This window comes from Cygnus atratus, chromosome 1, assembly GCF_013377495.2.
Source record: "Cygnus atratus isolate AKBS03 ecotype Queensland, Australia chromosome 1, CAtr_DNAZoo_HiC_assembly, whole genome shotgun sequence".
Taxonomy (NCBI): Eukaryota; Metazoa; Chordata; class Aves; order Anseriformes; family Anatidae; genus Cygnus; species Cygnus atratus.
This window is the reverse complement of record NC_066362.1, coordinates 7,528,247-7,672,005: the sequence shown is the minus strand read 5'-3', so window position 1 is coordinate 7,672,005 and position 143,759 is coordinate 7,528,247. Positions and strand designations below refer to the sequence as shown.

The 143,759-nt window shown below is 45.0% G+C and overlaps 1 protein-coding gene across 3 annotated transcripts; it reads left to right on the top strand.

Moving 5' to 3' along the window:
- The first annotated feature begins 33,681 nt into the window (after positions 1-33,681).
- Positions 33,682-92,218, top strand: FAM107B (family with sequence similarity 107 member B). Of its 3 annotated transcripts, none has more exons than XM_035549391.1 (4): positions 33,682-33,840; positions 84,184-84,367; positions 88,735-88,888; positions 90,894-92,218. In XM_035549391.1, exons 2-4 carry the CDS (start codon positions 84,240-84,242, stop codon positions 91,008-91,010), a joined length of 399 nt encoding a protein of 132 aa, XP_035405284.1. In that variant the 5' UTR covers positions 33,682-33,840; positions 84,184-84,239; the 3' UTR covers positions 91,011-92,218. The 3 variants fall into 3 exon arrangements, with proteins under 3 accessions (XP_035405284.1, XP_050567865.1, XP_035405285.1); XM_050711908.1 differs by lacking the exon at positions 33,682-33,840 and adding an exon at positions 48,469-48,766; XM_035549392.1 differs by lacking the exon at positions 33,682-33,840 and adding an exon at positions 78,602-78,660.
- Positions 92,219-143,759: the final 51,541 nt, after the last annotated feature.

Below are 143,759 nucleotides of genomic sequence, written 5' to 3'. Positions count from 1 at the left end.
GGGCCATGAAGCTGCCCAAGGGAGCAGGGAATGACTCTGGGAAGGGAGATAAACCCTTCTCATCCTCCCCAGCCACTAAACCCTGTTCCCATACATTTTCCTCTCTGCCCTGTCTCCTCTCCTCCTTTTTGTTGGGTTTTGTGGGGGTAATCTTATCCCAGTTTTGCACAGGCTCCAGCAGGTCTGAAATAGGAAAACTGAGGGAAGAATTATTTACCCTACAGCCTCGTACAGCTCTGTGTACACGCTGATACAATATACCCATCCTAATACACAGGGAAGAGGTCACCTAGCTCATGGCTGAGGCTCAAGTCTCAGATGAACTGCTGACAGCGAGGAAAAGGAAGCCCTGTGCCCATGTGTGATCCTGGGCATGGCACTGGAAAGTCTCCCTTGACTGTAGGTTTGGATTTAAGCCACGGTTATGAGAGGCAGCTGAAGACGCTTCCCCAGGCAGAGCACTTTTAGGCTCTGGCTCTCCGTGGGACCAGCTGGTGGGTGGCAGAGGGCTCTGCTCCCAGGGGCTCTTGCCTTGCTTCAAATCTCTGCCCAAATTCCCAATGAGTCGCAGCTGCGGGATGGAGACTACTGCCTTTTGGATAGATCCCCAAATAACTCTCCTATGAGAAAGGTGCCACTGATGCGAGCTGGATTTAAACCAGGTCTGGTGGTGGGAAACCAGAGGTGATTTACCAGGGGAGGTGGGTCAGGAGAGGGCCTGGATGGACAAGTCCTGCTGTGACAGACATGTGTCCTACTGCCGGAGCTGGGGTCCAGCCCCATCCACGCAATGCACAAGGAGGACGATCTCTCAGGGGGGTGGTACAGCTCGGCGAGCAGCAGGACCAGAGGATCAGCTGTAATTGTTACAGCCCACATTACACAATGGAATAAGCTGATGGTGGAGCTTGTCTCTATGTCATAGTTGGCATGCGAACTGAATGCATGCATTTCTAAGGCTTATAGGCCAGAAATGTAGCTATTATAAATCCTCTTATCTATCCCAGAAGGCCTATAAGAAAACCTTTTCTTTTTATCTTCGAAGTGCTGAAATATGTATGAAACATTCCCTGCCCCGTGCACCCATAAATATGGCTCTTGCCTATCACCACGCTTTCACTCAAGACATTATTTCATCCCCTTGGCATGTCATTAACTGTGTTGTCCCCTCCTTATCAGCCCTCTCCTGGCCGGGAGGAGCAGCCACGTTGTCTTTGTCCGACTTCATTTTCTGGTCCGTTTGGGTAGGGGACACGTCCCCAGCTTCTTGCATCGGGGCAGAGGCAGGCGTGCATCCCATGGTCCTGCCATGCAGAGGGGCAGAGCCCAGTAGCTCCTGACTGGCGAGGCTCGGAAATCCTGGCTCTGATTCCCAGGGAGGCTTCACAATATCTGTCTGGTTTCAGATACCAAGATGTGCACCAGGAAGGATTCATTCTTCTAGATGTTAAAGCTACACCTCCAATGACCTTTATGTATGTATAAAGGAAAGCACAGAGAGGCATTTCTTGCCTCACTTGCAAGTAACTTTTCTGGAGGATGGGATGAGCTGGAGGAGGTTTCTGACTATTCAGAAACCCTTGGTTGACTTCTCTCCTGGGTACTTGTCTAGCTGCCCCATTTGAGGCCACCCATCCTTTACGTCCTTCCAACTGCCCCTCTCTGAACATTTTCCAGTCCTGTTATAAATATATAACACAGAAATGTTCTTCAGTTCCCTCACAAAAAGGAAACGTTCCTTCAGATGAAGTCTGATTAAACTTTGCCAGGAGAAGGTGGTAAGTCTATTTAGTGGTGAGCCACGTTTTTCCAGATGCTTTGACATTGCACCTACCTCTGATACAAAATGTCACATCTTAGAACAACGAGAAATGCCTCCCTTACCAAAATGCTTGTATTTTGGTGTGCTACAGAGAAGATTCATGGAATATAGTTCCCTTATTTCTGATCCCACTGTGTCTTCCAGGATATCTGGAGTCTTTCTCCCAGGGTGCTTCTCAGCCTGAAATTTTCACAGGCACTTCCAGCAGAAGATAAATGGTTTTGGAGATGGCGTGTAGCTTAGAGAGGAGAACAGAGCATTTATAGCATAACCCCTTCATTTATAAGCTCAAACCCAAACTAAACACCCATGAGGCATACTGGCAACATTTCCAGATGAATACTGTTTATTTTTTTTTTAATTTTCACCAAACATTAAGGGTTTTCCATTGAAGATCTTTCCATGGGGAAAGTTCAAATTGCAGCGGGTTAATGGCATTGTTATTGGGGTGGCCAGGCAGCTATCAGGCAGGGGATGAAAGATGGGGTGGGTGACCCAGGGGGATGTGCACTGGGTGCAAGACCTTTCTTTGCCTGCAGATTGCATGACTCCCTGCTTGTCATTGCACTGGACACCATCAGCTTTAGGCTATTAGTGTCACCGTGGCCAAGAAATGTTGCACCAGGTGAAATATCAGTATGCTCTACAGCAGATACAACAGTGGAAAGCCAGGGAGATACTGGAGAAAAGGTTTTCCCGGAGCTAAGCCTTCACCCAGCGTGTCCCAGCTGCGTCACCGACTCTTCCTCTCTGTCATCGCTTTGGCCTTCTCCTCCCATTCACCCCCACAATTTCCTCTCTCACGTCTCTCCCCTTCTTACTCTGCCTCACTAAACTGGGTTTCCCGAGAAAATGCGGGGCTTCATTCTCATTCACAGTCATATTTCCCCATCGTGAGATGATAACCAAACCTCCAAGCAGACATGAATGCTCCTTCCTGGCCCCGTAAACAGCTCTTTTGTGCAATTTCTGTCAAAACAGTGCTGAATAACAGCAAACTGTTCCCTGACTTGTCACTCGAGCGGTTGTCGTTGTCAACAGGTTCTCTGTAAGCACCTCATCCATCCTCCTGCTCCACTCGGTGGCTCGAGTGTGTGACAGGTTGACAATCCACGCTGCATTTTTCATAAGCCTCTCATGGATGTCAGAGGAGCCATTCTGAAAGCGAAGCTCAGCCCCTCTGACCCCTCTTCTCTCTTATATTTAATCTGGAAATACTGCTCTGGAAGCTGAATATGATCTCCTGCTTGCTTTATGCTCTGGCAGCTCCTGCTTGGTGTCATTGCCGGGGCAGAGCCCTCATGGCTGGATCACTCACATTTGTGGCCAGCTCACCACCAAATATCCCACTGGAGGTGTAGACAGGGCTTACAGGCCGGTGTTATTTGCTTGTGGGTGGAAAACCGAGGCAGGGAGAGATGAAGTGGTTTGGCCTGGTGTCACGCAGGAAGCATGTGAGGAAGAGGGGGGGAAACCCGGCCTGCAGGCTGACCGCTGGGCCATGCTGCGGTTTTGATGCTTGAGGTCAAGTTGTCTGCGCCACGGGCTGTAATGAGGCAAAATAAAGCAAAAAATGTACTTATTTTAAATACAAGAATGTGATTTACACCAGGGAAGGGCTGCAGGCTGCGTTGCCAAAGCTGCTCTGAGTTCCCCAGAGCAACACTCATCGGCAGAGGGGCACTAGGGAACCTGAAGCCTCCATCCAGATCTCTCGAATGTACACCTTCTTTCCCCCTTTTAAATCACACAGACACTTCTGGCAGGGCAAAGAGACTTGAAAGACCCAAAGAGACTTGAAAATGAGGAGAGAGAAATCTCGATTTCTGCTAGTCTTCACTTGCACTTCACTAAGGGAATTGCAGGCCGCATCGGCCTGCAGCCTTCAGGAGCTGCAAAGCTCCATCCACGCAGCACCTGCTGGGGGTTTGACATGGATTTATCTCATGGTGGAGAGCAGGGATCGCTGGCTGTGTCACCAAAGCCATCTGACAGCTTTGTCTGGCTGATGACAGTCTCTGCTGTTCATCTCAAACCACCTCCAGACTCACCCCACCCAGAGGAGGCCATCAGGTTACCCCATGGCTGGCATTTACCTATTTATGGGAATTATGGGGTTCCTTCTCTCACCTAAGCTTTGGGACATGTCAGAAATTTAGCTGTGACCAGATTTTTCTTCTGAATGTGGCAGACAGTCACTCCCCAAGGGGCAAAGTCTCAGAAATAAAATGCAATTGTTGCTTTTGCTTTGTTCTGCATTTGGCATCAATGGGTTTTTCAGATGACTGGAGTTAGTATTTAATAAGGAAAAGTTGAATAACTCTAGTAAAATTTTATTTCTTTTTCCGAAACGGACAGAGAAGCTTCAGCTGGAGCATGAGACAGGCAATGTGGGGTTTTAATGTCAAGATTAAGTCTTGGATTTTCATCTCCAGCCAACATCCATTCAAATTCTGGGTGGGTTTTACAAAGTTTCACATGATTTCTGGGATTCAGACCCTCCATCTGCATTAGGGGCGTCACGGAGAAGTGAAGTCTGACATGGCTTGCTTTCATGTTAGTCACGAATTACAAAACTGTTTTGATGAAAGATGTTTTTGATGTAATTCATGTTTCTATTTGTTATTAGTACCATTCAAAGTTGTCTGCCTCTTTTTGACAAATGGTTTAATAACTTTTTTTTTTCTTCTCTCCTTTTTTTCTGCTTTCTCTTGGGAAATGCAACCTAAAAGGAAGAAGAAGAGGAAGAGGAGGAGACACAGAAGGAGCTGGATATGCCAGTCTTGGAGAATGAGCCCTTACCAGGTACATGTGATTTGTGGAGCTCTCCTGTCTGTGGTGCAAATTTAAACCTGTCTTTTTGTAAATTGAACCGAGCCAAGTTGATAATGTGATGACATTCAGATCATGGCAAACAAAGTAGAGATATATCTGTGATAACAGCCCAGGGACTCGTTACATATCTATTATAGCCCGTCTAGGATGTTAGGATTTTTTTCAGCTTGTTAACACAGTGGATCTGTGCCTGGATAACAACAGGACAGGCACTTGCAGCTCTCCTTGACCTCATCCCTTGCAAAAAGACAGTGACTACAGGCAGGTGCAGTATTTATTCTCTCCTGCAATCCTTGTACTGCAGAGGCATGTCCTTGCAGGGGGAATGGGGAGGAATTTGTCCATCTCTGCCTGTAAAAACTTCATTCTCTGTTTTCTAATGAGAAACGATGGGCCACGAAATTTCTCTATAAAGTTTTGCATGTGAGTCACAGCCAGGCTGAAGGTTGTTCGCTCTGGCTTGGCAGAGCTGGCTGCGAAAATCATTGGCAGCTCCCAAAATGCCTGTTAAAAAGGTATCCAGCAGTGTCAATTCCCTGCCACACCTTGCTTGTTTTGGTGGGGAGCTCCTCCTTTTCCTACCCTGGCCTGACCAGGCTTGTTTCTGGGAGTTGTGTGCACCTCCTGCTCCAGACATGCACTGCGGGCAGTGGACAAGAGATATTCCCTAAAAAAGAGACCTCAGGCCTTATAAGAGAGCATCCATCATAAACGTCAGCATCACTCATCAGGTCTGGCTGCTGCTTTGTAGATTTGAAATGCAGAGAGGTGATTGCTCCTGTCCTGTGAGTGATATGTGAGGCCGCATGTAAGTTTGGGGTGGTTTGGTAAAACTGTATGAATTCTGTTAGTCAAGCTTGATGTAACAGCTCACCGAGTGGACGGAAGTCCTAATCAAATGTCCTCATCTTTGGAGACACAGACTCCATTTTTCAACAGCAAGAGGGATGAGATCCTACATAAAGGTGATCCCAGGTAAATATGGGTCTGAACGGATATTATTCTTGCGTGGACACATATAATTACAGCCTTCCATAATCTATACAAGTGCTGGGCACACGTTGCTGGCAGGGGAGCTCTGTCTGTGAGGTTGGACCCCAGAGAAACCCTTACAGCTTTCTAGAGAAGGCAGAACAAGAGGCCAGCACGTTTCAGCTGTGCATGGTTCCCTTCTCCTTTCCCTCCATGGTTTGCTATAAGTTTAGCACCAAAATAAAAAGTCCTCAGCAGCACCGGCTGAGCTGCTGCAAGGCGTCTCAGGGCTGCCCATGGCTTGTCATTGCTGCGCAGCAGGGCAAAGCTGCAAAGGGAAGGCATTCGTGCTGATGCAGCAGTGGAAAAAGAGCAGGGGAAAAAGGCTATTTCTGTCTTCCCCACTCATGTCAGAGCTGATTCTGCTCTGTTTGGACAGAAAGGGCTTCATGTGCGGTGTCTGTACCATGTCCTGGAGGCAGCGTTGCAAGGCAGCGGTGATGAAATGAAATGTTTCTCCAATGTAATTTTTGCCTTTCATCGGTTAGAATCAGTCTCAAGGTCGCTTTAATTTTTTGTGGCAGACAAATGAAAGCAAACCTCCAGGGTCTTGCGTTTGCAATCTAACAGGCAAATTAATGAGCAGGGATGCTCTGAGAAGCACACGGCTCTGGGACTGGTGTGTGGAGGGTCAGCTGGAGATCAATACCGAGCTGAAGAGTTGCCCCCCGGACTGGGATTTGTTGAGATTTCACTGGAAAGAGAACCTAGGCAAGACTTAGTTAATTTTCTGGGCAGAAAAGTAGCAAATCTTTTCCATCTGAAGTCTGAAAAGATCAGAAAATACATATATATATATATTTTGATGTTGCTGACAGGGATGTGTTGTTTTTGTGAAATGAAAATCCGCATATTTTCCTGCCTTAAAATCAGGATGGTGCCAAAAGAAATGAAATGAAAGTGGCCATCCTCATCTGCCTGCAGGTGGGTGCAGGGCGGAACAGCCTTTCCCCACCCAGATGTTGATGTGAATCTGGGGGGAGATGTGCTGGGCGGCTGCGTACCTGTATATTGCTGTGGACCCTGCTGGTAATTCTTCTTCTTCTGTCCTCCCACCTTGCTGGAGGGCTGCTCCACCATCACCTGTGGGGTTAAAGCAGGCTGCCCAAAGCTCCCCATCCTGCCGTCATTCACTCTGAGCCTCTGCTTAAAGGTCTGTGGCGTGGGGATCAGTGCCAACGGCTTAGGGATAAGCCAGTGTGATGCAAAGAGCAAGTTCCAGCAGCCTTCTCTGCCCTACTTTGCGATTGCATCTCCTTCACCGACCCCATTGCAGCCCCTCCTGGCACCGAGAGCAGGAGCAACGCCAAGCCATGCTGTCGGTGCCATGGGAAAGATAAACTCCATGGACCAGCCTCAAACCACCCATCCCGCCTCTGCGAAGCCTGGGAGCAGAGCCGGAGTAGGAAACCGAGGGAGAGGGAGAAAAAACAACGTTCTGGCTTCTTGCTAAAGAAAACCCACAGGGTGGCTCCTCTCTTCTTGCCGCCGTGGTGTGGCTGTGCGCTGCACCACAAGTGAGCTGGCTGCCATCCAGGCAAAACAGAAAGCACGTTTCGGAGCCGAAATCAGAGTTCACAGGTAACTCACAGTGGACGTAGCTGCAGTGGTTTAAAATATTGCGTTGTCCAGCTGCCCTGTCTGCACTGGGGTTGGAGAATGAGGATGGAGTTAATTTTATCACTGTAGGTAGAGATAAAGAGGACAGGAATGCCAGCACTGTATGGCGAACTGGCCAGTAGGACGTGGGCATGTGGTTGTTTCTGCTGCCTTTTGGGCCAGTCTGCTGCTGGCAGCACAGAAACAAACACACCACCATGCCTTATAAAATAAAACTGAATGCCTGCACCATGCACGTTCCTGAGCGTTTCACAATGATTTTCCTTTAAATGCCTTCCTGATGTGCAGGATCAGGCCACAGGTATTTTTAACAAGTAATTTATATGCACATTGCTGTTTTCCTGGTGGCCACGGTTCAGCGTGTCTGTCTGTCTGTCTGTCCGTCCTCAGCTCACGGCTTGCAGGACTTCTCCATTAAGCCACAACTTCCTTCTTCAGCTACTGGGGAATGAAACATTTTGCCATCTGGGACTCCTTCCTTTTCTCAGGTAGCAGCTTACTGAAGGAGAGCCTGAACTGGCCAAGATGTTTATATGCTTGGCAAAGAAAGAGCTGCTGTAGCAGAAATGGAGCAGCAGGCTAACAAACGACACATGGAGCAGGGCCTAAGAGAGTATTTTGCCGAAGGAACCCACTGGTGCCAAACAGAGTTCAACCAGAGATGGATTTGGGTTGTGCAAACCAGAAAGTACTGCATGGTTCAGATTTACCTCCCTTCTGCTTCCACCAAGCATGTGTGAGGTTTTCTTTGTGTGTGCGAGGGGACAGTGAGAGCAGTGCAGCACCCACACCTTGTGTGTTTCTGTCTGCAACGCCGTGTACAGATTGAAAGCTGAAAATCACAAGAAGTGCTGGAAATCAAGGCAGACACAGGGCGCAGGGTGCAGGGATGTTTTATTAAAAGGAACTCCCTCAACATGGCTTACCACCCAGTAACAAAATTTGAGTATTTTTTGCTCAAAGCACCACCATTGTCACAGATATACTTCCAAACTATGACCCATGTGTTTATGTTGAGATAAAAATAAGAACCTCAGAGACCCTTCTTCTGCAGTGTATGCAAGTACACATTGCCCACCTTGAATGCTATTTAAAACAAACCACCATGATCCAAAATAAAAATGCCATATAACATGCCAGGGCTCATAAAGCAGATCCTTCCATACGATTTGCAGGTGAGCTAACTCCTATCCTGGCCATCCCGAGAGCACGAGCCTTTCCAATTGCTCATCTATTAGAAGGTGAATGGGCAGAGGAAGGGGTTTCCATGGTCCTTTGGGACCACTCCACCAACACAAGTGCTGCTGAGGAGCTGGGGACACCTCCTTTGTGGGGTTCCTTCTTCATCCGTAGGTGTCATGGGGAGGGTGCAGGGCACGAAGTCACTGTCCAGCGCAAGAGGGAACTGCATTGGGTATTGTTTTTCAAGCAGTTTCCCTTCGGTGTGGCTGACAAGCAAGCAGATGTTGGGGGATTTATCAGTATCTCTTGAAAGGAACAAGTGGAGCTGGGAATCTTGAGGGATTTCTGGTATTTCCTACTTCCAGTCAGGCTAAATATACTCCAGGATGACCTTTATCTCAATATCTTAACCCTACCTCTTCTAATCGTGGTGTGAAAAACAAAGCAAAGAGATTACTGGAAATGGAAGTTAAAAAAAGAAAAGAAAAAGGTGCTGGTCCATCTTTTTTCCATCTCTGGAAAGGGAACATGGTCATTAAGAGGTCTGGCAGTTCAGCCTGGTTATTATTTTATTCCATATAAATCCAGAGCTCTTTCATTGTGCTCAGCTAGGCTTTCTTCACCTCCTGCTTTTTTATGGAAAGTGGAGTAAATCACTTCTTTTAAAACTCCTCTTGGACCACCACAGATCCCTAGACATCAAAAACATCTTGCTGGAGGATCTGACACTCTCAGTTAAAACACCAGTATCCATGAAACCAAGTCAGCAAAACTTCTGACCATTTAAAAACTTTTGTTTTAATCTTAAAAGCCATTTTCCAAGGCAAATTCCAGGGGAACAATCTGTTGTCAACATGGCCTTTAGGTAGCCTTGAACCTTTGGCAGACCTACTAGGAATCCTCTTCTGGAAGCTCCTCCAAGGAGTCTTCCTCCAGCCTTTTGTTCCGCACAGATCTGTCCTCTCCAGAACTAGGTCTTCCTCTGTGCCCAGTGGGGAAATTGAACATTTTGCCCCTAAGGACTTGGTTGATCCAGTCTTTTATTTCTTCCTCTAGCAATCTGCTTTCTTTTAACACAAGACCATGAAGTACTATATAGAGAGGAGCTGAGGTTCATACAACATTCAGAGATCTCGAATTCTTGAGCCTTTAGTCCCTATTTTTATTGGGAGATCAGGGCTTTTATGAAGCCATTTAGGGCAGAAGAGCCGTAAAAAGACCCAACTGAAGTATTTAAAGTTATCAGCACTTCTGGAAGAGAAATATAATCCTCATGGCTGAAGGCACATGCTTATCTGCTCGTGAAGTCACTTGTTTTGGCCTTATTGGAGACTGGATACTGAGCTAATTGGACTTCAGATCAGAACAGATCAGATCAGATCAAGTTCAGTGATTCTCATGTTCCTTTTCTTTCCATTTGCACACCACTGTCTCTATGGGTAAACTTCCTGATGAGTTATGTTTGTACTTTCATCAGATCTTGCAGTGTCTCTAGTTTTAAAATTTTAGTCTTTAAGCCATGTGTGTATGCAGCAGAATATATATCCAAATACTCTACGGAGGATGGGCTTTGCCACGTCCCTTTGGTGACCGAGGGTTCAAAGTCAAAGTCATTGCTCCTACAGCAAAGCCTCAGGCCCAGCTGGGGCTTCAGGGTGCTGCTGGAAAGCAAATTGCAATTACAAGGAACTATGTGCAAGACATCCAAGGCTTTGGCAGCTGTTCTCACCCAAATCAGGAGAAAAGAACATCGTCGCCTTCCAAACTTCGAGTATTGCTTTTCCAGCTTAGTGGCGCTGTGTTTACCAGGCAGTGCTGGTGTTATTTGTGAAAGGGGAGCTGCAAACAAAGCTCCAGCCATCACCTTTGGGAGGGAGGAAGGCTGGATTTCCTGCAGGGAGGAAACGGGGCAGGTGGTGAAAACCTTGTGGAAAGATTTGTTTTGCCAGCTGTGGTGCAGTGGGATACATCCCAAACACCCCACACCTCCTGCGCCTGCTGCTTGTCATGCAGCAAGAACAAACGCCAAAGCCTCTGTGGGTCTGCTCGGACTGGAAAACAGTTTCTTAGTGCCAAAAAGATTAGCAGAGTATTTCCTGCATCCACCCTGCAGAAAGTGTGGTGCTGCAGAGCGGCAGCACCCCTCTTCCCAGGGCCAAGAGGAGATGGAGAAAAACTCTGAGAAGTTGCAAAGGGGTCGGAGCAGGCAGGACCTCTGCGTGCAGGACTGCTGCCCTCAGGGGTTAGCTTGGCCAGGTTAAACAGAGATGTAAAAATGTTCATTTTTTTCCCCAACCTTCTGTCCAACTTCAGTGAGAGGATGGGAGTGATGCTGAGAGGTACCTGCACATCACCAAACGGCACTGATGGAAGAGTAAGTAAAGAAGTAGGTGAACTTAGGTGCTCAGGCAGTGAATTACTATTTTTTTTTTCCCCTTGACCGTCTACTGGAGAAAGGGCATTTCTTGCTGACATCTGGACCTGCATGAAGCCTCCCAGCCCCAGGTCCTGCCTGGAGTGGGGTAAATGAGATGCTCTGCAACATGCGGTCAGGTTTCAGGATCATATCAGCTAAATGTGCTTCTGAGGCAGCTGGGTCTTCTCCACGCTAGACTTTGCTGATGTGTTTAAAACAGCTCCTACATTTCAGCAAAAGCTGCTTCCTGCTGTCGCTGAGGCCTCTCCAAGCTGCCTGAGGAGGGAGAAGCCTTCTCCCTGGTGTGGCACGTGAAATAAATTCTGGCTCCGCACTGATTTCCTTGGGAATGCTGCTACATCTGGCAATAATGCCCTAGATCAGTGGAAGCGAAGAGCCACAGCTAGGAGCGTGGTCAAGGGGTTAGAAGATCCCCAAATTGGGTTTTGGTGTGCCACGGACTCTCCGTATGAACCCAGAGGATCAAAAGGGCATGTGCAGAGGGACACCTGCTTTTGTGCCCAAAAGATGTCCAAGCTTGGTGTTTGCAAAGCACCAGGCCATACAGAGAAGGCAGATGGAGGTGAAGCCCAGCTTACCTGAGCCTCACCACCCCGTTCATGTCTCAGTGGCCCAGTGTTAAGATGAAAACACGCTGCTTCCAGTGCTTGTGAAGCAACGTCGCCTCTCGCTGACTTCTGCTCAGGAAGCTCATGCTGAAGAAAGGTGTGATGTGATCTCCGAGTACCTCACTGTGGCCTCGCTCTGCTACAGCTCTTAACTTGTACCTGGAGTACTGTGTCCAGTTCTGGGCTCCCCGGCACAAAAAAGACAGGGATCTCCTGGAAAGAGTCCAGCGGAGGGCCACAAAGATGATACTGGGCCTGGAGCATCTCCCCTGTGAGGAGAGGCTGAGAGACCTGGGTCTGTTCAGCCTGGAGAAGAGAAGACTGAGAGGGGATCTCATCAATGTTTACAAATACCTGAGGTGTGGGAGACAGAGGGATTTGGCCAACCTCTTTTCAGTGGTTTGTGGGGACAGGACAAGGGGCAATGGCCGCAAAATGGAGCCCAGGAAGTTCCGCCCCAACATGCGAAAGAACTTCTTCACGGTGAGGGTGACGGAGCCCTGGGACAGGCTGCCCAGGGAGGTTGTGGAGTCTCCTTCTCTGGAGATATTCAAGGCCTGTCTGGACACCTACCTGGGCAGCCTGCTCTAGGGAACCTGCTTTGGCAGGGGGGTTGGACCCGATGATCTCTCGAGGTCCCTTCCAACCCCTACAATTCTGTGATTCGGTGATCTCTTGCTCCTGCTTGCCTCATACCACAGCCACTTTTGGACATATCTGCCAGCACCACTGCCCAGAAGCAGGCATCTGCCCACGCTCTGTGTCTGCAGAAGGACACAGCAGTGCCAAGAAGGCCTCAAAGGTCTCTCTGTATTCCTGAGCATCTTCAGGGCTGCCTTTGGCTCCTTTCTGGGTGCCGTCCAACATCACTTTCTTATTTTCTGCTTCAGGAAGCAGAAGTCTTTCAAAATTACCACCTCTTTCCCCTTTTGTCTCCTACCTCTTGCTGATGAGGACAGTTGGCCTTCAGGAGGGACCCCAAAAATTGTGCTGGGAGGCTGAAGCTGAAGAGCGGACCTCCGAAGAGACACCCTGACCTCCCTGAGATCAACACTCTACAAGGTGCTACATAACAGGCAAGTTTTGTTTCGGGGCAGAGGAAACCTTGCTGGTCTTTTTGGCTCAACACAGGCTATTTTTAACCGAGTCTCAAGGGCTCAGCAGCGTGCAAGTTTCAAGTTTTGGAAAGTGAAAATGAGCTGAAAGAAATCAGGAAGACAACTTATCTGGGTTTAGAGTAAGAGGAGGGGACGGATGCCTAGAGGTCGGTGGGGAAGGAGGTTTTAAATGACAAGTGTTTGTCTTTCGTTGCTCATAAGTGTTCCTTGTGAGGAGGGGATGGGTGGGGAAGAACAACATGTTTTTATACCCTGTGAAGCCTCTAAAAGAGAGAGACACCTTGTTACAGCAAATAAACCTGCAAGACTTGACAGCCACGTGCAGTGAGGAAGGATGGAGCTTTTTTCTTCTTTTTTCTTTTTCCTTTTCCTTTTTTTCTTCTTTTTTTTTCCTTTTCCTTTTTTTCTTTTTTTCCTTTTTTCTTTCTTTTTTTTTTCATTTTTCCTTTTTTTCCTTCTTCTTTTTTTTCTTTTTTTCTTTCTTCCTTTCCTTTTTTCTTTCTTTTTCCCCGTTTTCCATACTACACCCCAAGCAAACACCCTCTCCGCTCAGGCTCCTGCCCTGACGCAGCACGTTGGGCTGTTTCAATAGCAATCCGTGTTTTCAAAGCTGCAGAAGATGAAGTGCGAAGGACTTCCAGGCGTGCTCGCAGGCTGGTGCCCCGAAGGTTCGCGGCTGCTGTGCAGAGTGATGCTCTTCCTGCTCCACGGCTGCGAACACAGGACGAAAGGAGGAAACAGATGTGGAAATCCCCCCCAGACCAATACTCAAAAGCAGCCAAAAGCAGGTTCAGGCTCTTTTTCGATGTGGTGGCGGTGGCTGCTTCGTTTTGAGAACGGAAAAGGGCTGCAGATCCCGATAGTGGGGTTATCGTGTAGCCATGCAAGCAAACAACGGAGGAGGAAAACAAATTTTGCTTTGTTCTCCTGCTGCTTGTGGCTTTCCATCAGTCAGGTGAAACCTTCACAGGGCACCTGGGTGGGTTTGTGAGGTGCAGTCAGTGAAGCACTGCTCTCTGGTGCCACTGACAGCGGCTGGGATTTGTCTCCTGGCACCTTGTAATGCCAGAGCATGCAGTGGGGCTCAGCCAGCTGACGTGAGCAGGAGCTGGGTTTATCTCCGAGGGCAGTCAGCTTGCACTGTCAGCACCTCCGCTCACCAGAAGGGAACAAAGGCACCACTCCCGGGCACAGCCTGGGCACACCAATCCCAAAACACTCATTGAGGTTTCCTCTGAAAATGACGTTTGACAAGCTTCTTGCAAACGTTTTCTCTAAAGGAAGGGGTTGCATTCTGCACAGCTCTGAGCAGAGGTTTGCACATGCTGTTCCTCTCATCCTAACGTGTAACATTAGAGAAAAGCCAAGATGGAAATACCTGGAATTATTAGCTATACTCTCAGAGTTAGTCTTGGTTTGTATTGGAATGGGAAAAGAGGTCTGATAAGGTTTTGGGAAAGGGATTTACTTTCATCAAAGTATTTTATAAAGAGTATAAAGACATGAGGGGGTACATACAGATTTTTTGTTTGATATATTAGAAGGATGGTGGTGAAAACTACAGACACTCCTAAAGGGCTAGCCAGGATCCAAGCTCTGCTGTAGAGAAACCAACTGGGAGACGAGCCTGAAGATGCCACCATCTAGTGAAAGGGAAGATCGACTAGCCCATTTCCCAATGGCAAATCTGGCTACAGAGAGACACTCAGGAACTGTAGCATTTCTTCCTGCAATGCCTGTAAGATACAAGAGCACTCTATATCTAAGGGAACAGCTAAGGGAATAGGACCTGCAGCCTGGGCCAGCTGCTTTGCACAGCCACAAAGGTCCTTTTGAGGTAGCCAGGATCAATTTGGCCAAAAATTTCATTGGACAAAAGCCTTGACATGTAGAAAAGTCTTCTGTGAGTCTCTAGGTTAAATATCTCTGCGTGATCCCGAAGCACTTGTGTAGCTCCTGCTTTTGGTGAATTTCCCCCAAAATTCCCGTTAGCTGGTGTAAACCTGCCCAAACACCTGGAACCCCAGAGTGCTCCCAGCTCAGCCACCTTCAATCCGAAAAATAATTGCAAAACTAAGTAAGCTCTGCTGTAGCCATCAAAACCACTGGAAATTTTATCTCTAGTGTCGCAGGAAGCTGGATGGGCCCCTTAATCTTCCTTATGCGGGGAGGAGTCAGGCTGGGAAAATACAGCTTTCGTTAAGGAAGAAAAAAAATGCTGCAGATAATATGTAGGGCTTTTGTCAGGTCCTTAATTGTAGTTGCCAAGGAAATGTATCCTCCTGGGTCAGGGGAGTGTAATGACAAAATGCAAACAGCTTGATTCATGTTTATAGAGGGACAGCGCCAAATTCATCCCTGGTGCAGCTTGGCCAAAACGTAGAGCTGGATTTGGCTCGTTATTTAGCTAGCAGTTCTGTACTAGTGTGCTCTCCCAGGCTATTTTACAAACAACACCTAATTTATTAAAAAGGAAAGTTTAGGAAATGTTATTTTCATGATTTATTGCTACTTGCCTGCCAGTTGTTCGAACAAGGACTCCGCCAGTCTGTTCTTTGCATTTTTATATGCTAAAACAAATGCTCTAGCTTTGGGATTTTGAATCTGCCTCAGAAAGCTTTTAAATCAACAGCAGTAATCCTTTCAGCCTTGATTATCACTTATTTCTACATATTTTTTACAAGACAACATTTCTAAAGTAATCAACAAGTTATTAAGCTCCCATTTGCCATATTGCACTGGCTGTCTCAAGATAAGTAAATACTTTTACTACAAATTTACTAAGTATAAATTATCACTGTAGACCATGGCTATGTTTTTAAAGCAAGGGAGTGTAATTAAAATACTTATAAAACTTTGTTGTGTATTAAGTATTTTCTCAGCCCCCACTCTTTCAGGCCCTCATCCTACATAATGAAGATCCACGTGAGCTGTGCTATGCATGTAGGATCACATGCACCCATCATGAAATAAGCTCCAGGTCTCTGGGTCTGCACAGGATCCTCTTAGACCTCAGTGCAGCCCCAGGCATGATTCAATCCTTGTTTTGTAATTTCTCTCTGCACTTGATTCCTCTTCCTTTGCTACACCAAGAGGGAGAACAGGAGCACCCAGCTTGTAGGCACAAAGAATTTGGGGATGCTCGGCTATTTGGCTTTCAGCAGAATTGAAGAGAAAAGGTGGGCTTGTCCAAAACCAAAATGTGTTTTTAGGGGAAATAGATTTTCCAAGAAACCTCTGATGTAAATGTCATTAAAAAATGAAAATGCTTCTAGGTTTGCAACACAAAGCTGAAACAGGTCAGATTGTCAACAGAAATGTTTTGATTCTTTGGGTTTACAGGGAACCCCCAAAGATGCCTGTAGAGGAAACATTTAATGAACAGACTGGATTCTTGCAACCCATACTGAGTATTGATATGGAAAGTTCTGGGGAGACAAAACCTTTCTCTAAAATGCCAAAGATGAAGCAAGCTGAGAAAGAAGTCAGGGAGAGGTAGAAACAGATCATTCTTAATGAAGAGCTTTTAGCTGTGAAATGAGTTTGCAGTCCAGTTAGTGGGGAGCCTCCTGCTATCTTTAGAAACCAGGAAGCAGAGAAGATTAATCTTAATGTTCCAAAATGCCTTGCTACCTCAGCAGAAAATGATAGAAACTACTGCAAACTTGATATTCTTCACTCTAATTGCCACCAAAAGTGCCCACAATGTTCTTCTGAAAGGTACAACTGGAAACAAAACTAAAAAAAATATGGAAAATTAGTCAACGTATTATACAAAAAGAAACTAAAAACTGTGAGAAGTTTGGTGAGGACTTCTACATCTGCTTTATATTTCACATGGAAGATGCCCACGTAGCACAGAATCTGATGGCAGGTGGAAATCACGAAAGACGGTGCAGGCACCACCAGCTCACCGAGGGCATCTGGGATGGCAGCACAGGTGCTGTTTTACACAGTTTAAGGACGTGGAACATCACCATAACCTTTCTTACAGACGAAGGGTATTTATAAGCAAGGTGGAGATTTGCTGCTGACCTGTCCTTTGTAGATCTGCCCTTCATTTATTCTGCAAATTGCCTGTATAACTCTGGCGGTGTGTTTGTGTAAGCTGTTGCTCAGTTATCTGCTACACAAGAACACCGGGCAAACGTAATTCCAAGCACTTTGCAGTTTTCAATAATTTGGATGCTCTGGAGAGATCTTATTTTAGTGGTTTTGTTTTCAGTTTCAAGATGACGTTACATTTTATAGACACATAATACCACATTTAAAAAAAAAGACTGAGGGTCATATTAGGCTGGCCATGGGCAAACCTAGCCAAGTTTTTCTATTTTCTGTCAGACACACGGACTGTTCAATGCAGGAATTTGTGCTTTTCAGTCCATGTTTAATTTCATTTGCTGTCTGATTTCTATTTATAATGCACAGAGCAATATTATTTGCCAGTAATACTTTAAACAATGCCAGCAATACACTGCAACGTGAGTGGCACAGGAAAGAGGAGAAGGCATTCCTAAATAAGTTAACTAACTACATTTCTGTCTCGTGTGGATGCTCAGGGAACCACTGGAATGAATTAGAAGTATTCAAGGTTCACAGAGGAGCCTGATAGTTCTTCATTGACAAGGGGCTGGGGAATAAAGATTCTGTGCATCGCATGGTGGTGGGGGATGCCCCTTAAAAAGGGACCGTGTCTTCCTCAGTTTTTAATATTCCCATTGTCTGGGACTTTTATTAATTCTGTGCACAAATTTGAATTACAAACTGGGCTCAAACCAACCTCAGTCACAGTGTTTTTTATTTTTTTCTTCTTCTTCTTTTTCCAGCCTACTGGCATCGCTATCTATTACTACACCTCTGCACACGTGCCTTCTCCAGACCTTTTCAAGACCACTCATTTTCCCTCTCTCAGCGTTGGTTTCCTCTCCTCTTGCAGTACATCCCTCTACCTTCTTTCATGTTTCTCCTCATTGTTTGAGCATCCAAACCTTTGTTGAGTGCTTCAGGTAAAAGCAAAGTTCCTGGACCATTGAGCTTATGACTGAACATCCATGTCTTCAGCTGATTTCTTCTCAGGCAGACCCTTCGAACACATTGGTGCTTTTCCCAAGGGGAGTTCAGCTTTGGGTTTGATGGCCAGCAGTCAGAGCTAATCAAGAAATGGGACAGTTGGATCTCTGAGTCTGGTCTCAGGAATATAATTCTGTCAATTCGATTATGCTACAATCTGTGCTTAAAAGAAGAAAATCACCTAAATAATGTTTTAAGGTGTAGTAAGTGACAAACAGCACATACAAAACAAATGAAAGAAGAGAGCTCTTGGCGCAAAGTTTGGTCAAGTAGTGGGATGTTTGCTGCCAGTGGTTTATATGAGTTCATTAATGGACAGATTCATAAAAATCACTGAAATCGCTAAAAGTTACTAAAATACAAAGACATTATCTGTGGCTCAGCATGTGCCATAACTTACTGAGGACTGGGGAAGCATTGCAGATTTGCTCTGCTCCTACAGTCTTCTGCATACCTTCACTGTTGGCTCTTGTTGGAGACATGCACTAGAAAACAACCATAATGAGACCAGTCTCATCTTTATGTGACACTTAAATGACAACTAAACACAAACTGCATAAAACAAAAAATGCTGCATGTTCCATACCCTCAGAAACGTGAGGTTAAACCAGCGGCGTCTTACGCAGGATGACCATCCCTCTTTGGCTTTGCCATGCCTTTAGGTCTGCTGTTCAGTAACGTTATGTTAATTCGGAGCAGAGACGCTCACAGGCCAAAGCAATTAGCTCTGAGTCAGGAAGTTCCCCCCGTGTCGCGAGCATAAATCTCCCAGCCCACGCAGAGCTTTGCATTCCTGGAGCACATGGGGCCCATTAACGCTCCCTGCAGCCCTTAGGAATGGCAGTGCTGGAGCAGCTCTGCTCTGGTGTCTTTCAGCTGCTGCTCCTGCCCTGTGTGCCCCTGCTCCCTTTGGGGCTACCTCTGATTTGGTTAGTGCACCAGATGCTGCCACGATGGCAGACTCCTCAGTAAAGCTCAGTAGATTTTCTGCGCTGACCCTGAGCCGCTGCCACATGCTGCAGGAGGGGCTGGCAGCTCTCCTGCTTTGCTGGCTTTGAGGATGGTCCTGGTGGTGAATTGCTGAGCGGTGCCAGCAAACCTCATTGATTTTGCCTCATTATGTTCTAATGAAGCAGGGCGTGATGGAGCTCCAATTCAGTGCTGTTCTTTTTCAGCAAGGCTGGTGGAGAAATGTCGTATTTTGCTAAGAGGTGGAGCTCAGAGGACGCAGCAGTGTCTGAGCTTAGATTCATCCTGATCAGATTAGTTCTTTAGATGAAAACAGCTCTCACCATAAAGAAAGTCCCAGGATGGCTGAGGTGGGAAGGGACCTCTGGGTCCATCTGGTCCCACCCCTGCTCCAGCAGGGCCACCCAGAGCAGGGTGACCAGCACCACGTCCAGGCGGCTTTTGGAGTTCTCCAAGGAGGAGACCCCACAGCATCTCTGGGCAGCCTGTGCCACTGTGCCGTCACCCCCACAGCACAGAAGTGCTGCCTGGTGGTCAGATGGATCCTCTTGTGTTCCAGTTTGTGCCCATTGCCTCTTGTCCTGGCACTGGGCACCACTGAAGAGAGCCCGGCTCCATCCCCTTTGCATCATTCCTTCAGGTATTTAGGGACATCGAGGCTCAATCCTCTGAGCCTCCGCTTCTCCTGGCTGAACAGTCCCAGCTCCCTCAGCCTCTCCTCATAGCAAGGTGCTCCAGTCCCTTGATCATTTCGTGGCTCTTCATTGGACTCTCTCCAGTATGTCCAGGTTCCTCTTGTACTGGGGAGCCCACTGGAACTGGATGCATTGCTCCAGGTGTGGCCTCACCAGTGCTGAGCAGAGACGAAGGATCACCTCTCTCAATCTCGAACCTAAGATAGAACCCTCACGGTCAAGAACCTGCATCAGCAAAACTGTATGGGAGCCATTGACCTACCTCACCCTCATCTTCACCCCTCAGCTGTGTTGCAGCACGGAAAGGGAACCCAGAACACCTGGGCAGGTGAAGGAGGGGCAGACACCTCTTCATATGGCTTTGCAGCCAGGCTTCCTTCAGCTCCAGCTGGCCAGGGCTGTCTGCTGGAGCCTCAAGCAGCTGGTTTCTTCTCATGTGGTTACGGTCTTCTAGGAAGAGGGAACTGGGCTGTAGAATATATTCACTGTTTTCTGACATGAAGAAAAATACGTGCATATGTATCTTGCTACTGGAAAAAAGCAGGCAGGTATGGCCCACAGCACACCCATGGAGTACCTAGACCCACCTGGACTAAGATTGCCTGAATTTCAAAGTTATATGTGTTTACTGACAGGCGTCGAAGGAGCCAACACTAGCAAAACTTTCTTTTGCTCTGCATCAAGAAGGTGGGATGCATGGGGCGATGCATAATGTGTTCAGTGCTTTCAAAGTTTTATACCATTTTTGTTTGAAGAATTTGCTCTGAAGTTGTGTGTCTGGGCTTTGCCTGAAGATAATATGTTTTTAGGCAAGTTCCCAAGCTGTAAAGCATATCGGGAGCTTCTTTGCTCAGTGTGAACCCCCCCTAAAGCCCTAAGCCAACTGTTGGAGGGAGGCAAGCACCTGGAAGCTCAACTCCGTCATTTATGGCTTGTCAGAAAGGTTTGCACATGCACCATACAGGGTTTCACCCTGTCTAAATGAAGATCCAGAAGACCCTCAGTCTTATAGACTATATATTATAAGATTTTATTATAAGATTTATATTATAAGACCATATTATAAGACTTAACAAGTCTCGTGAGTACTACAGTGGAGTCAGTCGGACTTGCTAGATTTGACCCATTATTTTAGATGAGACAATTCCAAAGGCATTGGGAAAGAACCACGTAGAGCTTTGAAGGCAGAGCATGCACTGGAGATGTGAGACCTCAGAGTCAACTACTTGTTCTGAATTAGGCAAAGCCAGATTTTGTGTTGGCACCCACATCTTCCACAAAGACTGCTTGCCCAGAGGGGTTGTGGATGTTCAAGGCCAGGCTGGATGGGGCTTTGGACAACCTGCTCTAGTGGGAGGTGTCCCTGCCCATGGCAGGGGAGTTGGAACTGGGTGATCTTCAAGGTCCTTTCCAACCCAAACCATTCTATTATTCTATGATCTTAAGCGAATGCTCTAAATTCTAAGTTCTTGATATTCTGAGCTTTGAAAAGCTGATCACTGTGCTGTGTTTTCCCCAGAAATGCTGAAATGGGTGTGGACATTCCCTCAAAAAAACTCAGCTCAGGTACATCAGTTTTGTTGCCTTCTTTTCCCAGCAAAATGTAATCTCACTGGAAAATTCCCAATCTTGTCTAAGCATTATCCTTATAGTTTTCACCCACATATACATAGTCGCAGGTGTGTTTTGTTCTCCAGAACTGGGCACAAAAGAAGCAATGCCTGCAGTTTTGTTAAACCCTCCGAGAGGCACAAATTATACTCCTGTATAACTGATGACAGCAAATCACGCCCACAACCACTTGCAGGTGCAAAAAATAAAGATTAAAAAAAAAAAAAAAAGGAAGAAAGTCAATTTGAAACACCTTTGAAATTTAGGATCTCAGTGGTCTGACAAACTGATTCATCTCTGATTTGCACCCAGTCTGTTTTCCGTGAGGTGTCAATGTGCACAACGACTGGCCGCTTGGACCTGAGCTGTGGAGCATCAGCTCTGCTCAAACTGAAGCATGAAGTCCTCTTCCCCAGGCCTTTATCAGCGTCTCCTACAAGGCCAATGTTTGTTTTGGCACATCGTGCCACTGCTGCATGGCAGGGCCAGCCCCTTGCGTCTTCCCACCGTGCGTGCTCCCAGCTGAAGTTGCTGGGGCATGGACCCGTGTCTGCCCGGTGTTCGGAGTGTGAAAGGGCACGGGGGAGTGAAAGACGAAGATGTGGGTGGGAAAGACAAGTAGCTTCGTCAGTACCATGAGGAATTTAATGGCATGACAGGAAAACAGAAAAACAGGAAAGCAAGCTGAGAAGATAAAACAGTGTGGGAGGCCGCATGCTGATTAATGAACTTCTTGTCCTTGACGTCTGCCACTGACCAAAAGACAGTCACAAGAACGTCCCGTAGCTGAGCATCTGTGCAAACAGCTGTTCAGTGTCTTTGTGAGTTTCTTTCACTCCACTAAAATCTCCATCCCTTTTAATTCATAACATTTGTGACTTTGGGAAGCCCAGCTCCTGCTCGACTAGCAATGAATACATGCCATAGTCCAGGTAGGTGAGCAAGGGTGTGGGGTCTGACCTGACCTCTTCAGACCAAAATCAAGGTGGGGAAACCCATGATGGTGTGATTCACACATTCTTCCACACCTGTGCAAGTTTAAACAACTAGGACTCATTTTCTTTTCAGGTTAGTTACCCTGCGTGCAGGGCACCTCACTCCAAATGGACTGAGGATGTTAGAAATGCCTGAATGCTCAGATTAATGGTTCACGTGCAGGTCTTCCTCCACCACCTTCTCCTGGTGGACACGTGAATAACTTTGTCTTTGGACCTTACCCATGAACCTTGAGAGGTTGTAAACCCTAGTCATGTCCCTTCTCAGCTGCCTTTTATCCAACCTGAAGAGTCCTGCCCATTCCTGACTCCCCTGTAAGGCTGCTGCTCCATCCATCTGTACCTTCTCCAGCTCCTCTAGGTCCTTGGCTGGTTTTCATAGATCAGAGCTTTCAGTCCACCACTGAGATGAGCTGTGCTGCTTTAAGTCCCACAGAGCCATCTGACTCACTTCACACAGTTACACGATGAGAATTGTGACTGCCACACAATCCTGCTTAGTACAATTTGGATGCCGCAAGTTATTTCTAATTCATAACGTAAACCAATTATTCCAATAATGAATAAATGTTTTCTTGTTTGTTTGTTTGCTTTAATTTTGCAATCTGTTCATGAACAGTTTGTGGACTTAATTTGTAAAAAATCCATGGAAGAAAATATATCCTTGAAGTTGTTTTCTCAGCTTTATGTTGGTTGTGAGTTTCCTGCCCTTCTTTTAGCTAAGTTCTCATTGTAATTTCTTGAGTGTTTCTTGTTTTTAATTGCAGCCTTGTGAGAATCCCCTGGAAAGACCTTGCTTGCCCATTTCTAGCAAATAGATCAGCTTGCAGCTGGGTTTCAGTAGAGTTGATGAGAAAAGCATTTCATTGTTTCAGTCTAACTACCCCCTTCTCTTTGTTTCCTTCCACTGTGAAGCCTCTAGTTAGCAAAAGAGAGAGCCACGAGGCCTTTGGTAAGGCTCCAGCTGTGCTAGGGAAGCTGTTGTGCTGATGGACCCAAAGCTTCCAGCTCCACCTTTTTCCTCTGCCCTTTCTTCTAATCCCTTCAGCACATTCCCGTGATCCCCAGGACCCAAGTGGATTTGGAGACCTAAGTCCTGTATCCTGTAGCGGGACAGAGCCACGCCAAGGGACTTCTGTTTCCATCAATCTCTTTAGGTGCTGGTTTATTAAGGAAGTTGGAACTATTGCATCACATCTGAAATATGCCAGCCTCTGAACCCGTAGGAGCAATTTATTCAGGATGGCTGAGATGAAAGAAAATAAAGTGACAATACGGATATTCATGCTCTGGAGGTCTGAATGATCTAAAATGTCAGAAGCATTGAAATTTAGTCTGCTTCTGTAGATCTAATAGCTCAGGATTGTTTTAATTGGGTTATGTATTTAGTTTAAATGAGCATGAGATGGCTCTAAGCAGTCATTGAATAACAAGATTAACAAAGGAGATGGATGGAAACCAGAACCATTTATCTAACTCTTCCCAGTCAGGGAGCTTTAATTACGTCCCAGTCATTCCCACTTTGGATTTTGCAAAATAAAACTCATCTGGCATAGATAGTCATATGCAAACAGTGCTTCAGATGCAGTGCTTGGGCTGGTAAAACCACGTTTGGAGGCAAGACTTGGCCTGGGAGAGCTGGTGAGGCATGGTAAGCTCCAGTGTGCCCTCCCTGATCCCTTAAGCTTGCAGTCTGTGAAATGAAATGTGCCATGAGAGAAACTTTTGCTAGCCATTTTCCATTCCTTTTATTACTAAAAAAAATGTGTCTCGACTCTGTATGCTGTAAGACCAGGACAATGAAATCAGTGGACAAAACCAAAGTGCCATGACTAAACACTTCCCTCCCCAAAATCTGCCCCACAAGACACACACGCACACAAAAACCCAAACATGGCTTTGCCATTCTGTCTCTTCTGGGAAGGTCATATGGAAAAACACTGCTCCTCACAGGGGATGAATGAAAGATCCCTCCACTGCCCATTAAATCCCATTAAAACAATGAGATGCACACAGGGGAGGGCATGGTGTTAAAGGCAGGGGATATGCCACTTGTCTGGGGCTTAGTGCTCAGGGGGGCCCCATAAGCTGCCCGCAAGGAAAAAAGCAACGACAGTCTCCCACGTTATAGGGTCTGCCCAGGATCACTGCAATTCTAACGTTAGCTTTTGGAGAAGAATTTGTATATCCAAAATATATCCATTGTTTTTTGTTTGGTTGGTTGTTTTGTTTGTTGTTGTTTTCCCATATATATATTTTTAAAGATTAAAGTGAAATATTTGTCAACAGTTTTAGGAAGGCATGTGTTTTTTTGTAATTGCATGAACAAACCTTGAAAAATGTTTGTTTTTAAACTGGATCAAAATTGTTTTCAAATATTCATTGAAACATTTTGCAAGAAAACACAAAATGTATGTCTAAACAGCTCCTTTCATCAGATCAGAGTCAGCTGGAGTATTGCATGTGCATCAATAAAGACATAAATTTGCAATTCAGTCCAACAGGGCAGAGGAGTTTATATAAACTACAGGCAAAAAGCGCCCTGTAACTATGAGTAAGGGCTAAGGACCAAGTGCTTTCTGCAGGGTTGTGATGAGAACCGAATATACTGGGAGAACTCCATCTGTTTCTAAAGGCAAGATGTTTGCTGTTTCTCTTCTGTGCCTGCATTTTTGTAAAGGTTCATTTCTGATGTTTTCTAACAACGCTTTATTATCACAGGACACTAAAGAAGAGAATTATTCCACTTCTGTGCTTCCAGGAAAAGCTAGCAGGAAGCTTTTTGTTTCCTTTTCTTCTTCTTTTGTGCTTATGGGGATTTATTTAATACAGCTGGGAGGCCAGGGCCCCCTGAGATCTATTTGTATGTAACGTTACAACTGACTTGCCTTATAAAAGAATGCAAATGCAACACATATTGACTATATGGGTCACGTTTAGTTTGGGGAAACATTTATATTACCTATAAATACATAAATAACAGAGTTCTCTTCACTGAAATCTGCTGTACTTACAGGGCACCTCTGCCTTAGTTGACAGCACAACAGCAAATAGCTGATCAAAACCAGAATACAACCGGTATAAATTTGAGGGAATTAGAAAGAGATCATCCAGATTTAAAACCCTTGATAAAAAGGGCCATAATTTAGCTAAACGTGCACTATAGCCATGCAAATGAGAACAGGGCTTTTCATTGGACCTGTTTGTTTCCATAATTGTTTCTAGCAGGGCAGCTCCGCTCACCATTCATCAGCGTTAATCCTTTCATCTTTCCTTAAGAAACTCTTTGTAGCTTTTTTTGAAACAAAATCAACATTTTGATGCATTCTGCTAGAAAACAAAGCAGCATTACAAAGCTAGAGCTGCACTGAAGGACAGTGGCTGCTTAGGGAAGGTTGAATCTCACTTTGACTAAGACATAGTTTTGAAAGGCACTATAAGTATTTTGAATCTTCTTTTTTTTTTTTTTTTGAATTGTGGACCTAACTAAAATGAAGAATCTCTTAATGATAATCTCTTAATGATATTGAAGGGGCCTGGGTTAGACCATATTGTTGAGATCCAGAAGCAGAGAAGACTGTGAAGGATGCCTTCACTGATTGTAGGATCAGGCTTCCTATCAGATTTTACTAAGTGCTAGTGATTAACATTTACAAAACATATTTCGTACCGGTAGTAGCAGAGTATCCTCTTCCACGAGAAAAATAGTGAGCTTTTATACTGAGCTAAAAAGGTATTGCTAAAATTTTCCATGAATTTAAGGGGAGGCTGGGCAGTTTCACTGGGAGAAGACCTGCTGAGAGTTACCGGACTGATAGAGATCTGCACCCAGCTCAGGAAGCTGCAGGCGGCTGGAGGCTGTGGGATTTCTGGGCTTTCAGCTGTGCCCTGCTCTCGTCCCACTCCCTGGGCATCTGCGTTTGTTCTCTGCCAAAGATGGGTCTGGGCAGATCTGCAGTCTGAACAGTGCAGCTCCTTTTACAGCCTTGTTACTTCTTTATACTAGGACCAACCAGAAGGAAATGCAAGAAAAGAGGTTTCTGAGAGGACAGACAGCTCTTCCTTGTGCTGGCAGCGGAGGCTATGGTTGAGAAAGGATGGTCTGTGTGTAGTTGCAACACATCCCCACAAGCACACTCCTCTGTCTTTCATCTGGCATCCCAGTCTGGCTTGCTCTCCTTAGCACAAATTAATGATCTAATAAACAGCACACACAGATGATAGCAGCGATCACACAACATGTTCATTTCCCACCAGAGATGGAAAAATCCACCCTGTATTTAGGGCTGGGTGAATAATAAACTTCCCTTAGGAAAAAAATATGCTGTGCAATAAACACAATTTGGGATTGTAATGCACAATTAGAGTAATTCATTAATGTTACATGGAGTCAAACTGCCTTCTAACCTTGGCTTGGCTTCACTGCTTCCATTAATTTAGTTGCTAGATGCAAATTTCCCCTCGAATGAAACAAATCCTTCTGTTTCTTTCTGTTTATCCAGATGCAAATATGAAGCTGTAAATAAAAGTCATTTACTGGTGTTGAAATGTAACCTGTTAGATTTAAGACAACGTGCTGCTTGCTGCTATCTCCAGTGAAAGGGTGCTCCCCAAAGGAAAGCTGGAGCTCAGTAGGGCCCTGCAAAGCTGTCCTTCAGCATTATTACATGTGTGGAAGGCCACAGACAGTGGTGGTGGTGTTTTTAGTGTCTGGAACTTGCAGCAGGTACTGATCCAAGGGGAGCACTGACAGGCCCCTTAACTCAGCAAGGTAGGATGCAGTTGCAGCACGAGGTACCTTTTTTTGTGGAGCTGTACACTGATGTACACACCTCCATCAGCACGGATGTGTTGAACTCATCCCCCAGTCCAGGACATCATTCATCTGCCTAAAATACCAAGATAAGCCTGTTCCTTTTCCATTTGCTTATGGCATTCATCGATCTCACAAATGAAATGTCTTCCTGCATCTTGGCACGGAGATGAAGCGTCTTCCAAGGCTTTGCATGGCAGATCGGAAAGTCTAAAGCAAGTGACTTATCCGGAACATTTACCAAGGTTATCACCTGAACTGTCACCTTGGGGACAGAAATACTTACAGAAATACTTCTACTGACAAGTGTAAGGACATCCTATTTTTAACTCACTTTTTTTTTTTTTTGTGGTGAAATAACAGCCGACATTAACAGGAACGGTGATGTGTTATTCAGTTGGAAACCATGTGGAAATCAGAAGGAGACTGGCCTGGAAATGCTTAGCTTCACTCCTGGGTATTCATGTTTACCCTACTTAGGAATGGTTTATCTCATTTCGTGTTCACTGGGGAAGCCACTTCTTGAATTGTACTCTCCAATAATTGAAGAGACATGCAGGATTAGATCAGGTTTTATAATGAGGGGAGAGCAGCCCTGAGGCAGATGCTCTTAAGCAGAGCTATAATTTACTGGCAACCTTATCTAAGAAATGGTCAGTCAATAAGAAAGCCTCAGAGGACTTTGGGGTAGCCACAGCCTCAGTCAACCTGCTGATTTCTTTATAAGGAACACCAGCTGGTTGCTAAACCACAGGGGGTGGAAAAAAATAAGTAAGAATAATGAATTATTTCAAGTGGGAAAGCAGGAGAAACGTTGGCAACCTATTTCTGTTAATTGCTCACGTTCCTGTCATTACTTTTTATTATTCTTTGTATTAGAATTTGTGACTGGAGACTCAGCTAAGAACATAAGCTGATTAAGCTGAAATGGATCTATTGTGTTCACCGTTGGAGGCTCTGATACAATATTTCCCATGTTTTCTTTCTTGACCGTACACAGTACACTCTCACCTGACTTTGAAGCCATGGTTGGAAGTGCAGGTTATGGCCAAGGCTCTGCTTTCCCTTGGGATGCTAACTCATTTACTTTGTCTCATCTAGTTTTTCCTGTGTGTCTGGAGAACAAGACAAGTCTTCCCGTGATTAGTGACTCACCGAGAAAGAATCAGAGAGGCTTTGAACTCATTTTAGCACAACTTCCCCAGGAAGAATGACCCCAGAAGTCCTAGGAGCACGCGGTGCCGGAGATAATGTAGGCAGGAGGTCAGTGAGAGTGCCTATGATGTGCCTCAAACTCAATGGGTTGACTTGGGTGCCTCTGTCAACTCTACCTTGTCTCTGCCATCCTGTGGCTCTTGTACTCAACACCTGGAGATGGAAGTCTTTGCTTTTAAATATCAAATGTCAGCAGGCATTATTTTTTTTTTCTCCACTGTTTTTATTTTATTTTCAGATCTGGCGACTTCAACTAGAGGTGGCAATTCTTTGGAAATGAACATCTTCAGTCTCCTCATTTCTAAAATAGACGTGCTTATATTTTGATTGATTTCTGCTTGATTTCTGAGAGTGATAAGGTTTAGCCAGCACTTTGAGATCCTGCGATGGAAGACGGTGTAGAAGCTCGATCCACGTGCATGTTTGTCTGCAAGAGTGTATGTGGTTCATGGAAGATCTTTGGAGTGCAATCATTACTAAATGAAAGATAGGAAAAAAACTACTTGCATGGACTTTGTGGTTCAGAGTGCGGAGGATATCTGTCTGTCTTTCCTTTCATGGAGGAAAAAAACACTGTTATTTGCTTTTAGTGGGAAATGACATGAGATGGTCTCCTCCTATTGCTGTAAGGCCAACCTGAGTACAGGATGCTAGCAGCCTGTCATCTTCAGTAAATAAAACAGCCTGGAAAAAAACAAATTGCCCATCCTGTGCAAAAATCCAGATGTGTCCTAGCTGGAGATAGGGACAGACCCTCTCAGAGGCCGTGTCACGTTTTCCTGTCTCTCCAGCTATTACAGCTGTGTTTTTATAGACTTTTCTATGTCATCCCTGGGAAGACAGCTGGGTCTGTCATTATTGGCCCAATCCAAGCAAAATTCCTTGTGATCTTCATGGGAGCAGGAGCAGCTCCCAAGCCTTCATCACGCTTTGCTGCTTCATCTCATCTAGGAGGAAAGCAGAAAGGAGAGCTCAATCTAAACTCACCTGAGGGCAATTTTAGCAATGGCTTTAATTAGCTTCAGATAAGGTGTTCTGTGTTGGACCTGACTCTAGAGAAGTCAAACGGAGAGAAATTCTGGTATTATTAATCACCTCAAGGCTTTAACCCTATAGCAGATGTCGGGGACATGTTGTCTGAATCTGTTACATATTCTACATCCCAACTCTGAGCCCAGCTATTGCCATATGTTTGAGGATCTCATTTCCCCAGAAAAGTGCAGCGGAGTGCTATGAGCTGTGTATTTGTAATATATGGGATGCATATTATGTCCACAGAAAGACTGGGCCTTCAAGATCAAACTGACACACGGGCACGGAAATCTTGATGCCTGCTTCTCTGTATCAGGGCCAGTGATAAAATTTATGGCATTGGAGTATAGAACTAAAATTTATGGAATTAGAATATAGGTATATAGAGTGACCAAAAATTCTACAATGACATGAGAAGGCAAACAGACTCTATGGACACAGAAGAACTGCAAGTTAAGTTCAGAAGGAGCTCAGAAAACCATCATCCGAGTGCACCTCTGATTTCCTGACCTAATCCTATGAAAGCTCTAGGTTCTAAAGGTCAGTATTTAATTTTGTCTAGAGGTGAACCTGTTGTTTAGTGTCTCCTACCTGCAAACTTCAAACTGTGTCAGCAAGGACTTATTTTTGTTGTTCTGCTAGATCAGAAACTGAGGGAAAATGACTTTTTTCAGGTTGCCCAGCCAGCCAGTAGCAGAGCCAGTACGAGAAGGTGCGTCTTAAGAGTCCTAGTTCGGGAAGAGCAGAACTCTTCGGAGGCCAGCATATAGGCAGGGAGAAAATCAGTCTCCAAAAGAGCGATCAAACATAATTCTGCTGTTGGAAGGTAAATGAAATCCCCCTTTTTTCCTGCAGCCTGGGGAATGAGCATATTTTGGATCCAACTGTGCAACATTAATCACAATATGGAATATTTGAGCCAAAGGTCAGCCACAGGGGGCCAACTATTAACATATGGGATTTATCTGTCTCCTTCTTCCATAAAGATGCAGCATGCTGGATAATTAAACTTCTGAGTGCCAGCGTGGAGTGTACTCTTTTTTTCCACTGCTCTTTGTGATTCGATCCAGAACCATTTCCTTTCATTTCCTTTCCTTTTCAGAAGGGGAGGAAACAAAGGTGGCATCCTGATCTTCATTATTAACATACAGGAAAACTTGGAGGAAATCCCTTTTATGCCCCTGGCTTTGTGTGAAGAAAACCCTGCAAACTGAAAAGTCATATTGTTCAGCTCCTATATATATTTATACATCTGTGTGCACAGCAGATGTTTCTTCAGATACTCAACTGACGTTTCTGCAGAATTATGGTATGGAAAAATCTTTATAGCAGCTTGCATTCCAGTTGATTTACTTTGATTAAATTAAAAAAAAAATCTAGAAAAGGCATTTAAATGAATATAATTGAAGAAAGAAAACGACTTTCTCATACAGTGTAAATCAGTGCTTCTCCATGTTATCTGGAATAAAACTATTGGTATACAAGCAGCACTCATCTCATGTTTATAAATGGAAGTAGGAAACAGGGAAGCATTTTGCCACTTTGGGTAAAGAAATTACACACAGTTAAAGAATTTATGAGGAAGGCGTCTAGGTGAAGCTTGTCAGGCTGCTGCCTTTTATAACTAGCAGAGGCAATTTGAGAAGCAGTTAATCCAAATCTAATACAGACACCTAAGGAGCCACGAATCTCCCTCTGGTGGTACCTACCTCTCCCCCACTCTGCCTGACCTGCTTAGACTAGACCTCTGTTTTCAGATAGCTGAAATTAAGAAGGGGAATCCCACAGCAGCCAACTCTCTAATCCACTTTGTTTCTGCCACACACACAAAAAAAGCTACTGTTATTATTTCTGGTTATATTATAGTAACATTCAAAGGCCAGGTATGGTGCAGGCATGGAGTAAATCTCAATCTCTACCCCACAAAGAGACCAACTCAAGTAGTTAAAGGATGATTTTGCTTTTCATTCTGCACTTTGGCTGAAAAGAAATATAAACAGCAACAGGCAAATAAAATACATAATATAAAGATTTCATTCATAAGATGCCAAAAGGCCAAACCAGTCACATCCTATGACACTTATACAATAGAATGGCTATATACTTTTGGCTATAAAGTTAATGAAAAAGGGATTTATCTTAAGTATTTCCAGTGCATCATTCTGTCTGAGAGTTGTTCTAAAGTGCAGCGAATTCTTTCACGGTTTGGATTTCAATACATCACTTTTCATCTAAAATAAAATGGTAATGGCTTACATTTATATAGTGCTTTTCATCTAGAAAGATCCCTGAGGCTTTCTGAAGCACTTTTTGGAGTTTCAGTATCCACAGTGCTGGAGGAAGAAGGCTTGTCATGAGTAAAATGCAGTTGTGGCCAAATTTCCTTATCATATCTATCATGCACTGTGATTTTCATGTGGTCAAGAGCCATGAGGCACACACTATGTGCCTTAAAGAAGCAAGGGGAACTCCTGAACCTGAGTGGCTCATGGCTGGGAAACAATACTGACCCCATCCTCAGCTATGGGCTGGAGCTGAGCTGGGCTGACTTGCTTTCTCCCCATCTAAGGCTTTGGGATACTGAGCAGCTCTTGTGTCAAAGCCAGGCAAAGAGGTGACACAGGCCGACCCCTTAACTTGCTTGTGAGATGTTTGACTCAGAGTTATCATTTGACCACAGCTGTGTTTTCGGTAGCCTCAGCAACATGTTAAATTCCATTTAAAGGCGTGGATATAAGGTATCTGCTGTGGAGATGGTACATATTGCAGCAAAATAGCTGTCTGAGCCCAGAAAGGGTTGGGAAACACTGATGTAAAGTGTCAGATTTCAGAGCAGGGACAACTGCCTGTGCAGTGTCTAAAGCAACGGCGATAAAACTTGATCAGGACTACAAAGCGCCTTTACAACATGAATGGTTAATGCTTACATGCAGAATGATACGGAGAGGTTGGTAAGGTCAAGAATGTAAAAGATAGGGAAATCCAGCATTCCAGCTGGCTTTGCAGTTCATTTTCTTCCTTTGCTGTTTGCATGTCTCCGGTCATACACCATTTCCTTTCTTGCTTGCTTCAAACAGAGTGTTGTTCACAGAACAGGAAACTATTCAATATTTATACTCCCTCACCTTTCTAGGCACATTATTTTACTGCATTTAATAAACAATAATAATTTTTTATGAGGTTTTTCTCTGTGTAGTATCCATGGGCTCTGCATACAGGAACAAATGTATCTCACACCAATCTTCAGTCCTGTGAAGAAATATGCACCTGGGGCATGAGGCAAGTCATAATCAGGGCTGAAACTGTGAATGTGGACAGCACAAATGGGTGTCCCAACTTGTGGTGCTGCTAGTGACTTTTTGAGGAGCATGTTGAATTTCATAACATCTCATTTGTCCACAGCATAGCTCTGATTGCGTACGTTGGCACTTGGCAACAGACTTAGATTGAACCAGAACTGATAGTGGCCACCCACACTCTGGTTTTCATCCATTTGCTACGTTTCACACAGGCACTTTGCGGCTGCCTTTTTTTGCTAGTGAAAGAACAGCCACACACAAAGACCTTAGCAGACTTTTAATACATACCAGCACTCAGGATTCCAGCTTTTCCCCACAGAAAACAAATTTCTCCATACCCACTAACTCCCCAGGACAAGCTGGGGCAGTGGATTATTAGGACAGAGTCAGTGGAAATAGCACCACCTGCTGAGCACCCAATATCTTTCCTACAGAGACTTCTTGGGGCTGGGGGTTTTGGAGGACTCTCCAGAGCCCAAACTATGCTGAATGCTCAGCATTACTTGGCTCCTCAAGCTCCAGTCTGTTGGGCCCAGAAGCTTTCCATCCCTGGCACGATTCAAGATGCTTCTGTCACTTTGCCGTGATGCGAGTCATCTGCTCCAAAGAAACTCAAAATAATCCTAGTGATAAATATACAAAAGAAATTGATTTAATCCAAGTATGTACATCAATATATAAACACACATTTCATCCCCAAGGGTCATTTTTTGGTTCATACCCAAAGTCTCCACATGCTATGTTACGTTCCAGATTCTGTCATGCTTGTATCGTTTATTACTTGCTATGAAACAGATTTCGAGGCACGTCTCACCATTTCAGACTAACTGCTGTGATTGCTCGGCCTTTCTTCTGCCAGTGAATTGTGCTTGTATGGGTCCATACACGGAGTGGGGACCTTAATTCATATTTAGTGGGAATATCCATAGGGGACAAGGCTGAGTTTTAGGGGTTTGGGACAAGGACGAGGGAAAAGAAATGAAGACAGGGAACTTAGAAAAAAGCAGTTGGAGACTCCTAAGGGAAGAAGAGTCACTCTTGCAGGTGAAGGAGACCACTGAGGGACCTCACCACCTTGGCATGTGCCCTAAAACCACCACGGCTGCTGCCCATAGCGGGCCCGGCCTCTCTCCCCCCTCAGCGCGGGGGACCAGGGGCAGCCTCATGCCGGGGCGGGGGGCCACCCCCTTTTATCCCCTCACTCTTTCAGGCTTTCCCCCTTGTCTCCCCCTCGCCCTGAGGGAGCCCGACAACAAAGGCGGCTCCGTGCTCGGGGTCGGAGGAGCCGCCTGGGCGCTGACTCAGCGCCGGGTCCGCCCCCGGCCCGCCCCCGGCCCCGCCGCTCCCCTCAGGCGAGGCCGGGCCGGCTCCGAGCGGGCAGCTGCCGCCTTCCCTCCGGCTCTGTGTCCCTCCTTCCCTCCCGGTGTCCCTCTCTCCTCCTGCCGGTGCCTCTCCCCGGCAGCTCCGGGAGGGCAGCCCCCGCCGAGGTAGGTTTTTTTGTGGCCGGGGATCTCCCGCACACAAAGGCGCTGCGATGGCGGGGCGGGACAGCCCGGGCGGCGGGGTGAAGGCGGGGATCGGGGGAGATCCCCCCCTCAGGGTGCACCCCGGTTCCCCGCAGGGTGCACTCCGATTTCCCTCAGGGTGCACCCCATTTCTCCTCAGGGAGCACCCCGGATCCCTTCAGGGTGCACCCAGCTTCCCCTCAGGGTGCACCCCGGATCCCCTCAGGGCGCACCTCGAAGCTCCCCGGGTGCCTGAGGGGGCTGAGGGGCCCCGGGGGGGACATCTTCGTCTGCCCGATTTCTCTCATTTTAGGATGGGAGACTTGAGGGGGTGAAATTTGAGGGTGTCCCTCTCTCCGGGCTGCTCTGGAGCATGGCTTTTGCCCGTGTTGGATGGTTTTCCTCTCGCTTTTGGGGCTGGCGGAGGGGTTTTGCTCTGCGGAGTAACTTTTATTCTCTCCTGGGTTGGTTGTGGTGGCTGAGTGTCCGTGTGCGGTGCTGGATGTGAAGAGATGGAAAAACAATCACATTGCTTTGCGATGGCGGGATGACTTCTTTTATCTCCTGCCCCGATAAAGGTGAGCTCAGAGCAGCGGCCGCAGCTGAACTTCGGCTGTGCAGAGTGGTCATCTCCCTACAAATACCCACTTTTTAGTAAAACTACAAGCCTCAGAGGCTGGTTAACTCCCTCTGTGCTTCCGCCTCTCTTACTGTGGCTCTGTCAAAAGTTTCCCTGAACTGCCTGGACGGTCCCAATGTCTCCATTTCCCTACGTGTTGGATTGAAAGGCTTGACGACTGGTTGGCTTGACTGCACAGATAAGTGTTTTCGGAGAATTTGAGCATCCAGACGGGCAAGGCATGCAACATAGAAGGTCTGTGTGACTTACCTACGTGTTTCCTCCTTCTGTTTAATTTGTTTTAATAGTTTAAGGAGTACTGGCGTATGGCAGTGCCTTGGTGTCGGAGCAGAGTCCGGTTCTGCAAGTTCAGGGCATGCTTGAGAAGGAGCCAGGAACACGTGAACTTTTGCTTTTCATTGAGAATCTGCACAGTCAGACAAAAATGCAACAAAATGAGGGAAAAAAACTCGTTTGAATGAGCATAATGTGGTTGCTGTATGTGGATTGCGGTGGGGGTATTGTCGAATAACTCCCTGGCAGCACTGTGGTACGTGGGTATGTGCGCTAAATCCTGCCGCTCCAACTGGGATGTTTAACTTTCGTTGACTTGGCAGTGAATTAGGAGCGTGGAAGAACATTGTTAAAATGGAAATAATTACTTGTGGATCTTGTGGGCAATTGGAGAAGCAGTTAGTCTTTAATTTCCTCGTGATTTGAACAGGACACTGAGAATCTTCTTCCTGTATTGACGGTTGTTTTCCTAAGCAATAAATGGACAGACAATGTGTACTGCAAATGTGATAGCTGCTTGCTTATTGTCAGTGATATTTGCTTAGTAACAATAAGCAATTGTTTGCTAGGCTTTATTAAAAACAACCACAGATACCCTATTTCTCCTAAAACAAAGCCGTTATTGTCTTAAAGCAACTGTGGGCCAATTTCATGGTCGGTGTAGTTCCACTGATGTCAGTGGGGTTTTGCCAGGGATGGTTTTGGCAGGTGAAGTGTCATTTGTGTTTTCAGGGTCTAAAATGCCTGAGAGTAATGTTGCTACTTTATATCCAGCACTGAAGTATTGTTAATTAAAATGTTACGCTGACGCTTCCTGAAGGTAAGGGGTAGAAGTGCGGCAGTCTTCTAATCAGATCTTCTAAACACACTCCGACTTGCTTTCTCCTTTTTGCTCCATATCAGTTTGTGATCTTCCTTCTCTTTTCAGTCTTGAGATCTTTCAGGAATTCTCTTCAAAAGTCAGAAGTTTCTGTGGCTCAAGTTGAGCACTTAAAGGTTTTGGGATTAGCAGCGTTGAACTGTCCTATAATAACACCGCACAGCTAGGTCAGTGAAGAACTGCACGGCAGCTGCAGTTTGGAGACCTTTCGTTTCTCACACATGCACAGGCCTCTTCTTTGCAAGCTGATTTGTGCGTGGTTATGGTCAGTGCACTTGCTGAAGTGGCAGATTGTTTGAGAGAGTCGCGTTAGTGTAACAGCCAGGCTTGAGATGGACTGAGAGAGCAGATCAGGGGGTGTGGGGGGGAATTCACTGAGCTTTTTACATAGTGCCTTGCTTGTGGTGTTGAGAAACAGACTTGTTTTTGAGTAACATCAAAACACCAGTCGTGTAACAGCATTGAAGAAAGAAAGATCATCTAAAGTGGGAGCAGCAGAAAATTGGTAAAGATATAAGCGAGCATTCTTGCTTATTAGCTGTGGGAAGAAGAGTGGAAATGTTTAACCAATAATTGGCCTTAACAGAACTTTGGCTTCATTACAGTTTTAAAAAAAGATTTTATTGAACCGAATTGTTACCTTCCTATGCAGTTGACAATATTAAATGCATTTGGCCAACGGTGAGGCTGTTCTGGCACTGTGGTAGCTTTAAAGAGAGCGAGTCAATACTCAGCTTTCCAGAATCTTTGATGGACCATTTTTATATCTGGCATTTTTGCACGGTACAACTTTGGATCCGTCTGTTTGCATCTCCGAAGTACCCAAAAAGAGCATGTCAGACACAATTCCCAGCTGATACTGTTCTGATGTTTTTGGAAAAAGCAAGCACCAAAAGAACAAGTTCCACACACAGTCTTAACTTTGGAGGGAAAAAAAACCCAAACACTATGCTTAATGCTTCTTCAGCTCAGTGACGAGTCAAAAGTTTATTCTGGTTTGGCCAGACCTGGCAAGTTCTAAAGTATAGTTCGAAGCTTAATATGTTGCGAAGAGCCGGAAACTCTTTTATTTTATTTATTTATTTATTTATTATTTTTATTTAAACTTACCCAAAGAGTGTGTAAGTCGAGGTTTTGATGTTTAATTCTAACACAAGCCAACATAAAGGCTAGGCTGTGGAAAGGTCACACAACAGCCTGAACATAGAGGTGCAAATTTGCTAAGAAAGCGAGAAATGAAGTCCTGCCCAGGTAATTTATCTTCCTTTTTCCACATCTTTAATGCTCTTGTCAGACTTATCTCTGTGAGCGCATTCTCTGGTTGAATTAATCCTCTCAAAACCGTGCTGAAACGGAAAGGTGTTGTGTCTTTGCACTGCGGGGAAGACTCCTTCCCTTTGCAGATGGAGAATAAAAGTGCAAAAAAAGTAACTGGCTTTTCTGTGATTGCACAGGAAATGTGCGGTGGTGCAAGAGCTTGAACTTGGGTCTTTTGAACTGCTGGCTAGTGCTGAAACGAAAGAGCTTCCTTCCGCCTGCACAGAGCACGTGGAGTGAAGAGAAGAGGCACGGTCCAAAGTGGCTGAGCAGAGGGTTATGAAAAGCAGCCCGGTAACCTGGCTGAGGCGCAGTTAGTGGTCAGCTGCTTCTTCAAGCATCAGCGTGCCTGCTGGTCTTTGTTAGACGATGGAAAACGGGAGGTTTTTGTAGTTGTGAGTCCTTAAGCTAAGACATTCAGCACACACAGGGGAGGGAGAAGGATAATAACACTTTTTCTTCCCCTTTCTACACCTGCCACCACCTAGTGGGTGCTGCTTTCACAGATATGTCTACGGCTGGACCTTTGGGGAGGCCCTTCAGCTGCCGGTGAGCGAGTGCTGGCAGAAGGGAAGCGCAGGCTCTGCAGAACCAGGAGGGTGCTGATGGGACCGTGGTGCCCCTCCGTGAGCCCTTTGGGGGGCAGATAATATGCGAGTGCAGGTCCCCAGCCTGAGAGAGGAGGCTCTGGGAGGATCTTCCTCAAGGGGTGGCCGCTCTTCCCTGCGTGCTGCTCTGCTCACCCTCCTGCTCCTCGCTTCAGGGTCTCAGTGTGAAGGGCCACGCATGGCAGCGGGGAGCAGCACGGTTCTCCTGTGGCAGAAGTGCTACAAACAAGGAGCGATATGTGAGAAACGAAGGCTGTGGTCAAACGGAGCCATTTCCTCCTCCTCCTGCAGGACCAGAAAACACAGGAGGGTGCCTGCTGCCTCTGTGCATGCTGGCGCTGGGTGGGAGTGCTGAGGTTTGAACTGGCGCTTGGTTGCGGTGCTGTTTGGTGACTGCGCCAGCTGCAAAGTCCCTTGTGGCCTTCAGTTTAATTTCAAAACATGTTCTGGGTCTACGTTCCGTGTTTGGGCCAACACCGCAATGGTTTGTGCAGTGAAGGCTAGGAAAATCCCAGGTGAGAGAGCAGCCTTTGCAAGTCTCCCTAATATTGTTAAATCACATTTCAGCTCAGTAATTACTCTTTTAACCTGGGTCTAAAGCAGGGCTTGGTGCAGTTTGCGTTCCGGTATAGATCTACTCCAGCTGAGCCAAAATTGAGCCTTTAGCAGGTCATCAGCCTGCTTGGATGGGACAGGGCTGCTAGTTTCATGGTGAGAGCTGGGAGTACAAATGCGATAGGGCTAAATAAAGCAAAGGTTATTTATCCTACAAACAAACCTCCTGGATGTGCTTGCGTTTTTAAAATTTCTCTGGCAGCACGGAACCAGAAGATTGCCTTTGGTGCAGATACACGCTCTTCAAAGAGCGATGCCGTAAGTTAGGAACAGTGGAACAAACTCCTTTCTTTCAGCCGAGATTGGTTTCTTTCTTTATTTTATATTAATACTGAAATTTCAGGCAGCCTGCCTGCGGGATAAACTGTTAAACCCTTGGTCTGTCCTCTAGCAAATCTCAGCCTGACACATTTACAGCTGCATTAAGCATCCAGTGGAGAACTGCCTTTAGGATGATCAAGCGTGGAACGTGCCTGGACAACAACGATCTTATGTGGAGCCAGGAGTTGGACTCGGTGGTCCTCGTGGGTCTCTTCCAACTCAGGATATTCTGTGATGGGTCTTGGTTTTATCCTCCGCGCAGGAATTAAAGTCACCTGTAAGGTAGAGAGCTAAGACCTACAAAAGCTTCTGAAGGAGAAAATGCCCTCGTGTTTGCCGTGACGTGGTCCTCTGCTTTGCAGCACAGATAATTTTAGGGAGGGAAACCAAGTCCTGAAACTGTTTGTTATTGTGTGGAGGGAAGCTCATATTAAGTTACTTTTCGTACTTGAATACTGAGAGTTTTCTCCCATCCATATCAGAAGGACGCTCAGTTCACCGTGCTTGTGCCAGCTGGTGCCAGCTGACTCGGGAGCCCAGCGGCATCTGCTCGGACGGGGAGCCCAGCACTGCCAGTCAAAGGTATTCCTACAGGGATGGCGTTTAGTGGGTCTCTTGGTGGGCTGGCCAGAGGAGGAGGGTGATGGGAAACAACAGAATGATTCTTGTTGTTCCTTGCATCTGCAGTGAATGGGCATTCATAAGAGCTCGTGGCTAGGCACAGGCCTTTGTTCTAGAGCTAATGATGAAATGGAGTTCACAGCTCTGAGCGTTTCAGACGGTGTGACAAGAAGTGGGTCAAGACCGTTCATGTGTGCATAAATGCTCTCCTAATGTGGGCCAGGGGCTGTGCTGGGTGCTGCTGAACAGGCTAAAAAGGTTTCAGAGAGGCTGGAGTTTGCGCTGTCAGGTGGGTGAAGGGCAGGGTGCTTAGGGATGGGGATCAGAATGGATGGCCTTGAGTCGCTTTGCGTGTTAATATGACACAGAAGACAAGCTTTGTTGTTTGGTACCTCTGGAAAGCAAGGGGTTTAGCTGGAGCCAAAGGAAACTTTCTTCGCAGGGGCAGGACGAGTTGCTGAGCAGCCCGTTACATACGTGCAGCGCTCCGCTCTTTCAAATGAAAAGCATCTCCGCTACCTCAGTTTCCTTATAGGTTTCACCAGGGAAAAAGATGACCTGCTGGGCATCCCGGAGTGCTGCTGGCGCGTCCTTCAGATTTCCTGCGGTAGCTGAGCTCCTCGCTGCCTTTCATGGAAGAGTGGATGAGGCTTCCCCTTCCTGGGCTGCCCCGGAGATACACAGCTTGGTGCTTGGCTGTCGGCAGAGGAAGAAAGCCAGTTTTCGCCTGAAGCTGCTGAGACACTGGGTGGTTATGTTTGGAGAAGACATGGAGGAGTTTGATTGGGTTCTGATAGTCTCTGCATTATGTTATGATTCTTTTTTTCATCCTAGAGCTTTCCCAGGTGACTTGTCCTTGAAGATTAGCTATGTCGTGTCATGAGAGCTGTAATACGTGGTGTAATGTGAGCTGTAGTACGTGGGGTTTTACTTGCACAATGTCTCAGACATCACCGCTGCTCCCGGAAAGTATTCTTGCAAAAAACTTTAGTGAAGTTTGGGTCTCTTCAACGAATGGAGGAAAGGGTAGGCAAATAGTCACGATGGTTTTGTTTTTTTGGGAGCCTGGGAGGCGGTGATTTTTGGCGTTTCTAAAAGTAAACCAACTTTTGCCCCCCCCTTTCCAAGCCTCAGAAGTACTTCTGCGCAACGCAGAGAGCAAACCGGAGCGCCGTGCACTGTACCTCCAGGTGTGCCTTTTGTCAAAGAAAGCTGCACGAGGACGCGCTGACCAGAAACGCCCAGGCACGGGGAGTTTTGTTTATGCTGGAGAGAAGCCCTGGCAGTGCCTGGGGCTGTCCTTACAGTTCTGTTACCGCAGCTGCGGAGCCCTTCAAAGGCAGTCTAGGCATGCCCATGGCTCTTCGTTTACCCACGACACCTCTCAAGTTCAAGGAGACTGAACAAGTCATAAACTTCTTCCGTAAAATACAAACATATTCTTTTTTTTTTTTTTTTTCTCCCAGGAAATAACTTAAAAAGCTAGCTTTAGGATTTAAGAAATGTTATGTCCCTGAAAAGCAGAAAGGATTCGTCTCTTGGGCTGGTGCCATATTACACCGAAAAGATGCACAAAAACGGCCCTGAGGTTCCGGCAATGAGAAAGCCAGCCTTGAAGCTTGTGATGAGGACTGTAGTTGTGGATGTCCATGCTAGTCTTTTCCTTTTAGTTTAAGGGGCTGAAACACGTTACAGATGTCCTTCTATCAAAGCATTCTCTTTTTTGAGAAAAATCAAATCCAAGTTCGTGAGCCTGTTGTGTTTCCTCTTTGGTTAGTGACTGAGTGAAAAGAGGGAGTTTTATGTGGCTGTTTTATGTGCTGCATTCTTTTCCTAATCATGCTGAAGTGCCATACCTTCAAAGTTCCCTTTAAATCCACGTATTTACTGCATGTTCAGTGACTTTGATATATTCTTTTTTAATCTAGTAAGCAAAATAAATCTCCTTGCTCAGGGATGCGAGGAAAAATTACTACCTCGAGTTAGCAAATAAGTGTGTGCCGGCTCTTGTTTTGTTTCCCAGGGGCCCGAGGGCCTTTCCTGCCTAGCACTGTCCTGCCACTTCCAGAGCCACTCTCTGCCCTGGGGAATTTACGATTTAAATAGGGAGGAGAGAGTGAGCGAACGGTGATCGGAAATGCAAAACGGTGATGTGTGGCGTTTTTTGTGATGCTAACGTTGTGTTTTTGCAAACCTGGAGTAAAAATGCTTCTTGCTTTTGCGATCAGTTTTGCACTGAATGCAGCTGCTTTGCTGGACAGCCAGATTGTTACGGAAACTTCAAATTTTAGATATATCTTTATGTATCTACATAAAAGTGCTTTTTCACTCATGCTCCGTGCATTACAAGAATAACTTCCACTCTGTGAGCTGGCTTGCAGGAATCCATATACTTTCCAGCCACTTAAGATCTTATTTTCTCTGTAGAAGTACCAAGAAGACATCTCCCCAACCTGCTGTCTGCATCCAGGGAACTCACAGGATTAACAGATCCAAGATCCAACATGCGCCTTTAGTTAAAGGTAATCCATTTGCCAGCATCAGCCAAAGGCTGTTGCAAGGACGTATAAGTGCCTATACACCTGCACAGGAGCACAGGTAGATAAAAGAAGCCCACTTTTCTAAGAAAATAGGACTTCAAGAACCCCGGAGCAGTACTTTTCACTGGAAAACTTCTGCAGTGGATGTCACTTTTATTGTGAAATTTTCTAGCAGACCCCCCAAAGAAGAAGGGTCAGTTCTAGGGGCAGAGTCAGAGATCAGTGCGGTCAGTGAGGCTGGGATAGCTTTTTAAAGGACCTAGGTGAAGAACTTTAGAAGAGAGGAAAGTATTTAAATCCTGGGAGACTTCTTGGATGCTCTAACAGTGGTATACGTAGCTAACTTTTCCTGTCCAAAGTGTAATTCAGGTGTCTGCCTGGTCTCTTCCTAATCCACTGCCACGGTTTCCTACAGCCAAGTAGTTCTTCACTTCCTTTCTTCAAAACTATCGCGCTGCTGCTGGCATGGCACAGCATGATTGCAGGCAGCATCAGCCACAGAAACTTCTGTTTCTTCCCATTTCTGTGGCGCTGAGCCTGTGGGCAGCTCTTTGGGATGTCCTCAGCTCTCCACCCAGAAGGATGCCCAAGTTTTAGAATACTGTGCTAATTAAGCTCTTAGCGTCTGCCACGTGAAATTCTTCATTACCAAAGCATCCCAGGACCAGCTTTCAATGAAACTGCTTTTACCCCCCCCTTGGAATTATGCAAGAAAAAAGACTTTAGCTGCTGAAGCTGTTTTACTTTTCTGTGCTTCTCTATATAAGAGTAAGACTTTGTTTATGTGCTTAATTCCTCTGACTTCCATCATCTGGTAGCGTGAGGGGGAGGGCTGCGTTTGTAAGGAGCTGTTCTGTGCGCTGAAAGGCAAGGGTTTAGTAACGAACTTTGGGGTAGAGGAGCACGTGCTTCTGAAGAGCCTATTACTGCCAGTATCGACTGAAAACCAATTAATGGCGAGTCCCATGGAATGGGACACAGATTGCTCTGATAAAACGGCGCTCTGTTAAATAACTGCTCTGAGGGGTCATTCCAACGCCTGCCTCCTGTTTGTAACAGTGGATCTTAATATCTTTATTACTAGTAACAGAAGGACTGGTAGAATTAAATATTAAAGTTTGAGTCAGTGGTGAGTTCATTTAATATATTTTTTTTTAACCTTTAATGGTGCAGAAGCCTCGAGTGATTCCCTGCTCAGATCTGATAGTCCCCCAGACATAAGATTCGTCTTTATTTTGTCTACAGAATCACACTTCATTCAAAGGTATTTTTTCTTTCTAGTGGGAAGTTGATTAATTGACTGCTAAAACAACTACAGATGAAGTTAATTTACTACCCAAGATGTTTAGAGTGCCATGAAGTTGAGCTGGATTTAGAAAGCACCACGTTATACATACTGGTCAACAAAATACTGAATATCAGAGAGAGCTCAGTACTGTAAAAGCAATGAAAGAAGGAGCACCTACTCCCATTCCTACTGGGCATTTTCCTTCAGGAAGGGGACTGGAAAAATGCTTTTTTTTTTTATACAGCCATTCGGATTATAAAGATTTATATAATTGATGTATCATTTCTCTTCTTAAAAACTTCTCAGAGTTAAGATGCCTCAAACTCACCTTGGAGTACCATGGTTTGCAAAATGGGAGGCTTAGAGATGTGTTGTAAGACACGGTTTCCTTCCAAAAGAAGAGGAGGTGAAAGCTCAACAAGCCATTTACAGAAAATTATTCTCATTTTATGTAGTGTAGCGAAACTAGGTGATCTCTGCTTAGAATTTTACGGAGTCGTTATGTACTTGAAAAACAAACTGTGTCAGGGTAAACAAATTGTTCCAATATGTATTTGAATAGGTAAATATTTATTGTTGTCCTGTTTTTTTTTTAACTGATGAGGAAACAAAGACTGAATCGTCTTGCCTCCAGCGATAACTAATTAGTGCAAGGCTAGAATTTTAACTCAGGACTTTGAAGCAAGAGAAAAACAAACAGGATGAGATGCTGCAAACAGAAACATAACGAACGGATAATATAAACACGTTAAACTTTGTATTTCAGGCAGAAACTCACTACCCCGAGATAGAAATCCTCTTCCCATCTTCCCATGGAGGCCTTCAGGCAAGTAGGCAGCCTAAAAAGCTGCTGCCTCGCGAAAACAGGATCTGGTTGGGCCGTGGGCATTTCCGTACGTGCCAGTTCTGTGCCTCTTACGTTACCTTGATTAAGCTCGTGGCTTCTGAGAAGATTCCTTAAGACAAATGGGAATTCAAATTAAATTTCCAAATAATTGAAGTTCAAATAAGGAGCACCAGGCAAATTGCGCTTCATTTTGAAAAGCTGCAGCAGAATCATGCCGGAGATTTTCTTTACTCATCTCCCAGGTAGATAATTTGTGTGAGTCAGCCACCCGAAGCAGTTGTGCTAAATGTGGAAACGTAGCTGAGTCAAAGGCAAGTGATTGGCATTGTTTTATGGGATGCCACCAGCTACAGATGCATTAAATTGCAATTTTTCCTCTGTCCCGGCCAAATGTTAAATTTCATTAGGATTTGGACTGAGCATAGGATAAACATTGTGGTTTTTTGGGGGGTTTTGATAAGTTCTTTGGATCACAAGGGCCATGACCTTAACGTGTTGTTTTTTATTTGTTTGTTTGCTTGTTTTTAATGCAAAAGAAGATTCATCTCAGCACAGTGCTCACTTGCTGGAGGGGTGGTAGCACTCCTGCAGTCACTGCGCGTGTCAGTATCTGTGTTGTGTCAGAGCAGTGTGGTCCCGTAACAGAGTTTGGGATTTTTTTCTCCCTTTTCTAAAGAAGCATTTGGAAGGCCCGTGGTTCATGCCAGTACCTAGTGTTTGCGTCACTGATGGAAATGAAGAGATGGGGAGTTTTTCGTGGTGTTTCTGTGCAGTAATTTGGGACTTTCTTAATGAGCATTTCTTGTTTCTAAACATAGTCATTAAGAAGCAAAGCAAACTTTTTGTAGTTTTCTGGACAGTTAAATGTTTTCTATGCTGGATGCTGTCTGAACCAGCTCCCTTTGCCTTAACCGCCTTGTTTGCTCTGGTGCTCGTGGCTCATTTGAACGGGAACTCATCAGCACTTGGCTAATTTGAAAATCTAAGGTAAGTGATAGGGTGTGCTAGGGAATCAGGAGGTCCTGCAGTGAACCATGGTGCTGTTTGAAACAATTTAAAAATATTTCTGGAAACTAATTGTTGAATGAAGAACGAATGGCTGGAAGTTTAAAAGCTTGGAACAATTCAGGGCATTTAAAGCCTAGGCTGGGTTTAAGCCTGCCGAGTCTCTTTTAATGGGAGGCTTTAATTTAACTGTGCAATTCTCCCCTTTCACCTGTGTGATTTTTGTTCAGAATATAAAACTTTGAATCTAGAGCCAGCTGTTCAGCAGCTTAAATCCTAACTTCAGAGCTGGCGGCCCTCGGCTGACATCCAACGAAGGTGTGCACATAACGGGCGCACTAAAAACCGGTATGGAAAAAATCTGCCTTGCAGCTGGTGCTGGTGGTGGCACCACGCTTTCTCTCCTCCCAGCCCCGCTCCGGACTCCCCGCGTTGCTTTTCACAGGCAGGGCGTAAAGCAGAGGGCAAAGCTGCGTGCTGGTGTGGCTTCCAGAGCCAGACGGCGTGATACTGGGCTGCAGCTGGATCCCTGCCTGCTTCTGCTCCGGGCACGAACAAAAGAAGCAAGGAAGTGAAGGCAAAGCAGACAGCAGCTGGAGGAAAGGCTTTCAGTGACAAGACTTGTCCTTCGCTGACTGGCTGCATTTATTCTTGCTGCAGGAGAACCTTTTGCATTATCCAGCATAAGGCAATTTATTACAGGTTTTTTAAGTGAAAGATGCTTTGGAGTACAGGTGTCAGTTACGTAGCGGGCAGACACCAACGTTTGTGAAAGGACCAAAAGTGCTTCTAGCAAGAACATGGATGAAGGTCACCGGGGCAGTGCTTAGTGAGAGCAGAGGGAGGGTGGCAGTACAGCTCAATCACACCCAGCAGCCTGTTGTGCTTTTTCTTGTAGAAGAGGTCTTTGTACTTAAAGCTCAAATCATTTGAGCATTTTGTGTGTTTCAAATCTGCCACAGAAGCCAGAGGTATCTTGCAAGACGCCTTCTTCCAGGTGGAGCGCAGGCAGGGTAAGAAGGTGAGTCAGATTATGGGACTAGCTTATTACATAAGCCCGGAAAGAAAAGGAAGCGAGAGAATTTAAAAATAATAATAATTCTTTGAGGTGTATCTGTTTGTGCCATATGCATTTTCACTACAAGCTGAAGCTGTGAACTTTCAGGCTGATCTGCGGGAGATAAGCTTGCAGGAGTCCTTCACACCAGCATCACAAGCTTGAAGTCTCCTGCTCCGCACAACTAAATCCCTCCTGTCATCCCGTTCACCTGCAGATCCTCCAGTCTGGACTTTGTTTTGGTTCCCTGCTGCTTTGTTTCCTCTTAATCCGAATTCTTCGATCAGAATTGTGGTTTTTTTTAGTGTTAACCTGCTTTGAAAGGCTGCTGCGTGCGCGTCCCATCCCACAGTGCCGGAACCAGCCCTGGCAGGTTTCCCTCCTGGGTGGAGCCTTTCTTGACTCAGCCACCAGCTTACAGGAAATCTGGGGGAGCTTCCTATCGTGAAGGCTTCAAAACCTTGACAAATTAGGCTGTAACCAGCCAAAATTTCAGAGGAGAGGTCTAAGAAAGTCACTTAACTTAACTACCTGACCCGATCCTTTATGTGCTTCATGGTTATGAATCAGTTTCTCTTTCTGTTTATGTTTTTGCTGCTTACCTTTCCATTAGGATTCCCCGTGGTGGCTGTTGTAGCCTGCCTTTTGCAGGCTGGTTTTGCTGATTTAACTAAAACATTAACAGAGTAGCACTCTAGGTTCTTCCTGCGTTGTGTCTAGCTGCTGTAGGGCATGGTTGCTACCTTTTTAAAAGGCTGTCGGGCAAGAAAACCGCGCCGATTTCCTCCAGCACAATCTAAACTGTCATTTTGTGGGCAGCTGCGATGGGAAATACTGGCTACGCTTTAATTCTTGCTAACTTTCTGACCAATGAACCGTACGAAAACTTAGTGAGGCTGAACGGGGAGGGGGGGAAAACCCAGGCATTTCTGCCCCCTCGTCCCGTTACCGCTGTAAAGATTTTAACGCTCCTTTTTCGGTGCCTTCTGGAAGCCTTTGTAGCAGAGCGAGCGGTTCCTGTGATTCGGCGACACGTGCGCTGCGAAGCCTTGAGAAGCAGAACGGGTAGGAAACTTGTTATTTCAAACAGTTACGTGTTTGTAAACCGACTCGAGGCCTTTTTGTTGAAGGACTAACAGGCGGGTTCGGCGTGCAGCTGGGTCGTATCACCGAAAAAACCAGAACTTGCTTGTGCATGAAATGGAAACTTAAACACACCAGTAGGAAACGCGGCGAGCCCACGGAAAATACATTGGCCGTGCGTTTTGCAGTCAGGGATGATATTGTAAAGCAATTTCTTTGGGTCGTTGGCCTGTCACATCACGCAGGATCAACCTTTGCTAACTGGGAAGTGCTCGTTACGGAGGGCGGCTGCAGACCCGAGCGGGTCTCGTAGCTGTGTGCTCTCTGCTGGCCACTAACCATCTGTTTTGTCTGGTATTCTTCCCAGGGCGTGAACAAGCCTGGTGAGTAACACATGACAAGCAAATACAATGAGGATTGATACATTTGGCCAACGCCTGGAGTATGAGGATCTTGTTATTTTTTTCCTACTTATACCAAATTTTACCTTTTCCCCCTTAGCAACCTAGACAAGAAAGGTTCCTGCCCATTTTTCCCGCATTTTTTTTTTTTTAATTTTAGCAGCAGCTTTTTTATTTGGATCTTGCAAGGAGTTGCACAGGCTTTTATTTTTCTTAATTTTCTTTTTTATTAGTACATTAGAGGAAGGCTAAGGGCTATATTCTACTGGGGAAAAAAAAAAAGAAGGATGTCAGAAACATGCTACTTGCTACTTTCAATAAAACTTTAATTAACTAAATGTTCTGTCTGGCCTCCTGCCCATGTAATAAACAAGGACTAGAGACACTCGCCTAAGCCATTATTACCTGTTATCAAAAATACTGAAGTTTCCATTTCCATCCCACTGTGGAGCTGAAAAAAATGGCCAGCAAGTGTCTATATGCCAAGAAATCTTGATGACTCAGGTTATGTGGTTCCCTACATGTGTGTGCTTGCACTGTTGTCCTAAAGGGTCGCTGTTATCAAGCTGTTCCGTGTTTAAAGCTGCCTCTGCACATACAACGTATGAAATCTGTGCTAGGACTCCTGTTGACTTCACTTGTAAGGTCTGCCCAGCGTTGTCCTGAGTCGCTGCAAGATGTGGCTGCCCTCTGCAGAATTTCGTGGAGAGGGAAATTCCTGTTCAAGCCTGGTAAGTCAGGATTTACACCACCGAGCTGGAGCTGGGCTGCCTGCAGCGGAAGCAGACAGCAGCTTGTGTTCGCCAGGAGGTACCAAGCCTCCCTGCTCCCACCTTGTGCGAGGTTTTCCTAGTTCTGCTCATGCTTATTTTGTTTTTCTGGGGACTGATGCTGGCCTGCCCCCTCTGTAGAAGTGGCTGAACTGGTGTAAGGACTGTCTGTCCGTCAGGTGGTTTCCTTTGAGTGCAGTTGCAGTGAGGAATTAATGAGGAAGGAAATAAGAGCTGCTGTTGCCTTTGTTTACTCTTTTTGTTCCTGAATCTCCTGCTTCTTATCTCTAATCTTCAGCCTCAGCAAACTGGGTTTAACTGCAGATCCTACCACCGGGCTCGTTAGGTGGAGACTGCAGACGAAATGTTAAGCTGTCAAAGGGGAGCCTGGCATTTAGGCCCTGGCTGCGTTGCCTGTGATGAAACATCATTTTGTTAGCTCCCCGTCAGGAAGCCACGCGTTGTGAGAGCAGCTTTGGTCCCAGAGCATCTCACCCTTCCAGAGCACTGCGTGCTGCAGCCGGAGCTACGAAGGCCAAGCATTTACATCGCGAGCTGCGTCACCTTCAGGGAGATTCCTGGACGTGACCCCGCAGCGCACAAGGGAAGGGCACGATGGCAGCATCCTCTCCCTGTTGAAACGTGAGTTGAGACCTGGCTTCTGAAGGCTAAATCCGGCCTTTGCCCAGCTTGATGGCACTCTAAACGTCTGCTCAGCGTGAGCCAGTGCACGCTGCCTCTCCTGGAGCCATCCTTTGGTGGGACAATGATGTCCTGTGGTTGTGGTGGCCTTTTTCTAAGGGCCCCAACGTCACCTGCTGCCCAGATGGGTGGCTTCGTGCTCAGGTTGTCTTCTGGCAGCGCGGATGCTGATGGCCACAGCTGAACTCCAGGCAGCTGAGCTGTTCTGGCTGGCTTGAGCCTACTCCTCTGTTCCAGTAAGTTGCAGATGCTGTCAGAGTTTCCCAGCCCTGCTTTTTTGTTGGCATCGCTGCAGCAAGAAAGCATTTTAGGCGCTTCTTTTCTCTGTCAAAATTATCACTTTGCTATGAATCAGTCCTGACTACTAAAAAGTGCGGATGCAGGATGATTCCCTAAACCGGAGTGACTCTTCTTGCCTCTTAAATGAGCTGAAGTCTACTGCATTTGAGCTGTCCTGAGCTGCCCTACAGCTTTCTCTAGGCCCCAAAGAGGCATTCGTAGCAGCAGAGAGCAGCCCCTGGTGATGGGAGGGAAAGGAAACATCATCTTGAAATCCCACTCCCTGCAGACAGAGAGCCCTGGCGACCGTTACGTGGGATTCTCTCTTGAGGGCAGGAACGTCCCGGCGCTGCTCCTTGGGGCACAGGAAAGTCCATTATTTTTTCCAGCCCACTTCTTCATTTCCTGGTTCACCATTCAAGTAAAATTTCCTTTCGGGTGCCGTTTACGTTCGCAGCTTTAAACAAGTGTGAAATGCTCTCCCGTGGCAGGCTGCAGTGTAGTGCTAGTCGTTATTTCGGAGCTGGCCTCTGGGTTGCCTCTTGCCCCCTCAGCTGTCATCAGCTCGCTCTTAGGTTTTTCTGAAATTTTTGCTTCGCTGCTGAAGTCCGCTGCTGATTGTGGCACGGCAAGAAGTGAGCTCATACAGGGCTCAAATTACTGCTGAACCAGTTCACATCGCTTTAATGGAAACCTTCCTTCTTTCAACCATTCTGCACTCATTTTACTTTAAGTCATAAAACTTCTTCTGTTTGAACTTCTATGAAAACAAACCCAAACCCTCGTCTGTGTTAGTTACAGGACGCTTTGGTTCCTTTCCCTGTTTTTGTTTCATGTTATTTACTTAACTGCTGCTGGAGTAGCTTCTTGGGCTAAAAAGACACAGCTTCTTAGCTAAATGATTTAAATTTTTCATAAAGGGAGATGCATAACCAAACTCTTTGTGAAATGACTTAAACATCCACTCCAGCTCAAGCTTTAAATAGGAAGCGTGGATCATTTCAAAAGCCAGGAAAGTTTGGACATAATCGAGTATGGATGTGATAATACTTTTTAGCAGCTGTGGAACTGAAGGAAAACGTCTGACTGTATCTGGCAAAAAACTTGCATGCGTTTGTAACTTGGGGTGCATACATAGGAGCTCATGAGGCAGAGCAGATTTTTGCAACCTCATGCAACACCAGCCCATATTTACAAAATCCTGCAGAAAGTATCTTCTCTCTCTCTCATTTTCTTTCTTTTTTTTTTTTTTTTTTTTTTTTTTTTGTGAGGCTGAGATCTGCCAGGATCTGTTGTAAATTCCATCTTCTCCCGTGTTCTTGTTTTGCTTTTTGGCTCTCCGTGCTGCTGGCTGATCTGTTGGTGATGCTTAAGTTTAAGGAGACCCCCGTTGCACAGTCATTCACGTGGAAAAAAAAATTGTATATGCTTCTGAGCTTTTCTCTGAACTCCTTACGTTTCCTGAGTGTTTTGAAATGGCACGATATTGCCCAAGTTATTTCAGCAGGTTGTGAAAAACAGTTTGAAATAGTAAGCCTGGTGTTTTGGCAGAAGAAGCTTTGGTATCTTCTACCTTCACGTTTCCAGCAAACCTGTGGTCACCGCAGTCTCTGGGTTCCCTCCAGTTGTTGTGCTCGAATTTCTCAAGGTACCGTACTTTTTTTTTTAAAGGCATTTTAGCCCTGCAGGCCCAGTGCTCTGTCCACGTTCAGTAAATGACTCATATGGAGATCAATGGTTTCCTGTGTTTTATTAGCACTCCACTTTCGGCTGGTCCTGTAATCTCATGTTTCTTTTTATAACTATTTTATAAGGAGAAGGACCCAATTAAACCAGTTCGGGTTTCTCTGTTCCAGTGCTGTTATCCTGTCTCCTCGAACCAAACCTGCCTTGGCTGTCTGCAAGCCTCTGGCATGTTCCCCCTCACTTCTATGCGCGTGGTGAAAGCTGCTGCAGCCATTTACACAGCCCTATCTGGCCATCTCTGCCTCCTTTCGTCCTGATGTTTGCACAGAAAGCACACGAGCTCGTGTTTGGTTTGTATGTTTTGCAAACAGAGGCCTAGATTTGCTGGACACAGACATTTTTAAAAAGAGATTTCTGCGATGAAGGCTCCAGCAGCAAAATCTCCGTGCATCTCCTCCTGCTCTGGGTGCCCGGTACATGGTCAAGCAGCCCTGCTGCGGGCTTCACCGCCCTGCTGTTGAACTGGAAACTAAACGAGGTATGGAAGCAGCCACTGCTGGTGCCTTCACGTTGCTGTGCGAGCATCCTGCTGGTGTGGGTGATGCAGGAGCGAGTCTTGTCCAGGATCAGGCCAGGAGAGCAGACTTTAGATCCTCTGCTGGGGATGAGGCGTAAATACTAACTGTAAATTCAGGTCTGGCACAGAGTTGTTCTAGGATGAATGTGTGTGTGGGGGAAGCTCTCTGGAATTGCATGGATCGAAACATTGAAGTTCAACTGGATTAGAAATACATAAATGTAATGAAGGGCAAAAAATATTGTTTACAGATACGTTTGCAGCTAAATTTCAGATTTATTTCAATGAAGTCTTCAAACTAAATTCCCTACCCCTGATCCGAGCAACATGGGGCTTCCCTCCCACCACAAACATCTGTAACCCGTTGGAATTTGCTGGTTAGAAGATTTGAACCAAATTTCATGAGAACCAAGCAAAATTTGTCAGAAATCTTTCTGTTGAATTCAGGAAGAACATTGTCTTGATTTTCATTTCATTTAATGAATTCAGTAGCTAGTTCTTCCAATTCAACAGGTATTTCTAAACTCCTCACTTTCTCAGCTTAGAAAGCCAGGAACGTGGTTAAGACGGGGAAGGATAACTCTACGAATTTCCCAATCTGGAATAGTGACAACAATAATCAAATTGTTAACTTTAGATAACTTCATTCATTTTATAAATTTGATCTGTAAACAAAACGTCTGTTACATTTCATGCCCAGTCTGCTTCAGGCGACTTTATTTAAGTAATTAAAACGTTTGGCGATAGAGACGTTGGGAACTTGCTCTGCCTTCGCTTACCTTAGTGCAACCTTGGTATGAGAAACAGCTGAAAACGTGTTTGCTTTCAACATTAGAACCGAATCGTTTTCTCTGCTGTGATAATGAGTTTGAGTAGGTATTATGTGTGACCAATTAGTATGTGTTTTACCTGCCTGCTAAGCAGATAAAAGGCTCATTTAACAGCAACCTTTCTGCAGAGTACAGCTGAAATGTAGAAAGAGTGAGGAATATTTGACAGTCCAGATTTCAGCTGAAATCATTTCGATTTTAGCATCCGTTCAGCGCTAGGACACAAATCAATGCCAGGGTTTCCTCCCCTGGTACGTCGTCTTGAATCCTTTTAAGTGAAGTGGAAAATGGGGTTGTTTTGAGCCCGTGTGCACCTTGCTCTCGATGTAAACCATTGAAACCAACAGGCTACAAGCTTCGAATATGCACAAGTCGCCCCGGCAATGCATGAATATATTCAGGTGTGCAGGTTGTGAAGAACCTTTGTGGTCTTTCAAGGGTCTACCTTGGGTAAAAGCAGGTTTGAAAACCGAAGCTTGCTGCGCGTTCTTTCCTAGATCTAATAGATGCCTGGATAAAGGGAATTAGTCATAAGAAGGAAGTCTTAAAACTGGTTTGAGTTAGCTTTCGAAGGTGAGGGTTACGCTGGTGATTTAAAACTTTCTCACCGCCACCAGAGCCAATAAATGGTAATCTGACATGAGCTTCTGGCACGATACCGGCCGGTCTGCAAAGGGCTTCAACGCGAGTTGAAACAGATGTGGTTTGGGGTCAGCTGAAGCCTACTTCGCAGCCTTCCACTGTGCGTCTGAGGCTGGTGATGGAGGAGGAGAAGCGAAGAGATGACTTGTGCTCATCAGCACGGGTTTGTAGGGTTGGCTGTAACGGACCTGTTATTCGTGTGTGCTTTGGCTAGTCCTTAGAGGCTGAGCTGGAGAAGGAGCCTCACTGGGGCAGCTGAAGGACAGGTTTCTGATAGACAGCTGCCGATCCCATCCCAGTGCCTCTCTCCAGTACCCTTTGAGCTTTCACAGCACCACTTGGAAGACTCCTGGACAAGCCCTTTCCTTGTTCCCTTCGGCTCTGAAGACTGCTACCACAGAAGACGACACCACCGAGAGGAGCAGAAAGGAAACTTCTTCGGGTCTGTGCCTTCCCGTCTCATTACCAGCATCCTGTGCTGCGTACGAGACCAAGGAGCAGGAAGGGAGCGACTTCTGCACAGCTTTCTTTCCCGGTCCGTGTGACCCTCTCACGTGCCTCTTTGGCTCGCCGGAGGAGAGCACGTGCTTCCTCGCACGTTTGCTCAGTAAATAAAGGAAACGGGTATCGAGTGCCTTACATCCTTCCAGGGCTCTCACGTTTTTCTTTCCCCCCCTTAATATTCATCTGAACGCTAGATATTAACAAAACCGCAGTAGATTAAATAGCGTTTTCAGCCCCATCTGGATGTGATTGCTGTAATTGTTGCCAGGCAGCGTTTGAAGCCGTTTTTATCTCAAAAGAAAAGCCACCCAATGGCAGGGGGCGCGGGAGGCAGGCTGCTAATGGGATTACGGCGTGCGACATCCACAAATGAAATCCTCCACCGGGGAGGCTGCCGAAGGAGGAGAGCAAATGATGCAAGAGGAATGCAAAGAGGCCTGGGTTTGCATCTTAATTAAGGCTTAAAATTTATAGTTTCAGCAATGGGCCTCAATCTGCTAGCTGAATCGCGGCTTTATGGCTAACGTATGGGAAACAGTCTGAGTTGGGAAGAAGTGTTCAAAATGCAAATGTTGAAAGCATTTAAGCCAGATGCAGAGGGAGGAAGGGGGAGAGGTAGGAGGCAACTCGGGGCTCTCTTCATAAGGCTCCGATCAGGGCTTGTGCATCTGACTGACTTTATTTGTTTATTTCCCTCAATCATTTGGATTATCGAACGTTGGTTCTCTTTTAATCATCGTTTTAATCAAGCAAAACACAGCATTTTATCTGAAGAGAAGCTTGTCCTAGTTTTTAACTTCAGATTTTTAGATCCAAAGGGAGAAAGCTCACATTTTTAACGAACATTTTGTATAAGACAGTAAAATAAAAAGCTCTGTCACTAAAACAATATTTCAAGACTTGCTTTGAATTTGTTTTCAGCTTCGAATGACTCAAACAATTTCCTCAATACAGTTTGATTCTATATAGCAGTTCTTAAGTTAAAGCTGTGGTAGGCTTCCCTGCAACTTCAGGTGTCTGGACCAGGTGGGAGGAAGTGCTGGGGACAGCACCTGCTGTTGGGTGAAGGTCCTCCAACAGCTTTGGACCAAGCTCTCCGTTGCCCTTGGAGGACACAGAATGCACTTCTCCTTTTCTTCTCCTTCTTTGAAGGGTAGTTAATAATAAATATGACTTCTCTGAGAAGCCAGGGATCGCTGATAGACCAACGAGCCAAGCTTATCAAACGAAAACATTTTAATTTGCTTTGCAATTTAAAACAGCAGAATGCTTCAGCCTCCGTAGCACCTAGCTCCTATTGAATTGCTTCAGCGTCAAAGGGCTCTCACTGGGGATAAGGTTTCTTTTTGTTTTCCGTGGCCCACGTGTCGCTTCGGTTCTTGAATTCTGCATACGTCTGTGTCCTGTGATGACCTTTTTCTATGGGACTTGCAGATATTTCTGCTGTTTTTCACACGCGTCCTTCTGTGCAGGCTCCCGGGGGGGATTGAGGCCGTTTATGACTTGATAGAGGGTTGGTTTTTTTTGTGTGTACTTCAGAATTAATCAGTCATTATTTTAGAAAACATTTGCATAGCGATGGCACCTATTAAGCATAATATGCTTCTAAGATATCCACTGGAAAGAATATCCATGAATAAAAAATGAAGCACTCGAATCGATATTATTTCTTTTCATTCCCTGCCTTCTCAGTCTTGCCTGTTGCTTTCATGTTTCGTTCTTTTTATTAGCTTTTCATGATGGTGGAGTTTTCCCTTCAGAAGAGGCGACGTGGCCCTGTTTTTCTCCCTTGCTTTTTTCCACCCACAGTGCACGCAGCAAAGTGAGAGGGAAGTTGGGAGTTATAATTTCAGAACTGGGCATGCAAAGAGTTTCTTTAAAACATCCCTTTTTTCCTCTTCTTGTTTTGCTTGGTTTTCTCGGGGTCTTATTTTTTGCCACGTTAGCTCTTTCCCATTACCTGCTTTTATTATTTTGTTTTATGGTCTGTTGTACACACTGTGCAAACACAGTGTAAATCAGAGGCTATTACAGCACACTTCTAATCACGTGAGGTCTCCTGGCCCTTGCTCATAAAAATCTTAAATAGCACAGAGTGCTTTAGATGTAAGTACAGTTTTAATAATGAGACTTAACCCTGTGCTAATGTCCTGGAGATCTCTGTCCTTGTAACAGCAGTCCTCATCAGGGCTGTTAACACGGCGTTATAACTTTCTGATGTTCACTAAGGCCAAGTTTTCTTTCCAGTGTTCTTCTACTGATTTAGGAAAATCACAGTAGTATCTTCACCGCATCTGGGTTTCTCTCTTGTGTGCCTGGAGTAGTGCTGACTTACTGACTGTCTTAATTTCCCAATTTTATGTTCAATTCGTTGGCTCGTGTTCATTGAAGCTATCAGCCTTCTCCAGTCGAGGGTTCGTTTGGTAACGACATAGAAATGAGGATGGGGATGTGATTCACTGGTTTGGAGAAGTGGGCATTAATTACAGGCAAAGAATAACTGAGCATACAATGGACAGGTGGTGAGAGTAACCTTCCTGCACTTCCTTCTACACACTCTGGTTTTGTTCCCTCATTCTTTTCATGATCACAAAACTAGATTTTAACTTAGCATAGATGGTTTTTCTTCCCCTTCTACTTCTTTGTCAGCATGGAGGTGGACACAGCCCTGATAGTGATGAGCCCACGGGCTGTCCAAAGGCAAGTGAGACAGTAGTTTGTTGCCGGTGCGCTGAACCCTACTTAATTGATTTTTTTTCTTATTTTTTTGAGGGTATGCAGCAGTACAGTGTGCCTTTCGTGATGCTGACAGAGCCTGTGAAGTTTTAAACGCACTTTCTTTCCAGAAGCGTGGCAGCGTTCTCCTGCAGCCTGGTGCTGCTCACGGTTACATCACCGTTTCCATTATATAAAGCCCTTGTTTCCAGTACCGGTGCTGTGGGCAGTGCTGTTAGACAGAGCTCTGTGCGAAAAGGTTTTGCTGAGAGTAAGAAAGGAAAATCTTCCTGCCTTTTCTAGTGTTGCTTTCACCAAAAACATTACAAGGGAAGAAAACTTCCACGTACATTGTTACGATGGGCTTAGATGTAGTTTCGGGTGCTTGGAATGAGAAGCACCTGCTTGTTGTGCTGTGGGAATGTAGGGAAGGTTCAGGGTACAGTGGGATGGCTCTTTGCAGGAACTGAGGACCGGTAAGTTCCTAGAATCAGAGAATCCCAGCATGGTTTGGGTCGGAAGGGACCTCAAAGCGCACCCAGTGCCACCCCCTGCCATGGGCAGGGACACCTCCCAGCAGCCCAGGCTGCCCCAGGTGGGGTCTCCCCGGAGCCTTCTCTTCTCCAGGCTGAACACCCCCAGCTCCCTCAGCCTGGCTCCACAGCAGAGGGGCTGCAGCCTCTGATCATCCTCGTGGCCTCCTCTGGACTCGCTCTGATACATCCCTGTCCTTGTGCTGGGCCCCGAGCTGAACGCAGGCTCCAGGTGGGGTGTGACGAGAGCAGAGCAGAGGGGGACAATCCCCTCCCTGCCCTGCTGCCCACGCTGTGTTGGTGCAGCCCAGCACACAGTTGGCTTTCTGGGCTGCAGGCGCACATTGCCGGCTCGAGTTGAGCTTCTCCTTAACCCACTTCTCCTAAGAGCTGCTCTCTATCCATTCCTCACCCAGCCTGGATTTGAGTTTGGGATTGCCCCAACCCAGGTGCAGGAGCTTGCACTTGGCCTTGTTGAACCTCACGAGGCTCGCACAGGCCCACCTCTCAGGCCTGCCCAGGTCCCTCTGGATGCCATCCCTTCCCTCCTGCGTGTCGACCGCACCACACAGCTTGGTGTAAGCAAACTTGCTTGGGGGACACCTGATCCCACTGTCCATGTCACCAACAGAGATGTTAAACAGTGCCAGTCCCAGTACTGACCCCTGAGGAACACCACTCGTCGCCGATCTCCACCTGGGCACTGAGCTGCTGACCACAACCCTTTGAGAGCGACCGTGCAGCCAGTTCCTTCCCCACCGAGTGGTCAAATCCACGTCTCTCCGATTTAGAGACAAGGATGTTGTGTGGGACAGTGCCAAAGAAGCGCTGTCTTTGCTTGACTTCTAAATTGTCTGTATTCATTCCCAATTTCCTGGTTTTAGTGCAAATTAAATGAACAGTTGAGTTAGGGCTAATAAAGCAAATAGTAGGTCACATGGTAGAGTGAGAGAGGATCTTTTAGTATTAATGCTAAACAGGCTCAAGGCTTATTTAGCCTACAACTTTAGTCTGCCGTTCGGACTTGTATTTCCCACATATTTTGTTAATGGCTTGCACATTTGGGAAATTGCTTCTAAACAGGACTTACTGTAAAAAGAAATCAAATAGCGGTGATTTATTAAAAGCTGTTCCAATTATTAACACAGGCTATACACATATACAGATACAAATGAACATATAAATATGTTTATTTCTGTGTTTTAAAACAGCAGGCTGCAGGCTTTAACCGCGCGTAGAATGCGCTCACATTGTTTTTGCTTGGCCACAAACATCTTGGACTTAAAAGGAGAATAAATAGATGTACGCAAGAGGGACGCTTGGGATTGTAAAGTTTAGTCTTCCCTCCCTGAGTTAGGGTCATCCCTTTCCAATGACGGAAAATCCGATCTCTCTTCTGTGAGAAAGAGGTAAATAGGCAGCACTGAAAATTTAATAGGCAGGATTTAAATTGCTGCACATCCTGAGGTGTACCAGATGGTCAAATGCAGAAGGGCTAACCTTTGCGGAGCTCAGCTGAGACTCTCAGGATCTGCCTTTAGTTTCCTAAGTTCTGACAGCGTTTGCATTTCTTTCTTTGTGGTCCACATCTTCGTGTGCTCTGCGGGGTGCCACGAATCAAAGCTGGGAAACGTTCGGGGGACGAACGCAGGCTTCTGCTCTGCACTTCAGCCCTGGTCTGACTTTATGGGCAGCCAGGTGGAGAGAAACATCTCGAGGGGGTGATTCTGTATTTAAATGAGCCAGTGCACGTGAGCTGCCTGGGAGCCGTGCTGCTTTCCAGCTTTCTTCACTTTATTTTTGTCTGATGGGGTGGCCGCTCTACGCTGGGTGCCCGGGTGTGCAGAGAGGGACCCAGGGTTGCACTCGGTGCAGCACCGCGTGTCCTTGCTCCTGCATCGCATTTCTAATCCCGACACCGTGTTTAAGGCTAAACCAGCTATATTTGGGTCTGTGAACCGTGGGACATGTTTGTCGCTCACTGCGTGTGGGGCACAAAGTGCTCAGCAGCACCGCAGCCTCTTCAAAGAGATTCGCTGCTGCACGGTGTTGCCGCTGCTGTTGGCTGCAGTAGTTGGCCCAAGGCACGACCTCGTGCTCTGTATTACACTGCAGCCTGCTGCACAGGCAGGGTGCAAATAGCAAATAGGGGCTCCGGCAAAAAAATCTTGATCTTGACCTTTCAAATGTGTTTTTTCTTTCTTTTAAAAGTGGCTCACGGGGCACGAGCTTCCTTCCAAGCAGCCAGGGAGGCAGTGAGCCAGGCTGGCCCCAGCGCTCACTCCACGTGGGCTCCTCTACACTCCTCCTGTTGGCTCTGCTCCTGCACTTTGTTCCTGCAAGTCACAGAACCATTAAGGTTGGAAAAGCCCTCCAAGATCACCTGGTCCAACCATCCCGCTACCACCAGTGTCACCCACTAAACCATGTCCCTAAGCACCACGTCCAGCCTTCCCTTGAACACCCCAGTGGAAGATTGATGCACTCACATGAAGGGCATCTTTCGCAGCATTTTGTGAGCTGGAGGCTGGTTTAGCACGTTCCTGTAGTGCTACCAGCTATAACAAGAAACTAAATCCTTTTTTTGAACCTGCGTTCTCGATGTGCGTGCACGTGTGGGTTTGTCAAGGGGAGCCATCCCGCTGCTACCCGCACAAGTACGTGCTCCTGAGCGTGGAGGGTGAAGCAATTCAAAAAAGCTCTTAAAATTGGGGGGGGGGGGGAGGGGGTGAGAAGTCTTATGCTGATTTAAGCGTGCATATGATTTGAATTTATTTAAATAACTGTGAGAACACGTACTAGCAGAGCCGCTTTTCTCAAGACCTAATTGCTTTTAAGTCTCGAAAAACTCATCGTGTGCGTGCACGTCTGCGGCTCCAAACATCTCTAAGAGAAACGCGGATTAATGAAGCGTCTTGAGAGTGCTTGCCTACACACGCATTTAACCTAAACCCGTGATGAACTGAATGTCTGAATGCTTCATTACAGAGACAGAGGCGAGCCTAAAGTTTTTAATTTAAACGAAGGAAGCCGGGGCTGGCTTTCATACGTGTCCAAATCGTGCTCTCATGTCTCCTCGCGAGGAGTCTGTCACGCATTGACAGGCTGATCTCATTCTTCTCCGGCGGGCGCAGATGGGGATTCTTGAACTGGGATCAAATTCCTCGAAAGTCGCTGCGCTGACATCTTGTGAAGGTGTGAGAGGAGTGGGAATTTGGATGGCAGAGGGTGCAGCAGCAGAGGATGCGACGAGGCAGAAGCAGCGACACTTGCCTTTGCTTTATTCAACACCGCGGTGATGACTGTGAATATAAAGCATCTCACAGGGGTGGAATAAATGCTTCTCTCCCTTGCCATCTAGGTTCAATATCACACAGATCCTCGGCTTGATTTCCCGTGCCCTCATGTAATTAGCTCAGAGTTACAACTCTCAACGCCACTTTCTTTATGAACATCCCAAAATGTGAGTCTTTTCCCCTCCGGTTTGTATTTGCGTGGGAATCTTGGCTACCTTGCAGCTGTTTTGACAAGACCTATGAAAACCACGGGTCTGAGAGACACACGTAGGTATTTCCTCTACCTCCCCTGCACGTGCTGGCACCTCTCCCAGGGCTGCAGTGTTGCTGCTTCCTTTATTCCTGGGAATAAAGTGCTCAAAGCCACCCGCGGGTGCCATCAGCCGTGCGCTGAAGTGTTAAAAAGTTTGAGCAAGAGGTGACTTTGCTCTGCCTGTTGGTATCAAACGGAACAAGCAGAGGTGTGCGTTTGGATTAGTGTAAAAGAAAGGGGGAAAAGCAGGGGAAAACGCAAACCACCGGGATGTTAGATTTAGTCGTAACAAATCAAAAAATCTTCCAGATGGCGATGTGCTCCTGCCCTTTCTGACAGACTCTTCTCACTTCCCCGTCAGGCTGGTAATCCCGTTTGTCCACAGCTTTTCTGATTGAGCTCCTCTGGCTCTGTCGGAGAGGCTCGAGGTCTTGTGAGCAGGCTTGCGAGTTGGTTATCCCTAATTTAAAACGTGCGGCGTTTAAGAGCACAGCGTGTGCTGCCGAGGGAAGAGCTGCTCAACGCTGAATTCTCGCACTTCTCTCTGAACATGAAAGATTCACACCGGAGGGGGTCCGGGGGCTTTCCTTCAAAATGTGTGGCTGCAGCCACAATGCCAGCAAGATTTTGGGTTGAAGTTGCAGAATTGTGTCAGACTGCAGTTGTCTCTTGTATTTATTAGACACCTGCTTGCATGATGGGCTTTTCAGAGGAAAGTTAGGTGCTTTTTTTTCTAGGTAGGATTAGTTTAATATGTGCAAAAACTGTGTGTGCGCGTGTGAAGTCCTACTAAGCTGAGTCACTGCTTTGGCAACAGTTTTTACTTTTAGCCAATGTTCTTTTTTTTTTTTTTCTTTTTTAAAGTCGCAGTTTATCAGCTATCTTGTTTCACTCTTCTAGCAACAAGCAAATATCGCTGCCTTATTTTTCGAGTCTCGTGGATCTGATGAAGCTGCACAGCAGAAGATTGAAGCAGGGAAGGGAATTGCTGCTGGTGGGCGACTGGCTGTAGGTGGGTGTTCGGTATCCAGCAAGAAAACTGCCAGACGTGTAGGCTGCAGACGTATTTATATAACGCAGACTGTTTGAGTCCTTGTCTGTGATGCCCAGCTCTGACTGGCGTTGGCTAGTTGGGCACGCACACCCGCTTGCTGCTCCCGTGAACGCACGGGTGTTTGTGTCTTCTTGGCGTTTCTTTACAGCGGAGGAGTGGGAATAGACTGGCCAGGAAACATCCCATTGCCTTGCCCGTTGTAACCAGCAGTGAAAACAGCTCGAGGACATCACCTTGTGTACTGAGCCTCATCCTGACAAGTTCTCAGCAGCTTCCAGAGGCTCTGGCATCACCACGGCGCCGTGGGCTCCGCTTCCGCATGCCATAGAAGCCACGTGCAGTTTTTGCCAGGCGCTAATTCAGCCTGAAGGCACGCCGGTCCTGTCTGAAACGCCCTGCGTTTGGCACTGCTGCGTCAGCAAAGCCTTTTGGCTACAAGGCACACCAAAGGAAAGGAGAGGAAGAAATAGTCGGCCTTTCAAGCCAAATGCTCGAGCAGCTGCTTCGGAGCAGCAAGCGTGGCGCTTCCCACAGGACTCGTTCCCTGCGTGCAGTAGATAACACAGTCCCTCGCTGTTCAGTCTCCTTCCTAGTAAAGAGCAGACCTCACTGGTAATTTCTGAGGCTTTTTACTGCTGTTTTCAGGCCCTCACATGTGTTTGTAGCGTGGTTTTCTTTTAAACCGTACGATACAGTTCCTGTTATGGGTCTTAATTTAATTCTCGTCCGACAAAGCCCCTCCTGTCTGTTTTACACGAAGCACATGCTGACGTCTACTCCGTTCCTTTCAAGTTTTTGGCCACATGGCGATGTGGGACGAGTTGTTCAGACCACGCTGACTTGTACCTGCTGAAAGGTCTGCCTCCCAGTTTGTCTGTGTCGGTGGGTTTTGATTTACTCAGGAAGATACCTACAAATGTTTTTGGGGAAATGATGTTACCACCAGGTCTCAGAGTCTGCACTGTGTCCTGTATTTCACTTCAAACTATCAGGGTTGTGTTTAGTTTGGTAACACGGAAATAAAGGCGATCTCCATCCATATTCGTGGACTGAGAAGGATAGGAAAACGTTTCATGTGCAAAAGGAAACTTCAGGAATTCTGGGTTTTGGTAACTGCGAGGTTAGTGGTGCACGACTGAACGCTTAAAATTGCTTTCTGTTTTGGAGGAACTGGGCCTCAAGGGAACCACTCAGATACAGGAGGGTCTTTGGGTCCTGCCTGCCCTGTTACTTTGTTCAGCAGCAAGTCAGGACCTAAGAAGAGATCCCCTGGTATTGTTTTGGCCTCTTGTTATCAGGGTTTTACTTAGCTGATGAGCTGTGAGACTGTCCAGAGGCTGCCCTGGAAATCCCCCGTCTTTTGCAGCAATGAGAGTTTCTCCCGTCAGTAACCTGTTCGGTGCTTGTCCGAGCTTTGCACATCTCCATGACCCCATTTCCCCGCCGTTAACGTGGATGCAGGGGGTTTTATGGAGCAGATGTAACATCTGATCGAGGCTGACAGCTGGGCTGAATGGCCGGGCTGTTGGTTTTCCCGGTGCATCTTTGCTCTAGTTGTGGTCTCTGCTTCGGAGTCAGCATCGGACGGGTCAGGATCTCGAGGGGGAGCCCTCCAGGTTGGTAGGACACCGAGGAGTAGCTGGGAAGAGCTCAGTGTCACTCCACCTTCTGGGTCTTTTTGTTTGGCTTTTGCTTTTCCCAGCTGTTTTATTTTCTAAGCGAGCGGCAGGCACACCGAGCGAGCAAACCCAGCGCGCGGGGATGCGCTCCCAGGGGAGACGCAAGGCGACACTTCTGTAGCCAAGACGGCTTCTGTAGCCAAGACGACTTCTGTAACGAAGGTGATTTCTGTAGCCAGGATGGAGAAACGTCACCGTTTGCCACTTGCACGGGCTGGGGCAGCAGCTGCCATTCCTGGGGGCAGCGGAGCAGATGTCCTCGCTGCAGCTGCCGGGGTTCGAGCGGTGAGACCTCCGGGCCGGCGCGGCTGGGGCAGGCACCTCCTGCCTCGCTGGGACAGCCTCTGCTGCCTCTCGGAGACCGGGGCGGGCGTGCCGGAGGAGAGCAGGAAGGTGCCAGGAGCGGGCAGCTGGGAGAGTTTGCTCGTGGGGAATTCGAGCTCTGGGCTGGAAAGGGGCCAGCGTGACTCCCGCGCCCCAGTGATGAGTACAGCATCCCCGGGGGCACCGAGGGGCTCTCGTACTTCTCCCCGGGGATGCCTCGCATGCCAGCTGTACAAAAGGAACGGAGCCACTAGAAATACTCCTCGCTTCGTACTTCAGAAGATTTTTAACCTGGGGAACCAAATTGCTCCATTTTAGTTTTGATTTTGTGTGTTACTGCTTCTAAGAAAGCGCTTCGCAGGGCTCCGTCTCATTAGCGCCTCCATTCAGAGCGATGATCCAAGCAGGAGGACTAATAATAGAACTTAACAGTGCTGCTTTTGATTTGAGAACTGCGTGAAGAGCGATGTCAAATTAAAATACTTGGTGTTTTGTGTGTTGCCTTTTGTAGTCGGAGCCCTTTTTGTGACAAGCCACATTAATTTTCTTACAATTCTGGAAGAAAGAAATCGGATATCTATTTCTAATTGCTAGTGCTTAGGAATATGATACATGCGTAAGGCAGGAGAGATTGATTAGACTCATTATGACATGAAAGGAAAATGTCAGCCTGCAAAAATAAGCAATAGAGTTGTTGCATTTTTTATTACACTTTCGCCTTGGGTTCTGTATAACTGGAAAAGGAACACGCACGAAACAAAAAACGCCACCAAAAAACCCTTGCCCTGAAAAATAGAGCAGCAGAGGAAGGGAAAAAATCTTAATTATTGGGGAAAAATTGAGTCCCGGGAGATTGAAGGGTATGACTTGCTTGAATAATTGCTTGCAAATAAATATATGGAGAGGGAAAAAAAAAGGAGAAATACGTATTCTGGCTTGGAATCGCCGAGAGGCTGGGTACATGCACGAGATTGTGCTCGGGACTGGCGGAAGCAACAGAAACATTTCCAAACGGGCCCAAGTGGTGCCGTGCCAGGGAGATGTGGGCAAGTCAGGAGGGCTGGTGAGTTCTCCTCCTGTGCCATCACACGGGGACTTTGAGAGGAGCTTTTAAGGGCCAGGGGATGGAAGATAGGCTCGAACAGAGCGGGACCGTGGGGGCAAAGTGGCCTCTGCCCTGTCCTTCGTGCATCCTTCCTTTGCCACCCGTCTCTGCAGAGGACGGCCTCCAAGGGAACGCTCATCGAGCGAGCGGGTTTGCTCGTGTCCTCTGTGCTCTTCTCCAGATGTGCCAAAAAAATTCTCCTGCAAGGAAAATCTGTTGAACAGATTTATATTTTTCTTACTTCTGGTACGTTTGACTCTTGCTTTAAAAAATAATGACTCCTCCCTGTTTATATCTGCTATCCCCAAGTTAGCAGAGGCGCAGCTCTGCAGGCTCCGCTGCTTAGGGGCTAGCCAGCTACTTGGATGCTTTGTATATTTATTAGCGTTAAAGGCCAAGCACCTGGAGCTTAAAACAAGCTTAAAAACCAGCTTTTTGGACCGAGATCAAGAATGAAACATTTTGGCTGAGGAACTCGTGAGGACGGAGATGTCAGGAGCAGTTAGGTGCTGCCACAGCTCACCGTGGGGCCTGGAAGGGCTGGACGACCTCCTGAAGTTCCCTCCAGCCTAATTTTCTACGATTCTGCGAAAAAATGGGATTACAATGCTTGTTAGCTGGGCAAATTGCTGTAGAGAAGCCGCTTTCAGCAGCTCGCACGTGCTTTACGGCTGTTTTCCTGACCTTAGTCAACGCACTCGGGTGGGAGAAGCGGGCCGGGTGCGCACGTGCAGGTCTCCAGCATCGCGCTGCTGCACGTGAAGGTCATCCGAGGCCGCTGCCCTTCCTGGCAGCACTTCTGCAGATGTAAGTCCCCAGGGAACTGCGATATTAATAATTGTGCTCGGTCCATCGGCGAGGCAGATAAGCCGAGGAAGATTAATTGAGTTTGGGAGACTGGCTCCAGCTCGTGCCAGCTGAGGGTCTAACCTTACGTTATTTATAGTAGGTCTTCATCTAATTGTGTAATCTCGGTGTGAAAACGTGGAATTTCTGCAACGTGTGGCTCTCCTCCAAGCAGACCTGTGATTTCTGAGCTCCTCAGTCCTCGGTACCAAGCTAAGCTTCAGGTAAAGTGGCCTCCATTTAAGGGAGCAGATGCTTTGCTGTATTAAAAAACAAACACAAAACCATCCTGCCCAAACAAAAGCAAGAAAAAAAGGCCTCCTAAATAAACCCCACATTTAGACTTGAAGAATATCAGCTCTGGAAACAGAGCCGTGTAAAACGCTGCCTTCAAATTTTCCACCTATTTAATCCTGGGAACTATCTGTTCCAATATATTTTTAAACAAGTGCTCTGGGAATGGCAGTGAAAACGTCTCAAGTATTTCCATGCAGCCCCGTTTTGGTCGCATTTATTCTGAAACTCATCTTAGTTGAAAAACATCTCGGGGCCACATTTATCCCCGGAGTAATTTGCCTTGATTTTAATAGCGTTGCAGGAAGGGTGATTTTGGCTCGTGCTTTAATTTATAGCACAGGAAATATGTATAGCTACAGCCCGTCTTTGCCCAGGGTATGGTACACGAGGGGAAAACAAGCCTGATTCTATCAGTACTTTGTTAATTTAATTATAACAACAGATGCAGCATTTAATCTGTTTGTCTTTGTTGTCGAGTTACCAAATCCTACTCAAAGAATATTTTTATTTTCCCCAGCTCCAGCACTGAGTAATAAGCCTCGCAGCTTCTTGAAATGTTAAGCAGCTTTGCAACTTCCTCTCTCTCTCTCTCTCCCTGCATCAATAATCTAGTATTTTAGCTGATAGCACTTTGTTTTGAAACCAGGAGATGTAAATCTGTCTTCCTTTCTGCTCGTACCAACACCTATTTCCTCCTTTGTTCGCAGAAAGAAAAATGCCACAGAAGAAACTTTCTTCCTCTTTTCCTCTTTTTTCTCTCTCTTTTTTTTTTTTTTTTTTTTCTCCTTTGAAGCTAGAAAACGCTGGAGTTAATTTAAAAACACAGCTCTCTGCGCCACAGTTTTGGCACATTTGTGCTCAGTGGCATTTGGTACGTGTTCAGGAAAGCACTTCTGTCCGAGGCGTTTCTCGAGTTGAAAACCAGCGCAGTAACCGAGTAAGTGCTCCTCGTGTTTAGCGGCCTGGAAATAACAGAAATATTTCCATCGGTATTTCCAGCCGTGCAGTTTCTGCTGCCTGCAAACAGACATCTCTGCCTGCTGGTTAATCGGGATGGGACGATGGGACACGTCCAGCTGCTGGGGGCAGGTGCCCACGGTTTCTTTTGGGGGAGCTGCCTTCAGGGGCTGGCAGAGGTGCGAGGGTTCAGGGGGGCTCCTTCTGCTCGCCGTGGGCACCCCTCAGCACCGGGCTGCTTTTGGCAATCAGTACAAACGCTCTCGAACCCACGCTTCTCCGATCCTGAGATAAGTGGGGTGAGTCACTTCCTGGAGGTGCTGTGTTTTTTCTTCTACAGAAGAAGCGTAGATTGGCGCAGAGCAGCCCGAAGCGCCAGCTGAGCCCGTGTATTCTGCCTTTTAGTCGGTGGGGGATGAAGTGGGTCACAGCCGATGACTTTTCTGGGGTGTTTTTACCCCCATCTTCTGTGCCCTGCTCCCAGTATCTGACTGGCTCCCTCTGTGTGAGGAGCTGAGCATTTCATAGGATCACAGAATATCCCGAGCTGGAAGGGACCACAAGGATCATCGTGTCCAACTCCTGGCTCCACACAGGACCACCCAAAAATCAGGCCATGTGTCTGAGAGCGGTGTCCAAACACTTCTTGAACTCCAGCAGGCTCGGGGCTGTGCCCACTGCCCTGGGCAGCCTGTCCCAGTGCCCGACCACCTCTGGGTGCAGAACCTTTCCCTAACCCCCAGCCTGACCCTCCCCTGTCCCGGCTTCTGGCCAGGTGTGGGTCTGGGAAGAAGCAGCGGGTACATCCTGTTACTGGTGGTACTGGGGAGCCACCGGGCTCGGCACCATTGACGGTGTGGCACAACTCTTGGGGATTCTGCGTAAAGGACTGAAAAAAAATTGTTTTCACCGTTCTTACTGCCTGGTAATTTCACGTAGTGATTAATGAGGTGCTCGGGCTCCTTGCTGCATTTCAGACGAAGAGAAACTAGATGTGTTACACTTGGTGACCCTTCCTTCCCCTCGGTTGAACAGTTTGTTTTCCAGGCATGAAAGCCCTTTCCTCTCTCCTCTTTTCCCAATCACGGGGACTTTCCACGGTTGCATAAAGGTTTAATTACCTTCCTGCACGGGGACAAAGGGGATTTTGTCACCTGTGTGTAGCAGGTGGGAAGGGTTCTTCCTCGCTTCGGCTTCCTCCTTAATGCAGCAGATCGCAGAAGCACATCGCTCTGGGGCTTCAGATGACTCCTTCAGCCTGACAACTCGACTGCTAGCTGCAGTCATGTTGTTATCTGGGTAATTAATCCACGAGGTATTGCGGACAATGCGCTCAATAATACAGGAAATGATTAAACTGAATAATTTCCACGGTTTTCTGTTAGAGAGTGTGAGAAGCTGGAAATAGCTGGCATGCTGGAAATATGATAGGAAGCAGTGACAAGCCGGATTTGTTCGGTATTATTGTAATTTATGAAGCTTGGGGTGGAATTTCTCACTATTTGGATATTTTTTGAAGGCACTTTTCCCACTACTGATACATACCAGGTTTGGGAGTCTGTCCAGGCTCCCTGGACTTCCCTAACCCCCCTGGAGGAAGGTGAGTGTCTGGGAGCTGATTGACAGCGCTGATATTTGACATTAGCACTCGGCATAGCTGCTTTGCTTTGCCCTCTGGATAACCATGCTAATGCTCTAAGGAGCTTGCTTTCCTATTTTAGCTACAGCAGTTGAAGGCCTGAAGGTAGGTGACATGAATGCTTCTATAAATATGGATAGTTTTAATCAAGCCTTTGTTTATATTTGGGTAATATCATAATGGTGTAAGCAAGGGAGAGAGTGGGATGTATAAAAGGTGTTGGGCAAGACAGTGACAAGTGATGGATGTCTTCAATTTTTAGCTTAGGTCTTGAGTGAGATTAATGGAAGGTGTCTACGGCTGCACCACACCGAGCCATCTGAAGTATTTCTTGCACTGATGGAAAGAAGGGGAGAGTGAGACGTGAGAATTTGAAGGAAATTCCTGTTGCCTTGGTCTTGCACGTGTCTGCCTTATTCATTTAGCATGCTGTCTCCTCCTGTCTGTCAAAACATTTGTTGGAGTAACGCAGCTGTTCCACGGCAGATTTTGGGGAAGGGATTTTTTTTTTTCCTTTAAAATGGGTGACACCACCCTCTGGCCACGGAAATAACCCTCAGCTGTGATTAAAGGATTCTGAAACGTTGCATAAATCTCTTTTCCCTGATAAGAGCCTGTGCTCCAGCCTCTACAAACTTCTCATTTTTGACCGTGTGGGAAACAGCTAGCAAACGTGCTCATCTCCCTGGCAGTGGGGCTGGGACTTCTGGTGGTGGACACACACTCTAGTAAACCCACTGCTGCTGACTTTCAAAATTCATCCATTTACTGTCATTTCTATCACTGTGTGAATTTAACTATAAACACAGTTTTCCTTTTTTTTTCAGAGGTAGTGTTCACGTTGAGTAGAAGCCGTAGGAAAGCACCGAGCACAGTAGGATGTGAATGAAAATTAGTTTGCAGACATACGCTTCCCGTCTCAAAATGCTGACCGCTGGAGAGCCACAGAGATTTATTGTTTGTTCTGCGGGCCCTGAGGTGCAGGTGGGGTTAGGTGTGCTTGTGACGGGGGAAATGGCTCTTGAAAGAAGGTGCTGAGCCTGGAACGGTGGAGTTATCACCAAGTGATGCCGTGTTAGTGGGCTGTGCTGGCAGGGGAAGGTTTGGGGATGAAGGTGTTGACTGACATCTTTTTTCCACTGGGAAATCTGAACTGAACAGTTAGCTAAAGCGGGAGTGGGATGGTGCCTTGGCGTGAAAGACAAGCTGAGGGTCATGTGTCTCTGGAGGAAAGCAGGAGGGAGTGAAAGCAGTCAAAGGTAAAACTTTGAAATGCTCCAAAATCCACTGGGGATAACGGTACAGCCCTTTGGGCAGTCCGTAGGTTTATGGAGCATTGACACTCTGTCCGCTTGCTCGTGGATGGTGAAGTTGTTCCCTCTTAGCTTCTGATCACTTGTAAAATCCATTTGTGGCATGAGCTCTAACAAAACTTAAACAATAATAGAACTATTGTCATTCCAATCAGCCTTCTGTAACCCCTTCCTCATCCCTGAATAAATCACGAGAGATGAAGGAGCTGGAATATTAAATTTCTTCCCCGATGACGTCGTTAGTAGAGAGATTTCATTTTTCCGCCTACACTTCCTAGTCTGATCTCCGCTGTTATAGGAATTCTACCCTTTTCCTACAAACCGTACTGCTTTGTCTGCTGTGTTGAAATAAGACAGTTCCCCATGATAGCTGGCCGTGTTTGTGCTGGCACAGCTGTTCCCAGTCTGGAATAACTCTGATAGTGCTACAAGTAGACCCGTGTGCCGATTTTCGTTCCCGTGTTGCGCTGGTAGATGTTGCACAATCCCAGCTGACGGCGCCTCTTTGTTCTGGGGGTTTTGCTTCCTTGCAGGGCCTTGGCGCAGCACGAGCTGATCGCCGAGGTAAGGTTTCTCAGATTCGGGACTGGAGCAAGCTGTCATCTGCGGTAAAAGGTCTTTAAGACACGTCAGGTTGAGCTACACCCAGTTCACACCATGTCCACTGTGCTCAAACATTTCCCAGTTTGGTTTAGTGCATTCAGTGCCTGTCATGTCGCCGTTGGTAGCCCAGGTGAGACAAGAAGAAGAAGAATTAAAGACAAACGCGTGCAGGGGAAGGCTCCTGGGTGACTTCTGGTAGCCTGTTTGCTTTCATAGCTAATGCATTGCAAAACCGTTGGTGGATCCTTTGCTGTCTGGCAGTAAACATGCTGGTTTTTTGTGTTTCTACACCTCTTTTCAGATACCTTTGTTTGGATAATATTAAAGCAGGTGGGACAGCATCCCCTGTGCAGACAGGCTGCCGGATTAAACGGAGTGGGTAGGAGATCTGTGTGTACAACATTGTATATATAGGAGATAAGGAATGAAAAATAAAATAAATTAAGGCTGACTTCATAGCATTCACTTTCCAGGATGGTTATTAACATGCCTGTGATGAAATGGGACTTAACTGTAGCAAATGTTAACAGGAATCTTAGACGCTACCGTAGAAAGCAAACTTGTATTGATGTAGTGTCTGAAGATGCAAAATTTGCACCCTGCTGAGCCCTGAGATTGCTGAAGAGTGCATGCTGTTTTGAAGAGGACAGATTTTGATAAATGAGTCTCTGTCTTATTACTGACGTGCTTGAGAAGAAAGTGCTGTGTTCACCAGTGGGGTAGGAAAGCCTTCGGGCTCCCAGCTCTGATTCCTGCCTTTCACTGTGGCCCTTCATCCTGGAGATGTTCCTGAGAACATATTTACTAGTGCAGCATAGAAAAAAACATGTCTTTTATGTGACTGTGGCTGTTTAAATGGTAAATCGATAGACACATAACAGCAACAACAACAAAGAAAATTAAGAAGAAAAAGCCAGAGACTGCTAATAACTCAGGAAGGAAGAAATTCATAAAAATAGATGCAGAGTGAAAATGTCAGCATTGGTCCTTCAGGCACAAGAGCCATAAATCCCTGGCATTTCTTTTGTAACACCAAGAAAACCTTCACAGCCTGTGCGTTATTAACTCTAATCTCTTTCTTTAACTTTTTAGCTGATTTTAAACATCATCAGTTTCATTTTCTAAACTCCATTCAGCGTGTTACCTCCTTGGATTATGCCTTTTGATTCTAAAACAAGCATTTGTCCCAGCATAAAAAAAAAAAAGAAGAAGAAAAAAGAGTGCTTAACATGAAACGGCTCCAAAACTTTTGACAAAATGCTGCCTATAATAGAACAAAGCATAGCATTCTCCTAATTTATGATGTTTCTTACTGCTCCGCTCACCCAAAAAAAGCCTGTTTTGTGCTCTCAGCATTTGGTATCCGACATGTCTTGTGCTGACAACCACAGCCTGTTCCAGATTAATTTAGGCCCAAGTGGCTCGCTCGGCATCATGAATCCAATTTTTGGCGGAGCTGAAAATAGAGTGTCTCTCTTCTGTCGTGACTCGGTCCCTCGCTGTAATTACGGGGCAGCCTTTCTTCTGAGCGACGGAGCTGCTGTTGTGACCAAGCCCTTTGTAATGAACAGGTCCCACGTGATTTTCCGATGAATTCCCCTTGCTCAGCGGTTCTTTTGCGCTTTTAAAACACATTTCCTCAGTGAAACTTGGTAAAAAATGATCGTCTAATCTAAAAAAAAATCTAAAAAAAAAAGGAAATGTTAAATTTCCGCTTTAACAATATTTGTTAAGCAAGCAGGTTGAGAAAGTGATTATGTTGTAAGGAAATGGACAAGCTCTGGTAGGTGTAGGAACTTGAGCAACCTGGGTTGAAGTGTTTACCCCGATTTACGGGACTAGTAACAGGTGAACAATTTACAGTAAAGTAAAAAAGCTTCCACCTCCCTTTATTGATAAAATAACTCTGTATTTGTAGACCACCTTTCTTGTAGAGAAGCACAACTCAGCCTTGAGAAGAGAAGACTGAGAGGGGATCTCATCAATGTTGACAAATACCTGTAGTGTGGGAGACAGAGGGATTTGGCCAACCTCTTTTCAGCGGTTTGTGGGGACAAGACAAGGGGCAATGGCCACAAAATGGAGCCCAGGAAGTTCCGCCCCAACATGCGAAAGAACTTCTTCACGGTGAGGGTGACGGAGCCCTGGGACAGGCTGCCCAGGGAGGTTGTGGAGTCTCCTTCTCTGGAGATATTCAAGGCCCGTCTGGACGCCTACCTGGGCAGCCTGCTCTAGGGAACCTGCTTTGGCAGGGGGGTTGGACCCGATGATCTCTCGAGGTCCCTTCCAACCCCTCCAATTCTGTGATTCTGTGAACTCAAGAAATCAAGAACCTTCCAGATGCCTACCCCTGACGTGACCAAGCACGATGTGTTCACTGAAGTGCTCCGAGTATTTGCTGGTGACTGTTGTAGTCTCTTCTGCTTCCAAAATGGAGGCACGTGTTTAAAAAACATGGTCATACAGGCTCGTTGGAATCTTAATTGCAGCTTTTTTGTATTTGTGTTTGAAAAAAACCCTTTTAGCTATTGAAGGAGAGCAGGAAGAGGACCACAGAAACACTCCTTAACTCTTCTTCCTTTATTCTCCAAATATCTCAGACAGTAAGGTGACATCCTGCTGGGGACACAGTCTGGTGACGTTTTTAAGGAATCCTACCATGCAGTTTATTGCCAGCATATAGTTTGCTGGCCTGAAAGTTTCCCTGTTGGTTGCGGGCCCAGCGTGTGCCGCGAGCCCAAGTCCTCCGTTCAGCAGGGGAACAAAGACTGGCTCCAGGCCTGGAGAGGTGCAGCTGGCAGTGGGCAGTTATCAATAGGTATTCATCCTATTAATTAATTCTTGTTAAAGAATTTTTTTTTGTTTCTGTTCTTGTTAAAACTGGAGTTAGGGGACAGCTTTTCAGTCAGCCTGGGTAAAAGAAGCCGAGTGACCTGCTAATCCGAGGGCTGTAGGGCCTGTGAGAAGGCCTCCTTCGAATCCTTTTCAGGCCGTCGGAGAGCTGGCGGCGCTCAGACACGGCTGCCTGGCTGTGTGCGGATGACAAATGGCATTCTGCTCTCTGAAACCTCTCTGCACTGCTTCCTCAGACCTTGACTAGCAAGAGCCAAGCCGTGACCTAATACTGGTTTTGTTCTCCAGCCACAGTCTGTTGAGGCAATGGGCCTCTAATGCCAGGGACTTTCAGCCCCTTTCTTGGCTCTCCGGGAGTCTTGTTGTGCAGACCTTTGCATTTTTAATCTTCATTTTTATTTTATTTTCTCACATGAGCAAGAAGAGGCAGGAACACGCCCATTTTATGTTCCTTTATCAGACATTTGTAAGCTAGCGTGTGACTTTTAGGAACGCAGGTAGTTTGTTTTGACAGTATGCTGGAGATCCTTGCAGTGCCTCTTAGGACTACTGAGGTTTTTTGTTTGCATTTTGCTCTGTTTATATATTTGGGAGTTCTCCCAGTTCAGGTTTCAGCCCAGTTCCATTCCACTAGCACGTGGAGCGAGCGAGCCGTCCTCTTGAAGCCCCCAGGGAATGATGGAAGGGGCAGAGCTGAAGGGTCCTCCTGAGGCTGGTGGCACGGCTGGCCCCTTCCTCAGTGCTGCTGGGGGATGGCAGCCCGGGACTTTCCTCAGGTGGTCTGTCAAGCAGCAAGGTAACAACAATTGTAGGAAATTCCTTTCCTGCCACCAGCTCTCAAGCTCAACAAACAATCCCTTTGCGGAGAGACTGGGGTCATCCCTCTGGTTTCTTAGTTTTCTTCATTAACTCTATGGAATTTGTTGAGCAGTTCCTTTCGGGAGGAATTAGGGAGTGGTGGTTTCTTTCTCCCTTCTGAACCTCCTCAGGCCTTTCTAAGGAACTGAAAAAGACATGAATGTTCTAGAAACCATCCTAGAAACAGTCCAGCGTCACCATACTACTGCCAGAGTATGAGCTGAAATCTCACCTGCGTACTTGCTGACCTGGTGCGACTGCTTTGGGTTTAGATGTTGACATTCTGGGTTCTTCATCCGAGCGAGGCTAAAGGCCAAAACAGCTCAGTTCAGTGAGGAGCACGTCAATATGCTGCTCAGATGGGGGCATGCTGCTTTAGAAAACAACGCCCTGCCTCTCTCCTTTCCCTTGCTGCATCCCAACTGATGCTCAGCCCTGCCCCACTGTCAGAGCTTCCTGATTTATGGGCTTGCGTTGGAAGCTGCTGGTTGTAGCTGCTCATAAAGACCGTGTAAAAAGTCACCAGCTTTGATAGATGTGGACCAGTGTCAACATTTTTTTTTATTTCTTTTGCAGTTCTAGTTTTCTCCAAGTTCTTGTTTTCCAGGACTCTCACTCCTGCCATCAAACAGTGAAAAGGTGATGCTCCAATAAACGCACCGTGGCATGTCATGTTCTCTGCGGGTCTCCTGTTAATCACCACTGCAGTTTAATAACTTCACGTGTATCTAACTTGGCTGTCCTAAAGCCAAGTATGCCTTGGCTCCCGCATCAGACATTTTCCAAAGGCTTGTTCTGACTGACATACATTCTTCCACCCACTGTTTCCCTGTAAATCCATTAGGGAATTATGGTACCTTTGGTTAAGGTCACGAATAGGGTGTGAAGCAGCCTACTCTTTAATTTCTCGCTCTGCCTCCCTTTAGGAAGATCAGGTCATGAGTTTTACTGGTCTCATTTTGGCCTTTTCTTTCAGGTCTTTTCTTCCTTGCCTTTGTAGTGGTGCCCTTTCCGTCTGAGTCGCAGTGAGGAGCCTCATACCCAAAATACATCTCTAAGAGCTGAGAGCAGACAAAAACAGGTCTGGGCAAGGAAGGGTGTCTCTTTGTGGACACGCTGCAGACTGGAATGTCGATGTAGTTGCCAGAGCCAAGACTAACTTGCAGAGGTGAAGGCTTTATTTCTTTCCTGTGAGTAAGCTGGGAGTGTATTAGCTTGGAGTAACGAGATGTGTAAGAAAAGTGTTCCTTTTTGTTTCCTTTTCTCTGTGTCTAAGAAAGGATATTCCTTGCGTTAAGCAATCGAAATAGAAGCTGGATGCCATTTGGAGCTGCTTGCCAGCGCAGAGAGAAGAACTTGGAAAAAGCAATTTTACTAGTGCACATTTTCTTTATTAATTTATTTCTTTTAGCTAGGGAAGGGGTTTCTTCCTAGAAAATGAAGGGAACTGGAGTGGTTGAACTGGCAAGTAATCAATTCATATCTGCCTGATCTGAAGAAGTACTTAGGCTTTACATAAGTACCTATGAATACGCTTGGGGAACTGGCATGCTGCAGTGGACTGTGTGTTTTTCATTATGTCAGTTTTTTAAAAATTTGGTGAAAACAGCCGTCTTTTCTGGGTGGTAGAATTTCTTTTCAGTTGTCACTCGGAAGCGGCGTAAGGCCATTGTTAACGAGGGGAGGCGTGACAGCTCAGCAGATCGTGCCGGGCAGGATGCTGGTGTGCCCCCAGGACCAGCACGTGGCACGAAGCAAGATCTGGAGGTGCACCAACGCCATGATGCTTCAACAGGCAAGACCTGGAGATTTACAGCTTTAACTGAAGCAGCACGTGAAATACTTAGCTCACTCGGTCTTGTTCTTGCTGCTGCTTCCACTTAATTCATAACTACCTGATTAATGCGGAGATTTTCATTTTCAGCTTCCATTTCAGATGCGTATTAATTGCATTCATAGATTTATAATTTGTAAGACTAGAAGAGATAATTATGATCTTGTAATTTGCTCTCTTCATGCAATTGAGCTGCTTCTGACTTCTTACCACAAGTCGTTCAGTAACTTTAGCATTTGATTTCCGTCCATGTGTGCCTTCTTTTAGGAATGAGTATTCTAGTCCCCGTCTCCTGTCATTGAAATTCATCAAACCATTGTTGAGCGTGTTGCTTGTAGGATAATCACAGCTGGTCTTAATCTTCCCATTTTTTAAACTGAGTGGACTGAGCTCTTTTGACTGTGTCAATACACAGCGTGTTCTCCAGTTCTTAGATGTTGCTGCTCTTCAGTTTTCTTTTTAACATCCTATTTGTTTTGTACATAGCAAAGCTGTGCTTGCTGTGCCGATCATGCTTACAGGGGTGCCAAGTAACCTACCTTCTCTTATGTATATATATTTACATATATATCAAATATCATTTCACCTTTTAGCTGTCATACGCTTTGGTTTAGGTAAATATTTACCAGGTCTCTTGGTCATCCTCACTGTTGTCATCGTCGTAGCATCCAGAAGAGGATTTCCCCCTAGGCAGCACGACCCACATTCCTGTGCTCCTGGCCCTTGCTTGGCCTCCCTGAGACATGCGTTACTCCCTCACCTCGCTCACCAGGTCGTGGTGCACAAAACAGAACAAATGCAGCAACAACCACCGCCAGCATGTTGCTCTCCTGTGCGGAAGAATCTTGCTGAAATCTTGTGAACTAGATCTGAAGAGCGTTCAAGATTCACCAGTCTCCTTTTGGCACCCCATGTCAGATGTTTGAAGTGTTTCCGCCCTCCATATTAATAAGATGCTGCTGGCTGCTCTGTTTTATTTTTATTTTTTTTATTTTTTCTTCCAGACCAGAAATAACTCTCTTTAGTGTTAAACCTTTCTATAACAGAGGAATGACTGGCCTGTAAAGCTGCTGTACTTGCAAACAGAATGTCCTAAAAGTAGGATAAGACCTTCTGCAAAAAGCTGTGAGATTTTTGTTTATTTGCCCAGAAGTCTAACAGCTTTGTACAAAAACATTAATTTTAGTCCCTCTCTCCCCCCTGCCTTCTCTGTGGCAATAGCTTCTGTTCCTGTCTGTAGGAAGTCCTTTACCACTGGGTGACACTGTTTGATAGTTCTTAACATTTGCAACAGCAAAGTCCTGAAGAAACTGTCCTCTGACTCTTTGAACTTCTGATTTTGAATTAATACTTTGTTTTCGTATGAAATCTCATGTTTTAATTTAGCTAAACTTCATTCGACCAAATCTGACCCGGTATTAAATTTGGCGATCCAGACTGACTGGTCTGGAACGTCGATGATGTGCTGTAGCTTCAGGGTGTAAGAACTGATCTTACTTGCCTTTTGAAATTTGAATTTTCTCGAAAAAAAATGGTCATTTCAGAATTGCATCTGTATTACTCTTGACCTGCGTGTAAGTAAATTGCTGGTTACCTTTTGGGGTGAATCTAGCTGCGAACTATGCAGTGGAGTTTGTTTCCTAGGAGGCGTAATTTCAATGACCTACTTCTCCTCAGCGTCATGTTTAGTGCGGTGTGCGGTAATTACCCGTGCAGCGTGCTGGGGGAAGCCACATGTATGCGTTCAGTTGCATGCCTGTACTCGTCATGATTTATCCCTGCCAGATGAATGACAGAGATGGAAGGGAGGGCGTGTGTGCGTGGCGTGCTGCTGTTCTGCAGGAAGAAGGCAGTACACCAAGGCGGGAGGTGGAGGAAGTGCAGCATCTTTTCCTTGCCATCAAAACAGCTTTCCACATCCCCACTGAATCCAGGGATTTCAGTAAGCTCAGGGACCTTGATTATAAATTGGTATGGAGAATATAAATCCTCAATAAACAGGCAGGGCTTTGGGGGACCAGAAATGATGCCAGGTGCACAGTGTGCTTTATTTGCTGTTAATTCATGGTGTGCCGGTGGGTTGGGCATGGACTGGCATTTAGGGAAGATGGGTGCCCTTCGCAGCCTGCTAGTCTTTATCCTGTGTCTTTCTGCTCCTCCTGCACTCTGTTAAAAATCAGATGCTAAGTAGTTTCACAGGGGAAGTCCCTATCTGAGTATTGCCTATCTGGCAAAAAGGGCACCGGAGGGGGCGAACAAGTCTACGTTTCCTTCTTCCCTCCCTGTGCTCTCCCAGCCACCTGTGTGTGGAGATCTGCGAGAGGCACTTCCTTCTTCAGCCTCTAATTACGCAGCTTCCTTGGTACCTCTCCAGCCTTTTAACTGAGCAAGAGAAGAAACGCGACCGTGCAGAGCTGCTGGTACGTTCACTCAGCTGGTTTCAAAGCTGCTGACAGAGAGCTTCATAGCAGAGCTTGCAGCTGTAGGGAGAACTCTTGTGGATCACCGTAAATTCCTGTCCGTTGGTTCATGTGGTTTCAGCAGGTGAAAATATTCTTAAAGTTGCTTGTATCTCTTTCTGCATCTCTTTTCCAGGTAGACTGGAGACCAAGAGAGACGAGCAGTTCTGCATTACCAGCAGTGCTCTTTGTCCCTCAGCCTCGGTGGGGATGTAGGCTGTCCCCTCAGCACCCAAACTTGGCTGAACTTCAAAGCACAGAAACAGAGATTGCTGGTGGTGTTCAAACCTAGTGAGAGCCACAGGCGGTGCTTTGCACTGAGAGAATTGTGACAGCACGGGGCACTGCCCCAAATCTTGCGTTGTCTTTCCTTTTCTGTCTCGGTGACAACGCAAACATCTTTAAAATGACCTTCTGGTTTGTCATCCAGTGGATGTTTTCTCTGTGAGTTGTTGACATTGCATTCTCAGTAGATCATAAGGGAAGAAAATGAATGTTAACTGGGTATCCTTGAGGTCTGGAGTGCCGCAGTTCATTTTCATATCCTCTAAAGCGACGATAGGAATAGTTTCAGTAGCCGGTGAGCCCTGCTTTTCTCCGTATTCTTGACATCACTGAGGTTGCTTTGGGCCGCCCTGGTCAAGTGAGCAGGAGCAGCAGCAGAAGTCTTTGTGGTCTTTCAGCCTCTTGGCAGCCGTGTAAGTAATGAAGCTGTTCACTGCTGATACCATCACCTTGCTCCCTAGGTTTGAGGCTGGAGCCCGGTTGACCCTGTTCACTGCCATTCTAATCAAGAAAATGTTCGGAGATAATGTGATTGTGTTTATGTGGGCCTAATTGCAATGTCATCTATCAGGCTCACGCTTTTTTTTTTTTTGATTAGGAACGCTGCTGTAAGACCTGTCGTCAGACTGCAGTGAATTAAAGGAGGAGGGTAAAAAATACTTTTAAGAGATTAACCATTTCTCTCTGTGTTTAATAGCAGAGCTAAGACTGGGAGGTCTCTCTGCTGGCGCATTCCAGTGAAGTCATCCCAGTGTTATTGCAAAGGAGAGAAGTTGGGTGTGTTCAGAGAGTCCATGAATTTCTCAGTGTAAGGAAGGTGCTCTTAGTTAAAGTATTCTGGCATTGTATGGACAAAAAAAAATTCAAGCTTTCTACTTCGTTTTGTCTGCTGGAATCTGGAGATTTTAAAGTGCATGGTAAAGAGCAGCGAGATTGGTCTTGAAAGGAGCTCACGGTGGTTACTACAGTTCTTTTCTCTGTAGAGGAGAGAGCTGGGGCGTGAGGGTGAAATAACTTGCCCAGGATCAGGGAGGCAAGGCCAGAACCAGAAACGAGAGCAGCCAAAGGATTAAAAAGTCTGCCAGTCTTCGTTTTGTCGGCAGAACGGTAATACAGCAAGCGATGGGCAGCAGGAGGGTACGGAATGAGTGGTCCCTATGGCACAGTAAGTGCACACAGCCCTTTACGTGTTCAGTTTTGCAGCAGGTTAATGCACTCTCCTGATCCGGAAGCAGATTTCTCGCTCTTGGAAGGCAGCAGCCTGTCTGAACGAAGCATGAAGGGCTGGGAGGAATCGAAACCTCCAGCCCACCCCTTCTGTCCTTCCCTCTCCCCCAGGGGCAGGCTGTGCCCGTGTTTTGTCATGACCCAAACCTCTCCAGCCCTTTTACCTGCCAGCGACTGGGTGGATGAAAACCAACCTGTTGGGACAGCGGCTGGCTTTAGCATCCTGGCAGGAAGGAGTGTTTTGTGTTCTGTTTTCAGCAGCTCTCACTTTGAATTAAAGGGTGAGCCGTGGGAAGTTATTAATGATGTCTGTAATCATGGATTAATCAAGTAAATCTCTCCAGTCAAGTGCCTCTCGCTGCACCGAGAGCATATAGATGAAGATGATAGTGGTGGTGAGCTTTCATGTACAAACAGAGCTGAGAAGGTGACTGGGAAGTGCAACGTGGATCGAAGTGGCCCTTTTCCTTTCCACCCAGGGCAGAGCTAGCTGTGTTTGAGCAGAGACACGCCGAAAACTTTTTATTCCGATTCCTCTCAAAATCAGAAGGGGGGAGAGTAAAACCCTCTTTCTTTCCAAAGAATGCCTTTGGGTTGCTTGTAACAAACCGCAAGTCTACGCAGTAGTTTAAAGATCTAAAAATGTAAGCCTTAAAAAATGGTGTTTGATGGCTTGCAGTACAGCGTGGAACAGATGTTCAGGCTTCTTCAAGAATAAAATCTTTCTTCAGGAGGTATTCAGTGTGAGCTAATGCTTCTGTGGAAGATGTTAATTCAAGAATTTATTAAGACAAAAAGGAAATGGCATGAATTTAGCTTTAATGTAATTTTTGGACCCGGACTAGTCTATTATTTTGATGTTCATCTGTATGCTTAGGCATTTATTTATCTGCTTTTTAAGGGGCCTCAAGCCTACCTCTGCCTTCACAGCTGGAAATAATTGTGGGAACCATTTGAAGGGTGAAAATGCCACATATAAGTATAATAATAGAAATACGTGGTGTCTCCCAGGAATTTTTATATTCAGATTCCATATGTGGAGGGCGATTTCTGGGATGAGGAATACCAGAGAGCAAATAAATGCGATTCCCTGGATGCCATATAAACACTGGGGTTTTCTTGGCATGAGCTTGCCTCTCGTTGTGAAGCCATACGAGCTCTGTTGTAGCAAAAGCTGTGGCGGCTGCAGGAACCTTAACCCGGTGTTGTTAAGAGCTACTCTGGATCTGCTAAAAATTCTGGGGGCTGTCTGCAGCTCTCTTTGCATGCGTCTTGCAGTGTTGCTATCACTTTGGGACTTTTGCTGAAAAAAAACCAACTCTTTAGATAGAATAAAAAATGAAGAACATCAGAAGCAGACGTGCTTGTTGGAGATGTTCCCCCACGTGGAACTTGCATTCTTCTGGCACACCCCAGTTCATTGCATTCTTTCACTATTATCAATTTGAAGGGTCTCTGCTGCTCTCACAGAGCTTACTTGCAATTATTTCCTGTATTTTCCTTGGAAAGCAAGTATGTGATGGCTTGGTCCTGGCTTTCCATGGCTAAGGTGTCACTGTGGTTCTTCTTTGTTGCTCTGAAAGCATCTTGGCATCTGAAAACATTACATTTCTACCTGGGAGGATACTCGAGGTGATTTTTATATGGGGACATTTTCTTTGTCTGGTGGGATATTGAAGTTTTTTTGTGGTTCTGTTTGAGGATTCAAAATTCCAAAATCCAAAAAATTTCAAAATTCAAAATCCAGGATCCCTAGTTAATTATTTGTGGATTAAAAGATAAATAAACATCCTCATCTCCAAGAAGTCAGGGACAAAGTCTGAGCGAGTTACTCAGGCAGGACGAGACACTGCAGATGAATGCTTTTGTGCTGCTTGTGCAGCAACAGCTGATTCAGAACATGCACCGAGGAAGCGCCTGCCAAATTAGTGGGTGTATTAAACTGGAAACAAGCTCAGCTAAAACATACCCGAATCCACATCTCTTTCCTCGTGTTCTGGAGTAAGGTAGCAGCGAGTCACCGGAATGGGTTGCGCCTTCTCAGTCGATGTGTAGATGAGTGAAAGGAGCCTCTCACGTGCTTTTAAAGCAGCATATTCCTGCTCTGTGATTCTTTGGGTTAAGGTATGGGGAGATATAAAATTCTTTGTCTAGATTTACGAGGCAGAATTGCTACAGAGCCACTCCAGTAATGCTGGTAGCAGGGGGCAGTGCTTTGTCTTGCACTGTGATGCTCTGAGAGCAGCTCTATGGGTGGTGGCTTTTGTAGGGATGAGCAGCAGAGACATATTATGTACTTATACATATAAATTTCTACGGTCTGAACATATATTAAACTTTGTTTTAGGACTTTAAGGCATTCTGTCACGGAGCTGGACTGCTCTGCTGATGTGAGGGCTGAACCTCAGAATGAAACGCGGAGGTTCCGCTTCCAGCCCAGCTCCTGTCTCCTGTTGTGCACTGAGTCCTTGGTGCCTCAGTTTCCCTTTCTGTGAAACTTAAAAGTGCTTTCGTAGACGTTTGCTGTGAAGGGGTGTGGGCTGAAATCACACTATTTCAATTGCATTGCGTGTGTACCACGTTGCAGAGTGACTACGGGACTGCGACGGTGGCCTCCAGCCAGGCTAAGGTTTGCAAAGGGTGTGAGGGGAGTCACCGAGTGGGAGCCGGGTGCTGTATTTCGCTGGCTTCATTTGGAAATCCTAGCTGAAATCATTTACAGCCTAATCACATGTGGAAAGCGTCTCCAGTCCTCCAGGGAGCTTTATTCATTCACATTTGCTGCTAGTAGAGTTCATGTTACGTTAGGAAACCGCGGTTCCTGACCTCAGAGCTGAATACATGTTTTTAAAAATAGGGATGGGACAGAAGAAAGGAGAATAAATAGGCTTCATTTTAAGTCATTGCCAAAAGCAAATCTACAGGCTGCAAAATATGACATCAGGCTTTCTGAGAAATGATTGAATCCAATTGTTCTTTTTGGGGGCTCGTGTTAGAAGACCAGTGCGTTGGCTATGACTGTTGTGGGTGATTCTGTTTTCCATCTCCACCTAAGCAAAGGGAAGGCTCGTCTGAAAAAAGCAGCAGGTCAGTTCCTGGTGTACTTTTATGGAGAATCGTGGATGATGATGAATGCCTTCTGGGAGAGTCACAGTTCCTTCAGTGCAAGAGAAGTGAGAGAGGAGCACAGGGAAACCCAAGTTTATATCCAAAACAAACCTGCACTCTGAATACCTGAGCTCTTTTAGTTGGGAAAAGCCTGACATGAACACCAAGGAAATATGAACTGCTGCATCCTTATCTCAAAAAATGAAATAAATAAAGTTTATTTAGAGTCGTTGATGGATAGACTTGCACACGCTTGCTCATGGCATGGAGCTAAGTGATGTACATTGAAATGTAGGCTGTGTTTCGGGTGCTTTTCGTTTTTTTTTTTATATGACATGCAATTAAACAGCGTGGGATTTGAGACAGTTCATTGGGTGGCCACCAAGTTGGGCTGGGGGCCGGAGCAGCTGAGGGTGCTGGGCTTGTTCAGGGGGACAGCCTCGGGGACCTAACATTTAGACTTAAATTAGATTTAACAGAAGTCTTCCAAGTTTCTTCAGGCAAGAGTTTCCCAACGATTCTGTATATTTGGCCTTTGTGCAGATAGGTGCTCGCTTGAGATAAGCAAGAAGGACTCCGAGGGGCATCCCATTGATTCGTCCCCGTAAAACCCACACGCTGTGAGATTTATTTATTTATTTTGTCCTATCGAAGGAGCGATGTTTGCTTCATCGAACTGCTAACTGCAGCGTGCTGGATTCTGCACGCTGGTGTCCGTGACAGCAAATGGAGAGGAAGTGCTCTGAATGTGTTTTGTTTCAGGTGCTGAACGTTTTGTGGCTGAGGCTCTTTAATGCAAGGGGGGACGAATGGTCATGTGTAAATTACTTGAAAGCTATAAATTACTTGAAAGCTATAGTTTACTTGTCATCTGTTGCTTAAAAGTGCTGCGACTTGGTGTTTATGTTTTCTATGCTAGGATAGGAAAATGCCAGATTGGGAAATGATATAAATCATGGGGGTTTTATTGTCTTCAGATCAGTGGACTTCTTTGGACTTTCACTGGGTGAAATATGGCCTTAAGAAACATGCAACTTTTTCTCCCCAACCTTTCTGCTCAAAAACTGCCAGCCCCCATCCCAGCAATGGCAGATTTGGCAATTTTCACCCGGAAACTTTTGCTTAGTTTGCTACTGCTCAGGGCTAACCAGCACGAGGTATTTTCCCATAGCTGGCATGAGACTGATGGCAGAAAATGAGAATCTGTAAGGTTTTGATACGCATTCATGGTATTTGATATAGTCACTATTTAAAACATCTTTTGGATCTTGACATTGCTGATATAAAAATGTTTCATCTGGTGGACTTATTAAAATCAGTCGGGCTCTTTGCATGCTTAACCTCAAGTATTTCTAGTTCTCAGGATGGAAGGAATCCGCGCATCCAATCAACGGATGAAGGTTTTCAAAGATAACTTATGAAATTGCCATCTATTTTAAAAGACGTTTGCTCTGAGCACCTTCACTTACTACAGACAAAATCTGTGTAGAAAAGCATAAATGTTATCAGTGTGGAATGCTGCCTTGATGTGTTTTAAGACAGCTTTAAAAGGCCTTTCAATGTAGTTTTACCATAGTTCTTCCCTTCCCCCTGTTTTGCAGATACTGTGAGTAAGGACACCGAACCCAAAGATCCGTATCCCACTCCAAGAAAGATTATGGCTGAACCAGACTACATAGATGATGACAATCCTGAATTAATTAGACCTCAGAAATTAATTAATCCTGTGAAGTCATCCCGGAATCATCAAGATCTCCATAGAGAGCTGCTTATGAATCAGAAAAGGTAAAAGCCTAAAACTCACATGTACCATCCCTTGACCCCAGAAACACAGCTTGAGTTTTAGTTTCATCAAAATGGCATTTTACGCCAAACCAAGCAGATGCATTTTGTTGATTCAAATCTTGTAGAAGAAAAGACTCTGATTCTTAACCATGGTATTTGCTTGAATTTTATTAAATTGGTCTAGTCCTTCTTTCTGTGATAATTTTACCTTCTTGTCTTTATTTAACTGTTAATTTAAATTAACAATTTAAATGTTAACTTTATTTTCAAACAGCTTTGCTATCATTGTAATATTGGATAATTATTTTCAGTATAAAAGCTTTGCCCATGTTGCCTGCTGATTGTTTGTTTCCTGTTGCACAATTGGTGGTGCCTACACCAGCCTCAGGTGGGGTACTTGCAGACTCACAACCAAACCTGCGTAGATCAAAAAAATCCAAAAAATGGTAGCATGATAGTTGTGTAAGAAAGCTGTAGGCCGCCCCACTGTTTCATCTAAGTGTTGATCCAACTGTAGGCCTTCCATGTTTGGTCCACCACCAGACTACGTAGAGGATATTGAACACATGATCAGCTGTTGATAGGCGAAGCTCTGTAAAAGCTTCTTGTAAAAGACTTTTCACTTTGTTTTTGTGAATACTCACTAAGGGTTGGCTTCATGAGGAAGCAGTTCAGTTCTCCCCTATCACATTTTGTATTTGGGGCACTGTAATTTGTCTTGAACTCTTATCAAATATCTGACAAAATTCAGTTGTTACCAACAAGATCATCAAATCTGCAAGTTTTCACCATTCCCAGTACACGCTGAGTTTATTGGGCCACTTTTTAGTCGAAGAAATCCTAAATTTTATTTCAGATGAAGTTGTTCTCTGGTTACTTGATCTTTCTTACAATGCAGCGTGGTAGTCTGGGGCCTGCTCTGCCGCCGCACAAGTGTTTCTTTGTATATTATGCAAATTGTGCTTCCTCCTTTCTGGGGTGGGATGCACAGCTGTTGCATTATATATTGCTTCTGAAGAAGTAAAGAGCTGGAACTTGATTTCATCAACTTCTGAGACGCAGGGATTTGGCCTCGAGGTAGCTGAGGGTTTGTTATTAAATCTCTTCAACAATGGAGGACTCATTTAAAAAAACATACTATGAAAACAAGCACCTGACTACACAAAGGAGAAAAAAGCCTCCAGGCCTGTGAGACTCCTCCATTTAAACAAACAGACACTAACATCTATGTAAATTAGTGATATGGCCAAGATACCAATTGTTATCTTGGTGTCAAAAGCATAATCCTGCATGGCCATCCTAGCAGGAATAAGGGAACACTTGGTGTCTTCCTCCCTATTCTGGCAGGTGAATTAGAATTTACAATTCAGGAATATTATTTATTAATCCATTAATAACATACATAATTTGGGTCCTAATCTAGACCGTGGAACTCATGTTCCTTGGCCAGTTGCATCCAGTGTAAGAATAGATCATTTAATGCCCATTTTCACGTCTCTTCCGATAATTCAAATGGTCCAGGGGATTACAGCTGTTGCTTTGGCTACTCCACCACAGCTGGATTTGTGTGTTTGGCAGAGAAGTCTCATTCTGAAAATTTCTCTTTTTTTCCCTTTCGGCATGGTGGTATTTTGAGAAAAGTTTTTTTTTTCCTATGTGTAATAGCAAAATCCTCACAATTGCTAGGCGTAGCTACTTAATTCTAAATGAACAGCATTTCTTTAGTGTTGAAGAAGTAGAAATGTTTTACAGAATATCAACTGAATTGGAAAAAAGTGGCCTAAATAGGTGTTCGACCTATTTTTTTTTTGTTAATGGGATTAAACTTCAAAGTTAGATCCTAGCACCACGAAGTTTATAGGCATGGAAAGAAAGAAAGGTAAAGTTCCCCAAATTACAATCTTGCTCTGAATGATGTGTAAGCTGCACTAAATTAAGTTTGTGGTGGTGTTTTTCTTTTCCTTTTAAAGTGTATGAAAGTATAAAGCACTTGAAAACTGTGGAGCTTTTTTTTCTTCTAGAAGAATATCTTATTACACAGAACAGTTGTGCTGCCCTCAGTATCTGCTCTTCTTTTATTGTGATTTTGATGAGCTGCAGCTGTTAATTTTAGACTTGTATTTATTGGTGCAGAAATGAAATACTTTGAGGGTTTCACCAGCAGAAAAAAATGATATTTTTGAAAAGAGGGTTAGGCTTCTGTGCTTTATGCCATGTACCACCTCTGATAGGAGGCTTTTCAGTAACATAGCTGCGTGTTCTGCTTTGTTACGGCAAATTGCCGTGCGCATGGAAGAATTTTAGTGCCCTGATAGAAGCCCGCTTCACCATATTTTATTGTGAAGACTCAGTGTAGGCACTGAGAGCTTTCATTTTTGACCAGACAGTTCTTAGCAGCATTTTTTAATGGTAGAAGGAATTTCCCCATGCCTACATGCCTTCTCCATACCTACTGTAAGCAGTGTCTGTTGGATCTTGAGCTGATGTAGCTGATGAATCCCATCAGCTCTAACTTGTGGTATAGCACAGTATGCTTACCCTAGACTAAACTTTTAGGATTTTTTATTTAACCAGAAAAATCATAAAGAGGTGATTCAAGATTCCCAGTTAATCCAGTAGCAGCCTATTTGTTGCTTTTCCCTCCTAAATATGGGAGTGAAAGCAAGTTCAGATATCTTTTACAGATCTGACTGCCGATCCCATTTGATCAGACCGAGGGGTCTTCTGCCGGTGTTTATCATAGCTAGAGCACACCTAAATCAGGAAAAAGTAATGTTAATTAGCAGCTTGCGTCTGCTTCGTGGCTATCTTTATTGCCAGTCACCAGCCTGGAAGTTCCCATTGATCCAGCTCTCACTTACCCAGTAGTAATAATAATGGTAATAATAAAATTGCTCCAACTTTTCTCTGCCTGACTTATTTTAATTATAATTTAGCCCTTAAAAATTAGCATGAAACATAAAATATTAACACAATCCTGTAGCTTCTGTTGTGTTCAGGCAATGAGATATATTATGAGAAATATGGAGCAGCATTTGGTGTTGCTAAATATTTGATTTTGCTGCCAGGATCTGTACAGTGATAGAGTGTCACATAATATATGGAGTCATTCATAGATGGCACCATAAAATGGCATTTGAATATATTATTAAACATGCAGTCAGATACACATGTTATGGAAGAATTAGGCACCCACATATTAAGTAGGGAAGGGCACAAATATGTTTTTTTGAAAGCTTATGCAGATTATTAAATTTCTTGAAGTTGAAGTTAAAATGGTTGATGTTAAACTTATTGCCAGGTGTATTCATATAATAGTCTTCATGGGGAAGATGACAAGAACAGGCACGGTTTGGGTCTTTTTGCTCCAACAAGTTCTGCTAATAGCTGAATAATGGGCATAGCTCGGAATCTTATAACAAATATTTCAAACTTCATAGCACTATAGAGACAAAAGTCACCAAAATAAGTAGGAGTGAGTGAGTGTGTTTGTGCACACCCAAGCCTGTATAAAGAAAATTAAGCACCTTCCCAAAGAGGAAGGTTTCTCATTTCGAAGTAGTTGGCATGGAAAATATTTTGTGCTGAATGGACTCGAAGCTGAAATCTCATGAGAGGAAGGATCCTCCGTCCTTTGTCTGGTCTCCAAGGTGACCGCAACGTTTTTTTATTTGGGGTTTTTGTTGTCTTAGCCTCTTTCTGTGTGATTTTCAGTGTAGCCTGGGAGCTCTTGCTGTTCTCAACGGAAATAACTTGGCAGCCAGGCATGGCTAAAGCTCTCGTATTTCCAAGGAAGGACAGAATTCATGATTTCCAGGAACAATGTGACAAAATCCAGAGGGACACCGTGTTTTAGCTCTGCCCATGCAGTCTTTTCTGCACATAGTACCCTGTGCGGGACTGTCTGAACACAATCTCTCTGAATTATCAGCCAGCAAGGGAAGTGTTTTTTTTTTTTTCTTGCTGTTGTGTCTTTTTTTTTTCCCCTCCAAAATCAGTTTTCAGCTCTGCTAGAGTCTTGATTTTTGATTTTTTTTTAATCTGTTTTTCTGGAATGGAGAGAGCAGAAGGAAGACTGAATATGAAAGCCATAACAGTGAATTATCCAGGAGAAATACTAGCATGCATGTTGAAGGGAAATATTCTCAGTAATAATATAGCTTAAACTTCAGCTTAGGGTTTAGGTTAGAAACCAATAAAATTTCTGCCCATTTTTTTCCTTTTAATTAACTATTTGTATTTCAAAGTACCTAAATAGGCAGCCAGTTGACTCGAGAAAACTTACCTACAGTTTTGTGTGAATTTATGCATATTAAAAGTGATCTTTCTCCCTTGTTTCCCCTGCCCTTCTACTCCTCTTATTTAAGGGGTCTTGCACCTCAGAACAAACCAGAGTTACAAAAGGTGATGGAGAAAAGAAAACGAGATCAAGTTATTAAACAGCAAAAAGAAGAGGAGGCGCAGAAGAAGAAGTCCGACCTGGAAATAGAGCTACTGAAACGGCAGCAGAAGCTGGAGCAGGTAAGATGGGAAACAACACTAACTTTACACATCTCCTTCTGAGCTCATCACCCAATGCTCCCTTTGTAGACAGTAGAGAAGCAGCAGCAGATTTTTGGCACGGTTCCTCTGATTGAATGCAGGCACCTCTTTTACAGTGACTCAAATCACACTCTACAATTACCTCTTTGTTTTCACGTATTATATAGGAACTCCGTGTAGATCTCTGCCTTTGGTCAAATGAATCCTGTTTTGAACAACAGGAATGTGTGTGGAGCACTGGCCACATGTAACCATTGAAGCTGTGGTGAATTAGTCAACTTCTGTAGCCTTTGTATTAAGAGTTGATCACTAAGAATGGATGTTAGACTCCAGTGCATCGAAACGGGATGCTTGATGAATAAAACATCGATTGTTTCTTTCTCTTGGGTTGTGTACAAAAACTAGGTGACTTTTTAAGGCTGCAAAAGCTCTTTTGAATGAATGAGTCTACTGGCTTTTCCAAATGAAGGAAAACATTCTTGGACCCCAAGTAGAGAGATTATTATGGAGTTGCAACCCTTTGCGGGGAAGCTTACTGCTAAGCACAGGGCCAGCCAAAGGTCTCTGTGCCTCTTAAGGCATTTTGCATACTTGAGAGGCAAAATTTTTTCAGTGAAACACCTCATCAAACAAGTCAGCGTGCATAAAACATTGCATTTACCTTTAAATAAATGAACGCTTTAGAACAGTCTCTCCAATTTTTCTCGACAGAAATCAATTAAACCGAGCAACTCTATTGAGAATGAGGTGTAGTCAAATCAATGTTTAGGTTTAGTGTTTTTTATTATAGTTTTTAACTAGGCATAGAAATAATTTTGGAGGGAGAAAGCTATTGTAATTTGAAGTATATCGTCCTGTCACTTCTCCTTTCTGCTCTTAGAAAGATAAGGCCAGCTTCAAAAGATGCCTGATTTGGAATTGAGCCACCCAAGGACATATGTAGAATAGAGAATTCTCTTAGAAGAGGAAAAGCCTGTCCCCTGCAAACAATGTTGTGACTTTGTAAGCACTATGGGAATGTCATTAATTAACGTGACACATGGAGGAATGTTGTCATGAGCATGTCATGAGCATGTCATGTAACAGAGCATGTTCTTTGTCCGCGAACCAGAGACAAAGGAGAGATTATTTAAAAGAGTTAAATAGAACCAACAACATGGTCCCCGTTAATCAGGGAGACCTTGGTTTGTTCTAAGAAAAAGCTCCTTTCAGGAGCTTTTGTTAGTTTTCTGAAGGGTTATTTCTTCCTTTCTGGTGACCTGACCTGTCTGCCTTCACTGAGGATTGCTAAGCAATCCTTACTCTGTGCAGTGTGTAATGCTCTGTACTGGCACTACATAGCTTTGCCCTGTAGTGCAGAGAGTCTGACCTCACAGGGTAACTTTGAGAGTCTGCATAGATGAGAGCTTCATCTGGGTCAAAAATGTCAGTGAATGGACTTGAAAAAATGAAAACCTAAGGGCCAAGGAGGAGCCTTAATTTTTGTATTGATCTCTGTGATAGAGAAAGCAGATCTACCAAAAGATGGTCAAGTTAGATACAGAAATCCATACCTAGGCACTCAGAAATAAATTCTGCAAGTGTGCTCAGTAGTAGCTGTTCACACGTGTTCTTCCACAAGGCACATTTGGTTTCGTCCTGTTCTAAAAGCCAGAGAAGGGAATTATTGTTGTTTTTTTAATGAAGATGCCCAAGAACTTCTTCAAAAATGCTTCATCTTATGCTCTTACTGGACTAGCAGAGTTTTTGTCCATCTGGCAAAGGCATTTGCAGGCCTGCTGGAATGAGCTAGAGACAAGGATTTGAAAAGACTGATGTTTTATGAGAACAGAGACTCCCAAAGAAATACAACTTTACCTTTTCCATGAAAGAAAGAAAGGAAGCAGTTTAAATTGTTATGCATGGCCAGTTATTGAAGCCGTCTTTTGTCTTTTATGTCAATGATCTATTTTATACGCTTTCTAACATGAGAATCCCTTTTCAGCTGGAACTGGAGCAACAGAAGATACAGGAAGAGCAGGAAAATGCACCCGAATTTGTCAAAGTCAAGGGCAACTTGAGGAGGACGGTCCAGGAAGCAACAGAAGCACCAGACTCCTAGAGCCAGCACCTGCTAAGACTTCCAGCTTTCCTGCGGTGGCTGCAGAGAGGCTTTTGCAAGTTGTCTCAGATTTCCTTGTCAAGAGGGAGAAGAACAGCATCCAGCTGACACTTACTGAAGATGAGATTTTTAATTCCTGGGAAGCGTGGATTAAAAAGACTGTTAACAGAAACAGATCGACTTGCCAAATGCAGTCCTGAGATTGACGGATAAGGAGTCTGTTTGTCAGTTCAGTGTCACGGACCGGTCTGAAGTGCTCACTCAGAGATTTTAACCAGGGATACTAGGGAAGTTTCTTCAGCGTTGCACTGCTTTATCTCTTGTGATCCTAGTTTAGTGGAGATACACAGATTATATTTTGCTTTAAAACAAAACAAAAGTCCTCCTGTGGTATCTTAATGAAACTTTACTGTGCAGGTAAATTTCCTCCATCTAGACCTACACCGTGTGTGCGTATCACAATAATTTGTGTTCGGTTGGAATTCTTAGCAAGTTTCCGAGGAGATGAGGTATGATGATCGCTGCTGCCCGTCCCCAGTGGGATAGGCAGATGTAGGCCAGATGGGAATGCTTAAAATTCACCAGCAGTGAACTGTTGAGCAGCCTTAAAGCCCAGTTCTCCCTGTTGAACATGCAGAATTTGGGCTATGAAAGAGCAGAAATCTGTTGATCCTCTCACCAGAGAGAATCCAGAAGCTGATTTATCTTTAAACTTCTCCCTTGAAATGTTGTGTGAAGGTCTGTGCAGTGCTACCTGTGTATTTACCTCTCTTATCTGTCAATGCAAAACGACCTGTCTTCTACCTTTGTGTTTTGAAATCCTACCTACTTTGCTGTCGTGGCCTTTCTCCTCCAAGAACATGCTGGCCTGAATGCAGTGTTAGCACATTACTTGCCGAAACGTCTTCAGCTGAAATGAGGAGTCTGGTGTGCCCTCAGTTCCTGCTCAGTTGTTGCAGGAACTCGTTGCAATTGCTGCAACAGAGCTGTGCTGAAACCAGACCAAACTGATCGTTGCAATCTACCAAAATGGAAAAAAAATCCCTAAGTGAGGCATAAAGTGAACCTCATTTTATCCCGTCCATCCTCTAGCCTCAAGGAAGAGGGGAAATGTGTTACCACTGAGCCTTCGGGTCCAGTTCTGTCACCGTCTGCCTTTCTGCGAGTTGCCCCTGTGACTTGCCGTTAAATAAATGCTACTCAGCTTGCATAGGAATGGCAGAATCTGATCCTTCATGCTTATGACTACTAGTTACCCAGGGAAGCCTGGGGTGAGGAGGGGGGAACAGATGACTCACGTAGGATTATAGGACTGGATTCTCACCTGGTGTGACTGGGTGCAGATATTCTATCTTCAGAAGCTGGGGAAAAATCCTCCCCTTCTTTGACCGGCGTATTCCTAGCTCTCACTGAGGCTGTGCTCGTCCATATCAGCTGGGGATCTAATCATGGTCTTTGCCTTAGGATGCTAAACAAAATAATTTCTACTTTGTAATTACATTGGACATAACTGAGAACACTTTTTTCCTGATATCAACAGTGGCGTGTTTGTGTTGTAAAGGTGGTGGGGGAGGGTTTGTTGGTTTGTTTTTTACTTTCTTTTGCCCTTCCTGTAAGTATTGGATGTTTTAAATACAATTTCAGTGCAGCACTTGGGACAAAATGCTCATAATTAGCAATGTTTCCTAGTTACAGGCTTCGATTTGTCAAGATCCAGGCATTTATTATGAGGGCATAATCAGATCAAGAGTAAATTGAATTGCGATAAGTGTATTGCCATTGATTTAGATTTGCAGTGTGACTCACGTCTAGAAGATTAAACGTGAAGATGGTCTACCAGACCGTTCTGATTATGGGCATGCAGCAGACAAAGGCCAAATGTAAGACTTTTCCATGTATTTTCTCAACAGAGGAACACCCGGAGTGCTGCAGATGCTTCCCTCCCTCCCTCCCTTCCTTCCTCTGTTAGGAGAGGATCTTCCTCTCTGGGCAGCACATTATTCAAACACTTGCACTGACGGAGTTTGTTTCGTACTGCTGATTGTTGAGGCAGTGCTATCTGCTGGATTTCCATGCCACACTCACCTTTATCGTAACCATCCCCAGCCTACCAAACTTCACGTCTGTTGGCTTCCACTCTTCAGTTAACCTCCTGCTCAGCATGGAAGTGTCTCGAAATCGGTGAGGAAACCCTCCTCTGGCTCGAGAAGACCATTTCTTCTCAGCCATTTGGCCTCGGTGACCGCGGCAATCCTCCTGTGCAGGCACAGCAAAAGGGATGAAGGTGGGTGCAATCCACATGCCACCGGAGTCGGTGGGGACGCCGGCTGCTCCTTGACTTCGGTGAGTGCTGGGTTCGAGGCTGAAAGTCTGTTGCTTTCTCTCCGCATCACCTTGTGATTCAGGCGGAGTTTCTCTTTCTGAAACACAGGAGGCCAGAGAACTCCCTTGTACATACCGTGTGAAGCAGATTTCTTGTTTTTTGTTTTCACTTGGAGTTAATTCTGTGTACAACCACAACATCAACGTGTCTGTTACGGCATCTCTGAACCCTGCTGACCTTGTAGTGTAGGAATCAAGCCACCCGTGTCATTCTGATAAGCAAAAGCTTGTCTTTAAAGTCAGGATTGGGCTAGAAAGGGCAACCCTACGTGGGTGGCCAGCTAGTCACACCACGAGTGTCCTGTGCAGCTAGGCAAGAAACCCCTTGCCAGTAAGCGATTCCCAGCCTGCCCTTTAGCTCTATGGGATTTGTAGCAATCCTGCAAATACTTCAGTGATTTGAAAATGGCTCACTTTTACCACTTTTGCCTCTAATAAGGCAGAACTTTTTAAAAATTCTTGCTTTTGATAGTACAGTAGTAAATTTTTAGAATTTTTTTTTTGTGGCTTTAACCTTCTGTTAATATCTGCACTTGTTTGAGTGTACATATATAAATATATATAAATATAAAAAGGGAGCCTTAATGGATTTGTTTTCATAATTTAATATTTTTTGTATTTGCTCTTGTATAATTGTTTTTAACTAAAAGTATTACAGAAACGAGGAACACTTAGAACCAAAGCTATGCTTAATAAAATCTACTACATGCTTGGAGAGTGCAGTGGTGTCTGTCACGTCCTGCTGAACCCAAAACCTCGGGGACCACCCTGAAATAACCAGCTTCGTTAAAATCACGAAATGCAGGCAGGAGTATCAAGATCGTGGTGGCTTCTGGGTCCTTACAACTGTGTTTGTACATGCAAAATTATTGCTAAAATCAGTTGGCAGAAGTTTGCTCTGTCTCCTAGGCATGAATATTGAATTTTAAAAGGACATAATTTTAAAGGACATGTGAAAAAAAGTGCACACCCAAATGATTTGCTGGTTTAAGGTCAGGTTGTTCGGTGCCTTTACAGAGAGCTAGATCTTACGGGAAGAGCAGCAGGAGAAAAGTAGCAGGGGATGGAAACAGGGCTGGAAAAGACAGGGGTGATCAGATCAGCCCAAGGAACCTCGGCTCGTCCTGGTGAGCCCCCATCAGCCGGGGCCAGGTGTTGGTGGCTGGGGAGGCAGGGAGGAGAGCAGGGTGAGCTGGGGCGGGAGGAGGAGCGCAGTGAATTGGGAGCAGATGTCAGGAAGGGCTTTTTTCCTTCAGAAACTGCTCTGCGTGTGGAAGGGGTCCTGGCAGGAGTGCTGATGCAACCCTGCTGGACCCCCTCCAGGAGCTGTCAGACGTGGGGGAGGTACGAAAGGAGGCCGAGTTAGGAAGGACTGGGTTCATGGGGCCTGGTGGAGAGATTGTCTTCTGCTCTCCTACCTCGGGCACAGCCAAATGTGTTTTGAATTATCCTTTGATATTTCACTCCAGCTCCAGAGAGAAAACGGAGTGGAGGACGTTTGATCTGCTGTAGCCGCAAGTCCGGGGGAAAAGATGGTCTTCCTTCTGCACGCCTTTTCAGATCGTGTTGAGCCAAAACATCTTGTCGTGGGGCTTTGTAAGCACAGGTCTGCTGCCCGGGGGCCTTGAGAGGCCCCTTGGTTGCTGTTGCAGGAGCCACAGGTGTCATTTCATAGCTCAAAAGGGCAGGTGGCACTTGGGCAACCAGTGATAAAGAACTGAGCAAGGTGGCTGGGGATGGGACAGCTTCGGTGGTGCCTTTTCTGTAGGGTCAGAACTGACATCTTCAGGGTGTGTGTAGGGGAATTGAATGCTCAGCACCCAGCAATGGGAAGAACACCCACAGTTGATGTGATCTGGAGGAGTGGAGCTACAAGACGTCTTTTTGCCCCACCCCACCTCTTTAAGCTGTCTTTGATCTGGCAGAGTAAGGTTTGCGGTGCCCTTGTAGACGTCAGTGACGGCTCTCCATGGTGGAAGCCATGACCAGAGGAAGTATTTCGTGGTGGTAAGAGAGCACAGATACTCTGACTTCCACTCCTTGCTTGTCTTCCACGGTCCACCATCTGGCAATGCTGTAGACATTGCTAAAGGCTGCCTTCCGTCCATCACAGTCGCTTGCTGCCTTCGTTGTCTCTCCAAGGCAATAACTTTTTCTATTAATCTTTAACTGGCTACTCAGGTTCATTTTGCTGAACATCAGGTGGGTACATCTGAGCTAACCACCTGGATTTGATGTGTATCCCTGCAGAGAAACCGGCCCTTTTCCTTTGCTTTGAGTATAAGGGCACCTGCAGCACCCGACTTGGCGAGAACATCTTCACTGCAAGGACTCTGAAGCCGGGTGATCTGGATGCTGCCCCTGAACACCCGCTCGCTCATGGAATTTTGTTCCCTGGTAAAACATCAGGTGCTGTGGCCCCTGCGAAGGGCTGGGGACAAGGGACCTGCCCCAGGTCAAACACCAGGCAGCAAGAGGGGAGGTGGCATCTCCACAGCGGTGGCAAGGGAAGAGGAGGGGAGATAAAACACCTGAGAGGGGGCTCCCGGAGCCAGAATCCCTCACTACAGCTCCAGCGCTTAATTACCTGAGTAATCATGTTCCGAATTAACTTCTATCACGTACCCAAGTCCACTCTCTCTGGTGGATGGCACGAGCAATTTAGCACAGATTGAGGTTGGCACCGGGAAGCTTCAGCCTGATCAGGTGGGAAGAAGAAATGTCCTTCTTGCCCCCTCTCCAGCTGCTGTGAAACCGCTTTCGAAGTGGAGTTGAAATGCCAACTCTGCTTTGTCGTGCCTGAAAATTAAAGGGCAGCCAGCAAGCCTAAGCCCCTTACCGAGGGCTCATTGGCAGCGGGGACCACGGGTACGAAGGGGCAGAGGGTGCTCAGCTGAACCCCACTCGCTCTGGACCCGGAGCTCGGCAGCCCGGCGCACCCCAAACCATCTCTGCAAAAGGGGATTGCTTTGTCTGGGGGCGTGGGGGGCTTTTCGGTGTTCCATCCAGCAGGATGTCTGCCTTTGAACTGCTCTTTGGCAAATGGAGCCTAAAGGATTCTCTGATGAAAAGCTGATCAGGAATTTGCTTTCATCAGTAGCAGCAGGGAAAGAGAGAGACTCTTTACACTTAGGCTGTCAAGCCTTCACCACGGAAGTCGCGGACCGTAATGAGTAATTTTCCCTGATGTAGAATTTCAGCACTTGCCTACAGTCAGCTTATTTCTGGGCTCGTGGTTCGGGTGAATCGTCTCCTCTGTGCATTTCAGGGTACCGCTCTGACAAAGCTGAGCTAAGGCTCTGCTTTTGGAAACGTGCTCATCCGAGCAGTACCTGTGCTTCAAGACCTCTGCTTCATTAGAGAAATTATCTGTGACCGTGATGAACTAACTCACTAAATACAAAGGAGTAAAGCCTCTTCAAAACACAGATTATTATTTTTTTTTTTTGTAATTTTCTCGTTCCAAGGGAGTGCCTTCTGATTTCCACCGCAAACTCCCAGCGTATGCCAGGCAATCATGCTCCTGCCCAGGCCAGAGGTGACGTGCAAGCTACCTACAGCATCCCAAGGCCCCTGCTGACAGAGAAGAGCAGGGCTTGCTGCTTGGGGACAGGAAGGTGCTTGCTCTCTGGGGACAGGACTGTCCCCAGGCTGCTCAACAGGACTGGGCACTCGCAAGGTGATGAAGATTTTCACCCTGTACCCAAGGTTAGACACCAAGCCTGTCTCAAAAGCTGAGGGCAGAACACAGCCCCGTGTTCCTGTGTTCAAACCTAATGTACCATGTGGTTTTTCTGTTTTTTTTTTTTTTTTTCTTTTTCTTTTCTTCTCCTCCCCCTGCAGCCTCATTGTGCTTTTCATTCCTTCCCCGTGCTTCCCTTTCACCCAAGCTCTTGCTGCCCATTCAGGCCTCCCTGCCCTTGGATAATTTCCCAGGGTTTGTAATGAAGAGCGTTTAATTAGCGAGGAATTTTTGGGATGGATCCGGAGCTGATGGATCGGAGCGAGGGGAACCCAGCCCCAACCCTGGGCATGCGTGGGGACGGAAAATGGGACCTACTGGGTATGCAGGGGCAAAGAGCAGACAGGACTGAGAAAAAAAGAGGGAAAGACAGAGAAGATTCAGATTTGATGTCTGACAAAGCATAAGTGAGCAACCAGGTCACTTGTAACTACATTTTGGGTCTCAGAGCCCCACTAAAACCCAAGCGCCGTGATGATAAAAACCTGTCAGAGGTGAGAAGGTGGCTGTAAGAAACACACCGCGTGATAAAAGCCTCAAATACACAGCACCAGTCTCGGGGCAAGGTCGAAACATCCCGTCGAAAGCACCAAAACACCTCCCTAAATAATGTATTTAAGCAGCCAGGTGAGGGATGTGCCCTTCACAGGGGCTGCAGAGCTCGCACACGCTGCTGCCATCTCCTGGGCACATGGAGGGGAGCCGGGAGGCTTTTCTTCCTTCCTCTAAAGTTTTCCTCCTAAAATACCCCCCTGCCGAGCTCCGGAGGCTTGCTGTATCATAAACTGGTGCTTTCTTGGGGAAAGGCAGGGTTATTCAGTGGTTTTGTCAGGCCAATGTCGTTGCAATCCCTTTGCACTAAGCACGCTAAAAAGCCTTGAATGCATTTCAAGATTTCGGTAATTCAGGGTCTGGCTTTACAAATATATATATATATATATTTATAAATATATACATGTCTATTTACAAATATATATATTGCAGTTCTGGTAAATGCTCAGTCTGGGCCAGAGGGGCTGGTTGGCCATGGAGAGGGCTGTGATGGCCCTTGTGGGGTTTGTTTCCAGGGCTATTTTGCACTAGCAGACCACTGCAGAGACCTGAGATGTGACCAGGAGGGGCGATAAACCCACCTGGGCTGGGCCACCCATCTTCATCCCCCATCCGTCTCCCCCAGCAGCACCTTCCCCTCGGGGCAGCCAGCAGGTAGGGACCCTTCCAGCCCAAAGGGGCTCAGTGGGACCCCATAAAAACACAGGGCTCCTGCCCATCCCTCTGCAGTTTCCCCCCTGGTCTCCAGCCCTTCGGCTTCACCCGTTCCAGCTCCCTCCTTCGCTTTCTAAAAAATTTCCCCCTTCCCCATCCTCGCCGCTGCCAGCAGGCTCCTCCAGTTGCTATAACAACGAGCAGCAGCCCGGCCAAATCGGCCAGAGCCCACCACACGTCCCTGCCTGCATCAAAACCACCTCCCCATGTGCGAAAACACTCCCTTCCTCCTCCGGCCTCCGCCGTCTGCCTACCAGGGGGAGACTGCTCCGTTCGGGGGGCTGCCGGCCCTCGGCACCCGCCGTGTTCCCCTTTTTGCCTCCTGTATGGCCGTGCCTGTCCCTACTGGTGTGGCTGCCTGCTGGTATGGCCAGCCCCACCACACCAGCGTCGGGGTCAGGACACGCAGGTGACAAGCACGGTGCAGGGCTGAGGTCTGGTGATGCTTGAGGGAAGCCCATAAAATCCACGACGAAAACAAATGGGAGAATTGCCTGAAATATGGTGAAAAAAAAAAAAATGTATGGCCTGAGCTGTGTCCTGGTCTGAAAGCTGGCGTTTCAAAGAAGGTCGTGTCTAGCACATAAGCAAAAAAAAAAAGACCAAACAGAATCCAAAACAGGAACAAAACCCAAAAAATCATCCTCCAAAGCAATGGCTTTTCAGAGCAAATCGAGGGGTTACACAAAACAAACTTTAAAGCAGGCATTTTCCTCCATGAGTCCCAGGGGCTGCTCTCCTCCTGCATTGTGTGCAAGGAGCAACGAGCCTGGGCACAGCCAGAGACCCGCTGAGGTTTTGTTCCCCCAAAGTACTCCCGTGCGTGTTTTTAACTTCTCCAGCCCCTTGGCATTTGTGTCTGATGCTCACTGCCTAACTGACATGAAATCACTTCAAAACTAAATAATTAAAAAGCAACTTGGAATACTTATGGCAATTTCTGTCGCTTGTAGCAATGAACTGTTTTCGCAGTCTTGCCTGCAGCTGGAACTGACTATCAGCTACTGATATTTTCGGTGCTTTTGTGCCGTTGACCTCAATATAACATTATTTTTTTTTTTTATATATGTAGCTTTGCATTAAAAAAAAAAAAAAAAAAGTTCTTTCAGTTCAGCTTCGATTGCTGGATTCAAAAGCTCCCTTACTCCAAAACTACTGACCTTTTTTTTTTTTTTTTTTTTTTTAAAAAAAAAGCATCTTCTAGGTACAAAATGCTTTTGGCTGAGTGTACAGATGGGCTTTCCACACAGCCTGGTTTTGATAATTGGAAAAGGGCTCAAGACAAATTTGAGACGCTGCTACCACTCTTACATCGGGAGGCAGCGTATGTTGTTCGTGCAACACCGGGGTTGGTGCCCCTTTGTGCTGAGTTTGTCATCTGTAAAGGAACAAGTGAGGGTATCTTTAACGAAGCCAGTAGGCACTATGGGTTCTCTTGCCAGACAGAGATTTACTCCTGTAAGTAGTGAGCCTCGGCTGCTTTTTTTTGGTGCTGCCTCAGAGGTGTGCTCTGTGCCTCCCTGCAGGCACAGCTGTAGCCATGGCAGATGGGGGCTGCAGCCCCCTGACAGCAGCGAGCTGGCTGAGGTTCTCATCCTCACTTTGGTTGGAAGGGACCTCAAACCCCCCCAGTGCCACCCCCTGCCATGGGCAGGGACACCTCCCACCAGCCCAGGCTGCCCAAAGCCCCATCCAGCCTGGCCTTGGGCACTGCCAGGGATGGGGCAGCCACAGCTCCTCTGGGCAGTCTGGGACAGGGCCTCACTGCCCTCAGAGGAAGAATTTCTTCCTTATATCTAATTGAAATCTCCAATTTTTTTAGTTTAAAGCCATTCCCCCCTGTCCTACCACCACACCCCCTGACACAGAGTCCCTCCCCAGCTCTCCTGCAGCCCCTTCAGGCCCTGGCAGGCCGCTGCGAGGTCTCCCCAGAGCCTTCTCTTCTCCAGGCTGAACACCCCCAGCTCCCTCAGCCTGGCTCCACAGCAGAGGGGCTCCAGCCTCTGCTCATCCTCCTGGCCTCCTCTGGACTCGCTCTGATACATCCCTGTCCTTGTGCTGGGCCCAGAGCTGAACGCAGGCTCCAGGTGGGGTCTGACGAGAGCAGAGCAGAGGGGGACAATCCCCTCCCTGCCCTGCTGCCCACGCTGTGTTGGTGCAGCCCAGCACATGGTTGGCTTTCTGGGCTGCAGGCGCACATTGCCGGCTCATGTTGAGCTTCTCGTCAACCACCACCCCCAGGTCCTTCTCCTCAGGGCTGCTCTCCATCCATTCCCTGCCCAGCCTGGGCAGATTTGGGCTTGGGATTTCAGTCCCAACAGTGCCAATGAGAGATACAGTGTGCTGCAGAAAAGATAGCCTTCGACCCAAGTTCGCTTACCCAGTGAAATGGAAGAAATCCCTGCAGCAGGTCACCTTGGCACCAGTGATCCTGCGTCACCCGTTTTCTCTGGAGAAGGTATCATACTTTCTTTGGACCCATCCAAATAGGTTTGTATGATAGTTGCTGGCTTTCCACCTACCATTTCAAGGGCCTTTGCAGGAAAATAGCACTTTCTAAAAACATCCTTATTTCCCCATATCCAAGGCTCTTTGCTCCTGACTAGCTTTAGGAGTGCCTGTCTGATCCCAGAACAAAGTGTCTGAGTGTCACCTCTTCCTGTAGATGAAGTGTTTGTATTCCCATACACTGTCTCCTGTAAGGATTTAATCCCACATAGACCCCTGCTACACTTCTTGATTATAGGAATCTTGGGCTTCCTATTCTACCAACACACGACCTATTTTACTGTCTGTCCATGATTTATTCCTCTGTCAGTCCCTGATTTCTGCTAAAGCTTTCATTCCATCCCCAGTCAGATGAAGCTGAACATACGGGCAGTGGATGGTGCATTATTTCAGTCTGGACATTAGCACATTTGCCTCCACATTTGCCTCGCTTTTCAGGAAGAGTGAGACAGAATCTGCCTCCAGCCAGAGACTACCCAAATGAGTTTCATGCTATTTAATACCCCAAATCACAAAACAAGGATGCTTCCAATAAAGCCAAGCAACATTAAGCTGTGGCATTGTGGGGCTGTGTATTTTTTCCATTTACAGCATTTTACTCGTCATGATGATTAGAGCCACTGCTAGGAAAATAAAAGGGTGATAAGCCTCAATAGCTCGCATGCCTGTTTAGTCCTCTCACTGCAAGCTTTAAGGTCTGAGCAATGCTTCAGGAAAGCTGCTTTATAGGCCCTTATCAACTAAGATGTGTCAAAGAAGACCTCCCAAATCTGCTTGTTCTCACCTCAAGAGGAATCTGTGCAATTAAGTGTTCACAAAAAGAGAAGGTTATTTATCAAATTATTCTAATTCCTTAGGATCTTAACAATCTACTGCATTTTGTTCTGAATTCTGAGTTTGTAGTTGGGTTTTGTTACCACTGAGTGTACCAATGGTGGCATCCCTGTGTGTAGACTGATTTAAAACTGAAGATATTTGGAATGTCTAAGCTTCCAAATAAGAGGAAATCATCTAAGAAAATGCCTGCACAGTTAAGTGATGCTTTTCAGTGAAGACATTTTTAATGAAGCACTCCTTGAAAGCAGCTGTCTTCATAAAGGCCAGGATTCGGCTAAGCAAGCTCCAAAAATCACTCATTCTCTTGCAAATGTCATGATTATCCCAAACATAGTAAGAATGGGACTAGAAGACATTCATGATTCTTCTTCCAGCCGTGACTGGTCGTGGTGTTTCATCTCTTGTGAGGCAGTGGTTAGCTGATGGAGAGATCACTGCAGCCAGCTCAGAAATACCCTAGTTCAGGGCAGGCAGAGCAAACATGAGTGTTTTTCAGAAGCTGCCAGTGGCAGGGCTGGAGATGTTTGTGGCCAGTACTCCGAGCACATGCAGCTCCAGCACTCTCCATTGTATTTAAATGTGGCCTGAATCCACTGCAGTACAACCACGGCTCAGGCAGGGCAGGATTTTGTGTGTGTGCCAGGGGAAAAGTGCCTTAAGAAAAACAAAAGTGGAGAGGGGTGTTTGGTTCTTTTTACATTTGTAGTTTCTTCTTTTCCTTTCTGTTAAAAAAATGCTTCAGTGAGTGGCTTTGTATCGTGAATGGCCACTTTAACAGTTTCTTCAGTACAAAATGCGATGTTCTTTTTCAAGTATTTAAAAAATACCTATTTTGGAAGGGGGGTTCAGTAGCATTGAAGGAAATTAAGCCTCATGCAAAGTTGTTTATGTTCCTGTGAATCCTACAAATACCCCACTCTCAGAAATCTAATGTTTTGATCACACATTGCTGTACAAAATAATATTGTGACCTATGTATTTCTTCATTTTTAGATAATAACTTTCAACCTTGTTCTTTGTGCAGCTCCATTTTATTATTTTTTACAATTAACTGTGTTCAGATTTGGTTACCTCTGTCTCCTCAGATATTTTCTCTGCAGCTTACCTGCAGCATCATTCACTGTGAATGCAAAGATGCTCTGACCATCTCCAAATAACACACAAAGAGTTGGGGAGCAGCCTGCAACTATCATCTCTTGCTTTCCCTTTTACGTGAAATCAACGGAGAGAGAAAGCCTGGTTCTGTGGTCTGAATGGGGAAAAAGAGACGAAAAGCTCCTGGGTTGTATTCTTGGCACTTTTTCTAGCTTGTTGTGTGGTCTTGGCCTCCTCCTTTCTGCTCCAATTCAGCCAGACATTGCAGCTCCTGACTCCTGTGTAGGCTCTCAACAGCCTGCTCATTTCAGTGGGACGCCCGGAGTCCGAGTGCTTCTTTCTTTGTGCCTTCATCTTTGGGTGCCAGGAGTTCTGGTGTTAGTACAACAAATATATCATGTACCTGGACCAAAAAAAATATGAATAAGAATGAGAAATGAAGACGAATATACTTGTATCTGGGTTTCTTGTTGTTATTTGTGATAGTTCAGAATGCAAAAAATAATGATTTGCAATTAAAACAAAAGCACAGCATGAGAACACAAGTCCAGAACATCAGTTAAGCTGACGTCTCGTCTGCAGCAATGAAAAAAATAGATGTTGTTTTGGCTGACATATTGTTTATTTATGTAGGGTCCTGCTGCACTACTTCACCCTAAGTTAAAAAGCCAAAGAAACTCTGGTATTTCATGGAGTGCGTACTTCAGGCCACGGGGGACAAATACAGGCCCAGAAGAGGACGTGGGACTGGGGACACAGGTTCTAGCCGTTTCTGGGATCTTTCCTACACACGTACAAAGAAAGCGGGTTCCTTAAGCAAGAGCTTCAGGGTTGTTCCTGCACCCCGAGCTTTTTGTCCTCTGCCTGGACAGAAAAATGAGCTGCCTTCAGGTCACAGTTTTAAATTGGTCATGGTGATGTAGGGATGTAAATCCTGGTACTTTTTAACGTGGTTTGTCCGCCTCTAAGTGCCACTTTGAAGATGTATCCCCCAGTGATTAAATTGATTAGGTAGTCTAGAAGAGGGAAAATGGTATTTGATAGTCTCTACTTTCTGATTTTTGGAAGGTTACCTGGAAATATTTCTAAATTGCAGTAGCTTTCTGTGAAAAATATGTAAAATTGGAAAGCGAAAGGAGAGTTCAAGTGACATTAATTATTTCTATGCCTAGCTCACGAAAAATCACATAAATACACTTGTTCTTCAGCTGTGGTTCCTCTCTGTAAAATCAAACCATAACATGCCACTGGGTAGGATGCACGTAATTCCCTCGCCAGGTGATGGTGGGGCCAGAACAGTCTCATAGTAGGCCTGTAGGCCTTGCCTCAACTTTTCCTAGCTGTGGATGCCTCAGGCAATCTTAACCACTTGCTTTTGTTTGCTCAGCTTCTCACATTTACATTTCGGTCGCTGGTCGCTGCTCCTTGCTGCTGACCACCTCCTCTGCCCTTTGTGAAGTTTTGTTTTCAGTTTCTACCTGGCAATATGGACCCTGTGGCCTTTCTTTACCTCAGGAGAGGTTGCTCATGGCCTAATCCAGTTGAGTTTTGGATATCTCCAAGGTGGAGATTTCACAGCCTCTCGGGGCAGCCCGCTCCAGGGCCTCATCATGTTCTTTGTTCGGTACCTCGCTTGCTTTTCCGTATTCCCCTTCTGGGCTTTTTTAGGTAAAGAACTTGGGGATTTAAAATTGACTGAACATTGGTATTCAGTCCTGTTTCAGTGGGGAACCCACCTAACCTTCAGGAGGCCATTTTGGTCATCACTGGGGCTGGCAGATGTGACACAGGGCATGTGTGAAACCTGCACCATTTAAGGTTGACAGATGTTGTCTGGTGACTTACATGGGAGCACTGAAGTAGCACGAGGCAGCAACACAAAGACACCTGAACTCCATCTGCTGACTCCTGCCCAATTGCCTGTACCGTGACAGAGTGTCCCCGATAACGCCACGCTTGGCAAAGTCATCTGTGGTCATGACTTTGAGAAAAAGGTTCTGGAAATGGTTTTGGACAGGGGAGGCAGGTGAAGGGATGAGGCCCGGGGGCATGGTCTGAGGAGCAACAGCAGCAGGAGGCAGCACGGTCTTCAAAGAAAAAGGTAACTCAAAAGTGTCTCCTGCTGGTGGATACTGGTGTCGTGGCATCACAGAGATGTTTAAGGCACGCAATGGCAGAGCATGGCCACAAAATCTTGTGGCCAGCCGTGGAGTCAAAATGATATTGCATCCTCTCTGTCTACAGTCAGGTCAAAATGTCAGTGGCCTCACAGCTTTCCAGCCTCCCCATGCCCAGCAAGGATCGAGCATCCTTCCACTGGCTATGAGACAAGTGACATTGTCTTTTTAACTAGTTAAAGACCTGGTTTGTTATGGCAGGAGTAGCACGTAATTCCTGGAGCTACAATCTGAGCAGGACATGACAAAATCTCTTTGCAAGGAGTTCTAGAGATTTAATATACACTGTAGATAAAAATTTCTTATGTCAGTAATAAAATAATATATATACATTTAATGTTTAATGTTAAATTTATGACATGACCGAGAGTTTATCCTCTGATAGATGACATCCTCAGCTGTATGGAGGACTGAGGGTATGCAGCATGATGAATAGTCAAATGAGCTGCAGGGTACAACCACAGGCAGGCAAGCCATAAATTTAAGCTCTTTATTCTTCGCTGAATCCAACCTGCAGTGATTATACACTTACACAGTGATGTAGGTGCATTCTCCACCTGAAAAGGAGGGGCTGACAACATGAAGATTTCCCTGCACAGAGCCTCTGTCCCTGCTGCAGGTGGATTGCCACAGATGCAAACATTATCATTTTCTGCTTCATAAGGCAATTGCAGGATGGGGAATTTTTCACCCAATAACATGAAAATAAAAATGTCTGGTGGAGGCACAATTTGATTGGTGTGTACCAATAATCAAAGGCACCAGCCTGCATCTGAGGCTTACGAATGACTGTAGCATGATGAAGTTTTTCTAAACAGCCTCCTTAAAGTTTGAATTCTTAAGTTTTGAGATTTTTCAAGGCCCAGAGGCACTAAAGAAAGAAAGATGTAAAAACAGAATTTTAAATAAAGGTCTCTCCAGAGAGAAAACTGAAAAAAAATAAGTCTTTGCTCCTGTGAGGGAGAAAAAGAGCAGAACACATGGGTCCTTTGTTGCGTTAGACCCTTGAGCTCACCTACCAGATGTCACTTCCAGTGTCTTTGACCTGGGATGGCTAACACCAAGAAAAACAACGCACAACTTCATCAGCCAGCTTTAGCTGGAGGGAGGCTTCTAGAAGCTGAACTGTAACGGTTTTATTTTCGTGAAGAAACAAAACAAAGTCTGGAGGAAGGACTCCCCATGGAGTCAGTCAATGGAACAGCTCGTTCCATGCTAGCACAGCCTGCGCATTTGGCACAGGACAGGAGACCCAACGCAAAGAGTTGACAGGCTGCTCGAATTCAGAAACAATTAGAACATTGGAAATGTGTTGTACATTTCGACACCAACGCTCTTTCTCCATTATGTAAATCTCAGTCCTGGTGCGTGCAATTTGTTTGTGACCATGGCCTAGGCCTTAAATTTGTGTTGAAATCACCAAGACATGAGTATACATTTAACACCACCATCTAGAAGGACACCTAACCATGGATGAGACCACCATGGGTGAGATCACTTGCCTTCAGAGAGATCCAATCAAGTATATCTCCTCAGTTGGGTTTAATGCTTGGAAATCTTTGAAAACACTTTTCTCTTACGACTGATTATGAAAGAATTATGGATATTTTATGAAGAATTATGGATATTTTAAGGGGATTTTTCATCCGGAGTATCCAGTTTCAGGAGTCTGGTGCCTGCTCAGCATTTCTGGATGGAGAATTTAAGGATGTAATAAAGGTTGAGGAACTTCAGTGGAAATGTAGCACCCATTTCAGAATAATCCTGCACTGCAGAGTCTAGGTAGGATGGAGCTCATTGCAAGAGGCTACATGCAAACTATGAGCGGGGAGAAATCCAAGGTTCCTATGAAGGAAAAGCTCATCCACAACAAGAAGTCACAGTCAATCAGCTGGAGCCTAGGTGAATTTCGCAGAAAAACTGACTTCTTTCAGCACAATAAGACATCAAACAACCAGTCAAAGATTTTTCCCATCTTCTGGCACAGTGAAGTTTTGACAAATGGGCAAAAAGAATATTAAGAAAAAAGAAAAGAAGGGCAGAGAATAAAAAGATGCTGTTGGCTCAAAGTGCTTTAGGTTTAAACAGCTCCTTATGCATCTTCATGTAAGCATTTTGATCCCTGACAAATTAAGGATCACATGCCCTTGGAAAAAATGTATGGAATTATTTTATGGGAAAACTCTTCGGGATGATTTGCATGCTAGAGGGAGGAAGTAATCTCTGCTGTGCAATTCCTTTGGTATTTCAAAATGACTTGGGATGTACCTGTGCTCTAATGGCTCCCAGGATTATAAAGCAGAGTGAGGGGGATAAGGCGTGAGCCTGAGGCCATTCCTCTGGGAAATTCATTGTCGTGTGCTAAGCAAGAAGACTTTAACCTCAGCGAATGCAGATTGTGGCTGTGAAAAATATTCCCTGCACAGTAGTTCTTGTGTGGGAGCTAGCAATAAAATGGGACCATATTGCACCCCACATCATTATGAACAACTGCTGTAATTGTTGCTGAATGTAATTTCCTTCCTGCCTGGCATTAAAAATGACTAACATCTGATCCCCCAGCGTTGGTGGGGAGATGCCAGTGATTTTTTATACTTCTCTTTCTGCATCTTTTGTCAAAGGGAGAAAGGCAGAGCTGGCCAGTGCCCTTCTGCTGTCCTTACCTGAGGTTTCTCTTGGCAGGTCATTGCACGTGTTCCTGCGGTAGAGCAGGCGCCAGAGACCATCTCTTCCTAATTCTCCTCCCAGAGACAACTGTGTCAAGGACCCAAAGTTATTGATCCCAAACACTCAAAGCAAACAAGAATTAGGAAACTTGTGAAACAAGTCTTAAATATAGAGCTTTAAAAACGCCCAGTGAGAATACGTTATTTTCCACTTACAGTTTATCTGCAGATCCGGGAGCCAAAAGGTTATGTTTTAAAGTGATACGTGTGCTCTCCATGCAGTCATGAAAGGTCACGAGACAGGTTTATTGATAAATATGCCAAATCTTTCTAAATACCAAAGTATTTAGATAAACCAAAGTATTTATTATACCTCTTATTTACCCACAGCCCTCTAATTTGTTGTTCTGTTGGTGAAAAGTAGGGAGAAGCAAATCTGGAAAGTCTTTCTCCACAGTGCTCATTTCCAAAGAGCTCCTGATATTGCATTCCTTTCTGCCTCACCTTGGTGGTATGTGAACAACTTCTCATTGAGCCTCAAGCACATGAGTAATATCTGTCAAAATTGATTACAGCTTTACTGCTGCTAAGACACTGTAATGTCAATTCTTTTTACATTTAGCTTCTGAATAGCTCCACTCTGAATTCAGATGTTTGGTGTAATTTAATAAAATACTCTAACAAATATATTTGTGTCAAGCAGAAGTGTCCTCAGTGGTAAGTAATAAAACACTTAATCCAGCTGCAGAAACATGAAGCGTAATATTTCCTGTAATCATTTCTTTTTTCTGTGTAGCGAGATGACCTTAAAATCTCACACAACTCATCAAGCTCCAGTACCAGAACAGTTGTGATTCACCTTTCATCACCTAATGGGAATTTTTTTCTTCTCTGGTCTCGAGGCTGAAAGGAGAAGATATAAAAGAAAACCACTGTGTCTATTACAACGCTAAATGATCTCAGCTACATATGGCTTAGTTTAAGGAATTTAGTACCTTCTTTTTCCTTTAAATTTTTTTTTAAATGCTCCAAAATCTGTAAAGGCAGGTTAAAATTTACTCTCATTTGAAGATAATGTATTTTGCTTTTAATTTTAATTCTCTCAGTTAGGCATTAAATATAATCTTATGCAATAGGGCAAGAATCTCTTTCCTCCTACTGCTTTTACTTATTTTTTCTTGCTTCTTTTTCTTTTGTCCCAAATAATTGCAGAATTATCCATTAACTGCCATGAGTCCGGATTCTCAGGAACTTGTTGGGAGAGCTCTTTATGTTTTGCCCTACAGCTAGTGAGAAAGACTAGAAGGGGGTTAGGTGGCTTCCCTGAATTTTGGATCAGTAGCAAGTAGGAGAGTATTCCTTCTGTGAAGTTCCCTCCCTGTGGCCTTCGAACATGAGGAAGATTTCAATTAGGAGCTGCAATTAGTAAGTAGAGCAGGATATGGTTGGGTGCACCACAGAGGTGTGACCATCCAAAGAGTACCCCTCGAGCTCGTTATTATTAATGACTGCTCTGAGAGAAGCAGCCATGCAACATAATCTTAAGGTTTGATTTTTCCTTTTATTACTTTATTTACACAATCATTTAATATATAAGTATATATATATATATATATATATTTTAAAGAGCATAAGACAAAAAAAGAGGGACTCGCTAGCTAAATTTCAAAGCCATTCTTTCCTGCTGCACATTTATTAGTCCTGAAATGCCCATGTTTCATTTAACTTGCTGCCATGAGCACAGCATGACCTTCACATGCATATTCTGGGTGGAACCAAGAAGCTGCATCTCAAGGAAGCACAATGGGAGCCTGTGTGCTGCTTGGCCCTTCCCAGCACGCAGACTTAGCCCACCACAGAGGTGACCCACCCGGGAAGCAGCAGTGACTTGGTAGGTCCATGCTGTGTGGAAGTGTTTGCACCAAGGAAGAGAAGTCCTTTCCCAGCTGGCCCCTTCTCTTGCCACCGAGATGTTGGAGCTGTCACAGGATCCCAGAATGGCCCAAGTTGGAAGGGAGGAGGCCACCTGGTCCGACCCCTGCTCCAGCAGGTGTCAAGACATAGTGAGGCTGACCACTGGATTTCAGGCAAGCAGGAAAGAAGATAAAAATGGAGGGATGGTGGGGATCAACCTCTACTGTTTTTATAGCTATCACATATCGAATCACATTCAGCAACAGTAGGTTGTAGGCCAGAATTTGAGTAGGGTCAGCACTTGGACGAGTGAGAATAAGGGAGCTGGCAAGAAGTAAAGGAGTTTTATGCTGGATGTCCGTGGGGGCTCTCAGATAGGCATCACAGCCTTATAAAACACAGGAATCTGACTCTGAGGCAGATGTTTGTGGTCTCCAGAGTAGCAGTAACACCTCTAATGGACGATGGGCCTACTTACGAAAGCTTACGAGTTCAATGCACCTTAAAACTCAGACAGAAAATCCTGAGACCGTGTTCCCAAACAAACATAACCCGTGTCATTGCACTTTGGGCACGTAACTGATGCACGGGATAAAGGACAGGGCCGGGTCTCCCCTGGCTTATCGCTTACAGCTAGTTCTACAGCACTGCTTGGGCACCTGATTGTAATTTCCAGTGATTTGATCCTGGCTTTAAATTTGGTGAGAGGAAGAGGTCCTGGCACTGCCAGACTTTCAAATCATGTAAATAAAGGGCTGATAGCCAGCCATAAGATCATTCTCTGGAGTGTGAAAGAGCCACGTGCTGCTCCCTCCTCTGCGTTTTTGGAAATTTGCAGTGACCTCAAGGCTCCTGCCTCTGCTAAGACCCACCTAGCTCTGGAGCATGTAGAGATGTCACAAGCTGGATCTGCTCTTGCTGGCGTTTAGCCACTTTCTACGATAACTGAGATGATGGAAGAAAAGAGAAAATAAATGAGAAAGCTTGGGAGGGGCTACAAATGGAAGACATTATCAAATTTTTACATGTATTTTAAAAGGTGCAAACGATCTAAAGGCCCGATAATATAAACCCAGGTAATAATATGCCCTCAAGTATTCTCAAAGAAAATTCAGGGCTAGATTTTCCATTGATATAGTCTATTTTGTTGCCAAAATTTTTAAGGTAATTATGCAGATCATCACTTTGTGAAGAATCGGTTGGCAGAGTGACACCAGCTGAAGCTTTAAGGCTGAGCTTATTGTTCGAGCCACAGTTTTCTGATATCTGTAGAGGTTCAGGTTAAAACCCAATTTTGTGGCTCTTGCTTTGGGTTTCTGGTGGCTGGGTAGTGTGGTCAGCACGAGCAGCAGCTGGTTTACTGTGAGATAGCTTCAAAGGTTTTAGCTTAACTAGATTGCCATGTATCAGCAGAAGATAGCCACGATATTCAGCTTTTTTTCTCTCATTTTTTCCTGCTCCCATGAGATTTGGAGAGACATCAGTCCCCTGCATGTAAGGTACTTTTTCTTAAAATATTGGAATAATTCCTCAGGATTCAACTGAGTCCAGTGCAATTTCAATTGCAGCATCTAAGTAGAATTTGATCCGTCGATATGTTTAATTCTCTGCTAAGATTAAATAGACACATCAGCACATCTCTATTCCCAGCCACAGACTCCTCTGAGTTTATTCTTCAGAAATGTTAATTACCCCAGTGCTCCATCCTGGGAAGCCCCTTTCTCGTTTCCCATGAATTGCTCTTCCTCTCCTCGGTGCCCATTAAATCGAGCGGCGTGGTGGGACGTGGAATGAACTGCTGGGAAAGCTGCACGTCCCTGGAAACATCTGGGAAGGGAACGGTGCTCCTCTGCTGGTTTATCGCCCTTACTGCTTCGCATAAGGAGCAGACTGGGGGAAAAATCAAATAAACAGACAAGGAGACAGCCAACAATAAAGCCCTTCACTCCTTGGATAGGTCCCTGCAATATATCACTTGAAAATGAAGCACAGATTTAATTGGCGCTGAGGCTTGGGAAATAATTTGTCTTTCCTGAATCTGACGACACGAAAAGATGTATAACTACCTCCAGTCTTCTGATGCTGCTATCAATTCAGATAAACCTACTTAGTTGGATAAAGGTAAGTATTATATCAAACATCACAATATTTGCTGATTTCAGCATTTTTTCAGGGGAAAAATGGGTGAAATATAAAGAGCATGGGCACTGCCTCCTTTCCAGATGTACACACAGACATACAAAACCATTCTCGTGTGCTCCTTCTGGGGACAGCCCATTAGGAAATATCATGCAGATTTTTTTATATAACATACAAAGCTACCATTGGAGCCTGATTTGTGACCCCACAGTCTTTGGTGAAGTAGGAAAGTTCTAGCTACATTATCTACAACACAGCTCAATTCTCAGGATAATCGATGTCCTCTCATTTGGATTGTTGTGTAGGGTTTGGATCCAGAGCTGCTGGTTCCACAGCGGTGAACACCAAGCATTGGATGCAGGGTCCCGAAGAGCAGCTGCCCCAAATCACAAAACACTGGACACTTACAGCAGACTTCTGATCTCCAGATCAAAATGCACAAAAAGCACCAGCAGAGACCAAGTGGAAGGAAGGGGTCTGGAATTTTTGGATACACTTGTTTTTAAGTAGCCCAATTTGAAACCTGTTTTACAGTTGCCAAGAAAAATGAAAAATAAGAAAAAATATTTTTTCACACTACCTTTCCAATAAAAAAAAGAAACAAAAAGAAAAATGATGATGTTAAGCAATGTGAAATTTGAAGTACTATTCAAAGTCAATAGCTTTTGCCTCCTTTTCTCATATAGAACAAACATATCTTTGAATCCACTCAATGGAAAAAAATCTGAGTCCCTTCCAGTTGTAACAGCACATGCAGACTGGGAACTGAGCTGGTGACCATAGCTGTGAGTGCAGCCAACACTGAGTCACAGCCTTCAGCTGGGAGCTGGGGGCCCCAGCTCCAAATTCCTGTTTGAAAAGAGATGATGTTAGTGATGGGAGATGAAAGCAATGGGCTATTGCCCTGCTTCAACAAAACGATATGTTATTTGAATTATTTGGCAGGATTTAACATGTAGCCTTCACCTTTCTCACAAACTTCTGAGCTGTTGAGTTCGACGTTTTCCTGCGTTTATGTAAAGAAGACAGCGATTTTTAAAGGGGCTTGGGAAACATGAATAATATCATAAAATATGATTTCCACGTGGCTTTTTGTCCTGGCTACCAAGGGGATGGTGCATACTTCCAGGCTGGAGCGGGACAGCTTCTAGCTCCATTGCCCCAGGTGCAATGTCAAATCGAGGGGGGTGAGAAGTGTAGATATGGCTCTCCCAAAAGAGCCTCTGTGTATCTTACATCCCTCTTTGACCACTGGAGCAGCAGAAAGGGGCTGTGCTGTAGCTAAGATTAGCCTATGGTTGGAATTAGGAAGAAACCTTGCATAGGGTTGGGAGCTTGTCTTTAATATAGTGGCACATAGCATCCAGGGTGTTCTGAAGGCAGGAAAATAAAGCCTAAAGATGTCATCTACCTCTGGCAGGCAAAGTCCCCTCTCTCCTGTCAAGGTAATTGCAGGATTTTATAGCGGGCTCCCGTGATCCCATACAAGCCTACCTCCATGCGTTGCCCTGCTCTCTGTTCCCCCAGGCCCCCCCTTGTGATCAGCCATTCAGACGCGCACAGCCTGCTCTGCCAAAGGAGAAACGTCGGGGCAGGAGGAAGAGAAAAAAGCCCTAATTGACAGGAGTGGGAAAACCCAATTACAGAGATGAAAGAGGCAGGCCAGGCATATGTTTCTCGGCTTTGGATCATCAGACCTGCCAGTTCTCATTATTTTCTAGCAAGCCTCACTCTCTCCCAAGAAGGGGCTCTGGCAGTAGGTGGTTTTTGGAGAAACACCCTGCCTGCCCGGCTCACCTGATCCTGGGTCAGCAGAACTCCTGGTGGCAGAAGCACCAGTGAAGGTGCAATGCTGCTAGGCAGGAAAAAAACTGGATTAATGGTAGACCAGAGAAAGAAGGAGAAAATAAGAAGGTAAGGGAAAAAAAAAAAAAAAAGCATGTCCCAGGAGAATGAGCTAATCAAAACCGTGGCATTAAATAAAACAAAGCATCTCCCATTAATAATTGAGGAAGCACGCCAGTGTGCCGCGTGCACCGTGGGCATCTCATTTGTCTGAAGAATGGAAGGAGCAAAAGCAGGTATGAAAGGCATCATTTCCCCGTGCCTCTAATGAGCAGTGCCGGTTCCTTCTTTCCCCAACACCTCCTCCCCCATTACGCTCCCTTTTTCCCTCCTCTATTTGTCATCTCCAAACATCTTACTCTTAAGAGGACAGCGGCATCGCATCGGGTCTGAAGGAGGCAGCCCAATCTGCGTTGTCCTTGGGAGCCAGGCAGACAGGTGTGCACGCAGATAGCTCCTGCATACAGCAAGTAAAATACACCTTTGAAATATTAGGTGGGAGAAATCAGGCACCTGCCTTTAGGATAGGGCAGAATTAGCATAATAACAAACCTGATCAGCGCGCTTGCAGATACAATGCTTTCTTTTGGGAGAGTTGGGCTGGGTTGCAGGGGTGCTCTGCTGCCGGCACCTCGCCCTACTTGCTTATGGTGATTGCAAAGGCAGTGAGTAACTGGGGTTTCATCCTGCACCAGTGATGCTGGATATTGCCTTGCAGAGCTGGCTCCTGCCCCTGCCTGTTTCCCGTGTGTCCCCAGGACAGCTCCCACGCTGGGGGTTTCTCTGTGCATGGTGGCACACACATCCCTCACTCCTAGGAACGTGCTCCCCGCTGCTCTATGGAGTCTTTTGTTTGGTGCATCTGTGTTTTATTAGTTATAGTAACCACCAGAGCTTGCATGAGAGACAGATTAATCGTGTTAGAGCCCGGCCCTTTAGAGCTGGCCTTTCTGTTGGCACAATCCCAAATATCAGCACCAGGCAGAGGCAGCAGCAGGAGTGCCGTCCCGCTGGGCAAGAGCTTCTCTGACAGAGGGGCAGCCATGGGCTCTCCTCCCCTGTAGGGCAACAGGTTTATCTCCTAGCCACAAACTGGTGTATCCTTGGGAAAATGGCAATTTAATTCCTTAATTCCTAATTTAATTCCTTTAATTTAATAAGTGCTACACAGAGCAATTCTTTATTTAGCCAAAGCAAGCTGCTCCTAAGAGACGTGGACAAAGCTGTCTTCTCCACCATTATAGCAACACATGGTCTGTGCTTCCGAACTGAGCCTGAATTTGAAGGACCTGATGGTGTCCCATTGCTTTCTGAGTGTCTCTGGGATGTTGTATGACCACTGCGATGACCTCCTGGAAATCTCCAGAGGTTGGTGGCATAAATCCTGCAGGCAGATGCGTTGTTCTCTGCCAGCCTCATGGCCCTGCTACTCAGGTGGGATGCACAGTACTGAGCTGTGGCCACTTAATGGAAGAGATCCCTGGTTATATGCGCTGGTAGCACCCCAGCTCAACCACTGTGGCCTGGGAGAGGGCCAGGGAGTATCCCTGTGGGTTTCTGCTGCATAGCCTTGCCTGAGAAATACCTTGTGAAGGGTCTTAGGCCATGCAACCAACGTGGCTTCTCTTCATACAGTAATAAGGAATGAGCGACAAATGTATTTTGACTGAGCTTAGTTTGTTTTAGAGATTTCTGTGGTGGGCCTGACCCTATACCCACTGAGGTCAATGCAAAAGTTCTTCCTCCTTCTATGGAGCTTTGGGCTGGATGCAATAGTCCCAAACTATCCTTCCATTGGTGCAGGTCGGGAGTACCTCAAAGGAGATCGCTGAGTTTGTACGGATTTGGAGGAGCAAAATTTGGAGGAGCAAAATTTGTATGGATTTGGAGGAGCTGATTTGTCCTGTTGCAGTGCTCTGGAGGAGTTTATCCCTGTATTACTGTGTGTCTGCTCTGCTCTGACTGATCTAGAGGTCCTAACCAAGAAGGCAGTCCATGCTGAACTCAGCACTACATATAGGCATCACCCTCTGATGAGACAAGAGAGATCCAAAATAGCCCATCTGCGTTCAGGTTCCTATTTGGATTTCCAGAGTCTGACAGCTGATCAGTCGCTGCCTGGTAAAAGAAGAGAAATAGGAACCTCCTGACATCTCCCAGGCAGGGGGATTCAGCTGGCCCCGTGGTGCGAGCCGACCTCTCCTGTTTCAGGAAATTTTCATGCTCTTACTATTTCAGGTTACATAAATAGAAGCAAAACCAGGGCTGTACATTACTACTGAAGGGCAGCTTGGCATTTTGAAGACAGCAATTTATACCAAGGATCAGGGCCTTGCTTTGATAAGATACAGACTTCAAAAATCTTGTAGCTGCATCTATGATAGCCAACTGGTTCAGAGCCTTGGTGAGGCTTTGAAACAAATCCCCCAGCAGACCCCATGCAGAATTTAGGTTGGGTTTGGTGTGCATCGATTAAATTCCTTCTGCAAGACACTCGGACTCTACTACTCCTCTCCATCCCCTCATGGGGACATATGGCTCCGGTAAGACAAATGATCACCCTTCAGACATCCTGCGTGGTGGGAACATTCAGTGCAAGGCAAAAAACTACATCAAACTCCCCTGAAATGCCTATAGTATGGCTGCAGGGCCTTCAGCTTACATCTCGGGACCTGTGTCCACCATGCTGAATTATTTGTCATTAAAGAGGAAGACTTAAAAAACCCCATACTTTTCAGTGGGTCTCAGGTTCTTGATTTGCAGTCCCTCTGATGGATTTTTGGGTGGAAGCAAGCCAAGGGAGGTTTTCAATTTAAAGGAACTCAGAGAGTAAATTGCTAAAACTACCTGCACTGGTGTGTAACCTATTGCTGGAATCAATTGCACTAGCAGAGAACAAACAGTTCTGCATTAAAAAGGACTCTGGGGAGCCATGGAAATATTACTTGGGCTGAAAGAGTTATTTACTGTACCTGTGTAAGTATGCCAGTTTGCTAGAGTGCCTGATGAGTCTGTTTGACTTCCACACCGGGAAAATTTGCTGCAACTGTAATATAAAATAATCAGCGGACACATGAATAAATGTATTGGGGAAATATACATGACTTTATGTAGAGAGAAATCATGCATAGCAGGTGTGTTGGAGCCCTTCAAAGTTTGCAGCGAGGATGTGTAGAATAACTGAGCAGTCCTGGCTGGAAAAGAGGTGTCTGGGGAGCTGAGGGTGGAGCAAAGCTGCAGGAGAAGGTGCCTAAGGTCCAGCTCCTCTAGTTTTTGCTATCAAGAATTGCGCCAAAAGAAACCCACAAGCACCAGGCTTTAAAGAAAAAAAAAATGCTAAAAACATATGAACAGCTGTACTGTGAGAGTGCACAGCAGTGAGAGTGATGCTTTTTCACACAACATAGACCTGAAATCATGGAAAATTATGGGACTCCTCACCACAGGATAGTCTTGAATATTTGCAAGGCTTCAAAGAGAAATTGGACAAGTTGATGGAAGAAAACCCATTAAAGATGATTAAATACAAAGACACTGAGTCTGAGTCAGGGAGCCTTTCAGCTGCAGATTTCAGGGGTGCACCACAACCCTCTCAGTGTCCTACCCTTGTTTTCTTTCATGAAAACTCTTCTTGGTCACTGTCAGAGAGCACCAGGCTGGGCCCTTTGTTCTTGACCCACATATCCATCCTTACGCTTCTATTGCGCAGTGCTGAGGAGTCGTCTTCAAAATGACTTAGCAGTACATTTTAAATAAGCAATGGCAATAGGTTTTCTCATAACGCCAGTGAAAATCTGGCTGTCCTTGTAACAAGTTATCAGAGTAAAAAAGGGTTTGAAGAGGGGCAGGAAAAATTCACAGCAAATGTATCCACCCTGGACTATTAAACCTGTCACCTGCATGTGACTTGGAAGTGATCAGAAACTCCGTGGAAGTGCCAAGGCTAAGGATCACCCTGTTTCTTATCTCCTCTCAAAAACTTATCTCCAAAACTAGGCCAGACAAACTTTGGTCCAGACTATTAGGGCTGTTCAAATATCCCATGTCCATTTCAACAGACCACATTACAGGATGTTATTTTAAACTGCACGAGCCCATCAAGATAGTTGCTGTGACGACCATCCTGTGAAACCCTCCTTTTAACAACCCCAAGCTTTTTTCTGTGCTGGGGAATTTTACTCCAGCCTAAATAAACCGGAAGGTGAATGATGTTTTGACATAGGTGCAGCCATGTTAGTGATTACGGACTGTCTGAATGTGGTATGCCTGGTGTGAGAGCAGTCTGAGCCTCCAGTTTAAGCTAAAATGCTAAATTATCAGCTTTTTGGCAGACCCAGAGCCGGCCTCCTGCAGACAGCTTGTCTCTTCGAGTGCCCAGCCTTCTCTGGGAAGGAAGAACCAAAATTCCCACAAAGGGAATTTTGCTCAAACTGAGCCCGAAACACCGAGAACGATTTTATTTTCCCTTAGCAAACCATAGGCATTTCTGCAAGCTGCACAGAAATCTGTAATCGCTAGACACAAAAACAGTTCTTGTTACGAAGGAAGCCTGTTTTAAAAATGCCTTGCCTTTCTGAAGAAAGTACTGTGTTATAAACCCAAAATATTCAGCATTTCTCTAAAAACATTTTTCCATCAGGCAATCATTTTTCCACCCTTTCTCTCCAGCTTTTCTCCCTGCATCCCCAGCTTCCCTAATTTTTGAGGAGGTGTCTCTCTCTCTCTCTCTCTCTCTCTCTATATATATATATTTCTGTAGGAAATCTTTGATTCACTGAATTTTAAGAAAAAGTGCTTTTATTTCAATGAAAAGCAGATGGTAAATATGCTTAAAAACCTTTATTTCCCTAGACAAAAGGATAGGGGATCTGCCCAGAGGTGAGCTCTCTGGAAAACAGCAGTACGAAAATGGAAACAGAAGGTTTTATTGTTTTCATATTTGCAGCACTGCAAACCTCATTCCTATAGTGAAATAATGCAAATTTCTAATCAAATTGGGCCTTATAAAAACTACTGGAATTGGGAGGAAATTAAATGTGTGTTTAACTGTTCTTTTTAATATTTAAAAGGCTTGCAAGGAAACATGTGGGGTTCTCTTCTCTTACGACTGACATTTCTAAAAAGGATGCCGGGATTCCTATGAGAGCAAGGTACCTTCAGTCTCTATAGCAAGTGTACATCTTGGTCCTGATATATTTTTGATTCCAAAACCACGTATTCATAATATGTCAGACATGCTAAGAAGTTGCCGAAAAATGTGTTGACAGAAGAAATATGAGTTGAACTCCTGTAGACCCCCTCCAGAATACCAATGAATAAACTGATCCATCAGAAATATCCGCAAAGACTTGATGTATTTAAAAAAAAGCAACCCTGTTGCTGCAAGTTGTATGATTAACATATCTGTCTGATTCATGTCTTTATCTCTCTCCCTTTCTAAAATCATAGTTTAAAACAGATTTTTTTTGCAGTCATCTGCCTCCAAAAGGCAATCCAATAATATTATACACTCTAGAAGTAGCTTCAGTTGGAAGAGCTCAAAGCACCTTACAAATAATCCCCAGGCACTGGATGAAATCAATAGACCTACTCCAAGGCGGATGAGAATGACTTAGGATTGAAGTCGAAAGACACACAGCAATTTCACAGCAAAGCTGCTGACTTCCAGGTTCCTGTCTCCTGCTTTCCCTCTTAACAGGGGAGCAATAAGAAAACATGAACACCAGCAAAGCAGACAAGACGTGATGCAGTTGTCTTCTGTGCCTCAGTGGTGGCATTCTGCAGTAGTGTAATTCACAGAGAAAGAAATTATCCAGGATTTTTTTCCCATCCTTTGCTTCCCTCTATGTGTGAAAAAAAGATCTGGAAATTCTTTTGTCTTGTTTGTCTTCAAAAAGAAGCCTTTTTTTGGCATCTTGATACATTAAGAAAGTACTTGGGTTCTTTTATTTTGGAGATTGACCCAGCAAACTTTGATGTTTATTGTATGTTTTTTTCTAACCTTTATTAAAAAGGTAGGGACATAATAACATCCTAACAAAGGCTTTTTCTGAGCAATCTTTCCTCAGGTGTATGAACAGAGATTAAGGGAATCAAACAGAAAAGTTAAGGCAGAAATCCTGAGCCTGGTGGCAATATTTGTATTCCGTAGATTGGATTTTAGTAGTGTTCTAAAAAGCTAAAAATCATCTCCCCTCTTAGGCATTTCATTTGCGTTTTGTCTTTGATGTTAATTTTCCAGACTTTGAAAGACTGTTTAATAAAATGCAGCTTATAAGAGTCCATAATTTCTAGCTCAAAAGACAAGACTTTGTTCCAAACTCTTCAACTGTGGTTGGAAAGAGCTCCATGCCCTCTTTTAAATAAATCTTCTGGGAATGTCTATGCACATGCCTTCTTTCAACGCTGATCAAGAACATTCAACGCACCATTGTGTCTGTGCAGTCTCCAAATCAGCATAGGTCATAACAAATCCCAGGTTTTAAAAAGTCCTTTTTAATTCCTAGACCAAGGTGCTGACTTCCATGCTGTTAGATATATGCCCTTATGAAAACATCAGAGGCCCAAGAATCAAGAGGTTCATAAATAAGAGTATGAGTTGTTGTGGTTTTGTTTGTTTGTTTGTTTTTTACATTTGTGCATTCTTAACTTGCATCTCTGAGCATTCCTCTTTGATCTGAAGAATGATGGAAACTCTCCTTTCTTTAAATCATCTGTAATATTCAAGGCCAACGGTCTCAACCCCCTCTGACAAAATAATGCAAATTTCTAAGACTTCAGCTTATTCACTCAAAGCAAGTGGCTAGAGCAAAAAGAAATGTTTCTTCTTAACATCACTCCTGATTAATATTATCTCACATGTTACATGTAGAGCAAACAAGCTCTTGTCCATGTAAAGGTATGATGCCAAGACAGACACCAGACATCATGAATTGTTCCTGGGGATCAGGCTTAGCGTTGACCCAACTTTAAGATGCGAGCAGAAATGCTTCTGTCAGCAGGAAATCTTTATTTGGTGGGATGACAAAGAGCTTCACAAGGAACTGTACTTCAAGCTAAGGTCTGAATTCAGTTAATACATATCTTGGACACCAACAATGGGAAGACATCCCTGCAAGTTATGACAAGATGAATCTAAGAGAGAAACGAAGGATTAAGGCAGGTTACAGCAGACAATAGGAAATGTTCTCATGCTGTATATGTTTGACTGCTTCTGTCTTACCCGTAATAAAATCGCAAACTCTTCAGTATGGAGACAGTATGTGTTGGCAACCGAACAAATAGGTTACATTTTTTTTTTACAATGAGGCTTTAAACTGCTACAACCTCTGGAGATATAGCCAATAATACTCAAAGAAAGATTAACGTGGGGGAATTTTAACAGTCATGGAAGTAAGACAAAGCCATGCAGAGTTTCAAAGGTGAGATCTGAAAGCCGAGAAGGAAATTAATCACTGCTACTGTTGTTATTATTCATTTATATTGGGCCATAAGTGCAAGTGTCAAATCTGTAAAGCGGAAGTCAGAAGAATCAATATTTTCTTATTGCATTTATGTATTTTTGTCAAAGCCTCATAAATTGCTGCCATTTTTGGAATCAGACTTTGAGCTTCATGCCAAATCCAGTTGTTGTGCATTGCTAATAGAAAGCATCACTGCCATTTATTGCTAGGCATAAAATTGAGAAACTAACCATAAAAGGATGCTCAGCACTGTAACTCTGACAAATCCATCTCAATGAAGGCTGTTATCTAGGGATATATAAATATTGAATGGGGAGATGCTTGTTTCCTTTCCTTTCCGTTCTTCTGGATAATCCATTTGGCATCACAATATCAAAAGCTTTATTTTATAGATTAAATAGATTCGTTTCTCTTGTCCCTACTCGCTCTGCCTGTGGTTTGCCTTCCCATTAAACTAGCTGTGTTTCAATCGCAGGCACCACAGGTAGGAGAGAGAGTTATTAAAATCCACCACACCCTAAGCAGATCTCTGCCAGCCTGCCATTTGCTCATAAGAGCTGCCACTTTTTAAAAGAGCTTTTCTAATTACTGCTGGGCTCCTTGGGCTACACGAGAGGATAAGGCAGTTAGCCACCGAGGGGCTTGCAGGGTGTCCTGTGATTGCAGTGGGGGGACCTGTGCTGGGAGAATGAATTTCAGGAGATGTAGGGAAATCATTAACTCACTGAAACGCCAGCAGACAATATACATTTGAGCAGCCATCTGCATTTCGAGCCCTCCTCTGCATGGAGAAGCACGTATTTGGATTAAATATGTCAGACTTTCTCAGGGGATGAAGGGATTACATGAAGCTGGGATGGGGGGACTATGTGCTATAAATAGCAGACTTCTTGAATATGTCAAGAGATAACTAACTGGTTTGTTACGTAGATAGGCACATCACAGAATCACAGAATCACAGAATTGTAGGGATTGGAAGGGACCTCAAGAGATCATTGGGTCCAACCCCCCTGCCAAAGCATACGTGGGAAAGCCACACTTAGAGTCCCATTCCGCATACCCAGTGATCCTGCACAAGGCTCTGGCTTAGGTGGGCTTCTCTCCTCCACCCATTTAGTTACCAAAAAGAGAGCTGGTAAAGGAAGACTGAGAAAATTTTTGAATTTTTGAATGAGATTATATGACATGATTGCCCATTAGAACAATGCCTGTCTTCAGCTGATGAGTCAAGGGGTTCCTTCAGTCCTATGCTCCTGTAAGTAGGGCTGAAATTTGACAACTTCTGGTGCTAATACTTTCCTGCTGAATTCCCATATCCTCTTTGGCTTCACAGTCTGCTTTGCTGAGACGAAGTTTCATTTTGCAGGTCAGCAATCTTGCCTTTATCTGTATGTATAAAATTAATCCAAGTGTGATTTCCTCAACCACTTCCAAATGAGTGAAATTAGGGTAGCATTATGGTGTTCAGCATTGGGTTTGGCATGAATAGGGCGAGGAAGGAGTGCACAACAGGAACGTATACAATGGCGAGATAGGAAATAAAGGTTTTAATGGGTTAAGACTGTAATGGCCACTTCATACTTTATTGCAAAATCTGAAGGCTTCAGAAAACTTCTGTAAGTATCATTCAATGCATGTCATAAAACCTTGAAAGTGGGCAACAAGAAAAGACATATAGAAGAGTGTTCTGTAAGTCTGAAGACTTGAGTCTTACTTCCTGCTTTTCAGGTGAAAATTTCTGTGAACAATATATGCAATTTCCATTTTCTGTGCCTCTCCTTCCCCTCCTGCAATTTCTGTAACATAGTTTGAAAATTCCTTGGGTTAACCTCTTTAAGACAAGCTTGTTTTGCCCTCCAGGAGAGTGCAACACCCATAAAGCATCACCTCTGAGTGTGTGGTGCTGCTGGATACTATTTTAAATTAGGAGTATTAGTAATAGGCCGCATATGCTATAAGTTTTAAGGAGATGTTATTTTGCAAATGTTTAAACAGATGTACCAGGAATATATTTATATTTTTACTGTCTGACCATCTGCAAAGCCAGGTGTCCAAATTACATGACTTAGGAAGGTTAAAACACAGAAGTATATAGCTAATACATTTGGAAGCTGACAAACTCACTTAAACTGGCTTTCCTGCACATTACTGCATGGCAGATCTGAATGAAGCCTGGTGTCTTGGATACGTCTAGAAACCTTGTATTTCTATTCCAGGATAATGATTTATTAGTAAACTGGAGAGAGCCAAGGGCTACTACGGTATTTAGGGGGATGGATCACGATATAGAGGAGAAGCAAAGAGAACTGGGATTCTTTAGTTTGGAAGAGATTAGCAAGGATGCAATATCAGCTTTCTGAGACCTAGAGTGGCTTGTACAGAAGATGAAGCCAGGTGAAGACAGAGATGTAATGGTCACATTCTAGATGGAAGAAAATTCTCAGAGACTTGCAAAACAACTGCTGTGGCCTGGAGCAAGATGATTTAATTAGGAAGCCAGCCTACCTTTGTACAGGGGACCTAGAGCCCTCTGAAAGTCTCTTCAACCTAAATTGTCCACTAGGTCTGTGCTTTTGTGATATGAAGCTCCTCTGTGTTTTTCCAAAGGGGTGTATAGGATGCTTATTTCTCATGCACAGCTGGCTCTGGCTGCCAGAATAACAAAATACCTCAAAATGTTTATTATGCCTCACAGCTCCTGATGGGATATGGCAGTGTTATTATTTCATTAGGAAAATTAGAAACTCATGTCAACCTTTTTTTCCAAAGGGGAATTAATTTCAGTCACCTTTAGCCTTTAGTTAGGAGTCTGATTGAATTGCAGCTTCACTAGTGACTGTGAGCCAGCCTTCCTTACACAAAATCACCTCCTCATCCAGCACTGACAGTACAAGATCCTCTAGTGCTGGGAGGGGTTCCTAAGTTAACTTTGCATTCCTTTAATGTTGAACAAAAATTTCTGAGTGGGAAATAATGGTCTTATTCATTGACTTGTCTTATTAACCACTGCTAACTTTCAGAATGTGATTGGGGCTGCTACGTCTGTGGCCTTGGGGAGCGAATTCCACCTTATATTATTTATGAATTTATGAAAGGATCTTCCCAGTTCATGCCAAATTCTGCACATTTTCCCATTCTGTAAAGTTCTTGTGGTATTAAAACTGTGAAGTTAGTACCTGTTAGTGGAGCATTATCCATCCTCCAGAGTTCCTACATGCTCAACCTGGTGTCCCCAGCTATGAGTGCGGCTCCTACTGGTATTACTGAAGGTTTTGGTTAGTTGGCGGAAGCCTGGCAGAAGCATCAGAAGATTCCTCCAGGCACATCTTTTGAGAACTGGCTCTTTAAATTTGGCAGACTTTAATTACTTCAGCACTAGGTCTACTACAGTATAATTAACTCTAGCTTTACTGCATCTATCCCTCTTCATTCTGAGAACCAGCTGTTTCCCCTCTGCTACTGTCAGGGAAATTGTAATTGTGTCCTCACACAATGAGAAATGGCAAGATATATTGCTTGGGTGTGTTGGTAAAACATTTTAGCATGTGCCATTCCCTCACATTTTTTCTTTTTTTAGATGACATAAAGAAAATCCCCTGGCAAGCTCTTGCTTATGATGAGATATGGACAGTGTAGGAAAGGCACTGATATGGATAACACCTTATATGTGGCTCTAAGCAAGTCGAGATGACTTTCAAGGGTATTTTACATGTATTTATTCGAATCAGAACATTCTCAGGACGTTCCGAGATGACGAGGGGTTTAGTAAAGATCAACAATGGGTAGTGACTCAGGCAAGTGGAGACACCAAATTTATTCCTTTCACATGAAGAACACCATTACTTCTTGTCCCATCTGTCCAGTCAACACCCATATAAACTGCACAGGCTACAAAATTCTCTGCTGTTTGTGCTCTTTTTGAGGCCCATCACTGTGAGCGTGGTCCATAGCCAAGTATGAACCATCCATGAGTCACTGAGTTCTTTCATTCTTTCAGCCTGAACTTGCTAATAATAATGAGAAGAGTAATTCCAACACAGAAATTCACTGAGCCTAGATAGAGAAATACAACTAGATTAATAAGGAATTTTGTAAGAGTTCTGTTAGAACAAAACAACGCAGGAAGAAAAGGACTGAAGACAAATTAACTTTTAAATCTATGCTAGTACCATTAAAATCCTGGACAGCCTAATTTATGTTTCTTTTTGAACGACCCCAGTATACCGATATGTGTACTTCTGTGGTAAAAATATCTGTGAACTGGTACAGAGATCATAGAATCAAATTACTTTGGAACAAAAGAGCTGAGTTCTCTGAACTTTCACGGAAGTTTCACAGTGGGCAAGCCATCTATTTGGATAAAGCTGCTGTGTGCTCCTACAGCTCTGCTCAGAGGAAGCTAGTTCTTGTGCCCTCACAGAGCTTGGGTGTTGGGGGAATGGCCAACAGCAAAATCCATTTGCCCAGTAGACCAGTGGTGTTTATATCCAGCTGATGTTACTCTGAGTAACTGTCCTTCTCTTGTGCAAACTGGGGAAATTTAGCTCCTGTTGTCCACCAAATCAGATTAGAGTGGACTTAATCTGTCATTTGGGGCTCTTCTCCCTTTCTGTTGTGTCTTTACCACTGTCCTTTAATCCATGTGGCAGGCTGAGAGAGGGATTCAGCCAGCCATGAAGAAAGGAAGGACAGCCAGCTGGTCAGAAATACAACCATCCTTATACCTGATCAGGTGTAAGGTGAAACCCATCTGGAAGGGTTTGGTAGAGAAAGCAGTTTGGCTTTTGCTGGAATAACTTAATGGGTATTTAAGGAATGCAAATTATGGGAAAAGGGTCACTTTGGCCTCCACCAGCTTTTGAGAATTACAGATTTCCTGGTGGTTCAGATTGCTTGGAGGGGTGAGATTTGTATTACTCTTAGGCAAAATCCAGCTTTCAATTAACAGCTGTGCTATGGAATCAGAGAAGACATATAGGATAAATGCCTGGGGTAGGAATTTGGCCAAGTGACTTAATGACCTCATTTAAACTAGCTTGTTCTTTTTCCTGAACAGCAGAACTGTGTGGCAGCAAGTTATTTCAGTTGCAGAGCAAGCTTCACTGTCAGCAGAGAGCCCTTTAACTAGAGCAGCAATTTGTACATCACAACTAATTGTGTACACCATGTGGTGATGTTCTGACAGTACCCTTGGAAACAGCCTCCCTGCTTCCACTTCCAGCTGAAGGACACTATACTGTCACACACAGAAGCAAAAGGACAAGCAAAGAGTTAGTCTATGCTAAGGCTCACCCAAACCTCCCAAGCATACCTAAGATTAAAAACAAAATCCAAAACCACTTTTTGAAATAGCCTGATCCAAAATCGGGCTTCTTCAGGTGTCTACAATTTTGGAGTAAAACTCAGCTCCCAAACTTTTGGTCCTTTCAGTATTGTGGTATGCAACACAGCCTGAATTGACATCTACACGCCCATCTATCGATGCTCTTGGAACCTAGGAAGTGCGGTTCTGCTCTGCAGATATAGGGCATGACTCATTCGCTAATTAGAAAGGACACCGAGTGTGCGCGAAATTTTATTGCGCTGCGTACTTCCATTTGTGGGTCAGGCATGATCAGCAGACCATGAGACTTAACAGCTTGGGAACATGTTACAATTAATAATGAAATACAGCTGCATTCATTTGTAATTTGTAATCTGTTATTATCTAGTAGGGGCAGGGGTTTTGTAAATACATGACAGAAATTTGCTACAAAAGGCATTTTCAGCAACACAATCTTTAAACTGCTTGTATTATTTTGCTTACAAATGTTTATGGCTGAAGTCTTCATGGGTGTAAGCATCAACATGGAGATGTGAATCCTGTACTTATCCTAGAGCTTTTCTTCTGTTTCTCATCTTCTCTGGTAGGTACCTCCAGTGAAATGATCATAAAATGTGTTATAAGAGTGGCAATGTTTCTCTGATTGTATGGTGACTGTACCAGTTGAAAAATGAGGGGAACTCAAGGATGCTACGTTCCATTTGGGTGAAGGGCAGTGTTTAAACACAATCCACTGTTTAAAGGCCACATTTGAAAGTTAGCATCTGAATATTAAAATTCCTTCCCATTCTCCTTCCCTTTTCTTTGTCCCTTCCCATTCCTCCTACCCTCTCTGCATTTGTTTAACTGAGACCAATTAATATTGATAGAAGTTGCACATAAACAAAGGTAAAATAAACTGTATTTCCTATTAATATTCCTGGCCCTTACCAGGGCACACAGGCTTAACAATGAGCTCAGGAGTTAATGGAGTTAATAAATGACAAAATGAGGATAACTGTGTTAATCTTAACTTTTCCCCTTTGCTGGGAAAAATGTGCTTTCAGTGTGCAGTGCAGTGGTTTTGCATTTCTTCAGATCTTTTTCACTCAGTGTATGAAACGCAGTGTACTTATGCCTCAACCGGCCATTTTAGGGCCCGTTCTCCTCAATGTTCATATAACTGACCTGGATGCAAGACTTGAATGAATACTAAGTTTGCAGATGATACTAAATTAGGAGAAGTGGTGGACTGCCTTGAGGGTAGAGAGGCCTTGCAGAGACATGTTGACAAATTAGATGGCTGGGCAATCTCCAGCCATACGAAGTTTAATGACAGCAAGTGCTGGATTTTGCACGTGTGACAGGTTATTCCTTGCTATTTGTACGCGTTGGGGGCTGAGAGGCTGGAGAGCAGCCCTGCGGAAAGGCTGAGGTCCTTGGGTTTGTTCAGCCCAGAGCAGAGCAGGCCGAGGGGAGGCCTCATGGCGGCCTGCAGCTCCCTCATGAGGGGAGCGGAGGGGCAGGCGCTGAGCTCTGCTCTCTGGGGACAGCGACAGGACCCGAGGGAACGGCATGGAGCTGGGACAGGAGAGGGTCAGGCTTGGGGTTAGGGACAGGTTCTGCACCCAGGGGTGGTCGGGCACCGGGACAGGCTGCCCACGGCAGCCTGACAGAATTCAAGAAGTGTTTGGACAACACTCTCAGACACATGGCCTGATTTTTGGGTGGTCCTGTGTGGAGCCACGAGTTGGATACAATAATCCTTGTGGGTCCTTTCCAGCTCAGATATACTATAATTCTAAGTCCACTTGCACTGAAAATACGGATCTTTCTGTATAAGCTTTGTGAAGCTCCTCAATATGATACTTGAACATCTCACAAATATTACTTCTTTCATCCTAAAGCATTCCTCTGAGTTTGAGAAATATCATTCCTACTTTACTAGTAGGGAATTGAGGCACAGAAGGAATACAAAAGACATGCCAGAAGTCACACAATAAATGGGTAGGACAGACAGAGTTAAACATTCGTCCCCTCCTACGCCTTCCCCATGAATCTGACTTCGGTCATTAGACTTTGTAAAACCTGACATTAAGAGTTCAGACAATTCACCAAACAGCTTGACCCTTTTTGTCTAAGGCAGATCCTACATCTTTGGAATCCTAATAAAGAGAGGGAACAGAGATTGAGGAGGCAAACAGGATTTTCCTTTGTATGCCTTCAGGTCTTGGCTTCCCTTCATCAACTGTATAGGGACACTCATGTTAACAGAACAGCTTCACTGGCACCAAAAATCCAGATGCAACTTCGATGCCTACAGTAGATAAAATGGCTTCCACCCTTTTCTGTCAAGACACAGACTGAAAACTCCTGTTTTGAGTTACCTTTTCTGCCCCACACTCTGTATTTGACTTTGAGGAAGGTGGTTCAGGACCATCTTGCTTGACTAATGACATTTACATAAAGCCCTCAAGGTCTGTTCTCTCCAGACATTTCCGGGAGGAAATTAACCCTCTCTGAGATCCAGATTGCCCACTGGACATACGTCTTTTTCCAGTGATCTCAAAGCGAGCAAGTTACTGATTTGGGAACACAGTAGTGCCATCATCTCATCTGAGAAACTGTGAGAACGACCAGAATAGAAATAACATACACAGTGGCTACATGACATGTATTCAAACAGCTTACCATCTTCCTGCATTGCAGTCCCACTCTGGACAGAATGATTTTGCTCTACAAAATGATATGTCAGGCATATCCCTTACGAACTCCTTGTAACAGGGGTCTGTCCACTATCACACATGCATACAAGTCACCTCTTGTTACCCAGTGCATAATGCTACTCAATGCACAAGGGGTATCCAGGGATACCTGCGGCAGGTATCAAGTTTGATCACACCTTTCCTCCATGTGAAACTATGCCTCTTCTTGCATGTCACATCCAAGCCTGTGCTATGTACTTGGTGATGGCAGTTCATCACTTCATTGCTCATATTTTAACTGGTGTGACTTTGGTGCTGATGTAACAGCATGAAACTGGGACAAGGTGATGGAAAACGGAGGGTTGCAACTTCAAAGGGTGTCCAGGAGCCAATTAATTAGTCTTTTTAGAAAAGTTGTGATAGGAAAATAGGTCATTTGCTTCACTCATTTATACCATTGTAGGCTTTTGACTCCAATGGACCAGAATTAATTTTTCAACAGCAAAGTCTCAGGACTGTTGGCTGTATAAACTGCTGCTCCCATCATCAATGTGAAGTTTGCCTTTGCAATGGTTTACATCCCTTGTACTGATTTAAAAAATACTATGTGAAGTCAATAAGGAATAGACCCTTTTTCTCACTGAGTGTTTCCTGTTTCAGGGCCAAAAGAAAAAAATTACTGTGCAGACAATAGGAACGTATATGGCCATTGAAAAGATGAAGCCTTGCCTTAAAGCAGGTATTATTGCTTCTTTCATACCTCTCTGTGAGCAGTAATAAAAGCTGCAATATGTGAACCTAACTCCTTTTGTACCTGTAACAAAAAAAACATGTATGTCTTAAAAGGTTATGTGGGCATAAAAAAATCCAGTATAGCAGCCACATGAAAGTCAAGGTAACCTCATGAGAAATGTAACATAAAGTAGCAAACAGAGGGCAACGTTTCACAATAGAATATATACATCATGTGGAGCATATAATGAAACACATAGATTTTACAGTGAAATTGCTTTCTTTACTGATACATGTGTTATGTAGTGTATGGTGTTTTAAAGAAAATGGATGTGCTTTCCAGGCAATCATGCACAACACTTCATAATATGTACAGCTGAAAAACATGATGTCAGAGTGAACTAAGAGTATGGGGTCACAGAGCTGGGAGAAAAAAAAAAATCAGATCATATGGCGTATATGGGATAACTACAGCTTCTCCAGCCTGTTCCACAGGGTAGAAACCTCTCATATTTTTGCTGCAAAAGATGTAGCTGGGAAAGCTGAGGTAAAATTACAGGTGGAAGCCTAGGGAATGATTTGACCTGGGATAATCAAAGGCATAGGCAGGACTTGGCAATTACGCCTCGCGTTCTGGATTCACATTTCAACACCTGATCCCCGCTGTTGGGTTAACATATGTGCATTAGCATTGTTTAATGTTAATATGTTTTGCACTCTCCTAAGAGCCCCTAGTGAATTCAGGGCAGGATGTGGGTTTGCTGTAGGACTTCTCTTCCAGCAGAAGGTGTGAGGTCAGGACACTCTTTCTAGGGTAATTTAGTCATGTGATGCTGAAAAACTAGGTCAATTAGTCCATGCTGAGCAGTGTGCTGCCATTTCAGAGAGTGACTAACACCCTCAGCCTCTCCATTTACTGGTATTTGTAACAACCCCACCTTTTCCCTCTTTTTTTTTTTTTTGACTTGAAATGCAATATAGTTACAGATTTTGCATGTGGGATATGTCACATCCTCTAAATTAAGGATGTAATGAAGACATCCTTCAAAGAAGGGTTTGGAGATGACACTATGTTTAGTTGTGCCTACAACTATGGCCTCCAACTCTTATTATCATTGTGACTTGATTTAAAGGAGCATCAGCAGTGAGACGTACAATATAATTCTTTGTTTATATTTAAGTGTTGTTGTTTCATGTCTTGATATGAACTATCATGCATAGAAAAGGTTTGCACTGAGATATTTACATGGTTTCCCAAGCAAATGGAAGTTAATCCTCACTAGTACTATATGAAGTCCATAAGATCTAGTCTGCCCAAAGGAGCACAGGCATTTCCAAAGTGAGGACAGCTACAAGTTTGGAGTGGGGTTCGCTGAACCTGCCTGCTCAGGAGGTTAAGGACTGATGTGGAAAGAAGAGTCTGAAATGAAAACCTAGGAGATGCCAGGAAAATGACTGAATATAAAGATCTACAGTTAAATGGTTTCTCACTTGCAATTGCACCCTGATGTACTATATACATAAAGACTGGCAGACCTAACTATGAGTTAGATGTTCAGCTTCACAGATGGACAGAAAGAATAAATGAATTAATTTGCTCTTTGAATAAGAGATTGGTTTTCTTTGTTTATTCTGAGATTTAGATTTGTGATTAAGCTTCTTCTATCTTAAGTTTAGGTTGAAGTTAAGAGAATAAGCTAACATCAGGATGTTCCATAATTCTAAATATGTTAACACTGGCAGCACAGTTTCTGAACCACCTATGGAGTCATAGTCTTACTGAATAATATAGGTCGAAGGGGCCCCAGGGAGTCTGTAGTCCAAGCTCCTGTGCACAGCAGGCCTAACTTTCAAATCAGGTCAGGTTGTTTGGGGCTTTATGTCCAGCTGAGTTCTGAAAATATCCAAAGATGGAGATTACACAGCTTCTTTGGGCATCCTGCTTGACTGCTTAATTATTCTCAAGGTGAATAATTGTTTTCTTATGACCAATTGGACTTTTCTTAGTTCCAGTTTCTGCTCAGTACCTTTTGCCCATCTTTCATGGCGCATCCCTGAGAACAGTGTCCATTTATATCCTCACCACTAGAAAGAACACCAAACCCCAGCCTCCTAACACCTCCACCAAAGCATTTATGGAGGAAGGGGATATGACCCCTTGTACAGGTAGTTTAAGAGCTTATACCAAAGAGGTTAGAGAAAAATGAGTGTCTGCACTGGCCCAGTGTTAGCCACACAGCCCTGAGGCATCCTGTAGCAGATGTGCTCTCCTGGGGCCTTAATGCAGGTTTTGGCAGCTGGAGCCTGAAAATATTTCTGTTTCCTAATGCCAGAAAATGTTGGCATCTCTTCCAATAGAAGGTTCTTAGAGAATACAGAAAATAGCCACAGGCACAATAGTAGCTAGATGTGATGTCAGTAAAAGATTTCCAGCTATTTATGACCTGCAGGGAATAGGGAACAGATTTTCAAGGGAGATCTCAAAAGCCCAATCCACTCCCTCTTGAGCCTCTGCATATAGCATTCACTCAGTGTGCTTTGCAAATAGGGATTTTTCTCCTTTGTGCCTCCTGGCACTGCATGTCTGCACCTAGCAGGATGCTGGGCATCCCATTGTGTGTGGTTTCCATATGCATCTGGAGCAGCACTGAAGAAAACAATAGATATACTGCATGGATCTCTCCATGGAAAGATTTCAAACCTCCTCCCACTCATCTCTGCTCAAAGCTGCAATGACCAAAGTTTTCAGTTTAGTTAAACTCTGAAAGGGCGTTGGGTTGTTCCTTCTGAAGTTCATTTTCTAATGTCCCACCTGTCGACAGAGGGACACCAGCAGGGGGAAGGTGAAGCAGGACCAGTCTTTCTGCAGGGCAGCAGTGAGAAGTGGAATTAGGTCTCTGTCCATAAGTCAAACACTAAACCCCCATTAGTGAAATGATGACAACCTATTAGGGCCATTCAGATGTGTCCCTTTGGAGCCATAGAGAGCTGTTTAGGAAAGATTAAAGCTTGCTACAAGGGCTGTAAATGAGAATTATCATCACATGATGATTCCAGGCTTCCTGTCTGTAGCACTTCATGAAGCCATGGGCCCTGCTGTGAAGCAAGTTCCTACTCCAAAAAAGAGTCGGATCCAAAGGGCTGAGGTTTCTTATCCCTGGCAAGTGTGTGATCACGCAAGGGCAGGTCCAGCTGTGGGACAAATGCATGTCTGTGGAGAGCCACTCTGGACCTGAGACTTGTCAGGGCTGAAAAAAACAAATAAAAGGGACCGGGGATCCTGCTTTGGGGCAGCAGCAGGACTGCAAGGAGCAGTAGCAGGGCCCCTTATTACTGCTGGCTTTGATGATGCCATCTCCAGTGCTGTAAATATCAGCAAGCAAAACTCCAGGCATACAAACACTGATGGAACAACTTGTTTTTGTCAGTTTGGTTCGGGTGTGTATATACTGACTCTCTGCACATTGTGTGATACCAACCAGAAATTGCAAGCTAGTAGGCTGAAAAATTGGAAGAATATATATATATATGTATATATATATATTTGCATTTAAATTACCTACTGAAGAAGTCCAAATATCCATGCAGAGCTAAGACCTTTCTGTGAGGTTGTTTTCCAGAGTGTCTTCCCTCATTTGATGCAGTAAAATGGATAGTAACTCATGGAGAGTTGGAGCATAGCAGAGTAGCAACACCGCATGCTCAGCAAGGCACTTGATTGTTTTTACTGCTTTCATCCAACCATGCAGCTCCATTTCTCACTGTGTCTCAAATATCATTCTGTCGATCTACGAGGGATGGAAAATTCATAACGCACTGTGGTGCAGGGGAAATTTCTTCCTTCAAAAAACAAACCACTTCCACCCAATTAAGTTTTGTGGGTTTTTCCCTGCCATAGCTAGTGATGGATTACTGGAGGAATGTACCAAAGTGTGAGAACAGCAAGGAACTTTGTAGTAATGTCCATAACATCTTTTGAATAAAATCACAGGGAGCAAAGTAAGGGCTGTGACTTGCAAACTTTACGTCCCCAGCTGACATTGATATCTATAGGTCTGCTTAGGAATAGAAATAGTTGTCTGTATGAGACTTGGTAGGAGGAGGATAATGCCACAATTTGCTATTATGAAGTGCAAGTATGAATTAATGAACTTAGGGCATTTTGCATCGACTTAGGCCCCCAGTGCAGCTTGGTTTCAGGTACCCTTAAACTGCTTGGAGGTGCCTAGCTTGTGTGTTAGAAACAGCCCAGCTGCAACTGCACTTTCTTCCACACAGCACTGCAAAGACCCACATATTAAGCTTATAGAAACAAAGGTTGATCTTTCATATCTTTTCATGAAAACCATACATATCTTACCGTGTGATTGATATCAGTGGTAGCAGAGGGCGAATTTCCATCTATCCATCTAAAAGTCTTGACCACCTGCTAATACACGAGCAGGTCAGAGGAGTCGGGCTGGGGCTTGGGAATGGAGACCTTGTTCCACGAGAGCCCTCAGTGAATGAGCTGTGCTACTCCCCCTGCATTTCTACACACTGCTTCTTGGCAATGCCAACCATGAGGCTGGTGCCTCCTGTGTGACAGTCTAGCCTCTCTGGTGGCAGGTGTCCCTACAGCCCTCCTGTAGATGGCTTGTTTAAGAGTGCCTCAGAGAGGCACATATAACAGGGACAATAACAGGGAGCATTTTGCCCATATTTGTTGCCAAAGAACGGGTGAAGACCGAAGAGTGGATGAGACACAAAAATCAGTTGGATGTGGTTCTCTCTGTTTAGATTTCAAAGCAGAGCTCATATGGGCAGATCACTGGCTGCTGCACATCTCACAGTGCTTATTCTAACTCTGATTAAAATGCCACACTGACCAAAAAAGATTCTCTAAGTCACTTCCCAGATGCAGCCCTCAACTTCATGATTATAACTGAAGTTTCTCAAAGGTCACCACTGATTTTTATTATTTATCCAGATTTTGGATAGCTGCATCCCATCAAACTCAAGCAAGCACAAACAGCTTGAGGCTGTTAGGTGATGACATGCAGACATACCTATCATATTGCAAAAGCAAGCCATGTCCACATTAATTTCCTTTTCCAGCATGATCAATAGCTATGAGGTTTATTGACTTTACACAGCACCAAGCTTGACAATAAAGTATATATCATTAACTGTACAGACCAGTCATCGCATCTATCCTTATCTTTGTAGTGAGACAGCCCCTGTCTGAAGCACTGTAGCAATAGGGATAGAAATTAAAGGACAAGGTCTCAAGGTAAGAAAAAAATAACACTTTTTTTTTTTTATAATTCCAGTTGCAAACAAGTTTTTATTTAACCCTTTTCTCTCAGTAAAAAGTGTGGTTCAAGGGACTCTTTTCCTTTCACCTGCACCTGAACTCCTGCAATTTTGTGTTTGGACTAAATATAGGATTTCAAATTCCACATCACTTCAGCCACATCATTGCTGAAGTCCACCTGCTGTGATCTGAACAAAAGTAGTTCAGTGTCTCTATTTATTTTGGCTCTGAAAAGGTAAAGTACCAAAATGTACCCACAGGAGTTAAGTTCTTAAGTAGTTAACACAGATCTGAAAAAGACAAGTTCTGGGCTGGCTCATAGCTCAACTCCTTTCATATATTTTGCATGAAACAAACCCCAGGAATAGTCCCTACTTGTCAGTCCCAGGATAATGCCCTGCTACTGGGTGTTACTTGGTTCTTCTTGGCCTTGGGTACTTCTCTCTGCCCTGGGACTGGTATCCTGTGCTGCACTGACCCTGCGTCTTCAGGAGGATAGAGCACACACTGCTCTGCACCTGTCCTTGGCATTATTTTGTGAAAGACAGCTTTGTCCTGGTACGTACATTGACCGTAACTCTCCTACAGCACAGGCTGGCTGGGGAGTAAAAGACAAGAGGAAGGACTGCATCACCATCTGTATCTCAAAAAGATAAGATTGAGATGTGCTCAGTCCTTTTGAGAAGTGAAGACCTCCTTGGCTTGAGAAGTGATACTGATCTGGGCAAAAGATCTGCAAAAAAAAAAAAACTGCTCAAAATTAATATTCTCTTAACAAATACATTAATTATGTCTCTATCTTTTAGGAATTTCTAGAGAATTCATCATCACAGCAGCAAAGAGGCTAGGTCCTTTCTGAACAGACGTAACTAAGAAGTAGGCCTGCGTCAGGTCTCTAGAGGGCTGCAGCGTGACAAGGCCAAGGAGGACCAGGCCGAAGGACAAACAGGCCTCGGGGAAGCTTCACTTAGAGCTCATTTCTGCAAAGTGTTGAGCCTCCTGGCCTCTGTCCAGCAAAGCACTTAAGAACATGTTTAATATTAAGCGTGCAAGTAATGCTAATCACTGCAATGGTCTTTTGGCAAAAACAGCCTCCTTTGATAGTGATTTTTATTGCCTCCCTTCAGGTGTTTCCTGACCTTACTTCCAGTGGTGTGGCAAATGCTGAGCAGTCTTTGCGATGGGCATGGACAAAGGTGACTTTTGAATACACCTTCTAAAAATCAGCAAATATCTTCAATGAGCTCAAGGGACTAAGTTTCTTCTACATGAGGTACTGCTCTTTCCCATACTCACAGTCACAGTAATAAGCTTGTTTTCCTGCTGTTTCTGAGACTGAGGTATAAATGCAGTGAAAGTGAATTAAAACAGTCTGAAATCCACATCCCAGGTCCTTTTCCATTATATTTTCCATTCCACTCCATCAAATGCCTTCTAACTATAGAGGGAAAACTAGTGAGGAAACTTAATTTTAGCAAGGGTAATGTTAGAATATCTTCTCTCTTCTCATTAGCAAACACTGGCAGGGAGATACATCTTTTGGCTTAGGTTACGGTGGAGTTCAATTGGTTTCAGCTGAGCTACATCAACGTATCTCTAAGTAATGTATCTGGAGCACAGTAGCTACAGCCTCCATTCAGTAAGTACATGCATACAGAGCTTATGGTTCTTGAGGGGCTCCTGTGCCCACTTGTTCATCCCCTTTTCATCATAAGAACAGAGATGTGTGATACGTGGACAGTAAAAAATTACCTTTGACTTCTAAATGTTTTATTGACATTGGCCATTTTACAGATGAACATTTTTTTCTTGTGGTGTTTCATAGATCGTCCTCATCCAGACATTTCTCCAGTACTGATAAGAAGCACTAGAAAATTATTTCAGGTATTTCCATCTGAAGGTTAAATTTGGCAGTGCAGCTAAGCAATTACACTTCATCATTATGTGCGGTTTACCTGATTAGGATTTTCCTCCCATGTTATATTCTGGAAATCTGCAACACAATGTTAAAATGTAAGCCATGAAAAAAGGTTTTGTTTGATTATCTCTGTTAAAATTTGTATTCTCAGAAGCTGTGTTTCTGTGTGCACACACCTTGAACAAGCTACTCTACTCCTGAATTGCTAGGATGCACAGATCAAAAACTCCATGCTCAATTTTAGTTGATTTACGAAAAGCAACAAAACAGAATGGTTGTGAATGGGTAATTCCTCCCATGGATCTCTGCAAATAATTACTGATTCAAATTACCACAGAGAAGTGTATTTTCAGTTCCTCACCTCCTGCTTAGAAAAAGGAAACCTAATCGTATTCAATTATTGTATAGTGTTGCTACATGTTACAAAGACTTAACTCTGTTTTAGAGGCAGGAATAATTACATTAGCAATATTGTTACCATGGTGTCACCACGGCTTTGGAAATTTATTATACTGAAGTAAATAAAATTCAGGCTCCACAATAGCTTCCACAGACAAGTTTAATAAAAATTCCACCTCATTATGAATATATGTATAAAACATCTGTAACTCTCCTGGCTTAGACAAAAGTGTCATGTGCTATTAGTATAGCAGCTGCAGAGATAGGTATGAGCAAAAAAGAAAGGAGAAAGCACTGATTTTACACGGTCCAAATCTTCAGCTGTCTGCTCGTCCTTTTGGGGCTGAGAGATTTTCCCTTCTTCCCCGTGCATTGCCCATCATCTACTGTGGAAACCTTGTCCAGCAGAACTGGGGGGATTTTTTAATGTATTACTTTTTCATCTTTTTCAGTCTCCATCCTCCTCTCACTCCTCAGCCCCCCCAGAAGCTACGGCTGTGCGAGACAAGGGATTTTAATGACAGGGCTGTGACTTTGTGGCTGAGGAGGGCTCCAGCTTCTTTTTGTGGAAAGATTTCTATGGGGTTTTCTTTGTGATGCAAACTTGTACAACTATTAATTTATATATATATTTGCAGTTTATTTCCCATCGGAGTAGTTGTTTCATATCAGTAGAACAACACCTGTTATAAATTGCTTCATGCTTTTGAAACAATTTAGCTCTTTTTTTTTTTTTTCCCACCCTTCAGTAAACAAGGAAAATGTTACCATAGAAAGGTTTTCTATTGGACAAAAATGAGGGAATAAATCAATGCTCAGATGCAGTCACTGCAGGATTATTGCTGAAATGTGACCCTGCAGGCCATCTCGGTAATGATATTGAGTTAGCAACTATGAAGAGTGATGCTATTTAAAAAATAAAACCAGGCAATAAACTTTGTGAGAATGGTGATTTTGAACTGGGGTGTCTGCCTTTTACAACAGGTCTGTAATTCACACCCCTAAACACAACGCTGCTAATTGCCATGTGTTAATGTTGTGAGTCGAACTCTGAAGGACTGAAAATAATTCTACATGTACAGATTACACAAACAGGGCTGGGTGGAGAATGGATGGAGAGCAGCCCTGAGGAGAAGGACCTGGAGGTTAACAAGAAACTCAACACAAGCTGGCAATGTGTGCCTGCAGCCCAGAAAGCCAACCGTGTGCTGGGCTGCACCAACACAGCGTGGGCAGCAGGGCAGGGAGGGGATTGTCCCCCTCTGCTCTGCTCTCCTCAGACCCCACCTGGAGCCTGCGTTCAGCTCTGGGCCCAGCACAAGGACAGGGATGTATCAGAGCAAGTCCAGAGGAGGCCACGAGGATGATCAGAGGCTGGAGCCCCTCTGCTGTGGAGCCAGGCTGAGGGAGCTGGGGGTGTTCAGCCTGGAGAAGAGGAGGCTCCAGGGAGACCTCGCAGCAGCCTGCCAGGGGCTGCAAGAGAGCTGGGGAGGGACTCTTTGTCAGGGGGTGTGGTGGTAGGACAAGAGGAGTGGCTTTAAACTAAAAGAGGTGAGATTTCAATTAGCTATAAGGAGGAAATTCTTCCCTCAGAGGGTGGTGAGGCCCTGTCCCAGGCTGCCCAGAGGAGCTGTGGCTGCCCCATCCCTGGCAGTGCCCAAGGCCAGGCTGGATGGGGCTTTGGGCAGCCTGGGCTGGTGGGAGGTGTGGCAGGGGGTTTGGAACGAGTTCTAAAGTCCCTTCCAACACACAACATTCTATGAGTCTATGAAATTATTTTGGTAATGGAAGTGATTCATTTAGATTCAGGTTCAAAGGTTAATTAGCATTCTTGGTACAATGATTTCTCCAGAAACAGCCAAGAAGGTAAGAACTTCCCCCATTTATTTTTTTTCTCATATATGCCTTAAAATGAGTTTTTAAAAATGCAGGTTGGAATTTTTGATTCCAACATGTCTGTTACGCACTCTGCATCTTTGTGAATGTATTTTCCAATAACTTCTTTATAATTACGTGTGCCCTTAATTGAAAAATATTTCAGAGAAAGTTAGGTCAGAATAAGCTGCTTCTCTTAATAAATAAGCAAACTTAAACAAAACAAGACCAAACTCCTCAATTCCCAAATGCCAAAGATATTTAATTAATGTGAGCATTGTTTGCGTGCTGATAACCGCTAATGAATATGAATGACTCTGAGCAATCCAGGAAAGGATTTCTGAGAATTTTGTTTGCACCTAAGGCATTGTTCGAGGCGGCAGTCATCTGAGCTGTGACACGCAGGACTGCTGAGAAAAGACTGGTCTTGATTTCTCCCTTTCGGTCAGATAAGGTGATTCTCCCTCACATCCCCACGGGATGAAGCTGGTACAGCCTGGAGGAGCCAGGCTCTGGGGATGCTCTGCTGGAGCAAGCAGGAGCCAGCTTAGAAAATGTGGTTGTGATGTAGCTGGGAGAGTGGCAGTTGGGGTTCCCCCTGTGTTCCCAGAGGGAGAGGACTCAGTTTTCAGTGTGCTTTGGCAAAATGAGTGGGACCACTCACTTCTTTCTTCTAAATACCTGCTCCCCTGCATCTGGGGAGTGGGAGAGGATGAGAACAAGCCTCAGGTGCGGCTTTCTTTGACATTTTCCTGTGGATGCTTCACTTCTGTTGGTTTTCCTCTTTCCCATGTTCTGTAACTTTGTGTTTTTACAGTCTCAGGAGGAAGACTTCAAAACCCAAACCATGCAGCCAATTCACCAATTAAACCCCCAAATATTTTTAATTTCAGCCTTCACTGTCTGTGGGAATAAATGTCTTTATTTCTTCTAGAGATGGATATCTTCACACCTTTGGCATATCTGTCAGCATGTAGGGCCTGACTCCACAAGACCCATATATGTCTTTCACCTACTTGCAGTGGGGTTTTGATCAAAAGAAATGTCCCAATGTCTTCTTACAACTGCAGTGTAATGTAATTAGGATTGCTTTCAGTAAGATAAATTCTTTTATATTCCCCATAGAATTGAAAGGGTGTCCAACCAGTAAGAACTTTGTTTTACAAATCCCCACCATTTACTAGAGAACAGATTTTTGATAGAAAATTTTCCATATCCATATACCAGAGGACAGATTTGTGATAGAATTTTAAAAGAGTTTGTATACATTTAGCAAATTGACAACCTGCAAATTTGCTAAAAATATAGAGCGACTATTTTTCAAAGCACTTTCTGTATTATGGCTTTCTGTATTATGCAAGATATGAAGCTAGAAGCAACTACAAGAATAAAATGTTGACATTTATTTTATCCTCCTGGGACAGATGGGCACAGCGTGGATCCTACATCTGACTCGGGCTGCTCTTGGGCACAGACACACTCACACGCCTTCCTGCAGGGGCTTCTTTTCTGCCTGCAGTGCCTAAGCAATGCAGTACCTCTACATCCTGCCTTGGGAAGTATATAAATACCTGTGTCAGCTGTCACAGCTGCCAGCCTGGCTATGAAAGCTGGTCCTTGCATGCTCACAGCTCCAGCCCATGGCTCTCAGCTTTTGGAGAACTTCAGACTTCATTACATCTCCTTTTACCTCTTCCTTTCCAGCTCATACTAATGGCTCTGAGTATTTCACATGTTCTTCATCCAGAGTTTCCTTTTTGAGGTGTCTTCTCACTTAAAAGTGTAACTTACGTGGGGGGATTACTGTTTCCTAACTTCAGGCGTCTGCAGGATAGATGACTAAACCTGAGCCAGCTGGCCAGGCTGCCAGTAGTCTTTTCTATCACAATCCTCCCTTCCTACTGCTGTTTGACAACCTGGAAAAATATGGAGTGACTCAGTTTATTAAGACCTACTTACTGAGCAGGTAATTCATTTTATTCAAAAAGACCAGATGAGTTGTTCCTTACAAGTTCCTGTTACTCTCCATTGACTATAAAGGAGACCAACTCACATAGCTGACTACATTTTTGGATTAAGGGGCACAAAACCCACCCCAGGTTCAAGAAGCATTTGGACAACGCTCTCATACATATGGTTTGATTTTTAGGTAGTCCTATGTGGAGCCAGGGGTTGGATCCTAGTGGGATCCTTCCAACTCTGGATATTCTGTGATTCTATTCTACAGTTCTACCTATCAATGGACTGGAAATGTGCTTCAGCACTGAACAGAGCTATGTAGCTATGTATGAAATTGTAGACATTAGTGCAAAACCGAACAGCTATGGGTTAAAAAGTGCTGCAAAGGAAAATGTGGAATGGAGGAAAACACATGGGTTGCCACGAGCCCATAGTAGACATACAGAGAAACCCCAGTGACAGCGGCAGGAGGAGGCAGCAAGGATATCAAACCCAGAGCTTGCAAAGAAATTTCCTTCTTTCTGAAAGGAATACACTCCACTTACAAGTAAAATCTGTCTTTATTAATGTTATTGCTTCTTCTATCAGCTTAAGTGTGTCTTATCAGCTCAACCACTCGGTATTTTTCCTTGGTTGTCAGATAGCAGCAAAAGCGAAGGAGAGTTCTGCAAACAAGCCATGGGGCACAATCCAAAAATGACAGAGGAGCGCAGACCGCATTGTCCAGAGTCTGCCCACCGTAAGGAGCCCTCAGCAGGTTTTCTAACTCAAACACTGTCGGAATGGAAAATAAACAGACGTGTTTGTCCATGCTGATAGCCAGCATTTGCCCACAGCAAATGCATCTATATGCAAAGGGCTTGCATGGTGGATGTGTGCTGTGCAAGTCTGGGTAATGAGATGCATGTTGCTTCATTGGCAATTCTCCACCAGGCAGCAGTTTAAATCTTTGCCCCCTATTTGTGTGCTGTGTTTGGTCCATAATGTACTTATTTTCAAGTGTCATTTTTAATTTAATGCATGAGAGAACTCATTACCCCTGGCAGAGCTAAATAGTTAAACCAGGATCTGTCAGTTCCTCCCGAACTGTTGACAAGTGGAATAATATTGCACCGTGATTAGTTTATATTGAGACTTGTGGGCTAGTGGAAGCCTTGGAAATCAAGCAATGCTTTCTGCTCTGCATGCATCAGACAAAACTGTAGCCTCCTACAGCAGAAGGAAATAATGTGGACTTTGAGACACGTTCAGACCCCCGAGCATCCCAAAGATTGAGGCTGTTTAATTGTGTAACTTTGCAATGTTTGGAAGATGGTCCCAAATGCAAAGCTTAACGCCAGTCTTAACCGCAGCCTTTAAGCATCCTTGATGATGGCAGGTATGGATCTAAGTATGAGCTGCAGATAAAGGTGTTGAAAGACACTTCCAAGGAGATTGTTACAACTTCAAAACTTGTCTTGGGTGTATCCCTCATGATCCGGACAAGACTGCAGAACCGTTTTTGGGGACCTCTCTCCTGTTCTCTTTCCTTGACCACGTGCGTTGTGTGCTGCACATCATTTTGCTGGAAGGTAGTTGGTGAGCTGGAGGCAGCTGCCAAGTTTGTTCAGTCTTGCCTGGTAGAGTTTCCTTGTTGGATTTTGGGGTACTCTTCCTACCGGGAAATAAAATGTCATTCTGTCTGAAATAGCCAGTGGCTCCTTATTGTATAAGGGAAAACATGGCACTTGCTGCTGATATGAAGAATCCTTATGCAGGAAATAAATGAGAAGGAAAACCACATCCTTCAAAGAGATCCTAGTACTTGAGGTCACTCTGAAGACAAGCTGTCATGAAATGCTTCCATACAGAGCTAGACTCAATAAACAAGATCACATTTTCTTTATTGCTAAGGATAATTGAAAAGAGCTTCATGGTTTGAGTTTGGGTGAGGACTGATAATAATACCAATTCTCATATCTGATTTTTCACCAGTAGGGCTCACATCACATCAGTACCACTGGCCCCATTCCACAGGAGGAGGAACTGAGGCACAGAGCAGGCAAACAATGTGGTCCGGGCCACTGGTGTCTGTGCCAGAAACTGAGCCTAGGTCTTCTGATACCTAACTCGGCTCAGCCTAAGTCGGAGACTTCTGATCTCTCTATATACTCTCACTTAGTGTTTTCATTGATTTCTTTTTGTTTGAAGTGAGCAAATGTTTATTTTCCAAGAGCAGAGCTCTTTTGCTTCCCACATAACAATTGTGGTGGCGGATAATCCCACCTTGCTGCTGTCTGAGACCATAGCAGCCTCTCAGGGAGATTTGTTTCAGACTTCAGCTTTGCCCCATCCTTGGCACATTCCCTGGCTTTGCAGTCATGGTTAATGACAGTGCTTGTTCCTGGGATGGAGATGTGGAGAAGTAGGGAATTGTGAAGTCCTTCAGCACATCCTGAGAGAAACCAGAACTTCGGTCCTCCTTCACCTCAATGCTGATGGCAAAGGTCTCATTCTCCTGCCTGGAAAAGAGGCCTGGAGCAGAGGGCA

What these genes read in the sequence shown, in the direction of transcription:
- FAM107B (XM_035549391.1), top strand. Translation starts at nt 84,240, where the DNA reads ATGGCTGAACCAGACTACATAGATGATGACAATCCTGAATTAATTAGA. An exon ending in CTGCTTATGAATCAGAAAAG is followed by an intron (nt 84,368 to 88,734) that starts GTAAAAGCCTAA and finishes CTCTTATTTAAG; the next exon opens with GGGTCTTGCACCTCAGAACA. An exon ending in GGCAGCAGAAGCTGGAGCAG is followed by an intron (nt 88,889 to 90,893) that starts GTAAGATGGGAA and finishes ATCCCTTTTCAG; the next exon opens with CTGGAACTGGAGCAACAGAA.